This window comes from Dromiciops gliroides, chromosome 4, assembly GCF_019393635.1.
Source record: "Dromiciops gliroides isolate mDroGli1 chromosome 4, mDroGli1.pri, whole genome shotgun sequence".
Classification (NCBI taxonomy): Eukaryota; Metazoa; Chordata; class Mammalia; order Microbiotheria; family Microbiotheriidae; genus Dromiciops; species Dromiciops gliroides.
This window is the reverse complement of record NC_057864.1, coordinates 452,023,366-452,129,662: the sequence shown is the minus strand read 5'-3', so window position 1 is coordinate 452,129,662 and position 106,297 is coordinate 452,023,366. Positions and strand designations below refer to the sequence as shown.

Here is a 106,297-nt window from a genome sequence, read left to right as displayed (position 1 = left end):
AGATTACCTGCTGTCTAGGGGAGGGGGGGGAGGGAGGGGAGGGAGGGAGAAAAATCTGAAATTGTAAAGCTTGTGTAAACAAAGGTTGAGAACTATCTTTACATGTAACAGAAAAAAATACTTTATTAATTAAAAAAAAAGGCATTATCTTCTGCTTTTGAGCTGAGCCCTAAAGACCATGGGAACTTTCTTACTCACAGCGAAAAATCTTCTACATTTGCTGTGAGATAAAGTAACAACCTGTTATTGTAGTGGACTCTTCTCAGTTAGAGAAAAGCATGCCCATATAAGGAACAGCAAGACAAGATTATCTAGTGAATTATATCAACTCAAGAATTTGAGAAAAGTTAAGTTTTTCAGGGTTAGAGGGAGAACTGGTTAAAACCAGTGTGAGTTCATGTTCTAGTCAAAGTAGGTAAAAGTTCAACTCTAGTCACTACTGTGCTTGCTTAATAGACTTATGAATATTAACTTCTCCCATATCTAAAATCTCCACCCCATTTTCAATCATGGGTTGCATGAAGGTGTATGTAGATGGGAAAGAGTAACATATTAAGGAGAATTTAGTTAGAACTCTTCTGGGAAGATTGTGAACCTGTGCCTAGAAACCTATGGTGGCTCATGGGAGGGACTTTCCAAGTCAGGCTCAAGATAAATATAGGATGCTTGCTTTCAGCATTTGGCACTCACTGATTGGCTTTACTGTGGGTGCCCCATTCTCATGAGAATGCAATAAAGGCTTTTGTCATACCAAAGCTGCCTTTGAAAGAACTTATTTTGAGAAGGTGGTCTGCACCTGTTTCTCACAGCTAATTTATGATATGGCAAGAGAAACAGAAGAGAGCAACTCATGCAGTACCTGTTGAGGAATTATATCCATTGTTGTTTTGTACTTTTTGATGGATAATTCAGTGCTAGGAAGATATTCTATTTGATTATTACTATTACTAGGCTTGTGTTTTATTGCTTTTTCTTCCTTGTTAAAAGCATCCTAAGCAATTGGTATTTTGCATTATATGAGCATTGTATTTAATCTTTTGGTGGATTTAATATCACCCTACAATATGATTATCAGGGGCAGCTAGGTGGCACAGTGGATTAAGTCCCGGCCCTGGATTCAGGAGGACCTGAGTTCAAATTTGACCTCAGACACTTGACACTTACTAGCTATGTGACCTTGGGCAAGTCACTTAACCCTCATTGCCCCACAAAAAATTATTATCAGAGCACTGAAAATTTTTAGCAATGGGGAGAAAATCAACACTGGCTTCAATAGCTTCTATAGATCTATAGGTTCTGTTACTGTGTCTTTAAGAGAAGTTATAGAACCTTGAAATGACAGCTTAATTTCTATTCCCAGGGGAGGAATCAGTGAAGAGACTCTTCCTGTCCTAATAGAAAAGACTTTGCCAGGTACAGAGAGAGAGGATGAGAAGAATTCTTCTTTAGAGGCTTTGATGTCCAGGCTGTGCTACAAAAGTGAGAAGCTGGGGTAATGGTCAGGGCACCTTTGGCTGTCATCTTTCTCACAGTTTCAACACTGTCAAGAATGCTTTGTTCACTATGCCCAAAGGGCTATAAAGCCATGCATACCCTTTGACCCAGCAGTACCATTATTAGGTCTTTTTCCCAAAGAGATCATAAAAAAGGGAAAAGGACCCACATGTACAAAAATATTTATAGCTGCTCTTTTTGTAGTGGCAAGGAATTGGAAATTGAAGGGTTGCCCATCAATTGGAGAATGGCTGAACAAGTTGTGATATATGAATGGAATGGAATACTATTGTGCTGTAAGAAATGATGAGCAAGCAGATTTCAGAGAAACCTGGAAGGACTTGCATGAACTGCTGATGAGTGAGATGAGCAGAACCAGGAGAACATTGTATACAGTATCAACAACATTATGTATTGATCAACTGTGATGGACTTGATTCTTCTCAGCAGTGCAGTGATCCAGGATGGTTCCAGGGGACTCATGATGGAAAATGTTCTCCAAATCTAGGAAAAAAATAAATTGTGAAATCTGGATGCAGATTGAACCATACTATTTCTATTGTTTTTATTTGTTGTTGTTTTTCTTTTTTGAGGTTTTTCTTTTTTGCTTTGATTTTTCTCTCATAGCATGACTAATGCAGAAATATATTTAATGTGATTATATATACATAACCTATATCAGATTGCTTGCTGTCTTGGGGAGGGAGGGAGAAAATTTTGAAACTAGAAATCTTATAAAAACAAATGTTGAAAACTATCTCTAGATGTAACTGGAAAATAATAAAATATTCATATGGGAAAAAAAGAATGCTTTGTTCACTTTGTTTTTTCTAGGTTGCCCTGTTAATAAATTGCATAGCCAGTAATTTAATGTTCACTTAAACCTAAGAGATTAGGGATTCTGATGGGGAGAAATATGAGCACCTGCTTATGGGAAAATAGGTTCCTTCAATTTGTTAAATGAGTAATATTTAATAAAGTGAGGTGGGTGCTCTGAGCTCATTCAGCCACTCAATCAAAACCAAAAAGCATTTTTATTCAATAAGCGTTTATTATTAAACCTTCACTATCTGCTAAGCACTGTGCAGAGGATACAAAGAAAGGTTAAAAATTAACAGCTCATAATGCTAAATAGGGAAGCAGCATCTAACACACTAGGTACACATATACACACATACCTCAGATCTCAGAGGGGAAGTCATTAGCTGCTGGAAAGATCAGGAAAGGTTTCCTGTAGGAGGTGGAATTTGAATTGAGTCTTGAAGGAAGCTAAGAGTTAGAGATGAGGAAGGGACAGCAATCCAGGCATGAGGGACAACCAGTGAAGGGCATCTAGTGAGACAGATGGTACAGAGGATAGAGTATTGCTGTTGGAGTCAGGAAGACATGAGTTCGAATCCACCCTCAGACATTTACTAGCTGTGTGACCTTGGGCAAGTCACTTAACCTCTGCCTCAGATTCCTTCACTGTAAAACAGGGATAACAGCACCTATCTCCCAAGGTTTTTTTGAGGATCAAAAGAGATAATATTTGTAAAGCACTTAGCACAGTGCTTTATATTATTATTGCTACTTTATTATTTTGATGTATAGAAATAGGAAAGAAAGTGTCATGTTCAAGTAAACTTGTCTAGCTGGATTATAAAGTGTGTGTTAGAGGAGTAAATCATAAAAATACTGGAAAGGCAGAAAGAGGCCAGCTTTGGCTTTAAATGCCAAACATAGGACTTTATACTTGATACTGAGGATAATAGGAAGTCATTTTTTACTGAGTAAGAGGTAACATATACTTATGCTTTAAGAAAATCATTTGGATGGCTAAATGGAATACTCCTTGGAGAGAAGAGAGATGGGGAGAACTATTAGAAGAATATGACAATAGTTTGGTTGAGAGGTAAGGAAGGCCTGAATTATTATGGAGGTTGTGTGAATAGAGAGAAGGATAAACAAAAGAAGTAAAAAAGGTTGAAAGGTCAATATTTGGCAAAGGATTGTATGTGGGGGTGAGAATGAGCAGTTAAGGATAACATAGAGGTTGTTAAGTCTAGATGACTGGGAGAGGATAATGGCACTCTTGACAATGATAGGGAAGTTTGGAATAGGGAAGAATTGTAGTGGGGAAAGATAACAAGATGTGCAATTTTAGTCACTAATAAAGAAATATCCAAGCATTGCATGGCACAGTGGATAGAGAGACAGTCTCAAAGCCATAAAGACTTTGGTTCAAGCCCTGCCTCTGTGTTACCCCCAAGCAAGTTACTTAACCTCTTAGGAAAAATATCAAAGACTACAAATTGCAGAGATCTTCATTGTAGAGAGAGTTTCCTCACCTAGGAGTTCTCATACCAATGAAACTGCAGATCCAGCTCCTATTCCAATCCAAGTCTACCCATGAATTACCCTGGAACTCAGGATTATGAGAATGAATATGGTAACCAGTTAAGTAGGTGGCTGAACATGGGCTACAATTGAGTATAGTTGATTACACAGCCCTGTTATAGTAGGTCTATTGTAGTAACAACCTTTTTTGAGGTATGGATTGGACTTCTTGGTCATTGTGATTTTCTGATTCTGGTCAAAATTCATTAATATATTGTTTCTAAATATTTAGAAAGGGAATATTAATCTTGGCTTCATCAAGAATAGATCATTGGGGGGCAGCTAGGTGGTGCAGTGGATAAAGCACTGACCCAGGATTCAGGAAGACCTGAGTTCAAATCTGGCCTCAGACACTTGACACTTACTAGTAGTGTGACCCTGGGCAAGTCACTTAACCCTCATTGCCCTGACCAAAAAAAAAAAAAGAATAGATCATGCCACACTAACCTCATATCTTTTTTTTTTTAAACAGGCTTACTAGGCTGGTGGATCAGGGGAATAATAATGTAGTATACCTGGAATCCTTTCTCTCCACATCTCTACTTGTTGAAATTTTTCTTTTCCTGGACACCTAGTTGAGGTGCCTTCTTCTTCAAGAAGCCTTCTTGGTTCTGCCTCTCTAGAAGTGATCCCTCCCTAGCCAATCTCATGGGTCTCTTTTGACTTCTCCAGTACACTTATTTCATTCCAATTTGTTTTTTACTTATCTGTGTATATACACATATGTGACACAAGATACACATATAACTTAGACACATCATTCTGACCTAGATATCTCCTAAATTTGACATTTCATCTCCTACCTTCATACCTTTGTACAGGCCATTACTCATGGCTGAAATATACTACTTCACCTCTACCTCTTAAAGAATCTTTAGCATCCTTCAAGACTCAGTTTCAGGTGCCATCTCCTATGGGCAATTCATATCAATGAGATCACAGATTCACCAAAATATTGAAATGCATATGTCTTATCCTCCTACTAGTTCCTAAATTTTTTAAGTCCAGGGCCTGTTATTTTTTGTTTGTGTTGTCAGCACCCATCCCAGGAACTTATACATAATAAGCATTTAATAAATGCTTTTTGAATTAATTTTTATTTAGTGCCTAGTACATTTTAACATTTTCTTATCATTAAACCCACTCATTTGCAAATAATGTTCTTGCATCATTTAACAACTCGCTATAAATTCAGTATGGTCTTGCTATATATTATTATATATCATATATACATATATCTCTATATATGTACATGTATAGGGATATATGTATATTATATAAAAATACATACATATTAGGGGCAGCTAGGTGGTGCAGTGGATAGAGCACTGGCCCTGGAGTCAGGAAGACCTGAGTTCAAATCCAGTCTTAGACACTTGACACTAGCTATGTGACCCTGGGCAAGTCACAACCCCAATTGCCTCACCCCCCCCCAAAAAATATAATATTAATTAAAAGTTTCATCCCATAATTCTGTAATTTTTGGATCCCATGATGTTTTTAAGTTCTGTGAGTAATTCTAGCTATATCCAATGGAACAGCAAATTGAAACACATTTTTTTTTCTTGGGAACTATAGATATACTTCCCCTTTCAGTGTCATTTATTGAAATAGCAATGAAAAAACTTTTATTTATGATTACTTTTGTAATCATTTGTTTCAGGCTGACCTTCAAAGCTACAGTTAGATAGGCATATAAAGAAAAGAATCATCATGCAAAGTCATTGTAGGGGCAGATAGGTGGCGCAGTGGATAGAGCACTGGCCCTGGATTCAGGAGGACCTGAGTTCAAATCCAGCCTCAGACATTTGACACTTACTGGCTGTGTGACCCTGGGCAAGTCGCTTAGCCCCAGTTGCCTCACCAAAAAAAAAAAGAAAAAAAAAGTCAGTGTAGAAAAGAAAGCTGGAAAGGGTAGCAGGAAGGGGTGTCACTTATTAGCTTTAAGACTCTTAGAAAATCACTTAACCTCTCAGTCTTAGTTCTCTCCTCTATAAAAAGGACCTATCTCATAGGACTGTTGTAAAGAAAATATTTAGTAAACTTTATGAAATAATTACTAATGGAAAATAAAGCAGAATAACTTGCTTTTTCTTCTAATATTGCTGGCTTTATAATTTTATGTAACCAAAACTTTAAATTTTAAATAGCCTCTATCTTTTGTTTAGCTGAGAATTTAATTCCTAATTATAGATCTAAAAGGTACCACTTTTTCTTCTCCTTTAATATTTAAATAATGTGATCTTTTTCTATTTGGGTCAAACATCTATGTGGAATTTATTGTGGTATATGGCATATGCTACTGTAAACTTAAACCTATTTTCTGACAAAACAGCTTTCTATTTTTTCAAAATTTTTTGTACTAAATGGTTTGACCTCTCCAATTTCTAGGATACTGATTGCATTTGTTTTTCAGTCTTTAGGTTTTTATGTCCAACCTCATAAGTTTTGTATAATTATGCAATTCAGAGAAAATGAAACCAAACGCACTATCTTGACCCAGACACAGAATTTGTGTCTCTTCTCTATTTCTTCTGAACGTCCTATTGACAAGTGTATTTTATGCTGATCATTTTAATGGAGGAAATGCATTATTAAACACTCTAGTCCTTCCTTTTTCCACTGAAGGAAATACAAGACTAAGGACTCAAAGTCCTTCGTTTTAAAAAATGGTGGAAGCACACACCTACATAAGAGATAACTGTTTATCCTACTGAACTAAAATATTGTATAGTTGATTTTTTAAAAAACATTATATATTTACATAGGGGCGGAGGGAGAGGGAGGGGAGAGAACCAACTTGAGATTAGTACATTGATTTTCATCGTCCTCATGTTTAAAGCCTGATTATCAAATTCATCGATTATCTTGCCATATTGGCGACGACCACAGCGGGGGATAGGCTTTTAACGCCGCTGAAATCAGTTACTCGATGAAGAAGTATTCCTTAGGCATTTAAAAGCTAGACAGCCGCCGAGCACACTAACCGCCACAGGCAGCACATAAATGGTACATAATTAATTTTACAAGTTGCCCTAATGTGCGGAACAATAGTCCGAAGACCCAAGCGGCCATTGGCCCCTCTAGGCAAGTCCTTTGGCTCCATCATCTGGGACAGGGCGGCCCAGAAAGGGAATGCCGAGCTGCAGATTCTGGAGCAGCGACGGGAGCTCTCGCGCATGCGCCGCGAACACGTTCAGGCCCCTCTGTGCCCTCCCAGGGCCGCTCGAGGCGGACGGAGGTGAAGCGCTTTTGAAGAGGGCAGGCCAGGGAGTGAAGCACGAGGGCGGCTGCTCAGCATAATGGCAGTCACCCCACCCCAGCCCCGCGCGCTTTCCCAGCAGGCTGCGGGCTGTGCTCATTAGGCGGAAAAAGCGACCTCCCGATTGGCCTGCCCGGTCCTCGTGCCCTGGGCGTTAACCGCTGGGGGTGAAGCCTCGCGAAAGTTGGCACGTGCGCAGTGTGCAGAACCCAGCGGCGCCTGAGAAGTTGTCGTCGTTCGTCGCGAGTCGGCTACGCAGGGATCCTATAAAATATGTATTTACCCCCATTATTTCCCAACCGCCGGTTACTCGGGTTGAGTCCTTAGAGTCTTTAGTGTTTATTTTATTGTTTGAATGGGAAGAATGTCCAAATATTTTCAAAACCAACAAAAAGGGCCCATGACAACTTTTTGCAGGAGAATGTTGTGTCCAGGCCACAGACCACGAGAAGAGCAAATTGAGGCGGTCCAAACGTGCCCGGGCACTGGTTATCTGCCCATTCCTGGGCCGAAAATTAAAAGGAAAAAGCCACAAACCAAATAAAACTACAAAGGATTTGCTAAAAGTATAAGGAGGCTTAAAAATGCATATGCTTTTCTTCCCTTTGCTGGCTTTGGGAAGATTAGGATAGTCAGATTTGGTACAGTGTGTTATTTCCAGTAAAGGAGGAATAACGGTCTTATTTTAAACTGCAGACTAAAAAGGCAAATGATGGGAAATGAAATGGGTTTTTTGGGTAGGGAGGGCACTAGGGCATAATGGGATGACAACTTTTATTGGTAGTATTTATTGAGGGATTTGCCAGCTATTCCAAGTAGACCAAAAATGAATGCATTAAAAAGAAACAACAGGCAATATTATCTTTTTATAGTTTTTACAAATTAAATTTTACTTATGGGTCTAATTTCACAAACTTAAACTTGGCTTCTTACTTTCCCCTATATAATGATTCTTGCTACTCAAAGGTAAGAATAAAAAATGAGAAAATTATGGGAAGGAGGATTTTTTAAAAAGTTATTTAACTTTGGGCACGGAAATTTTCCATGTATTCATCTCTTCTTCATTAGAAATTCTTGTCTACTATGTATAGAGATAAGGTTTTAGAATGATGAAGATAAGGATAAAATCTGGAGTTAAAATTTTGTTGTTTTTTTTTCCCACAAAGGTTGGAATAAATTGGGTGCTTTTTTGAGGAAAAAATGGCCACTGCTCAGATGCAGAGGAATTGTATGGTATGACTCCATTTATATTAATATTATATTTTGCCAGCAGAAATAAACCTTTTATTATGTAAATAATTTCTATTCTGAGAAATAATGACCAATTAGCAAGTACTTGAGATGTTGAGACTACATTAAAAATTACTTTGGGAGCTTTTGCTAAAGTTGCTAGTTCAAATTCATTCTATACTGGGTCTTACTGAAAGTTGCTCAGTGACTTTAAGAAATATGTTTGTCAGCTTTAGTCAGTCTCTCTGGAAAAATAGGTCCTTCCCCAAAAGACACTTATATCAGTAGTTTTCTTCCGAGTGTTATTCTAAGTGTAGAAGAAACTGTTGTTTCTATGTAGTGTAAGGGGTTAAAATTCTAGCTAGCGGGCAATGGTTACAGTAGACTGACAAAAAAAGAATATGAAGTCACAAGTATTGATTGTATACTTGCATACAGTTATTCTACTACCAAATTAATGTTCAGCAGTGTAAAGTTCAATTACAAAAACGCTCTTTTATTTAGCAGGAGATCCCCCAAAACATGTTTCACTTTCAGGTACCTCCTCCTTTTCAGGACACTTAACCATTTAAAAGACTAATAGGGAAAAAGCAGCTAAACTTATTAAAAATTGTTATGGCATTATTTTTGTCAATTTCATTTTTTTACAATGACTATTGGAAAATATTTTAATTCTCCTTAAATTTTAGAGTGCTGTGATATTTCCCAATAAGATTTCAACTGAACAACAGTCCTTGGTGTTGGTAAAGAGGCTCCTAGCTGTTTCTGTATCCTGCATAACATACTTAAGAGGAATATTTCCAGAATGTGCCTATGGAACAAGATATTTAGATGGTAACATGATTTTTATGACGGTCTTTTTAAAGGATTGACTTTTTTGTTTTAAAATTCTAATTTAGCTTTGATTTATTGAGATTTTGATTTTTAAGGTTTTAAAAAATCTATTTGTCTCCTCTGCTTCACCCTTTGAAAGGCAGTGAAGACTGTTCTTCCCCTTTTTATCTGGTTTGAATTATTTCTACCTGTCACACTATACATTAGTAGTACAGTGGACAAAAGTAGTGTACTGTAGAACCTTCTATAGTAGTAATAGCTGTTCTTGTGCTAATTTAAATAAAGGAGAATAATGTGGACATGGTATACTATGCTCATTGACCTTTTTCAAACAGTTAATATCTTGGTCTTTTGAAACCACATTATATTCTTCAGATGGATTCTTAGCAAATACTTTGATGAAGATGATAGATTATGTTTTTTCTAATTTTTTTAGATTGCTACGTAATCTTCATAATAATGACATGGGGTTGGAACATATAGAGAAATTAAGGGACTATTAAAGTTTAAACTGACCAACTAGCTATCAGGCTGGACACATGTAAGAAGTAGGGGGAGATTGAATTCTATAGCAGAAAAGTCAGTTGGGTGAGGTTACTTACTACCGAATGGAGGAGACAGACATAACTCCAGAGGTTGGGACTATCATTCCAAAGAAACATCCCATCCTTCATTCAAGTTTTCCCCACCCCCAAAAGGAACTTACCATTGTCAGGTGGTCACCCCATCTATCTATAAAAGCTTTAGCCTTTTGGAAGTCTTTGACTTCCCTCTAGGTCACTTTCTCCAGCACCCATAAAAGACTATTTTATTCTAATTGGATTGTGTGAGAGTTGTAATTCTTTTTTTTTTTTTTTTTTTTTTTGGTGAGGCAGTTGGGGTTAAGTGACTTACCTAGGGTCACACAGCTAGTAAGTGTTAAGTGTCTGAGGCCGGATTTGAGCTCAGGTACTCCTGACTCCAGGGCCGGTGCTCTATCCACTGCGCCACCTAGCTGCCCAAGAGTTGTAATTCTTTAAAGAGGAATACCTAAGAACCCACACACCACCTATTTCCCCTGTGACAATGCCATATTATAATAGTGTTAATAATACATGTTCACATTTTTATTTTTTAAATATACATAATAATGTTCATTAAGTGATAATTCACTGCTAAAATTCAGCAATAATGTAAATTTAACCTTTGATATGGGGCAGCTAGGTGGTACAGATAGAATGCAGGGCCTGGGGTCAGCAAGATCTTCCTGAGTTCAAATCTGGCCTCAGACACTTACTAGCTGTGTGACCTTGGGCAAGTCACTTAACCCTGTTTGTCTCAATTTCCTCATCTATAAAATGAGCTGGAGAAGGAAATGGCAAACTCTTCCATTATCTTTGTCAAGAAAAAACCCAAACAGGGTTGATGAAGAATCAGACACAACTGACCAACAAAAAAACCATTGATATATAATAGCTAAAGAATTTACAATATCATATTGTATTCATAAATACAATTTCATTTATTATTTCTAGGTTTTTACTGTGTGTTTTTTCAAGAACCAAAATAGCATTTTCACCTTCACTATATTTTTATGTTTAGATCTTTGTGTCAAAATTCTGAGAGAAGACAAAAACTGTCCAGGATCCACTCAGTTAGTGAAATGGTAAGCATAAGAGTACCTAATAGGATAGCTTTTCCTTAAATCACAAGAATCTGTACTTGACTTTGTTTTAGCTATACATACTTTAAATTGTTTAACTGAATTTCAGTGACCCTCTTCAGCCCTCATAATGTTTCTTTTTTTCTCATAATGTTTCTTTAAGTCTCTTTTTAGTTTTATTGGTTTCTTTTTTTCTCAGGTCCTATACAAACACAATATACTCAGCTTCTTAATTACCTCTTATTACCCCCTCCCCCAATAGCTGCCAAACCCTGCATTTTTGCCTTTAGAATATTTCCTCTTGTCTCATTTCCTATTTCCTACTATAATTTTATAATTTTTCCATAATGTATAAAAGAAGACTCTGGTTAACCTAAAACAGTGAAACAATTTTAAAATCACTTTTGTAATGGGCTATCTTGAAGACTTATGCAAAGAACTTAATTTTCTGGAAATAAATTCAAATATGCAAAAGTTCAGGATAGAAGACAAATAACATTTGATTTTTTTAGGATGCTAGGATGCTATGATGCTTTGCAGAAAAAATATGTAAGTCTTCCATTGTCATTTCTTTACCTTTTATATCAGTAGATACAGCATTATCATGTTAAAGGATCGCTAATTAGAACTAAGAAAGGCATACTATAAATTAGATAAAAATCCAAATGACAGAATATTTGTAAAAAATAGCCTTGTTACTTTAAGTCATCTGTATCAATTGGAATTAATACTAAACAAGTGTTCCCAAGTCCTAACAGCCTTGTTTCAATTAATAGATTAAGACCTGCTTTGTAATTAACAATTTTTAAGTTAAAAACAGCATATTAAAGTCTGAAGAAAAATCCCCTTCTTTATGTGGTTTAATAAGCTTTCCACAATCTTTTTTTTACATAATTTACTTAAGTCATCCATATTTATAGTGCCAAGTGTACCAATACTGTATAGTATGAATTAACAGGGTTTGCATTAAAGAGAATTAACTACAGACTACTAATATAATATAATATAACTAAAATGTGATATAAACATAATCATGAGTATATATCTACATTTGTACAAAAATATATAGCCCTAGAAAAAATTGAAATAAGCTATTTTCAACTTTTCATCTTCCCTTTTTAGAGCTCCCCCAAACTCTTTTTTTTTTTTTGGTCCCTTTCCTTCCTATTTCCTTTAAGAATTCATGTTCTACCTTTCCTTTCTTAAAAGCAGCTCCCAGGAAAGGAAGTTGTATCATTCATGTAGAAGTGTGAATTATTGATGTCAACATTTTAAGTTTCTGAGAGTATTTAAGTTCTGATTTAAGCCAAAAAAAAAACCCCTTTACTTTTATTATTCATAACTCTACTAAGATTTTTGGCAGTAAATTGTCTTTTTGATACAGGATTATTGGGGGACAGGAGGGCTTTGCTAAGGCATTTATTTTTATAACTCGCCCTGTGCCATAGTAATTTGCTGTTGGGAATAGTGAAATAGGTTTAAAATGTTATGACCTGTCTTAAAATGTCTTACAAAATTAGGATTTTTTTTTTCTATTTCAGCTAAGGATGGTTGTTCTGGCTGTAAGTATTTTTGATTTTTTGATTCTTTTCAAGATTGTTTAATCTAACTTTATCTAAATGATGTTAAAATTAAAAGTAGCTTAACCAGTTGTTTCTTTTGCTGAATTTCTCTAATGAAATTTAATTAAAATAGCTTAGTTTTAAATAACTTTTCATTATTTTTAAATAGGTATACAGCAATCCAGAAGACCCTCAGGTAAGTTTGATTGCTCTAGTAAAATGATGCATCTAAAAAGACTTTATTTTTCAACTTGTGATATAACACAGGGGAGATATAAGAGACCTTTTCAGTTTTCAGAAGCTTTCACATACTTTCTTATTTGGTAAGGAAGCCAGGGCTCAGGGCTTGTTGAATGACTAATGCAGGGCCACTGAGATACATGGTAGTAATGGCATAATAGAGAACATCAAACACTGGTGAAGGACCTGCTGTGAGGGGTGCAAGGGGCTTGCAGAGACAGGTGGTTTATAATGCAGTTGGGAAATAAAATGTCAACAGTAAGAGCTGTGACACAGAGTATTACATAATAAGTGCATTGCTCTGGAAGGCTCCAGGGCACCATCTGACCAGAGGCATCAGAGAAGCTCAGTCAATGGCTTAGCATGCAGGTGGGCATTATAGGATGGTTAGAAATTCCACACACATAAGAGAAAAGGACTGAAGGCATTCCAGCAGAGAACTGTGCACAAGTGAGTGGAGGCAGGACATTGGCAGAGAGGGAGGAAAAGCTTGATTGGAATACGGAATTCATGGGGGAGAAGAGTAAATGAGGCTGAAAAGGCTGATGGCGCCACATCAGAGAAGGTCTTGATTGAGAGGCAGAGGATTTTAAGCTTTCCTTAGTCAACAAAAAAGGAGCCTCTAAATGTTTTTGAGCAAAGATGTGACTGTGCCAGATACATGTGCAAGAAGGATTATCCTGGAAACATTCGGGGGACATGGGAAAGCAAGAAAACTAAAAAGGCTAATGAGGCTGGGGTGGGTAGAAATGAAGGTGGAAGAGAGAGATATGACATTGTGATAGTAGAATCAGCAGCAATAGGGATAGGACCCATGACTACATTAATATATTGTATATATGTATTAGTATAAAGAATTCTGGAATAAGGGAACTCCCTTTTTGTAACTTAGAGTTGCCTCAGGAGGTTAAGTAGTTTGCTCTTATTCACACAGCCAGGAGGTATCAGAGGCCAGACTTCAGTCCTGGACTTTCTGGCTTCAAGGACATTTCTCTATCTCCCTGCCTTGTTACCTCTCATAACTAACTGAATAAGAGAGGTAAAATTAAGAGTCAAAGATAAAGCCTTTGGACATGGAAAATAGTTTAAATAATAATGCCACAGATAGAAATAGTGAAACAATGAGGTTCAGGTGGAAACAAAGAGCCTAGCTTTGGGCATGTGGAGTTTTGAGTCCCTGGTGATACACTGAAGTGAAATAAGTAGTTGGAGATGGGGTCCATATCTTATCTGTAAAATAAAGGGATTAGATTACAGGATCTTTAACTTTCCTTCTCATACTAAATCTCATAGAATTATGATCAAGATTTGGGAGTTGGCTGTACCCTGGAAATAAATTATTGGCAAGGCAAGAGGGTATAGAAATAGAAAAATGGGGGGCAGCTAGGTGGTGCAGTGGATAAAGCAATGACCCTGGATTCAGGTGGACCTGAGTTCAAATCTGACCTCAGACACTTTATACTAGCTGTGTAGCCCTGGGCAAGTCACTTAACCCTCATTTCCTACCAAAAAAGAGAAAAAGTGGAGCTTTAAAAAGAAAAAGAGGCTGGTAGAGATAAAGAAGAAGAACTAGGAAAAGTATGGAGTCTCTGAAAATAGAAGGAGAGACAGTCTGGTTAGAAAAAAAAGATTAATAGCATCACACCTGGAGGGCAGCTAGGTGGCACAGTGGATAAAGCACCAGCCTTGGATTCAGGAGGACCTGAGTTCAAATTCGGCCTCAGACACGACACTAGCTGTGTGACCCTGGGCAAGTCACTTAACCCTCATTGCCCTGCAAAAAAAAGAAAAGAAAAAAATAGTATCACACCTGCAGAAAGGCCAAAGAAGAGAAGAATGGAAAAAGAGACCATTCCCTTGGATAGTGACCAAACAGTTTTAGTAGGATGATGTCAAACTGTAGTGATGCCCCTCATACCAGGATTACTGTCCACTGTTTTTTACTATATCATGTTGGCTCTCTGCAAAATACTGCTCCTCCAGTAAACATGCACAGTACTTGAGGTCAGACAGAAGAAAGTCCAATGTTTTCTCTCACCTTCAAATGCTGAATAAACACCCTCAATCCTGATTGTACTCGTCATTTGGGATTTGAAACACATTCCAATCAGGGAGAGGAAAAGGAAAAAAGGAAAGGATGGGAACGAAGAGAAAGATGGAGGGAAGGAAAGAAAGGAAAACAAGAGTAAAACTCAGGGAAAGTTCTAAAGATACTTAGCTCTGAAGTCAGAGTAGAACAAGAATGAAGTTCCTCTCCATTTAAAGTCTTAGATTACACACAAAAAGATAAAACATCTAGATTTCTTGAAGGAAGAAAATGTATTTTTTTCCTCTGATTCTCTGGTATACAAATGAAAATACACTTGATTGTAAGGCCATATTAATCATAAAGGGCTACAGAAATGAGTTTTATGTTATAAAAGATGCTCAATGAATTTATGTTGATAATACTAGAATATATCACTTAGTCTCATTCTCCCCGGGGAATTGACAACACTGTTGATTTGATATGAGGCTGTGCAGAAATTGAACCTTATGACTGGGGGGAAAGACTGAATAAATATACAATCTTTCTTATAACTTGACCCATAAAGCCCTACTTCAGTGCCTATGGATTCTTGAAGACATACCAGCGAAACACAAATTTTGGCAGTGCTTCCAAGCTTTAAATAAGGACTCAGGGACAGCATATCTGTTAATCAAAGGCCTATGTAAATAGGGAGAAGACCATCATTACCAGAGGGTTGGGCACCAGGTTATATTTTTGGCTATTGTAGTGCAGACAGATTATCTACAAAGGCATATAGGGGTTGAAATCATGGATCCCTAATGTAGTGAAGTAAACTAAACAGTAAACAAACCAATTGTAAAGCAATATCCAATTATATTTTTAATTTAAAAAATTTTTTAATAGTTTATGTTTATATGTTGTGTTACAGTTTACAAAGTGATTTAAATATATTATTTAACTAATTGCACAACAGCCCATTGAGGTAGGCAGTGCAAGTATTTTTATATCCATTTTTCAAATGAAAAAACTGAGGCCTAAAGAGGCTAATTGCTATACACAGGTAGTTTAAAATTTCCCATTATCCATAGAGGGTTATGTCCTCTGCTCTTTTTTCTTTTAAATTTAAATTTTTTGTCCATTAGCTTTCTGTATACTTATAAAAATGGTTGTAGTCAATATAAAAACCATTTTTAATTCTATTTGTACTATTGAATTTATAATCTTTACATTTTAATAGCCAAATCAAAGCAGTAAATAAACATTTGAAAACTAACATTCTATATTAGATATATAACTATAATGTTTTATTTATATTTTAAGACAATTTCAGAATGTTATCAGTTTAAATTCAAATATACCAGCAATGGACCAGTTATGGATCTCACAAGGTATTGTCCTATTAGTTTCTTTCTTCCTTATTCACTTATTCATATTATATGATAGTGTTGTGGAAAACCTGGATAAAGAGTAGTAAAGGGTTGAAATTACTTAACAATTGTTTTGTTTGGGAATTGGAACCATTTAATAAAATTCCAACACTAGTCTCTTTGAATGTTTTTATAAAAAATTAATAAGATTATGAAGGCACGTTAATGTATTTAAAATTAGACTAAGAAGTAATTAACTAGTAAATGTTAGTAAAGCTCTTTGAAAATGAAGGTTTATTTTCATTTTCCAATGGTTTTTACCTGAATAATTTAATGTTGTGAAATACTTGAACACATTTTAAAATATTAAATTTGACATGTAAATTATTGATACCATTATTTCTCTAATATTTTGTTCTTTCCTAGTAAAAGCAAAGGCAGTAGTTCCAACCTGTCATCTTCTGACACAAAGAAAGCAAGTATTCTCTTAATTCGCAAGATTTATATTCTGATGCAGAATCTGGGGCCTTTACCTAATGATGTCTGTTTGACAATGAAACTTTTTTACTACGATGAAGGTACTATTTACATTGCATTTTGCTTTAACAGATACATGCAGATTTTATTATTAAAACAGCTGGGTTTAACTGTCATTTAGCTATATTGTCTTATAGCTATGATACTTATAAACTTCAGGAAACTTCCCATTTAATATCAGTCTTTGAGAAAGTGGCTTGGAATAATTTAACTATGTAAAATGTTATTACTACATATATTTATGGGACACTTGCCTCTTAGTACATATACTTTATTTGATTATGAGTTATTTATTTGTGATAATGCATTCGGAACTCGGGTAAGACTCTATGAATTACACTGTTAATTTTTCTTTGAGTTCATAAAAAATGCCGTTTTTATATATTATTTTTCTTGTAGTTACACCACCAGATTACCAGCCTCCTGGTTTCAAGGAAGGTGATTGTGAAGGAGTAATATTTGATGGGGAACCCATGTACCTAAATGTGGGGGAAGTTCCAACACCTTTTCATACCCTTAAAGTGAAAGTGACAACTGAGAAAGAACGAATGGAAAACATTGATAAAGCTATACTAACACAGAAACAGTTAAAAACACCACTACAGAAAATCTTGATGGATAAAGAAGATCTAGAAGCACAGGAACAGTTTATGGATGTAAGAATTTGTGAAGACCTGTAATGGGTGATAGCACCATGTTTTACATTGGTGGCTGGAGTTGGGGAGGGATCATTGACCTTGTTTTCTGTGAATTTCATTTAGTACCACCTAAGTAGCACATTGGACAAAGTGCTGGATCTGAAGTTAGGAAGACCAGAATTCAAATTTAGCCTCAGATACTTACTAGCTATGTGATCTTGGGCAAATAACTTAATCTCTGTCTGCCTCAGTTTCCTCATTTATAAAATGGAGATAATAAAAGCTACTTCCCAAGGTTGTGGCAAGGATAAAATGAGAGAGTATTTGTAAAATACTTTGTAAACCTTAAATATTAAATACGTTAAATACATTATACTAAATACAGATGCTAGCTATTATTATTACAAACCTATATAGAATTTGTAAGAAGTGATTTGCTAGGGGCAGCTAGGTGGTGCAGTGGATAGAGCACGGACCCTGGAGTCAGGAGTACCTGAATTCAAATCCAGCCTCAGACACTTTACACTTACTAGCTGTGTGACCCTGGGCAAGTCATTTAACCCCAATCGCCTCACCAAAAAAAAAAAAAAAAAAAAGAAGTGATTTGCTAAGTAGTGATATCTGGCTCAATGGCTCCCAGTGATGCTAATATTCATTTCAGCAAATATTTATTTTATTTATATTCTGATGTAGAGTCAGTGTCCTTTACCTCATGATATCTCTTTGTCTACAGCACTTTATTTACTACAATGTGCAATGCACTAATACTAGGTACTGGGGATACAAAAAAGAGAACCAACATAGATGATACCCTTACAGATCTTAGAATCTTGGGTGGGGAATACATAGACACAAATAACCTGTACAAGAAAGAATCGAATAAATGCTAAAGAGCTATCCAGGCAGAGTACTCTGAGTAATTTGAGGCAGGAGAGATAATATTCATCTGGGGAAGAGAAGTAAGACTTCATAGAGTAGGTTGAATCTGAGTTGGGCCTTGAAAGAAGAGAGACTTCAAAACATGGCTTTGGGAGGAACGTAAAGATAGTCCATTTAGGCATAGGTGATTGAACAAGCAAAGATGAGATGGGAAGAGTCAAGATAAGACCAGAGAATAGAAAATAATAGACTCTGGCTACAACTGTGAATAAATGGATGAATAAGTAGCAAGATGGTATAGTGGATGATTCCATAAATCAGGAAGACCAGAGTTCAAATCCAGTTTCATACACTTAACAGCTGTGTGACCCTGAGCAAGTCATTTAACTTCTGTCTGCCTGTTTCCTCATCTGTTGAATGGGAATAGTAATATCACCTTCCTCCCAGAGTTGTGAGGCTGACATGAGATGAGAGTGAGGAGAGAGATAAAATATCATGTGGAGTCAAGGCTCATCTTAGTTGCCTTCCTCTGGACAATCTCCAGCTTATTACTGAACTTAAATGGTGGTTTCCAGAACTGAACACAATACTGCAGCTGTGGTGCTTCAATGATACTGGACAGATTATACTGAGACTATTTTCTCTCTATTCCTGGAAACTGGGCTCCTCTTAATACAACTCAATACTACAGTAGCTTTTTGGCTGCTACAAATACTGCCAAATGAATGAAGCATATATTAAGTGCTTACTATGTGCAGAGCGCTATGATAAGCCCTAGAGATATAGACAGAAAAACAAGACAGTCCCTTCTCTCAAGGAGCTGAAATTCTAGGGGAAAGACAACCTATAGGGAAGGTTTCATCTGCAAGTCAGATGGAAAGGTCCCATGGTAATTAGGGTACAGTGGTGAAGAAGATGCTACTGTCTTTTATCATTTTCTGATGTAGAACTGATGTGGAAAATCATACGTAGGCTCTGACCTTTGTCTGTCCCAGACAGGCCCTGGCCTTGCTGTGTTCCAGCTGCTGCTGTAGGCCTGTCTCTCCTTTGTCCTTTGTAAGGTAATCACTGACCTCATCCTTGTTTGACGTACTTGTATGTATCTTGCTATCCTGTAATGATGACTCTACCACTATACCACGCCTACTCTTTTTGTATATAACCAGGTGGGCTACAAGACTTGGGGCCCATTGTTGGAGGTTTGAATCCCCCCGCTTGGGCCCACGCATAATAAACTCTCTCTCCACCTCAAGAACCTGGCTGGGTATTTTCTGTGTCAATTGTGCCATAAAATTTGGTGCGTTGGCTGGGAACCGTCAACCACGATTGGCCCCTCATGCCACTGGTTCAGGCCTCGTGGACTCTCCGAGAGCCCTGTCATGGACAGGGAGACACCATCTGAATTGTTTTCAGGGCCCTTTCCAGACAGGGCCCTCTGAAGTAGCCTACCACGGTGTAACCTGGTATCCAGGCTCATTTGAGGTGCATAAGATAGAGAACCATTTGATAATGTTAAGGACTTTGGTGGCAAGAACTTATCTTTCTAGTTCTTCAGTAGCTGTGACTATAGCCCCTTTAAGAGCAGTTGCCAGGCTGCATCTCCAGAGGGGTTGCTTCCCAGGATGATGGTACCTGAGGACACAGGACTGGAAGCACTGTTTTTCCCAAAGCTTTTCGGTTCAGAGTGGGGCAGGATATTTTTCTGGACTTTCTTTATTAAGGTCCAAGGGAAAATTTTTTGGTCAGGAGGAAGTAGTGTTTTGACTTGCTTGGCACATGCTACTTCCTCTTTGTCTCTCAGAGTACCTTGCTGCTTCACCAGGATGACTTGCCTGCCTTAGCATATGGCAGTTGGGTGACAGCTGGTGAGAATGGCTGGCATGTTTTTCATAGGAAGCATGTATGCAGCTGATGGCTATGAGGACTGGGCTGGAAGCATACTGAACCATAGTGAGCTGGCTGGCCACTAAGATGCTCAGATCTTTTTCATACCAGCCACTCTCTATCCCTATCTCCCCCATCTTATCCTTGTGAAGTTGAATTTTTTGGGACCTAAGTGTAAGATATTATGTTGATCCCTAATGAATGTTATCTTGTTAAATCCATCTTAAAGTTTTAGCCCACCAAGATCCCTTTGGATCCACACTCTGTCATCTATCGTTTAGGTATTCCTAGCTTTGTTTGTTGATTTGACTTGTCTTTCTGACTCCAAGCCCAACACTATCCACTCTATCACTCTACCAGCTGAATTCCTACCTACCCTTTAAATACCAATTCAAGTATCACTTATTCATATGACTACAGATTTAGATCTGGAAGGGACCTTGGAGACCTTGTAAATTTAGTGAACATGCCTTCTATATCTTTATTCAAGTGCTTGATAAAAGCATTAAATTGCACAGATCCCTGGGGAACTTCCCCAGAAACCTTCTACCATGTTGATGTTGACCCATCAATGACTATTCTTTGAGTCAAGTCATCCAACTTGTTCTGAGTCTGATTGTATTATCTAATCCATATATCTCAGTCTTCTTCACAAGAATAGTATGATGTTAAAAAAAAATGTTAATATGAATATTATACTCTGTGATTTAGGCTCAAGTCTGCCAGAAACAGTGTTTTCTGAATATGTAACCAAGCCATTTCTAAATTGGAAAAAGAGAGGTCCAAATGGCATAGTCATATGCCTTCTGACATGACTCTCTGCTCCAAGAAGATTCAGGTAACATTTATGAGAATCTCAAATAAAGAAAAGATCACAATATATTATAACATAGCTTTGGGTTAACATTCCAGAATAGAGTTCCTTCATGTGATCATTATTTTAATACTGAATTTCAAAAGAAAAGACACTGTCCCCAGGTGCATTATGTACAGCATCAGTCAGCTGGATAGGAAAGCAGTCATTGCATCTAGACAGGAATTAGGTTATCGTCCTTATTCCATTTCAGAGGAAGGCCCTAGCTTTTTTTTTTTTTTTTTTGGTGAGGCAATTGGGGTTAAGTGACTTGCCCAAGGTCACGCAGCTAGTTAAGTGTCAAGGGCCTGAGGCTGGATCTGAACTCGGGCTCTCCTGAATCCAGAGCCAGTGCTTTATCCACTGCACCACCTAGCTGCCCCAGAAGGCCCTAGCTTTTGTTCTTCCCTAGAAAAGTTTTTAGTATTTCTTAAAATTTCTAGAAAAATTAAAAAGGGGTTTATTTTTCAAATGCTTTCATAAGATACTTTGTTAAAAGCTTTGATAATACTTAGGTAAACTATATCCACAGCATTCTCATCTCTTAGTTTAGTAATTCTCTCAAAGAGGAAATGAGATCAGTCTTCCATGACCTGCTTGGTGAGGCCACTTTAGTTTTTTGTAATAACTCCTTCCCTTCCTAGATGCTAACCAGCTGTAACTTTAACAATCCAATCTAGAATTTCCTGGGAATCTCAGCCAACCTTACTGGCCTGTCTGTAGTTTGCAGAAGCTATTCTTTTTCCTTTTTTGAAAATCAGGACAGCATCTACCCTTTTCCCAACTTGTGGTGCCTCTCCAGTTTTCCATGATCTTCCATATATTGCTGACAGTGGCTCAGCCAACACATCAGCCAACTCTTTTAGGACTCAAGGATGTCATCCATCTGAGCCAAGTGACTTGGATTCACAGAAAGCACCTGGTGCTTTCTGGGCATCTCCTAATCTTGGGTATACACTACAGGTTAGTTATTTTTGTTGTGTCCTTTCCAGGATAAAAGTTATTCTCCACTGGGAAAACCAAATAAGAAATCAGCAGCTCACCTTTGTCTCTGTTGTCAGTCATCTTCATGATCCCCCTAAGAACCACTGGACAGTCTTATTTTGATCCTCCTCTTCCATTATAACTTTAAAAAAAAAATGTCCTGCACTGCACTTGCCAGACTAAGCTCATTTTGAGCTTGAGTGTTCCTGTTACTATTTTTACAGGACCATGCCTAGTTTTTATCTTCAGTCTCAATTGCCTGGCTTTACCTCAGTTTTCTCAAATTTATTTCTATAATCTGATTTGGTTACTGTGCATCTACAGTGGTGTTTTCAGACAAATCGCACCTTTCCACTTCATTGAAATTGTTTCCCTTTATGTCTTTAGAACTTCTTACTCACATTCTGAATATTATACCTGGGCTGACTTCCCCCAGAAACATTTTACTCCCTAGGATCATATCTATCTTTTCTTTTAATTCTGCATGCCCCAAATCTAGGTAGTATCTCAGATTATGTCCTCATTTCCTTTCCTTTAGTGCAAATTCTAAGAGAAGGTGGTTACCTTTTCCCAGGATTTGCATAGTTTTCACTATATTCATATAGTTTCTCCCTTTTAGTTAGAATAAGATGCAGAATAGAGTTTCTGCTTTTTGGTCCCTCCGCTTTTTTGAAGGATGAAATTATCACTAAGGCAAATCAAGAAGGCCACTCTGCTTTTGGTACAGAGAACTCAAACAGATGAAGTCTCTTAGCACTACTAAAAGAGGCCTTTGTGCCAGACTTGTGATATATTTCCTAAATTCCTTATCTGTTTCTTCATCTGTAAAGTTCAGGGGGTTGGACCAAAGGATCGTCAAGGTCCCTTCCAGCTCCAAATCTGTAGCCCTATGAATAAGTAAAACTTGAATTGGTGGTTTTTAAAATTAATTAATTTTTTGCAGGGTAGTGGGGGTTAAGTGACTTGCCCAGGGTCACACAGCTAGTAAATGTCAAGTGTCTGAAGCCAGATTTGAACTCAGGTCCTCCTGAATCCAGGGCCAGTGCTCTATCCACTGTGCCACCTAGCTGCCCCTGGGAGATTGTTTTAATAATGCCCCCTTGAATTGGTCTTTTAAAGGGTAGGTAGGAATTCAGGTGTAGAATGATGGAGTGGATAGTGTTGGGCTTGGAGTTAGGAAGACAGATATTTATGAAGTGCTTTCTATGTGCCAGGCCTTCTGCTGAATGCTGACCTATATTCAAATCTAGCCTCAGATCCTTACTAGCTGTCTGACCCTGGGCAAGTCATTTCTTTCAGCCTCAGTTTCTTCATCTTTAAAATAGAGATAATAGAGATAAACTAGCACCTAGCTCAGGGGTTGTGGTGAGAAGCAAATGAGTAAATGTATATAGAGCATTTGGCAAACTTTTTTAACAGCTGGAAGGGTAGACATTTCAGAAAGAGTACAGCCTTACTAAATAATCATAGGATCATAGACTTGGAACTAGAAGTAGAGAGGCCTTTGAGCCTAATTCCCTTATTTTACAGATGAGTAAACTGAGGCACAGAGAGCATGTGATTTATCAAGGGCCACATGGCTGGCATATTTCTGAGGCAGAATTTAAATTCAGGTTTTTCTAATTCCAGAACCAATATTTTACTGCCTAATTATCATCATCATCTTCTTTTTTTTTTTTAAGTGAGGCAATTGGGGTTAAGTGACTTGCCCAGGGTCACACAGCTAGTGTCAAGTGTCTGAGGCCGGATTTGAACTCAGGTCCTCCTGACTCCAGGGCCGGTGCTCTATCCACTGCACCATCTAGCTGCCCCAATCACACAATTATTGTTAAAGGTATGATTAGAACTCAGGTCTTTCTGACTTCCAAGTCCATTGAACTATTCACTATACTGCCCTGCTTCTTTCTGAATATGAAAGTAGTAGATGAAATTGACAGGGTTTGGATGTGGAAAATGAAGACAAGAGTAAGAGGTGACTACAAGGTTTGAGGGTAGTGGCATAAAAAGAAAATAAATTCAATTTTTTGACATGTTGAGTTTGAGGTGCTAATTATTTTTTCTAAATGGAGATGTGAATAACCAGCAGGCAGCTGAAGATACTGGATTGGATCTCTGATGTGGTTTTTTAGAAGCATCATATTTTCATTAGAAAGTCTCTTATCATTTGCAAGAATTATGTTTCTGTAAGCATCATGCAGAAGGTTTAACCTTTAATTGAAATAAATTTGTTTAAAATTATAGTATATGGATAGCATGAGAAAAGAGGGAAGGTATGATTTCAGAGAATTCGGGGAAGATTTGTGTAAACTAAAACACTGATGAGAGAAGAATCATGAAAACAATTAATGTAATAACAAGAAGATTGTATAGAAAAACAACTTCAAAAGACTTAAGGATACTGAACAATAAAATGACCAACCACAGCTTCAGAGAAGGGATGGTGAAGTGTGCTGTATACCTCCTGACAGAGTGGTAATGAACTCAAGCTGCAGAATGAGACATACTTTTTTTGGGGGGGGGGCAATGGGGGTTAAGTGACTTGCCCAGGGTCACACAGTTAGTAAGTGTCAAGTGTCTGAGGTCAGATTTGAACTCAGGTCCTCCTGAATCCAGGGCTGGTGCTTTATCCACTGTGCCACCTAGCTGCCCTGAGACATACATTTTTAACACAGCCACTGTGGGAATGTGTTTTGTTTTACTGCAAATATTTGTTAAAAAGATTTTATTTTTTACAAATTATTTGGGGGAAAGAGATAGGAAGAGAAGGTAGAAGTAGGTATAGAGTCCATTCTCTACCAAAAGAAAACAATAGAAGGAATCGCAGATAAGTGGGACCACTTTGAAGGTTACATGTTAAATTATATACTTTAAGTAAGCTCTATATAATGAGATTTTAGTTTTATGTACAATCTTTTCTGGTACTACAATTTGTATAGAAATGTTCATTTTATTTGGTGTTAGGTTCAGAATAAAAATAAAGTTTACATTTGAAAAATCAATTAATTTTTCATGGTAATAAATACTTTTATCCAGCTGTTTTTGTGTCTCTTAGAATTATGAACATTTCATTCCTGTTTTTTTTTATGTGATTTCTATATAGGAAGATTCTGATACTAGTAATAAAATAAGAGAGCAGAAAAGAAACCATGAGTCTTCAGAAGTTGGAGGTAGGTTTATGAAAATGTAGATTAATTCACCTTCTTAGTTTCTATTTTATGTCATTTTAATTTTATTGTTTTTACAGAATTAAGTTTAGCTTGTGAGGAAGATGAAATTATGAGATCAGAAGAAAGCCCAGATCTTTCCATGTCTCGTTCTCAGGTATAAAAACATTTAAATTTCACTTTAAGAGGATTGCCCTTTAATTGTCATAGAAGAAATCTAAGCTATCAATAGCCTTTTGAAAAATAATGCTCCAAATAATTAGGAAAATGCAAATTAAACCAACTCTGAGGTTCCATCTCATATCCCATAGATTGACAAAGTTGACAAAAAAAGGAAAATGATAAATGTCGGAGTTGTGGGAAAACGGGCACATTAATATGCTATTGGTAGAGCTGTGAATTGGTCCATTCTGTAAAGCAAATTGGAACCAAACCCCAAAAGTTAATACTGTGCATATCCTTCAGCATGGCAATACCACTGTTAGCCTTACATCCCAAAGAGGAAAAGGACCCATATGTTTAAGAATATTTATAATAGCTCTTTTTTGTAGTATAAAAGAACTATAAACTAAAGGAGTCCCATTAAATGGAAAATGGCTGAACAAATTATATTAACATAAGAAGTAATGAAAGCAATGGTTTCAGAGAAACCTGGGGAAATGTAAATGAATTGATGCAGAGTGAAATGAGCAGAACCAGAAGAATAATTTCTACAATAATGTGAAGATACAACTTTGGGAAACTAAAGAGTTCTCTCTGATCAACATAATGACTGACTGACCATAATTCCCAGATGGCCCTTGATGAAATGGACTACCTGTCTCCTGAAAGAGAGGAGATAGACTCAGGGTGCAGAGGGAGATATATTGTTTTGGACATGGCCATGTGGGAATGTGTTTCACTTGACTATGCTTGTTTGTTAAAAGGGCTTGGTTTTTCTTTCTTTTTCAATGGGGGTGGGGAGGAAAGTGGGAGGGCAAAAGAAGGCAGATGAAGGTTATTATTCATTAATTAAAAAAAACAAAAAGATTATATTTCCCAAGAATGAATATCATTTATTTGTTTTGGCTAGGTGGTTGGGTTGGGGGGTTTTTGTTTGTTTGTTTTGTTTTGTTTTTTGAGGCAGTCAGGGTTAAGTGACTTGCTCAGAGTCACACAGCTAGTAAGTGTCTGAGGTCACATTTGAACTCAGGTCCTTCTGACTCCAGGGCCAGTGCTCTAATCACTGAGCCACCTAGCTGCCCCTGGCTAGATATTTCTTCTATTTTATTGGTTTATTTTCAGTTCTTCTAAAAGAATATTCACTAACTTGAACTCCTGTTACTTTAATAAAATTTGATAAATATGTTGGCAGAAAGTCTTTAGTAGTTGGCAGGTTCATTTAACAATAATCTTAAATACTATTAATATATAATCATAGATTTTGTGGCTAGAAGGTATTTAATAGGTATATAATCATATTGCTTATTTTACATGCTATATGTAAAATATATTACAGAATGCTATAGCAAGAAGGGTCTTTAATGATCAGATGACCTGGAGGCAGGAAGACCAGAATTCAAATGCTGCCTCAGATACTTATTAACTTTGTGACCCTAGGCAAGTCACTTAAACTCCATCTGCCTCAATTTCCTCATCTGTAAAGGGATAATAAAAGAACCTATCTTCTAGGGTGTCGTAAGTACAAAATGGGATGTTCATAAATTGCTTAACAAGCCTTAAAATGCTATACAAATGCTAGTTATTGTCATTATTATTATTATAGACCAACCCCCTTGGTTTTTTTGTTTGTTTTTTGGTTTTTTTTAGTGAGGCAATTGGGGTTAAGTGACTTGCCCAGGGTCGCACAGCTAGTAAGTGTTAAGTGTCTGAGGCCGGATTTGAACCCAGGTACTCCTGACTCCAGGGCCAGTGCTCTATCCACTGCGCCACCTAGCTGCCCCAACCCCCTTGTTTTACAACTGAGGAAACAGACCTATGAAATTGATGTGACTTGTCCATGGTCGCAGTATCAAAACTAGCAGTAGCACCCAGATTTTCCAGGCCACAGGCCAGTACTCTTTCACTTATATCAATATTCCTTTAGTAACACTGATATTTTTATCTGATTTTCTCAAAGTTAGAACAAAATATTCCTTAAATGTGCTTTTCCCATCTATTGTTGTATGGTTTCGTACTGTGGTGATAAATATTCTCCATTTTAGGTTGAGCAATTGATCAGTAAGACATCAGAACTTGATGTGTCTGAAAGCCGAACAAGAAGTGGAAAGGTTTTTCAAAATAACATGGTGAGTGCTTCATTCAGAATGAACTCTGTGTAATACGACTGGTTTATTTATTTTATGATCTGAATCATAGTGATTTGTGCTACAGTTAAGATGGTATTCAAGTGAGAGAGTGTGGCCAATGGGATGACTGCTCAGACTGAGATTTATGGGGTGTTGTTACCTCAGGGAAGTCAGCACAAATCGATAAGGTATTTAGCTTTGTTGTTTTAGAAACCCAGCTTTACCAGTTTACCCAGGGGTGATCATGCTGCTTCATGCAAACAAAGCAAAATGTCAAACCTTTCCCTTTCCCAAGCTTCCCTATTATTGTCCAGGGCACTACTGTCCTCCCAGTTACCTAGACTTGCAACTTCAGTGTCATTATAGAGTCCACAGTGACTCATCCCACATACCCAGTGTTCCCAAATGTTCCACCTCGACATTTCTCCCATGTATCCCCTTCTCCACTCACATAGCCATAATCCTAGTTCAAGTTTTCATGACCTCTTGTTTGGATTATTACAATGTCATTCTGATTTTTATTTCTGCCTCCTGTCTCTTCTCCCTTCACTCTAATGTCCACTTAGCTTCCAAGATGACTTTCCTAAAGCATAGGTCTGACCATGTCTCCTCCCACTCAATGAATTCCAGTGGCTTTCCTGTATCTTCTAGGACCAAACATAAAGTCCTCTGTCATTTAAAAACCTTTATAACCTGACCCCTTTCTGCCTTTCATTCTTCTAACATGTTATTTCCCTCCATGAACTCTGATCCAGCTGTGCTGGCTTACTTGCTCTTCTTCCAGTATGATACCACAACTCCCACTGCCATGTCCTTATCCCCCATACCTGGAACGTGTTCCCTCATTTCTGTCTCAACAATTGGGACCCTGAAACATTTTAGAACTGATTCCTTTCTACTTTTCCCAGGTTCAGTGTACTTATTTGGAGTAATTAATTATATAAATAATGCCCACGCCTCCATCCAGTATAACACCGTATTAATAGACCATACAAAACTTACCCTACCTCATAGCAAAACAAGACACTTGACGAAAGAGCATAATAAGGAAAGCAGGACTAGATTATTCTTCCTCCAAAAATATATTAATTTGGGGGTATGAAAAATGGACACCCCCTCCAACCAGTACATTCACTAGCAATGGGAAGAGTAGACACATATAAGGATCACACGTGGGACACATGTAGAGAATGTATATAGAGCACACACACACAGAGCACATGTGGCCAGGTCACATATGTGGGTGGGGAATTCACACCTATGACACTTCAGGTGTTGTCACTGTGTCCTCTTAGAGAAGAGCCTTCCCTCTTTCTTTATCCCTCCCTCCATATCACATCTCTGCATTCTACTTCTCTCACCTGGGCTGTTTTCTAGAATCCTCAACTGAATTATTGCTTCTTCTCTCCAAGAGGATGAATATGGGTCCCTTTCACCTCTCTTTTAGCTTAAAGTCCAAAGACAAAACTACCACTTTTGGGGAAAGGCAGAACCCCTACCTAGTCACTGAACCAGGGGAAAGCTGTTTTCTTTCTATAACAGGGATTCTTTTTTTTTTTTGGTCTTTCATAGTATCCTTTTTAAAAAAATCTTTTTTAAATAAAAGGATTATTTTCCAGTTACATGTAGAGATAGTTTTCAACATTTGTTTTCAAACTTTTCACAGGTAATCTGATACAGGTTTTATATATGTGTGTGTGTGTGTGTATGTGTGTGTGTGTGTGTATATATATATATATAATAACATTAAACATATTTCTGCATTAGTCATGTTATAAGAGAAGAATCAGAGCAAAAAGGAAAAACCTCAAAAAAGAAAAACAAGAGCACCAAAAACAAAAGAAATAGTATGGTTCAATCAGCATCCATATTCCACAATTCTTTTTTTTTCTTCTGGATTTGGAGAGCCTTTTCCATCATGAGTCCTTTGGAACTTTCTTGTACTGTTGGATTGGTGAGAAGAATCTAGTCTATCACAGTTGATCAACACATAATGTTGATTATACCGTGTATAAGGTTCTTCTGGTTCTGCTCATCTCACTCATCAGCAGTTCATGCAAGTTCTTCCAGGTTTCTCTGAAATCCGCTTGCTCATCATTTCTTACAGCACAATAGAATTCCATTACATTTATATACCACAACTTGTTCAGCCATTCCCCAATTGATGGACAGCCCCATAATTTCCAATTCCTTGCCACCACAAAAAGAGCAGCTATAAATATTTTTGTACATGTGGGTCCTTTTCCCTTTTTTATGATTTCTTTGGGAAAAAGACCCAATAGTGGTATTGCTGGGTTAAAGGGTATGCACAGCTTTATAGCCCTTAGGGCATAATTCCAAATTGCACTCCAGAATGGTTGGATCAGTATAACAGGAATGCTTAACTTGGAATCTGTGGAACTTATTTTAAAAATATCTTTATAACCATTTTTATTGCATTTTACATTATTTCCAATTACATGTAAAGATAGTTTTCAACATTCGTTTTGGGGGGGGGCGGGGAAACAGGGGTTAACTTGCCCAAGGTCACATAGCTAGTAAGTGTCAAGTGCCTGAGGCTGGATTTGAACTCACATCGTCCTGAATCCAGGGCTGGTGCTTTATCCACTGCACCACCTAGCTGCCCCTCAACATTCATTTCTATAAGATTTTGAGTTCCAAATTTTTCTCCCTCCCTCTTTTCCCTCCCCCCATCTCAAAGCCAGCAAGCAATCTGAAAAAATAGAACTGGTTTTCTTTGTAATCTTATGTATTTTAAGCATTTAAAAACATGATTGTGGGAAGGAATTTATAGGCTTCACCAGACTAACTGCCAGAGGGGTCTATGACACAAAAAAGGCTAAGAACTTATATATTATAGGGGTAGCTAGGTGGTGTAGTGGATAGAGCACCGGCCCTGGATTCAGGAGGACCTGAGTTCAAATCTGGCCTCAGACCCTTGATACTTACTAGCTGTGTGACCCTGGGCAAGTCACTTAACCCCAATTGCCTCACCAAAAAAAAAAGTGCTTATGTATTATAAGGAGAAAGTGTTCTCTCTGAGGGGGTAAGCTTTTTTGGAACACAAGCCAAGCTGACAGCTAGTTAAAACCATAAGCATCCAGTCTTTCTTTTGAATTTCTTCCTGACATACTGGTTGTCTGTCCCAACTCTTTCTCTGATTTAGGGTTAAAATATTTTTGTTTGTCCATTTAACCCTTTATGAACCCCGTTTTAGAGGGTTCTTTGAAGGAAACTCCACATAAGTCATGTAGGTCTGAGGCACAGGGTTTTCCCAGGGTCTCCTGGGCAAATAGAAGTAGTAGAAGAATAACAGCAAAGGCGGGGGGGGGGGGGGGGGGGGGGGGGGGGAGGGAAGAAGTGTTATATATGAGGCTTCTGCCCTCTTTCCCTGCAATTCAGTTCCTTTGTTAAAAATTCCTTAAAAAAAAAATTCCTGCCTGTCGCATGCAAGTATAATTAGTATCAAATGTGCACACTTTAAGCCAAAGCTTCTTAAACTGTTGGTTGTGACCCCATATGTGGTTGCATAACTGAATGTGGGAGCTGCGAAAATTTAAGCAATAGTAAAAGTTTATGTATACCTATTTTATATACCTATATACCCTGGGTCACGTAAAAATTTCTCAGGTAAAAAGAGGTTGCGAGTGGAAAAAGTTTAAGAAGCCCAGCTATAAGCTACCCTATAAGTAAATTACATGTTATTTTTATTGATTAGATTTTGTTATTAATGGTTCCCTGATGTGATTTGGATGACACCTTGTCTCACATCATCACATTTACAAATATCTCTTAGGATGGATAATTTCTTCAAATGGATAATCTTATCCATCATATATTCATTTTTATTTGTTGTAATTTCAAACCATTTCCCCAAATTCTGGGAGTGCACCCAATTTAACCTGAATCCCGTTGTGCACTGAATATAAAATTTAATAATAAGTAATTATTATTCATATTAAATTAATTCACATTTATTCTCAAAGTTCACATTAGAGTTATAGTGTTGAGAAGGAAAATGTTATAAAATATAATCCCCCGGGGCAGCTAGGTGGTGCAGTGGATAGAGCACTGGCCCTGGAATCAGGAGTACCTGAGTTCAAATCCGGCCTCAGACACTTAACACTTACTAGCTGTGTGACCCTGGGCAAGTCACTTAACCCCAATTGCCTCACTAAAAAAAAATATAATCCCCAAAACTGTGACTCAATAGGTAGTATATAGCATGTACCTTGTTTTCCACTCTCAACCAAGGTGAGAGTTGACACAGACCAAGTTCCCAAATACAGCAAATGGAAGGAAAAAAGCATGGAAAAAAGAATCATTAATAGCAAAAACTTCCCCCAAACAGTTTCCACTTAGGTTGAATATTAGGATGTAGGAGGGGAAAAAAGCTGATGTTTATAAAATCACATGATAGAACCATTTGTATTTTCATTATTTTAGGGAAATCTTCTTTGAAAAGTACTCTTATTGGGGGTCTACATCCTTTTAATAAATGGTGAATGGAGATGTGAAATTAATGAAATGAATCAGTGACTTAGGGTTCTTATCTCTAGCTCTTTGAACATATAGCACATATATACCAAGTGGAGTTGAGTAACCTTCTTCCCCTTCCTTCAAGAAAGATTCCTAGAACACGTTAAGAAATAGGAGAAGGTGGGGCCGCTAGGTGGCGCAGTAGATAAAGCACTGGCCCTGGATTCAGGAGAACCTGATTTCAAATCCGGCCTCAGACACTTTACACACTTACTAGCTGTGTGACCCTGGGCAAGTCACTTAACTCCAATTGCCTCACCAAAAAAAAAAAAGAAAGAAAGAAAGAAAGAAAGAAAGAAAAGAAATAGGAGAGCTGATTCTGTACGAGGAACTACCATATAGCCATAAATAGAAGACACAGAGTGGACATAGCATGCAGACTTGAAGGTGGGGACAGGCTGAACAAGACAGAGATGCTAAGAAGCATGTGGAAAAGAGGCTTTCACTGAAGAATGCTGCATTCCCAGGGCCCCAGAGTAAAGGACAGGGCAGGAATTGGCACCACATAGACATGCTGAGCCACAGGAATACCTGGAAATAGGCCTATATTGAAGGCCAGTGCAGCCACAGAACTCTAGAGGACAGGAACAGGTGTCAGATAGAGATGCTGAATCAGAAGTGGAGCTGTGGGGGTGTTGCAATATGGAGAAATATCAACATGGTAGGAAACTGGAAGTGAGGACGAGTGAAGAGGCCAGAACTAGGCAGCATGATCTGAAAGAGCAAACCAGAACCTTGCCTTTTACTGGTACTGTAAAACCTTAAAATTTCATGAGGATCCAGGGGATCCAGGTCCAGGTGAATGTCAGCCCTTAGCAACCCATAAGCCACATGTGGTACAACTATAAAATGAAAAGAACATATAGATCCCTATGAGAAAAGGGAGAGTTTTTTTACTATTGGTTTGAGAATGAGTCCTTTCTTTTTTAGTACTATAAAACAAAAATGCATCCAACTTTTATATAGTTAACACCTTATTAGTCCAACAGTCAGGTGAGAAAAAAAACCGAGGAGAGTTTATAGTTCAGAAACCCAGAAAGAGAGAGTGCCCAGGAGGAGGTGGTCAAGTTGTTAAGTACATCAGAGAGGTCAAAAAAGATTAAGATTGAAAAAAGGCTGTCACATTTGGCGATTAAGAAATAACTTTGGTAACACTGGAGAAAGCAGTTGAGTGATGAGGTTGCAAAAGGCTGAGAAGAGGTTACTGTGAGTAATGGGAAGGGATCAAATACAAGAGATGTTATTAATGTATAATTAAAGAAATTGGGCAACTGACTAAATATGTGACATGATGGAAAATGAGGAATTGTGAATCTGGGTGACTGGAAGTATGGGCTATCATAGAAAGAAACAAGAGTGTGTTTTGAGGGAAAGATGTTAAATTCTGTCATCAAAAGTTGAGACTTCCAAAGGATATCCAGTGTGAAATGTTCAATAGTTAATCAGTGTTGTGGAACTAGAACTCATGAGAGAATCTAGGGCTGCATGTATGATGAGGGAGGTTTTTAATAATTGTTTATTGATAGACTGTAGGAAAAAAAGACATTCTCCCAAGTTAGGTAATTTAGTTCAGTGACTTTTTTATTATCTACAGACCTTTAGATCATTTTCCCTTTTTCTCAGTCATTCTCTCTAATATATCCATTATACTCTGGAATGTCAATATATACATTTGTCTCCTTGGTCACTTCAGCTCTCTGGCTGCCCGATTCATAACCCTTCTCAATTACTGGACTCCCATCTTCACTCTACTTTAGCTACCCACATAGATAGGCATCTCATCACCCATAATTGTGCTGACTTTATGATCTTCCTTGATCATCATGTCTTAGCTTACCACCTCTCCCTCTGCCTTATCCCTAAATCTGTGTCACAGCCTTGCTGTGACCTTTATTCCCTCCACCAATCCCTGCTTCTCCAGGCCATACCCCTGCTCCTATCCCTCTTCTTTTTCTCATCTTACAAAGTTGCACTAATATCTTGAACATTCTCTTCCCCTGTCTTCACCCACTGATAACTTCTCCTGACCTCATTCCCCATTGGTTAGCATACTCCCATCCATTTTTACTCCCCTAGTTCTTGCCATAGTGGATCCCTTACTTACAAAGAATAACCTTCCCCAAACACTTGCTACTTCCTCAGCTCCTTGTTTGCAGGCCTTTTCTGTTGTGCCCTCCAGAACTTAACACTTTGTAATTAATAAGTAGCACTTCTTCATAGATCTCTTCTTCTAAAGCTTTTTTCATCTTCTAGCTATCACTGAAACCTTGCTCCCTGGCAACCCCTTCCAAAACTGCTTCCATCTTCTCATATGCCCTCCAACTCATTGGCCTCCAGAGAGTAGAAATATTCTGTTTCCCATTGCCAATTCTGTGTTCTTTCTTTACTGCCACCACGTAGTAACCTCTCCTTCTTTGAGGTTCACTCTTTCCAAACTTATCACTCAGTTCAGTTCCTGATGACTGTTATTTACTTACCCTCAACTTCCCTGCCCCCCTTAGGACTTCCCTCCCCCTTTCTCAATGAGTTCAGTGCCTGGCCCACATTCTCTCTACTCTAAATCTCACCTTCATTATAGGGGACTTACATGCATACTGATTTCCCAAATACCCTAATCTCCCATTTTCCCAATTTAGTCAACTCCCATGACCTACTCCTCCCTCCATTTCAACCATACATTATTTGGTCTTGCTATCACCCACTAGTGTTCTACTTCCAATATCAAGAAGTCTGAAATTCCTTTATTTTATCATAATTTCCTAACATTGCTACTCCCTATGCCTTACTCTTCCTAAATCTATTCTTCATCCTTAACGCAACCTCCAATTCTTCTATCCCTTAGTACTTTTCTAAGCTATCACCTTTGCTGTAGCTATACTCTGCTCTCTTCTCAGACTTGAACCCTTAGTGAAACTAGTTCAAATTTACACTATTCTCTAACCTGGAATTTCTTGCTCCCCTGTCCAGTCACTCCTTATGCCTTTGCCAAAGCCCAACCTTGTATTGCTCCCACCATTTTTCTCATTTGCTACTAAACAAGACAGGAGGAAGTCACATAACTATACTGAATGTGTTCACTACAAATTTATCTAGTTACCTAGTCTCAACTAAGCCTTTACTGAAATAAGGCAGTCCTTTTACTCCTTCCTAATAAATTTCCAGTCTTCACAGTGGCCATTTTAACGTTTCCTTCTCTTCTCTAGCTTCTCACCCACACCCATTTAGCTGAGGACCTCTTCTCACACTATACTAAGAAAATAGAGGGTATTCTCCATGAGCTCCCTCATCTCAAAATCACTTTACATCATCCCCTTTATTGTCAAATGACTCGGTCAATTGATCAGTCAATACGTATAAAAATTTACTATGTGCCTGGAAGGGAGGGAAGGAAGAGAAAGGAAAAGGATTTCTATAGTGCCTACTGTATGCCAAGTTCTGAGGTGAGCATTTATACAGATACAAAACTCCTGGGGCAGCTAGGTGGCGCAGTGGATAGAGCACAGGCCCTGGAGTCAGGAAGACCTGAGTTCAAACCTGGCCTCAGACACTTGACACTTACTAGCTGTGTGACCCTGGGCAAGTCACTTAACCCCAATTGCCTCACAAAAAACCAAAAACAAACCTCTTCTAGTTGTAGCCTTTTGCACTGGCTGCCATGTAGGTGAGGACACTGATGCTAAGGTATTTACTAGCCTCTCTCAGTCCCTAACTATGAGTATATTCCCCAAGATTCTATCCCAGACCATCTTCTCCCATCTATATTCTCTCCCTTGGTAATCTCATCAGTTCCCAAAGGACAACCATAATAATAAAAAACCCATAAAACTAAATGAATTTCATAGTATTTTTGTGCTGAATTGAAATATGGCATCAGATTATCTATTATGCATTATTGTGACAGGAATCAGAGTTTTATGTTTTAAAAAGTTTTTTACTAAACAAAATTATACTTATTTAACTGATTTAAAAGGTAGCTATGGATGATGTCCTATTGTATTTTGCCTGCGTGGAACATCATTCTTTAGCATCCAAAAGTGGTCACCCAGGGTGCTTGGGCTACATTACCCTGGTACCATTTCTTCTTTGTCATGATTTCCTAATGGAAGCATCCCCTATGCTTTTCATTTATAGCATGCAGGTCTTCTGGTAAGAAGTCCAAGTATGAATTTAATAAATAGATGTTAAATGTTATATTCTCTAATTTTCTAAACTTTGAATAAACATTGAGAATTTTGGGTAATTTCCTGTCTTGTAGTTTCCCAAAAAGTATTTGCTCACTTCAAGAAATTATTTCCATGAAGCTTCTTCAACTTCACTGAACTGATCTTTAAAGTATTCATCTTTTTGTTTTGAATAATATTTTCTCAATTACATGTAAAAACAATTTTTAACATTCTTTTTAAAAATTTTGAGTTTCAATTCTCTTCCTCCCCTCACCCCTACCTGAGAGGGCAAGTAATTTGATATAGGTTATACATGTACAATCATACAAACAGAGACCAAAAAAACCACACGCACAAAAAAAAAAGTGAAAAATAGTATGCTTTGATCTCCATCAGTATTTGGATTCTATCCATTCTTTCTCTGGAGGTAAATAGCGTTTTTCATCATAAGTCCTTTGAAATTGTCTTGGATCATTTTATTGCTGGTAAAACAGGCAGACTTGACCCAGATCTCTTCTTTTCAGTAGCTGTTCTCTTTAATACTGGAATAGTTGTTGGGGGCTTCTTAACAACTTGCCTTAATTCATTCTGACCTCTTATTGTACCTCTAGACCATTTGAACTCACATGGTTACTTCCAATCTTGAACATATTCACCTCTGGGTATTCATTTGCCCAAGATAGGAAAGATCAAACACAAAGAAGGCAGAGACATCTAGGGACCCCTGTGCAAAGCTTATCCAGCTGTGGCCTCCTGCAATAGCTAGCTGCTATGCATTAACACCATGATTCTTTTCATCTTTCTTTACCTCTGGCTGGAGACACTTGATAAACCTGGCTAAAGTAGCAAGCCTTTCTACATGGCATTTAAATCTCCCTCAGTCTGACTCCAGCCTGCCTTTCTTTCTTTTATTTTTTTTGGCCGGGCAATGAGGGTTAAGTGATTTTCCCATGGTTACACAGCTTGTAAGTGTCAAGTGTCTGAGGCTGGATTTGAACTCAGATCCTCCTGAATCCAGGACCAGTGCAACCTGGCTCCCCCTAGCCTACCTTTCTTAACTGAGTTCATATTTACTCTTCTTCAAACACTTGATTCCATCCAAAATGGCCTTCTTGCCAATACCAGAACTTGGTATTCCATCATCTGCTCCATGCCTTTGAACTTGCTGTCTTCCATGACCAGAATTGAACCTCCTTCCTTACCTTCACTCCTTGAAATCATTCATTTTGCTCAAGGCCTCATTTAGGTGCCACCTTCTCCTTGAAGCCCTTCTGGATTCCCCCTAATTATTGGTGCATTCTGCTCAAATTATCTCACACTTCCTTGTCTGTGGATATGCTGGATATTGTATCTTCTAGTGGACTATAAATAATAAACTCCTAGAATGCAAAGACTGTTTTTATTTTTGTCCTTGTATCCCTGGTGCTTATCAAATTGCTTTTGACATACTAGGTATGTAATAAATGTTTGTTGAATTACTAAATGTTCACAATTATCTTCACAACTATAGCTTTCAGTATTATATATATATATATATATATATACACAGTGATATTTATATTACCATATTTATGGATTGTACTACAGTAATATTTTTATCATGGAAATAAAAATTGAAAAAAACATTGCAAGCATCTATAAAAAATCTTTTTTTCTTCAAAGAATAAGTTGACCACTTCTTTTTTATAATTCTGAAATTTCTATGGTCATTTGCCCAGGGTCATACAGCTAGTAAGTGTCAAGTGTCTGAGGCTGGATTTGAACCCAGGTCCTCCTGAATCTAGGGCCAGTGCTTTATCCACTGCACCACCTAGCTACCCACCATGGTCACTTTAAATACAAGACTAGATATAACAATGATAGGAAAATCTACATATGACCAAATGCTACCTTTCACTACTTTGAAAACTAGCCAATTATTTTGTCTCTCTTCAGACTTTTGGAAATGAGTCAATGAGGACTTGTAAAGAAACTAAGAAGAGGAGTCGACCTGAATCAGGGAGAAAGGTAAATTTATGTTGATTATAGAAAATTAATTGCTATGGTATAAGTTTTGTGAAATATGAACTATCAGAATATCTCCACAAACTACTATTAAATTGGGGAATAGGATAGATAATGGGCTATCTATAAGGCTTATAGTATATTATTGATAGTTCTTTTATGTATATAAGCCTAAAAAGTTTGTACACACTGAGCAACAATCATAGCCTTTGTGAATTTCTGTGGCCAAAAAATTCATCACTGTTTAGCCAACCTTTTGGGTTTCTCCAAATCCCTTTGGTGCCTGGTCCTAAGGAAACAGGTATACAGTCTGTAGCTGATCTGATGCTCAAAGCCTTTCTAGCCCAGTGGGACCTGCTACAGCTGTGTTTTGACATAGTCTTACAGAACTTCCAGGGTCACCTTCATAACACAGTGAGGCTTCTGAGTAGGACTTCAGGAATGGTTTAATACTACATTAAAGTTAAAAAACAAACATCTTAAAAGAATAAAACCCTCTTGTTTCAAGTATTTAAGAAAATAAATAGCTCACAACTACTTTCATTTTAAATTAACACTAATTATTTTTTTTTAATTTAAAAAATTTTTTTTGGTGAGGCAATTGGGGTGACTTGCCCAGGGTCACACAGCTAGTAAGTGTTAAGTGTCTGAGGCTGGACTTGAAATCAGGTCCTCCTGAATCCTGGGCCAGTGCTCTCTATCCACTGTGCCACCTAGCTGCCCCTACACTAATTATTTTAAATACATAATAATATTAACTTGGATCTATCTAATACATTTTCCAAAGAACTAATTAAAGTTCTAAGCACCTTTTCCTGTAGTAAAATTAAAATCTGGGCTTCCCATTTCCTCCTAATGAAATTCAGGGTCTTAACAATTTTCTATAAAGTGATTCCTGAATTGCAGTCTATACTTCATAGCTTTTTCCCCCAATATAAATCTTTGTGAAAATTAATATAAGCTCAGGAAATCATGTTAATGATGCCTTGATTTTAATCTTATGCAACTCTCTCTCTGCAGTTCAGTTGAGTTAAACATTTACTATGTTAATGGCATTGTGCTAGGCACTGGGGATACAAAGATTTTAAAAAATGATCCAGTCCTTAACCTCAAATAGCTTAATTCTTTCTTTCTTTCTTTCTTTCTTTTTTTTTAGTGGGGCAATTGGGGTTAAGTGACTTGCCCAGGGTCACACAGCTAATAAGTGTTAAGTGTCTGAGGCCAGATTTGAACTCAGGTACTCCTGACTCCAGGGCTGGTGCTCTATCCACTGCGCCACCTAGCTGCCCCAAATAGCTTAATTCTAATAGAAAGTATACAACATATACATGTATGTGTGCATATATTACAATGTGCAGTTATGTGTCTGTGTATGTATTACTACACATATATGGACTGTATATAGATACATACATAAAACAAAAGATTTGTGATGCTAGCAAAGGAGAGACATCCAAACAAAATGCTTTACAAAAACTTGAGATTGGTAGAACACTTAAGTGCTAGAGACTTCATAAAGGAGATAGTACTCTAAGCTAAGTCTTTATGGAAAAGGACTCTGAACAGTAGAAATATAGAGAAGGGAGTATTTTCTACAAGTAGGAGGTGTCATGCTAATAAGCACTGGGAAGAGATTTGTAGTACAGTGGGTACATAGATTTCATGATGGGCAGTAATATGAGATTAAAATTGCTTATTTGGGGAGCATGATGCTTTTTAATCTGACACTTCCCTAGTACATACTTTAAATGTGTATTGTTTTAACAGGCATTGAGAAATGGACACATATTAATATTTACATACTTTTAAAGAAAATGAGTTCTTATATCATTAAGAATCAAAGTAAAGCCCTGCTATCTTGACCCCAAATAGCAAATGAACAGAGACCTAAATTCACAATGAAGACTGTCACAGTGGAAAGCATCCTTCCTTAGTTGTATTTTCTCTTGACAGGTCCTCCAACCATTTGAATCTTCCTATAGTCAAGATTCAGCACCGAAAAGGAGAAAGTTTAGTGAACCAAAGAATTACATATAGAGATCTTTTCCCTTTCAGCTTGTTTGTAAAGATCTTTTTCAACATTGCTATCTAAACTGAATAGTAATATTACAGTGTAATAATATTACATTTTAAGGTGTGTCTCCTCCTCCCCTGCCCCTACCCCAACCCCCAGTGAACTAGAAACTTTTATGTATATAAGCCTAAAAAGTTTGTACACATTTCAGAATTGACTATAGCTCAAAATATTATGAAGTAAGAACCAAATTTCAATCTACTCAGAAATTTCTGAGGAAATTTGTGGGACAAAGGCAAACAAAATTGTCAGATGACTGGTTAAGTTATTTTCCGGTTTTCTATATTTGATAGACTATTCATTTACAAATACATCCGTAAAAAAGAAATACATCCATTAATTTTGAATTTAATACTATCACTCTTTGAAATAATAATATATATTGAGGTATTAACATTTGGGGGATCCACAATTATATGTATGTTTGAACTTTACCATTTAAATTGTGATTGTCATTGTGTTTTATTATTAAAACAATGTTCTTCAGTACTTTTTTATAGTGTATTAAAATGATGATATACTGGGGCAGCTAGATGTCGCAGTGGATAGAGCACCGGCCCTGGAGTCAGGAGTACCTGAGTTCAAATCCGGCCTCAGACAGTTAACACTTACTGGCTGTGTGACCTCAGGCAAGTCACTTAACCCCAATTGCCTCACAAAATTAAAAAAAAAAATGATGATATACTGCAAGTATTGGTACTTAAATATTTTTTACAAATTTAATACAGCAACAGATTTTACTGTATGACATTATTTTTAATAAATTTTTATTGATAAATCCTCTTTCTTACATAACCATATCCCTATTCCTATGTATTCCTCTCCTCCCTGTCCCAGAGGGCCATTCCTTATGACAAACAGTATTTTTTTTAGAGAAGAAAAGTCAGCACAACTGATTAATACATTGAGAAAGTCTGAAAACATGTGATGTAAGACCTGTAGACCTCCCACCTTCACAAAGGGGTAGGTTGGAGGTATTTTCTCATCACTCTTCATTTGAGCTTTGTTTGATCTTTGTAATTTTCTTACATTTATTTTTGATATTTTTTTGGTGTGTTGTTCTTTCCATTTATATTGTTGAAGTCACTGTATATATTGTTTCATTGCCTCTGCTTACTTCACTCTGCATGAGTTCAACTAGATCTTTCCATACTTCTCTGCACTCATCATATGCATCATTTCTCACAAGGCAATAACAATTTTTTTTTTTTGCACGGGGCAACGAGGGTTAAGTGACTTGCCCAGGGTCACACAGCTAGTATGTGTCAAATGTCTGAGGCTGGGATTTGAACTCAGGAACTCCTGAATCCAGGGCCAGTGCTTTAGTCACTGCACCATCTAGCTGCCCCTGGCCAATAACATTTCATTCCATTCATGTACCACAGTTTGTTTAGCCGTTCCCCAGTTGATGGGCATGTACTTTGTTTCCAGCTTTCAAAAAAGTGCTGCTATAAGTATTTTGGGGGATACGGAAATTTCCTTCTTATTGATGGCTTCCTTGGTGTATAAGCTGAGGCATGGAGTCTCTGGTTCAAAGGGTATGGACATTTTAGTCACTTTATTTGTGTCATTCCCCATTGCTTTCCAAAATGATTGTACCATTCATTCACAGCTCCACCAACAAATTACTAGTGTGCCTTATCTTTCTACACCCCCTCCAGTGTTGCCATTTTGGGTCATTTTTGCCTCTTTGCAGAGTGTGAGGTGAAAGCCTCGGGGTTGTTTTGACTTGGATCTCTCTTATTATTAATGATTTGGAGTACTGTATGGCATTTCAACAACATAAATAAAGCATTTACTGTTCTGCATCATCTGATTTTCACGGCTTCTAATTTTTATTTAAGTGGAAGAGAAATGACAAGCTCTCCGTGTATTTTGCTAAGAGGTATTTCTGCTTTTTGCTGGTGGCTGGGAAAGGTGATAAGTTATTCCCATTTGCCACTCCAAGGTTTGTAGACAATTTGCTCACCACAGCCCGGTGATGTGAGCAAAGCAAGGATTGCTGTCTCCCTTTTGCAGATGAGGGGCCTAGAACTCAGGCAGTGGTGAAACAAAGGGTCCCACAGAGCAAAGCTTCTATGGGGTCCACTGAATGTGGAGTCACGAAAAATTTGGCAGGAAACGTTTGATTTGTATATTTTTGTAAACCTATATATACCTGGGGTCGCGTAAAAATTTCTCGGGAGAAAAGGGGTCGAGAGTGGCAAAAATGTAAGAAGCCCCACCACAGAACCTAACTGCACGGGCTGGGATTCGAATGCGGGGTACCAGACTTTGGGGCCATCGTATGCTTTCCACTAAGAACGGGAGTGTCTAGCGGGGACCTTCGCAATCCGCCATTCTGGGATCTGAGCCCACCCGACTGGGGTGGGTTTCCATTTTTTTTGAAGAGTTTGGCCACGTTCCGAAAGCATCAGCCCGTTAAGTTCTGCACAGACCAGGCTCAGGATTGCCCAGGCCCAGGCCCGGCCGGTGACGTCACGCGTTCTGGTCCAACCCCCAAAGCATCTGGTTTGCCCCCCTCTTAACTCCGCAGCTCCCTCCCCCCACCCCCAATCTCTCTCCTTCCCCTCTCTCATCTCCCTCCGGCCCGGCCCATTGCCGGATGCTCCGCCCGCACACCTGCTCCAGGAGCTCTAGGCCACAACCCCACCCTCGGCAGCTCCGGGACGGCTCCGAGGGTGGGCTGCCTCCCGTGCCCTCCACGTTAAGGGCCCGTCATTGGGCTGACCCGCTGTCAGCCCGAGCTCCGACCGACCTCCTTTTTGTGGTGTTTGTCTGGACCGCAACACAATAGCGGAGCGGGGCCCTCCTCTCGATGCCGCCCATTGGCTGGAGCTCCGCCCTGGCGGTCTCTGATTGGCCGAAGGCAGAAACACCAAGCTAGGTTGCCTAGCGATCGCCGAGGAAGCTGATGTGTTAGTCGTTGTTTGCAGCGGAGGATCAGGAAGTATAAAGTTGGTGCTTCCTCGGTGCCGGAGAAGTTTCTCACCCCGAAGGACTGAAGGGTGAACAGGTGTCCTGAGCCAAGGGGAGCCATCCGCCGTCCGGGCCCCGCACCCCGAGTAGCCGCCGCGACGCCAGGTGAGTCCGCCCGAGGCCTCTGCCTGCGGCCGGCGGCCGGGCCGTCTATTTTCTGGGAGGGGAGCGGATGCGGGCTGCGGTGACCTGTTGGTTGTCCGTCGGCTTCACGATTGCTCCTCTACCGAGCACGCACACCCACGTACCTGGCCTCCGCACAGGTTCGTCAGGGAAGCTCTCCTCCTCGGTCACGGTCATGCGGGGCTTAAAGTTTCTTGGCTGTGGGGAGAGCAGGACGTGCGCCCCGGCTTCCTGCAGTGCCGGAGCCGAGCATTTACCTTCCTCCTCCTCCTCCCCCTCCTCCCCCCTTCCTTCTCTTCCTCTTCCAAGTATGCTTCCCTCCAGCCTACTGCAACGACCCCACGAGTGTGCCTACCTAGCACCTATTTTGCATAAAAAACCGTATTTTGAGGAACTCGACCTTACATGTTTTTCCCTTTTAAATGTTGATTTTAAATGTTCTTTGGGTGTATAGTCAGCATTTAGGTTCCTCAGCGTGGCTGTTTTACATCGTGTCCTCTAAGAAAGAACGTGGAACTGGTCGAGGGGCAGAACCTGGCATTCAGAGGCCCCCTCCTTCCTCCCAATCTAACTTCTGATACGTGGGCACATCACTTAGGTCACCCGCAATTTCCTCCTAGTCCCCACCTCACCGGATTGTTCTGAGGCTCAAACGAGGTAACTTCGAAAGAACAAAGCAATATGTAAATGCCACACCTGCTGTTATTATTTACTAAAGTCTCTCTACCCCTCGGAGTTTCCAGTTACCCTAATCTGTAAAGTGAGGGAATTGGACTAGTGACCCCCTAGAAGCCCCTTGTATTTTGCTCTAAGTCCTATTACCTAGTGGAGTTTCTTTTGACCTTCAACTTAGGAAATATTTCTAGTGCATGACTCACTTGCACTCTTATTCTCACTTGTTGGGTAGTCACAGTGACACAATCTTTTGTGAATGGCCTGGCTATCATTACCCTTCTCCTTATACTTTTATTTTTCCAAATTTCGTCTGATGGCTCACTTTTCCTTCAGATTTAAAGAAAATGCCAGAGATGATTTATCAGAAGATCATGTATTATGAGTTTTTACAGTAGCAGAAATGGATTTGTAGTGATGAAACAATAAATATTAACCAGGCTCCTACTATGCACAAGGCATTGGCAATACAAGCAAAAAAAGGAAACATTTCCTGTCTTTAGATCCTTACATTTTGTTGGAGAGCACAACTGTAACATAACTTGAGGCATGCTTGAGCCCTAGCAACAAGGGAAATCAGAGAAAGTTTTATAGAAGGAGGTGGCCTTGGGAGCGGATCTTTGAAGGTGTCCAGGAGGGAAGAGTACATTCCTGGAATATAGGGCATGGCTTATGCATATGAAATCAAGTTAGAGGATGAAAATAAGGGGAAACTAATGGATCAGTTTGGATTGAAGATGGAAGATCTATTAGCAGGTTAGTAAAGTAGAACAGGTTGAAAGTCTAGAGGTCCTCAGTTGGGTTGTTGGCTGTTAATAGAGAGAAGGGGATGGGTGTGATAGATATTATGGAGATGGAATCTATTTGATTGGATATCAGATGATGATGATGGCCTTGGCAGATGGAAATCTGTCCATGTTTCCATGCCACTTTCTCTTGTGATCAACCATATATGTTTCCCAAGTGGAGATAGCTGGCAAAGATTAGTTTAACCACTACTCAGCACAGTGTGTTTAATAAATTCTTGTTGCCTAACTGACCACCATTAAGTTTTCACTAGCCATGGAATGAAACAAAGTTGACTAGCCTCCATGATGATAGAGCTATAACCTTGGCCTCACCTCATCACCACTGTGCATGTGCTACAATTCTTAGGATCATCCTTGCTTGCAGCCTTGAATTCATCATTAACTCTTCTCTCCTTTATCTTCCATGTCTAATAATACACCAAGTCCTATGGATACTGCCGGCACAAATATTCTTAAATCATCTGCCTTGTGACCATTCCCGCTGCTATCACCCTAGGCCAGCCCTCTTCACATCTTGCCTCCTCTCTTTTCCTTCTCCAGTTCATTCTGTACTTCCAGATTAACTTTCCTAGTTCACTGCTCTGATCACTTTTATTTCACACCTCAGATACCTTCAGTAGGTTCCCACTATCTTTCTTTCTTTCTTTCTTTTTTTTTTTTTTTTTGGTAAGGCAATTGGGGTTAAGTGACTTGCCCAGGATCACACAGCTAAAGTGTTAAGTGTCTGAGGTCATATTTGAACGCAGGTCCTCCTGACTCCAGGGCCGGTGCTCTATCCACTGTGCCACCTAGCTGCCCCTGTCTTTTTTTTTTAAAAATAAATATTTTTATTTAAAGTTTTGAGTTCCAATTTCTCTCCTTCCTTCCTATCCCTTCTCCCTGAGGTAGTAAGCAATCACATAAAGGTTATACACTCTCACTGTCTTTCAAATGAAGTTCAAACTCTGTAGCTTAGTTTTCAAAGAAGGCGATATGCAGTCTACTTCCAGCCTACCTTTTCAACTGTTTCACACTACACCCCACCATGAATTCTAAACATGGGCCAAACTGTGCTGCTTGCCCCACTCTTGACTACACCCTATGCTTTCCCACTTTTGATCATGCTGTTTTCCTTCTGCTTACATGCCCACCTCTTCATCTCTGCCTGTTGAAATCCTGTCCATCTTTTAAGGCTCAATTAACTCCTTCATGAAGCCTTTTCCATTATGATGTCTACTCTAAGGTGAGATTTTCCTCCAAATAAATCTCATAGAACCTTTTTTTTAACCTCCTCTTTCACATGCTTTCATAATCTATTTTGTGGTGTTGTTTTTTTGAGTAACATGTCTTATCTCCCCTACTAAAACGTAAGCTTCTTGAAGACAAGTGTTTCTTACTTATTTATCTTTCACAGTATCTAGCACCCAGGTGCCTAAAAAGTGTATACTAAGGGGGCAGCTAGGTGGCGTGGTGGATGAAGCACTGGCCCAGGATTCAGGAGTTCCTGAGTTCAAATCCGGCCTCAGACTTGACACTTACTAGCTGTGTGACCCTGGGCAAGTCACTTAACCCCCATTGCCTGCAAAAAAAAAAAATGGGGGGAAAAAATAAAGTTCCCAAAACATAAAAAAATAAAAGTGTATACTAAATGAGTGAATGATCTGTGTTGGTAAATCAGGCCGCCTGGCCTTTTGAACTTATAGATGCATTATGGAGATTTTACCTTAGGTCATAGAAAGTTCACACCTGAGCACTAGACGGAAAGGATGATATATTAATCATAAGGATATTATCTAGTTGAGCAGCAGGTTTCATGGTTTGATCTGACTCATTATATGAAGAAACTGGGTCTTTTTTTTTTTACAAAGGCATATTTACTTTATTTTTTAATGAATTTTAATATTTTATTTTTCCTAATTACATGTAAAAACCATTTTAACCTTTGTTTTTTACAATTTCGCATTCCAAATTCTTCCTTCCCTCTCCCATCATTGAAAAGGCCAGCAATTCGATAAAGGTTATGCATGTGCAGTCACTTCTTTGCCCTTTTAAAAAGCAAATATAGGATTTTCCAATTTCATTCTTATAAGTTTCACTCTCAACCTATTGTCAACTTAAATTTCTAAATATTTCTCGTTTTGCAATATATAGAGAGAGTGAGCAAGATATTGAGAGATGCATACATACGTACACACACACAACCCCCATATATACATATACGCACACACATATATGTATATGTTCTTATCCAACCTCCCCTGGGACAGGTGAGAATGTCATCTTTGACTCACCGAGGCCGGCGGCGAGCTGAGGTTGGCAAGAATTCTGAAAAGAAGTTGGAAGGTGAGGAAGACTCCAACCAAGATAGAGGTCTGGATAATGATGACTCCGGGGACTCTAAGGATATTCGCCTCAACCTTATGGAAGAGGTGTTGCTCCTGGGCCTGAAGGATAAGGAGGTAATGGAGTTCGGGTATTGATCCCTGTGTGCATGATACAAATGAGTCATATTGATATTGAGAAGTTTAAGAGAAGTAAAACTCTTGGGTGTTTTGGTTTTGGTTTTGGTTGGTTGTTTTTTGGAAAGTAAGACTTCTGTGCGCCAGTTTTGGAGCTCCCAGTAACCTCCGAGGATGATGATTGAGGCCTGTATCTTGGGGGAAGGGAAAGGCTTATTGTACTTCCACTTTCCCTGGACTAAGTTGTCGACGAAACAATTTGCCATTAACTAGCCCCAGCTAACTACCTGTTTTGAAGAGAGGCCCATTGTATCGTTAGCTCCTTCTTTGTGGTCTGAAGGAAACTGTTGTTTCCTTGAAACCAGTTAGGGGTGTTTGTTTTACAAATGTAAAGAATAGGTGGAGCCCTATAACAGTTGGAATGTTATGGGTTCTTTGCTTCACTTAATTAAGTTTAAATACTCTCATTTAATGAGGATTTGGGGGTTTGTTTAAAAAAAAAAACAATTTAAACTTTCTTCGCCTGTTGTTTTTCCCCTCATGACAGAACATTTATTATATAGTCAAATAATTGCTTTGAGATGTGAAGCTTTGGGTAATAGATTCTTCCTCCCAGCCGAACATTTTACCTTTTATTAGTCTCTTAACTTCTTTTCTATGTCTCAGTTTTCTCAGGTACTTTTTTACCTTTCCCAGAGTGGGGATGGACTACAAGTGTACATATAGAAAGCGGTTGAGTATCTTCTATGTAAATAAAGAAATCCTTATTATTATTAATAGAGAGGTTGAAAATTTCTTAGAGTGAAATATTGCCTCAATATTGATTTGAATTGAAAATGTTGAATTTGCCTTGTTTTGTTTTTTTAAGAAAAACCCAACACCACCTTACTGCTATTTGACTTGAGCTGAAAGGCAACCCGGCCAACAGTGGAGTGTTTCAGGGTGCTCAGGGAAATGTCCCAAGTGTATCATATCTCCCTTGCCTTGGATTCTTTGGTATAATGGGGGAGAGTCCTTGTTACATCTTTGGCTTCTAATTAACGCTCTCTTCCCATTTCTCAGGTGAAGCTGTAGGCCTCCTACAAAGAAAGTTGTTGTTAACTTAATATCAGACAAGTGCCCGGAACATGTGTGGAGGACATACTTGTGGGGAACTCTGTGCGCTGTGGGAATTTATAGCCTTTTCCCTAGATAAAATTATAGGGTGGTTAATTGCATTCACAAAGGAGTTATTTATTTAAAGGTCCTGAGTACCTCTTTCTTTTCCCTCCTCCCCCTCCCAGTTAGCTGAGAAAGTTGAATTGGGGAATCTGTTTTAAACAAGAAATATTCAGTACGAATCAGTTGAGAAAACAAGACTCTATCATACTATTGGAGTTAGCAGAAACAGTTGGATTGGGCTCTTGTATTATATAAGAAAATTTTAAAGAACAAACTAATAATAAGCAAGCTGAGCTGTTGATTGGGAAGGATATTCAGAGCACAGTTTAGGACTGGGTAGAAATCTAGTTCCTGGGAACCCTTCATACAGTGGGCAGAACACTTCTGACAAAGTATGTAACAGTGAATAGGAAAGAGATGTATTCACTGTTCAGGTCTGGCTTCAGCCATAGCTAGAAGAAGGGTGATTAGTTTCCTGCTGACCTGCTGCTCTCAAAACCACCCCTGTCTGATCTTGTCTTTGTATGTCTCCTTATATTAGTGCTAATAAGAATTTTACAGCATGGGACAGAAGGACCTTACACAACTGCTGTTTTATAGGACAAGGCTCTAGGGGCGGGGGAGACAAGTTGGAAGGGGAAGTCATATAAAAAAGCGTCAATAAAACACTTTTAAAATTTTCAGCACCGTACGTGATGTTGTAAACACAAAAACCAACTTATGATCATAGATGTAAAGTTGGCAGGGTCTAAGAGGACAAGAAGTCCAATCCTTTCATTTAACCATTGGAGGAACAAAAGGCCCAGATGGATGAGAAGTCTGTTGAGAAGGACCGGCAGATTAAAAGGAATTCAGAGAGGGGACAGCTAGGTGGCGCAGTGGATAAAGCACCGGCCCTGGATTCAGGAGTACCTGAGTTCAAATCCGGCCTTGGACGCTTGACACTTACTAGCTGTGTGACCCTGGGCAAGTCACTTAACCCCCATTGCCCCACCCAAAAAAAAAAAGGAATTCAGAGAATCATAGAGGAGGATGAACTCTTAAAGTGGTCATTTGGAAAAGTGCTGAATTCAGGAGCAGTGGACCTGGATTCAAATCCTAATTCGGCCAAGTCACTTGACCTTTCTGGACCTCAGTTTCCTTATTTGTAGAATGAGAGGTTGGACTAGATGGACCCTTCTGACTTCGTCTGTGATCTTTAGTTAGCATTTGGTGTCCACAACCTTATGATCCTGTCATCTGTCTGCTTTCCTTTCCTTCCTGTGCAGAAATATCCCCTCTGCACTACAACCTATCCCTGGTGAATATCTAACCTCTAATAAACTGCTGTGTATATATGGTGCCCTGAATGGATCAGCCATTAAAGTGAATTAATAGCCTTTTGGATTGTTCTATTTGGCTTTCCAAGGGAAGTTGATAAATGAGGTTTTTTACCTCATTTAACTTTCAGCACAGGAGATATGAGAAAAATTTAGAGGCATTTTTGAATCAGAACATTTGGGAAGAAGTATTCTAAAGCACTTAAATTTTAGCAATTCTGAGCTGCCAGTCACTTGCCTGACCTATCTCAGTGAATGAATAAAGTACAGGGCACGGACAGCTAGGTGGCGCAGTGGATAAAGCACTGGCCCTGGATTCAGAAGGACCTGAGTTCAAATCCAGCCTCAGACACTTGACACTAGCTGTGTGACCCTGGGCAAGTCACTTAACCCTCATTGCCCTGCGCCCCCCCCCCCCAATAAATTAAAAATTAAACTACAGGGCACCTGCGCTTTTTCAACTGGTCTTCCAAATTATTGACTTAGTGGACGTTCATTCAACACGTATTTATGAACTTAAGACAACTATGTCTAGCTAGACCTTTGGACTTTCTCCTATAAGGAAGGGGGTAAAGGGCTGTGAGTGCAGGGACTATTGACATTTTTTCAGCATAAGAGCCATGATTAAATTGGAAGAAGCTCATTTGAGTGTTTTAGCCACATCTAACCATTTGCTTTTGTTGGGATTTGTTACTGGTTGTGTGGTATCAATCCTATTGGGGTAGACACCAGACCTATGATTTCATTGGTATAAGAAACTTCCTCTACCATTGTATGTCAACATTTTGTCCCAAATTAGAGCCTTACAGAGCTTCCCCGAGCATTGAGAGGTTAAGTGATCTGCCTAGGGTTTCACTCCCACTTAATTGTTAGAAGCAGGCCTAAGAATCCAGGCCTTTTTGGGTCACTAGGCTATTATGCCACGTTGCCTGTATACCAGTTAGGTGCTTAAACAAATATGAACCTGTTTCTTTCCATGAAAAACTGTAACTCAAAAGACTTACCTTTAAGATATTTTTGCTAATGATTTCTATATTACTCTGGTCAGAATCTCTACTTACAAACTATTATTTAATGTCACTAGAAATTAAATTTAGATCTTTATTTTGAAAGCCTAGGAGACACATTTTCAGATAATTTTTGACCCTCAAAGAAGACCTCACTTTTAAGAGGTTAATTCATTCAGATATCTTCCAGATGGATCATATTCCAAATATCACAGAAAGGTAGCTTTCTTCTCTAGCTGTCTTCTCTTTCCTTAGAAATCTGTACTTTAGAATTACACCACAACTTTCCTTGAAAATAGAAATTCTTTTTATGATATGTTGGGAAGTTCAACTATATGGAAAAACACACTGGAAAAATGTGGTATTATGTAATACAAATAGCAGTTGGCTTCAGCTGAGAACACTGAACCTGAGCACCAACCAGGTTAACATAGGAGATTCATTTCCTGTTGAAAACAGGATCCTGTTGAATTGTCAATATTGCCTTTGTTAAGAATTCTTGATGCTGGGCTTTCATTGGCTCACTGATGATTAGTCATGAAAGATTGGGATTTTTTTTAACTGATAATTTATTAGAATCTATATTTTCTAATTATCAAGTTACCTGTAATAGGAAAGTTAACTTTTTTGTTTTATTGCTTTTGGGTAAGAATTCTTTTAACTTCTTGAAATTACAGTATCTGAATTAGGTATTCATTTGTAATTTCATTAACAAAGCAAAAATTTATTGAGTATCTACTATATTCAAGTCACTATTTAATTTTATCTCTTGTTCATTGGAAGTATAGTATGTTACCATAACTGTATTCACTGAAATACAAGTGAAATGGCCACAGATTTTCAAAGACTTCTGTATTCTGGAAGTAATAGATGAACTTTTTAAAAAATTAATGAAAAATTTTAAACCAAAACCCAATTAGGACTAGATAGGAATATTTTAAAAATTAGTTTAATGCTTTATCATTTTGACTAATCTTGCCCATAAAAAAAGATAAAAGTTTTTGAAGAGATTAAGAACTATGAATATGAAATGTAGAGCAAGCTATCAGACATGGTTGATCAGTCTGTCAGTCATATTGAACTGGTTTGGGGTTTTTTTGGTTTTGTTTTTAAATTTTTGTAACTATGGAAGCCTCAATGAGTGGAGGGAGATGTATATTTGGAAATAAATGTGATATAAAAACAAAAGACATAAATAAGATTTGTTTTAAAAGTGGAAAAATTTAATGTTTACGCTGTTTGGAGAATATAAATCAGACAGGGTAAGTAAAAATTTATTTTAAATTGTGAATGAATATGGTGCCCTCCTACCATGACATTTTACTTGATCCACTATTGCTGGGGCAGCTAAGTGGCTCAGTGGATAGAGCACCAAGCCCTGGATTCAGGAGGACCTGAGTTCAAATCCGGCCTAGGACACTTGACACTTACTAGCTGTGTGACCCTGGGCAAGTCACTTAACCCCCATTGCCCCGCAAAAAAAAAAAAAAAAGATCCACTATTGCCATCTCTTGCTAAAAGCATTATTTATTACTTCCTTAGAAAGTTTGAGATGCCTAGGCTTTTTGTGAATCTGATCAGTTTAGAAAGGTCTGCTGTGCCCCAGAGAACTTCTGGGGTGCTCTGCACCCTCAACATATGTCAACTTGGAAAGAATGAATGAAATATAACCTCTCTTCAAAGGTTAGACTGTTCTCTATATTTGGATTTCCTGACATTATAAAACAGTTGAACTTTATATATTTTTTTATTTGTAATTAAGTATTTTATTTTTTTTCCCCGTTACATGTAAAGATAGTTCTCAACTTTTGTTTATACAGGCTTTCCAAGTTCAGATTTTTCTCCCTCCCTCCCCTCCCTCCTCCTCCCTCCACTAGACAGCAGTTAATCTGACATAGGTGTTTTATATATATATGTGTGTGTGTATGTATATATGTATATGTATGTATATATGTAAATGTATATATACACACATAATAACATTAAACATATTTCTGCATTAGTCATGCTATAAGAGAAAAATCAGAGCAATGACAAAAAACTTCAAAATAGAAAAACAACAGCACCAAAGACAAAAGAAATATTCATTCAGCATCTGTACTCCACAATTCTTTTTTTTTTTTTCCCCTTGGATTTGGAGATCCTCTTCTATCATGAGTTCTCTGGAACTCTTCTGTACCATTGCATTGGTGAGAAAAATCTAGTCCATCACAGTAGATCAGCACACAATGTCGATGATACTGTGTACAATATTCTTCTGGTTCTGCTCATCTCACTCATCGGCTCACACAAGACCCTCCAGGTTTCTCTGAACTCCTCCTGCTCATCTGAACTTTTTACTATTAAATTAAAATTATGATTTTGCATTCTAATGAGTAATACCTCTCACAGAGATTTAAATGGCGATTGCTTTCATTATTGGGACAAATGGATTATAGAAGATTCGTTTGTCAAATTGTTCTGCATGGTCTGTTCAGTTCTGCTATTTGGTTATTAAGCTTCATAGAATTATATTGAAAAATGTTATTCACCCCACTGGGATTGAATAACAAAAGGATCAAAGTACCAACTCTCTTTTAGATCTAACTTTACTTATCCTCTTTGGTTTGGGGCTGGGATTGAGAGTTTAGAGCACTGGGCCTGGAATCAGGAAGACCTGAATTCAAATCCCTCCTCAGACACTTACCATTCACCTGTTTACCTGTTTCCTTCACTATGAAATGAGGATAATAACAGCACCTACTCCGCAGTTTTGTCTTATTTACAAATAAGATGTGACAGTTAAAAAGCTGAGAGACATAGTTCATAGGTAATTAAATCATTTTATTAATAAGGGCAGCAGTTTATTTTTAAAAGGGTGTTTATTTGACCTTCTGTCTCAGACCAAAGACAATCTTATTGGCAGGGCTCCTGGTTTATTATACCTTTGAATGACCCCACTGACCCCCTCTTATCACCCCCAGCCTTGGGCTAGCAATTCAAAGAATGTATTCCTTCTTCAATCTCTTCCCTCCCCCCCCCCCTCCCCGGAGAAGCCTTCAGCTATACAGACAAAAGGATCTGCCTCCACCCAAGTTTGAGAACACAATGATCTTCCCCACCCTAGAATAAATTCCTTGCATGGTTGGGGTGGGGTCTGACCTAGATGAAGAGAGTTAATGCAATCTTATTATCTAGGAGAAAGTGGACTTTTTTTAAAAATCGGGATTTAGGGGGCGGCTAGGTGGTGCAGTGGATAGAGCACCGGCCCTGGAGTCAGGAGTACCTGAGTTCAAATCCGGCCTCAGACACTTAACACTTACTAGCTGTGTGACCTTGGGCAAGTCACTTAACCCCAATTGCCTCACTAAAAAAAAAAAAAAAGTCGGGATTTAGGAAGAGCTGTGAATCTCCCCAAAATACTAGTTATTAATAATTCCTCAAAATAACATTTGTAAACCAATGCCTGGTACACAGCAAACATTTAATAAATGCTTTTCTTCTCTTTCCCTTCCTTATGATAATGTGACTGTTGACCCCAGGAACTTGGTATAGGGTCATTTTATTCCTGCCACTTTACTGCTGAAGATGACATGCTTCTAAAGACGACATCATCTGGCACACATCTTTGTCCTTACTAAGCCAAGGGACCTGCTCGGGCTTGTTAAACTCTCTTGAGTAGAACTCCCAAGAATTTTATGCCCTGGGGTAACTTCCCATGTAATCTAATGGTTTATCCTAGGTTCTAGTAAGCAATAAGGATGTAAATCCTCCCCAGGAACCTTCAGCAGATAGCTGTTTCACAAGCCATTTGTCCTCCTCTGTTGTTGCTCTAATTCACAGCTTCCCAACTTGTGGGCCCTTCACTCCCTTTGCCATGGAATTGTGGTATGAGGATGGTCGATTTTAATCATAAAAACTCCTGCCCCACCCCCGTTTTGTTTCGTTTTTGATCTGGGTCTGTGATTTCACTGGTGTAGGTAGGGAGCTGCCTGTGGGGAAACCCTGTCTGTAAATGCAGCCCAGTCACTAGTCGAGAACCCTTGACTTTACCAGACTCACTCACTCACTCTGTGTCCTGAGAGGCATTTGGGTCAGATTACATTTTCATCACCTTGTGTTTCCTCAATCACTGGATACTTGTAGCAACTACTCATGTGGGATTTTGAGAAATTATTTTACCTTCTTGCTCAAAATGATGGGGGGGGGGGAGGTGTTAATTGATCAAATTGATCTTGAGTCGTCCCAAAGAATTACAAGACTCAGTGACTCAGTTTCCCAAGTTTTATTGAAAGACTGATGACCACAGGGAGAGCACCAGGGAGGTGTCTTGAATAGGGGGATGAAAATTATCTTGACAGAGGGGTGGGATGGGAAAGACTTGAATCAGAGGTGCTGGTATCTCTGTCCCCTGATGCAGCTAAGGTAGCAGTCATGCCCAATGGGCTTATGTCCCACTGGAGTGGGAGAGGCTTGAATGAGATGTGGTGGTCTGGAGCTATCTTTGTCCTGGGCTCCCCTGATCTCCCCCTGATCTTAGGTTTGTCCATCCTTCAGTTTAGTTTCTCAAGGAGAAAACCTCTGAGTTCGGCCAGACCCCTATCATGACAAAGTCACTATCTAAAGCAGTACCCAGATTAGCCTTTGCAGAGGCCTAGGGATGAGTGAAATGAGTTTGAGGAAGAGCAGGAAAGTGTGTTGGAGCAGATCATAGAGTGTGGGGGGAGATAATAATGCACAGTAAGCCTAGAAAGGTAGCTTGTAGCCAAATTGGGAAGGGCTTTAAAGGCCGGCCAGGGGCCTGTATTTGGTCCTAGTTATAGGGAACCAATGGCATTTATTGAAGAGGAAGTGACATGGTGAGAACTGGACATTCAGATGATTGCTGTTTCCAAATATTCGAAGTTCTGTGATCCGAGGAAAGAACTGTCTTAATTCTGTGTGAATCCAAAAGATAGAACTGAGACCTCTGCTTGGCGGTTAGAGGCATTTTCCAGAATTAATAAGTAGAGCCATCCAAAAATGAAAGGGGGTGCCTTAGAATGAGGGAGTGAGTCTCCTCCTGCCCCCTGCCTCGCCAATCACAAGAAATGTTCAGGCAGTGACTGGGCAGCCATTTGTCCAGGATGTGTTACACCAGGTGACCTCTAAGGGACCTTTCCATCCTCAGGTTCTGTAAGAGGCCTGGATGCTCTAGTCTGCTCAGAGGTAAAAAGAAGGTTCCATGAGGAAATGTCTCATTCTTCTGATCACAGCTCCAGAGATAAGAGTGGAAAGACATCCTCTTGGCAACAGTTCTACAAGTTCCTCCGAGGAGACACAGCTGAAAAAAAAGGGCATTTCGATTTTCTCTCCTTCACCCCATTTTACCCATAAAGCATCCATTTAAAAGGGGAGCAGAGGAAGGAATCTCAGTAAATATCATGTTTTTCCTTTTGTTAAATCTAATTCTTAAAGTAATGTTTTGGGTTTTTTCCAATTGTAGTAAAAACAATTTTTTAACATTCATTCTTTAAAATTTTGAGTTCCATATTCTCTCCAGCCCCTCTCCCCGCCCAGAGGGTAAGCAGCTTGATATAGGTTATACACGTGCAGTCATGCAAAACATTGTTAAACCTCTTTTCTTTTTTTTTTGTTTTTCTTTTTGTTTTGTTTTTTGCAGGGCAATGAGGGTTAAGTGACTTGCCCAGGGTCACACAGGTAGTAAGTGTCAAGTGTCTGAGGTCGGATTTGAACTCAGGTCCTTCTGAATCCAGGGCCAGTGCTTTATCCACTGTGCCACCTAGCTGCCCCCTAAACCTCTTTTCTAACAGCTGCATTTACAGGCAAACTAAGACATGGTGAATGCTAATGGATCATCCAGGGTACCATAACTTTTTAGTGACAGGCAAGAATGAAAGCAGGTACCCCTTACAGAATTATCCCAAGGATAGAAAATATAAGGATAGGCATTATGGTATAGTGAACAGAGAGCACTCACCTGGGACTCAGGAAGCCCCAGGTTCTAGTCCCATGTCTTGCACCTGTTGGTTTTGTGACCTGGGGCAACCCTTAACCTTTCAATGGGTTAGGCAGTTCTGCAAGTTACAGAGAAGGTCTAGATCTGCAGCGTTAATGGGATTTTCCTTTTCGGAGTGGTCCCTATATTAAATGAATTCATACAAGTCCACTTTCTATCGCCAGTGATATGAAAAGATCTTAGGGATTGTTGCTTGTAATATGCTTATGCCTACATGGAATGCAGTTTCTTCTCTTCGTTAACTAAGCTCCTTAAGGGAAGTTACTGTCTCCTTTCACTGTACCCTCAGCATCTCCCACAGTGCTTTGCACATGGAAGCTGTTGAATTGTTGAGTTGAACTTTCTAGGAAGTACAAGTTTAAATTGTTATTGTATTGTTGCTTCCTTAGAGGCCACTTCTTTGATCAGATCCTACCTATCTGTGCTTATGCATAGAGTAAAGAATGAATGTCACAAGTGTCATCAAAAACTGCATAGTTGGGGAAAATATTAACTAAGCTCTTTACCTTCTTGTTCCATAATACACACACTGCTCCCATTTCACCAGCCACAACTTCCATAACTGTTAGCACTAATCACCATCATTGGGGCAGCCAGTGCAGTAGATAGAATATCGGACCTGGAGTCAAGAAGACCTGAGTTCATATTTGGCTTCGTGACCCTGGGCAAGTCACTTAAGCTCCATTTATTTGCCTCAGTTTCCTCAACTGTAAAATGAGGGTAATGGGGGCACCTACATCCCAGGGTTACAATGAGGATCAGTGCTTAGCACAGTGCCTGGCATGCAGTCAGTGCTGTGTAAATGCTTACTCCTTTCCTCCCTCCCGATAATACAGCATTCCTTACTGTGGCTTTCAAGGACCTCCGTCAGATACCTGCAACTGTCTACCCTCATCTTGCAGTGCTCCCCAACACAAACCTTTTATTTCAGTTTTGTTATTCACAGAATTCATCAGTGGCTGCTTTTGTTCATGCCTCCTATGCGCCTGTCTGGATTTCCCTTCCTCCTTTTCTCGGTCAGGTTCTTTTGAACTGTTCTCTGATGGAGCAGCTAGGTGGCACAGTGAATAGAGTACTGGCCCTAGAGTCAGAAGGACCTGAGTTTAAATCCAGCCTCAGACACTTGCTAGCTGTGTGAGCCTGGCCAAGTCATTTAACCCTGCTTGCCTCAGCATCCTCATCTGTAAAATGAGCTGGAGAAGGAAATGGCAAACCACTCCAGTATCTTTGCCAAGAAAGCCCCAAATGGGGTCACCGAGAGTCAGGCAGGACCAAAATGACTCAACAACAACATTCTCTAGTAGTGTCTTTTGGGGGGGGCAGGGCAGTGGGGTTTAAGTGACTTGCCCAGGGTCACACAGCTAGTAAGTGTCAAGTGTCTGAGGTCAGATTTGAACTCAGGTCCTCCCGAATCCAAGGGCAGTGCTTTATCCACTGTGCCACCTAGCTGCCCCTCTAGTAGTATCTTAATTGTTCAATTGTAAATTCCTTGAGGGGGGGAAGCACCATGGCTCATACTTGGGTCTTTATCACAAGGGTTCTAGTGATGGCACACAGGCTCAAAATTTCAGAAGCAGCAGGATCCTCTGTGTGCTCCAATTGAAAATAATCCTTTGAGGGGCAGCTAGGTGGTGCAGTGGATAGAGCACCAGCCCTGCATTCAGGAGTACCTGAGTTCAAATCTGGCCTCAGACACTTGACACTTACTAGCTGTGTGACCCTGGGCAAGTCACTTTACCCCAATTGCCTCACCAAAAAACAAACAAACAAACAAACAAACAAACAAACAAAAACAGAAAAGAAAACAATCCTTTGGCTTACCCATTGAGCAACTGATCAATAATAGAATTGCCATGCTAGCAGATAAAGTTTACTAGAGAAGAAGCTGACCTAAAGTGATTGGTATTTCTATTTTCAGGCATGACTTCAAGCTTTTGAGCAGCCTCTACCATACGAAAGTGTTAGAGCCATGTTGTGGCTATTAATACAGCAAAAGAGACTTGAGCAGAAGTGGTTAAGACAAGTAGGAGGAAGACTAAGAGAACAGTGTCCTCAAAGGGAATCAAAGAATGAATAAATAAGGCATTTATTGGGTACTTATTATGTGTAAAAGCACCGTGCTGGGCCCTGGGTAGACAGAGAAGCAGAGCCTGCCCTCCCATTCTAATGGCCGGAAGGCATCACAGCTTCTTACTTAATACCATTTCTCCTAATGGAATCATATCTATTTCTGGTGTCGGTGGCAAGAATTCTCCTTTCTGGGTCTCTTCAGTTGTGGAGGCTGCAAGGGCAGTTTGCCTGCATGGTAGATGAGGGCACTAGGCTGTGCCTATCTTATCTGTGTCCTGTCTTATCTGTCAGTTGGTTAGCAGTTGTTGCTGCTGCTGAGGAAGGGGAGCCCCCTCTTCACAATGATTGTTCCCCTCAGTGATGGCTGGGGGTTGGGGAGTCTGAGTAGGAAGCAAGGATGCTGATTTGTGGGCTACTGCTGTTCCCGTGGTTCTTGGGTCCTTAATGGTCTCCATCAGGCTCTTAGTGGGGGAGATGGTGGTCAAGGCAAAAAAAATTGAGAGAGGCAATAATAGTTGGGAGGGGAGGGGAGGTTAGCCATGATTGTCACAGAGAGATCAAGAAGGACCAGAATTGAGAATTCAGATTTGGCGCTTAAAGGGATCACAGACTGATTGTTCCCAAAAGAGAGTGTGACAGAAGAGTTAATGAAGGCAATGAGTAGAGATGCTTTTTCAAGGAGTTTGGCAGGGAAAGGGAGGAATCATTGAGCTCAAGTAGCTTGAGGAATGGTAAGATCTAGAGAGGGTTTTTTAAGGATGGAAAAACTTGGGCAGGTTTCAGCAGTCGGTCAGCAATCTTTTTATTAAGCACTGTGCTAAGTACTGAGAGGTACAAAGAAAGGCAAAAATAGTCCCTTCTCTCAAGGGGCTTATGGTCTAATGGGGAATACAACTTGCAAACGTTAAGTACAGACAGATAAGCTATATCCAGGATAAATTGGTGGTAATCTCAAAGGGAAGGAACCAAGAAGGGCTTTTCACAGATGGTGGGAATACAGCTTGAAGGAAGTCAGGAAGTTTAGACAGAAATGAAGAACATTCCAGCACTGAGGATGACCAGTGAAAACATGTTGAAAATGTTTGGGGGTGGGCAGCTAGGTGGCGCAGTGGATAAAGTACTGGCCTTGGATTCAGGAGGACCTGAGTTCAAATTCAGCCTCAGACACTTGACACTTAACTTTAGCTGTGTGACCCTGGGCAAGTCACTTAACCCTCATTGCCCTACAAAAACAAAGGGAAAAAAAAAAAAGAAAATGTTTGGGGGCAGCTAGGTGGTGCAGTGGATAAAGCACCAGCCCTGGATTCAGGAGGACCTGAGTTCAAGTTCAGCCTCAGACACTTAACACTTACTAGCTGTGTGACCCTGGGCAAGTCGCTTAACCCCAATTGCCTCACTAAAAAAAAAAAGAAGAAGAAAAAGAAAATGTTTCAAGGTAGTAAGGAAGGAACCTGGGAAAGACTGAAAATTAGGAGAGGAGGAGAATTGATAGAGGGGGCAGGCTGCTGAGAAGGACATGAGAAAATGGTAGGTGCAGAAGGACCACTTCATCAGCAGCATGGGCGTGGGGAAGAATAACCCAGGGCTGGAGCTTGGCAAGGGGTCAGTGAGCAGTGGTTCCAAGAGTAGCACATGGTATAGAGGTGAACTGGACAAAAGGTTCTAGAATGAGAAGGGAGGAGAATGAAACTAGAGCAGGAATGATGGCCTGTGAGAGGGCCGAAGGGCAGAGATGAAGAATTGGCTTGAGTTCAGCTAAGACTGTGACCCAATGAACTGCCCTTGGGTAGCTAGGGAAGATGCAGGGAAGACACAGGGAAGATGTGATCACTGTCTGCAAGCACTTTAAAGGCTGCCCTGTAGAAAAGATTGTTTTGCTTGTCCCAAGAGAGCCGAACTAGTAGTGAAAAGTGGAAGTCAGACTGGACGTCATGACAAATGTCCTAATGTAGTAGAGCGGAGAGAGCTCTGGACTCAGACGTTTTCCTGCTGTACAATCCTGTGCAAGTCACTTTAATTCTGGGCCTCGGTTTCCTCCTTAGTAAGACAAGGGAGTTGGGCTTGAGGACATCTGAGGTCCTTTCCAATTCCAAATAAATCTATGATCACGTGAAATGAGAACTTCCTGAAAGTAGAAATAACTCCTTCAGGAGAAAGCAGTACTCTCTTTTGAGAAGACTTCAAGCAAAGGCAGGATGATTTGTCCTCTGTGTCATAGGGGACAAATTCCTTTTCAAATATGAATTGTGCTAAATGATCACAGGTCTTTTCCAACTCTGAAATTCAGAGTTAATTAAGGTTTTTTATTTGTGTGTGCGTATAAAATAAATATAATATATACAATATATAATGTGTGTGTATATGTACATAAAATGCTTTTTATATGTTAGCTATTATCTCTTATTGTTATTCTGTGAGGGTATGTTATAAGGATAGAAATACAAGATACTTTTATCTGGGGGGAGGGGAGAGATCTCCCTAGTATCCTCTAGATATTAGCTTGTAAGTGAAAGAATAGAATTTCCATTTTGTTCTCAACCTTTACATATGAAAACACAAAAGTTAACTCACCGGAGTTACTCACACAAAGCCTTCCACTTTACCAGTTATCGGTGTCCTTTTGGAAGTTATCTTTTAGGAATTATTACCACCAGGCTGGATGATGAAGCAGAAACTTGTTTTCCATTCCATAGGATAATAAGGGAATAAAAGAAAGAACTAATCATTCTCTTTTGAATTATCATGGATTTAATTGGACAAGTTTTTTCCATGTTCCAGTGCTTGATACAGTCAGGACAGTGTCATCTGTGGATAGAAACAGCTGAAGAACCTCACCATTGACAAAACTTTCTTTGTGTTAGCCTCTGTGCAAGGCATTCCTTCCCCCCCCCTTTTGCTCTGATAAACACCTGTCTAGGTAAAATAAGTCTCTTTTTTTTTCGTGCTTTGTTTGCCGTCAATGCTCAGCTGATCAATGAAAAACTTTCTAGTTGCATTTGTCATAGGGTCTTGTATAATTTTAATGTGTGGGAGACCCCTTGTTTGAAGAGTCCTCTATTTGCATTTTTCATTATGGTACCAACTGCTATTTTTAAATCAACCAAGAATGGACAGCGTGAGATCTTACATTCTGGTCAATTTTCAGTCAGTTTTGTGACTGTAGATATCTGCAATAGAAAATAATCATCAGAAGACTTCCCATTCCCTTCTAGTTTCATCATGGATACCCTTGAGGTATGCACGTAGACCATTTTCATGAAGATTTCATAGGGATGAGAAAGGAGTCTTAAGAATTGGTCATTGGGGCAGCTAGGTGGCACAGTGGATAGAGCAACCAGCCCTGGATTCAGGAGGACCTGAGTTCAAATCCGGCCTCAGACACTTAACACTTACTAGCTGTGTGACCCTGGGCAAGTCACTTAACCCCAATTGCCTCACCAAAAAAAGAAATGGGGAAAAAAAAGAATTGGTCATTGTTGATACTTTCTCAGACAACTCCCTGATAGGGCCACCAGTTTAACATGGGTCCTCGTCACCTCCTGCCTGCATTATTGCAGTAGCTGCTGGGGAAGCCTGCCTGCCTCAAGTCTCTCCCCACTCCAGTCCATTCCCCCATTCAGTCACTGAAGTGATTTCCCTAAAACGCAGGAGAGATCATGTGTGGCGTTTCTCTCCCCTCCTTCAACAAACTCCAGTGACTCCCTATTACCTCCAAGATCAAATACAGAATCCAGTTTGGCATTCAAAGCCCTTCATAACCTGGCCCCCTCCTGCTTTTCCACCTTAACTCTCCACCAGTGACACTGGCCTCCTGGCTGTTCTATGAACAAGACTCTTGGTTCTAAGGCCCCATACCTAGAACACACTCTCTCCTCCACTGTTGACTGCTGACCTCCCTGTCTTCCTTTAAGACCCAACTTAATTCCATCTTCTACCGGCAGCCTTCTCCAATCCCTCAGTTCTCATGCCTGCCTTCTGTGGATTATTTCCTATTTGTACTATGTAGAACTTGCTTTATAGAGATTTGTTGGCATGTTATCTCCCCGTTGAATTGTAAGCTCCTTGAGGACAAGGACTTTGCCTCTTTGTATGCCCAGCACTTCGACCTCTCCCCCCATGACTTACTCTCCTATGCTTGCTGGAACGCCTGCTCCATAAATAATAGGCCTTCTTTCTTCCTAAACCTTTTCCTTTCTCAGTCTTTCCATCTTCTTGTACTCACTGAGAGCTGTCTCCCTCCTGATGACACTCCCAGGGCCACCCTTTCCCCCAGTCGTGGCAGGGTTTAAGATGACGGCTTGCCTTTTACCTATGGAGCAGGCCTAGGAAGGTTCCGCCTTCCCAAGCAGGCACAGGCAAGGCCTGTGGTTCAGCAGCACCTTACCCATTCTCCAAGACCTCCTACTCCATTCTGCCTCAGCAGTGCACAGAGATGGTCATTGATCTTGTCATTACACACAGATGTTCCCCTTCTGTGTTGATGAACTAGGATGTTTTTGGTTTTTTTCTTTCTTGCTTTCTTTCTTTTTTTTTTTTTTGTGGGGCAATTGGGATTAAGTGACTTGCCCAGGGTCACACAGCTAGCAAGTGTCAAGTGTCTGAGGCTGGATTTGAACTCAGGTCCTCCTGAATCCAAGGCTGGTGCTCTACCACTGCACCACCTAGCTGCCCCCTTGAACAACTTCTAATACTGGTAATTACATCATCAGACCAATGTTTGTTATTCTCAGGTATCAGTGATGGGCCCTTGAAAAATAGCTTTGTGAGGTCTGTCTGTAGGTCAGGATAAGTTGGATAAGCATCAAACCAAGGGGTAGGCAAAAGGAGGAACAGGGGAAACTCCAAAGCACCCTTATTTGACTGGCCCTTCAATAAGACCAGATTAAGAAAAAATACCAAATTTTTGAGAAAGTGCTATAAGAGGGGAAAGGTAGGTGGTGCAGTGGATAAAGCACTGGCCTTTTATTCAGGAGGGCCTGAGTTCAAATGCAGCCTCAAACACTTGAAACTTACTAGCTATGTGACCCTGGGCGAGTCACTTAACCCTCATTTCCCCTGCCAAAAAAAAAGAAAGAAAAGGTGCTACAAGACATAATTTTATTAATTAAAATTAGTTACATTTTTCCCCAATATCTTTTTATATCTTTAGGGGGTTGATTGTTTCTTCTTTGGAAATTAAACCAGTTTTCAAGTCAGAACTTTAGAAGATATTTTTAGTGTATACTTTGAAGATTTTTTTTCCCATCTTTCATTCTGTTTGCCCTGAACAGGAAGCTTTTAAATCCTTGACCTTCATGGAATTATTGAAAGGTGTGTCTTCAAGGAAGCTTAGCATAGGGAAGGGTACTGTGTATATATTGCTGGGTGGAAATTCAGGCAAGATTATTCAGGTGGAAGGTTATTGAAATTTCCTGATCCAACATATGGCCCTCTCCATCCTTTTCACCTCGGTCACTCTACACTGGCGCTCATGCCCCCCACCCCCAATTATTCCTATTTAGGCTATTTGGCTTGAGAGGTAAGAGAATTCCTGAAATTTTTTGAGCAGGTGAGTTTGATGATCAAAACACTATTTTAGATTAATGTGCCTCTCTCTGTAAGAGCAGAGGAGTTTACAAGGAGGAGAGAGAGAGTAGAGCTTCTGGAGGCTGCTAGCCAGAATCTAATCTAATCATACCCCCAAAATCAGTGTGATCCCCAGCCTCAGTCGCTTCCTGTGACAGACAGCACAAACTACTCATCCTCACCGTTCACTGCAGGGATGTAACGCACCTGCCTCTGTTTTTCTTCTAGGCCCTCCATCTCAGATCTTTTCTAACCCTAACTCTTGGCCCAAGCCCCAGTGAACCCTGACAGGTCAGCAGAAGCCTTTATAAACTCCACCCAGCCTCCCCAGAGCTCCCTGGGGTCTGGTCTCCTCACTTACCCGCCACTGCAATTGCAGCATCCCATTCCTTTTTCTGTGTTCTATGCCTTACTCTTTTGTGATCTGTTTTGCTGGCGTGGGCATCAGGGAAGGGTTTGCTTCTCTTGTACCAAATTGCTTAGAGTCAGAAAACAAGTGGTCCTTTATCCTTTATTAAGTGGTCCTTCTGACTGCTTATATAATGGATTATGGGGATAAAACAGGCTGGATATGTTATATGTAGGAGGGAATCCCAAGAGGAGTCCTTTGGAGATCCAGTAATTACGTCTTTTTAGCTATTATTTACCCCGATTTGGTTCGGTATTCTCTCTTGGGCTGAGATATCACCAGGGAAGGCAGTACCACAACCTCAGTCCCACCTTGAACCCCTCTGTTGTCACTCGTCCATCTTTATTCTCCTCATGCTCCTGCATAGTCCTAAAAGAAGATTTTGGAGGGGGGGTTAGAGATTTTGTAAGGCTGAAGTGGGAAAGAACATTCTTCGAGGAAGTCCAATTGTTACATCCTGGTTTCTGTTGTTCTTTTATTTACACTGTTGGGCTCTTTGACATCACCAGGCTGAGTAGTGAGCTGAAAAGAAGAAAGCCTGGGAAGGATCTTTTCTAAATACTTACTTTCAGGTGGAAGTGTTTACACACCTAGTTAAAACGTATGGGGCCACCCAGGCCTCTGATATGCATGTACATTTGATTGCCTACTAGGCTGCTTTGTGGCTTCTGGGATAGGTTAAGCTTTAATCTGAACCAGCAGGTAAAGTGAATAAGCCCCAGTGTTTATGTGGAAAAAATAGATGTCGGTTCTTTCCACACACCCTGAACAGCAGATGTGGTTCAGTGGCAAAATGAGTAGAATCTAGACCTCCGGAAGCTCCGGGTTGGCTGGGTGGAGTTGGTAAAGGCTTTTGCTGACCTGTCAGTGATTACTGGGGCTTGGGCCGAGAGTTAGGGTTAGAAAAGATCTGAGACGGAGGGCTTGGAGGAAAAGGAGTGTCAGGTGTGTTACATCCCTGCAGTGGATGGGTGAGGATGAGTAGTTTGTGCTGTCTGTCACAGGAAGCGACTGAGGCTGGGGATCACACTGATTTGGGAGGGTATGATTACATCAGATTCTGGCTAGCAGCCTCCAGAAGCTCTAATCTCCCCTCCTTGCTGCTTTTACAGAGAGAGGCACATTAATCTAAAATGGTATTTTGGTCATGAAACTCACCTGCTCAAAAAACGTCAGAGGCTCCTTTATCTATAAAACCGAAATCCTGGGTCTGCTTTTCATGATCCTCTACAATCTGGCCCAGACCTCTCTACCACCTTTAATACCACCCTCACCCCCTCAAACATGCCTTGTTCTTTCCTGCTTCTCCCCTCTTGTTCACACATTCCCTTCAGCTTAGGATGGCCGCCCTAGTCTTCTCTTCTCCCTGGGCTCAATGGAGCTCAGTCTGCCTCTGCCTTAAGATTTCCTGGACTACTCTAGGCGCATTGTTGGTACCATTTGTGTACTATCAGTCATGCACTGCCTTTTGATAGCTCTTTTCTTCTCCCTTACATCTCATCTCAACTAGAATAAAAATCCCTCCAGCACAGATATCAGTGTCTCTCTTTCTGCCATCATTCTAGCATGGCCTATTGCCCTTGCTGCTGATCCGTTGGATTGTCAAAGAGCTAGAAGATCCAGATGGTTTGCGGTTTGCTCTTCCGGAGCAGTCTGGACTTTGGAATGTCACAGGAGCAGTTTGTAGAGAGCTCAGTGGGGCCTTTCTTCAGCTGTAACTGAATGTTTTTGGTTAGCGTTGAATCACAGACAACTAACTTTGGGTAGTACTTCAGAGACTGTCTGGTCCAGCTCATACTTTTTGGGGGGGGGGAGGTGAGGCAATTGGGGTTAAGTGACTTGCCCAGGGTCACATAGCTAGTAAGTGAACTCAGGTCTTCCTGAAACCAGGGCCGGTGCACTATCTGCTGCGCCACCTAGCTGCCCCCGTCCAGCTCATACTTGAACAAGAATTGGCATGTACACATCTGACAAGAGGCCATCTGGTCATCTAGAGTTTGCTTGAAGACTCGAGTAAAGGGAGGCTCAACACCTCCCAAACGAGACCATTTCTTCTTGTTTCATCGTTTTTCAGTCACGTCCAACTTGTGATCCCATGGACCATACTGTCTGTGGGGTTTTCTTTGTCAAGATACTGAAGTGGGTTGCTATTTCCTTCTCCAGTGAATTAAGGCAAACACAGATTAGGTGACCAGGGTCACCACACACCAGGGTGTGTCTGAGGTTGGATTTGAACTCAGGTCTTCCTGACTCCAAGCCCAGCACTCTGGCCACTGAACTATCCAGGTGCCCCATTTTTACTTTGGGATTATTTGAATTGTTAAGAAGTTTTTCCTTATATAAAAATTAATCTACCTCTCAGCAGTTACCAGACTTTAGAGATTGTGTAGGTTCTTTTCTAGAAAGAGAGACTGACAAGCTATTTATCAACTGCTAGTGGAACCATATTATGCAGGGGCCAAGAAGAAAATGGCCTTTTCTGGAAGAGCCACGAAGATTCAGGGAGCAGTGCCCTTTCTTGTGCCAAACTTTGTCTTGTGTCCCTATGATCTCAGGTTTACTCCTGGCAGGATCTTGGAGGCTGTTTAATCCACTCCCCTCCTCATTTTGCAGATGAGGAAACAGGCTCAGAGGAGTTCATTGACTTGCTCAGGGTACCCTAGGCCCATAGTAAATAACAGAAGCCAGATTTGAACCCAAGCCCTCTGTCTCCAGGTCATGTGCTGACTGCTGAGGAAGACAGACAGAAAGGAGACACCAGCCCCTCAATGCAGGCTCCTGCATAGTAAAGTTTACAGTCTTATTAAGAGAGAGAGGACACAGAGGGAGCTATGCACCAACTATAAAGCCATAGGTCATTTTTTTTTTTTTTAGTGAGGCAATTGGGGTTAAGTGACTTGCCCAGGGTCACATAGCTAGTGAGTGTTAAGTGTCTGAGGCCAGATTTGAACTCAGGTACTACTGACTCCAGGGCCAGTGTTCTATCCACTGAGCCATCTAGCTGCCCAAAGCCATAGGTCATTATCCGTGCTGGTGTGTACCAGGAAAATGAATCTGAAGAGCAAACAGAAGCATCCTCACAGCTGCCCACAACAAGTGTGGGCCCTCACACAACCCTCTTTCTCCCTGCCTCCTATTTTCCTTTACCTAGGGTTATACATCCTTCTGGAATGACTGCATTTCCTCCGGGCTCCGGGGAGGCATCCTGATTGAATTGGCTATGCGCGGCCGGATCCATCTGGAGCCCCCCACCATACGGAAGAAGAGACTCCTTGACAGAAAGGTAACGCGTTCCTCCCCTTCGCACCACTGACACCGCCTTCCTCAGGAGAGGAAAATTCGATGAAATAGGAGTGTGGGCTGTCTACCTGGAGAGCATCCCAGGCCCCCATCCCCAGCTCCCAGCAGGGAGTAGGGGAGAGAAAATAAACAGGCGAAAGAAGCGGGCACGTGGTGGCCTGCCCTTGCTGCCTTCTCAGCCACCATCCAGCTTCTTTCCTTCCTCTCCACTGAACTCAGTGCCCACATCCGTGTCCTCCTGCAGCCAGGTCTCATTGATCCCTAGTGATGACCACATGCAGTGGCCTTTTCTTCCTGCTTGTCTCCCCAGTCTAGCTCCCCTTTTTTATTTCTGTGGTTCAGTCTCAAAACCTTGGGATTGTCTTTAAATCCACTATCCCTCCTAGCCCTGTAGGGGCATAAATCCTTTAGATCCTTCCTTTAAAGTGCTCTTCTTCTATTGTCTTGTAACACTTCATGTTGTATCATTCAACTTTTTGTGGGTCTGTGTCATGTTGTCCTCATTCAATTGTCAACTTCTCTGCAAACATGTGTTTTATCTCTACCTCCTATAGCATCAACATAACATTATAAATGTGATAGTTTCTTTCTTTCTTTTCTTTTCTTTTTTTTCTTTTTTTTTTTTGGTGAGGCAGTTGGGGTTAAGTGACTTGCCCAGGGTCAAGCGTCTGAGGTCAAATTTGAACTCAGGTCTTCCTGAATCCAGGGCCGGTGCTTTATCCAGTGCACCACCTAGCTGCCCCATGTGATAGTTTCTTAATAGCTATTTTTGAATACTTCTGGATGAATCAATACTTGCCCTTGTTTCTTTTCTCTTCTTCCCTAAAAGGTGTTGCTAAAGTCAGATAGTCCGACTGGAGATGTATTACTGGATGAAACCCTCAAGCACATCAAGGCCACAGAACCTGCTGAAACGGTTCAGACATGGATAGAGCTACTCACTGGTAAAAGAATTCAAAATGTATCTTATCGGGGGCAGCTATGTGGTGCAGTGGATAGAGCACCAGCCCTGGATTCAGGAGGACCTGAGTTCAAATCCTGCCTCAGACACTTAACACTTACTAGCTGTGTGACCCTGGGCAAGTCACTTAACCCCAATTGCCTCACCAAAAAACCAAAACAAAACAAAACAAAATGTATCTTATCTCCACTCTTTAGTGGCCAAGACATAGTCCTGTCTCCTTCCCAGGAAAAGAGAAGCAGAAATTCAGATTATTTGTTTATAAGAGAATAAGAGCTAGGGTTTGAATGCATAGAATTAATATGATAGCTAACATTTTATATAGCACCTACTATGTGCCAGGCATAGTGCTGGGTGCTTTACAAATGCTGTCTCATTTGATCCTCATAGCAACCCTGGGAGATACATGGTGGTGTTATTCTCATTTACAAATGAGGAAACTGAAATAGACACAGGGGTTAAGTGATTTGCCCAAGTTCATACAAGGAGTGTCTGATACAAGAAAGTGTCTTGAGACCAAATTTGAACTCAAGTCTTCCTGACTCCAGGCCCAGTCCTCTGCTGTGCCACCTAGCTGCCTAATGCCAGATATACCAGCACCAGCTACCTGATTGTGACTCTCCTCCTCTCCCCTTCCCTACTTGTTTCTGGTGCTTTCTTGAGGCTTCTCAAGTCTTCAAAACAATTTGGATAGCTGGGTGATGGTTTCAGGGTGGGGAAGGGAATGGGGTATATTGTATGACAGAAGTCTCACTACCCTTCGGGGCAAATGAATAATCATAGGGGCAGCTAGGTGGCACAGTGGGTAGAGCACAGTGGGTAGAACACCGCCCCTGGATTCAGGAGGACCTGAGTTCAAATCTGGCCTCAGACACTTAACACTTACTAGTTGTGTGACCCTGAGCAAGTCACTTAACCCCAATTGCCTCACCAAAAAAAAAAAAAAAGGAGAAGAATCGTCACCCAAATAAAAGGGTTTATCCCAACCTGAGGAGAGTATACACAGCATGTGTTTATCTTGTGGGGAGGCATGCTGCCTTCCACCTAGGCAGGGAGGATGGAAAAGTCAGTTGAGAGAGACAAAGGGAAACCAGTCTGATAATTACTTGAGGGGCCCCTAAGGATGTCCCTAGGTGGGGCTATGAGGTCAGTGAAAAGACTGAAGAATGTGGCTACCACCCCGGGGCCTTAAGCAGCCTGAATCCAAAAAGACAAAAACCCTCCTTATAATTGCTAGTTGGTACTACCCAGGCTGCTTTATTGCTGTATGGGGGTCATGTTGTTATTCTTTTAAGTGAGCATACCAAAGGATACAACCTTGTCTAGAGATTCTGATGGATATTTGGCAAATAACCATGTTATCCTGTGTCATTTGAAAATATATGGGGGTGTGGGTGGCTAGGTGGCTCAGTGGATAGAGCACTGGCCCTGGATTCAGGAAGACCTCAGACACTTGACTCTTACTAGCTGTGTGACCCTGGGCAAGTCATTTAACCCCCATTGCCCCACCAAAATAAATATATATACATATATACATATATACATATATATGTATATATATGGGGGCGCCCATCTCTGTTCTAGGTTTTAGGGAACTTAGCTGGAGTTTCTAATATATTGCTACTTATAAATTAGAGGCTATAGCACCAGTCTTTGGCATTAAACATTTATTAAAGCATATTAAATGTTAGTAAAGAGAGAGCACATTGGGGCAGCTTGGTGGCACAGTGGATAGAGCACAGGCCCTGGATTCAGGAGGACCCGAGTTCAAATCTGGCCTCAGACACTTAATACTTACTAGCTGTGTGACCCTGGGCAAGTCACTTAACCCCAATTGCCTCACCAAAAAGAGAGAGAGAGAGAGCACATTGCTCAGAATTAGAATTCAGAAGCCCTACATACCTAGATGGGGGGGAGAGAGAGAGAGAGAGAATGTGAGGGAGTGAGCATGCCACATGGCTGCCTCCTCCAGGGTCCCAGGCCCAGAGAATGAGTGAGAGAGTGTAATCTCCCTGCGGTCTGGAGAAGAGGCAGCCCTTACACACTGCTCAAAACTAATTGACCAGCATCATTCCAATCTCTTGGTTTACTGGACTTAAGGGTGGTCCATATTAAAATGAGCAGGACATGCTGAAGTCAGAGTCCAGAGGACAGACCCTCAGAGGGGAAAGGCTTTCAGGTAGGTGTGGTTTTAATCTCTATTGTCTCTATTCAGAGTCTTAGGTCCAACTTTACTGACTCCTGGGCTGGCCTTAAAAGAGGCCCTTTGGGGGGCAGCTAGGTGGCACAATGGATAAAGCACTGGCCCAGAGGACCTGAGTTCAAATCCGACCTCAGACACTTGACACTTACTAGCTGTGTGACCCTGGGCAAGTCACTTAACCCTCATTGCCCTGCCCCCCCCCAAAAAAAAAAAGTTTGGAAAAGTCTCAGGAAGATGCCAGAAACAACTGCGAGGGAGGGGTAAGGGTGTCACAAGTTCATAGTTGTATTCTCTCTGTCACTGAAAAGCCTTTGGCCTTAACACTTATCTAGAAAGCAGCCCCTTGTACTCCAAGGAAAGAGATGAGTGATTCTGCTTGGTGAGGATTAACCTCTAGAATATCATCCAAATGGATGGCTACTATCTATTCTGGTGATTGTCATGATCAGAATTAAACTGCCAAGAGAAAAGTACAACCAAAGTTCACAAAGACAGAAAAACTTATTTTAGAATGATAAGAGTTATTCTCATCATTGATACCAGTTAAATAGGTAAATAAATGAATGAATAGATTTTTAAAATTAGAAACCACACCTTTCTGTTCATATTCATAGTCTTCTCTCTCTCATCCAAGGATAAAGGAAGTAGGAATGATTGATATTCCGGAAGAATCCAAAAGCTTCACCTTCCTTTCAGCCTCCTCCCATCTCCCTCCAATACCTTCCTCTCACTTTGCACAAGATCTTCCAGCCACTGTGATGCTTGGCCAGTGATGACCCAGGGAAAAAGGGTCACCCCTCACAATGGACAGTGAAGCCATGGACTAGAGGGGAAAGATAGCACCACAAAATTTGCTGAGATACCTAGAACTTAATACATGCTGTTGTAAGTTGGAAAATTAATCTTTTTTTTCCGCTTGTTTGTTTCTCTCTGTGTATTGTGTCCATTCACCCATCATCACAGGTGAAACGTGGAATCCCTTCAAGCTGCAGTACCAGCTGAGAAATGTGCGAGAACGGATTGCCAAAAATCTGGTGGAGAAGGGTATTCTGACCACCGAGAAGCAAAACTTCCTGCTCTTTGACATGACTACCCACCCAGTGACCAACACAACAGAAAAACAGCGGCTGGTCAGAAAGCTTCAGGAGAGTGTTCTGGAACGATGGGTAAATGACCCCCAGCGCATGGACCGCAGAACCCTGGCCCTTCTGGTGCTGGCCCACTCCTCAGATGTCCTAGAAAGTGTCTTCTCTACGCTGGCGGATGACAGATACGACATAGCCATGAATCGAGCCAAGGACCTGGTAGAGCTTGACCCAGAGGTGGAAGGAACAAAGCACAGTGCCACGGAGATGATCTGGGCCGTGTTGGCAGCCTTCAATAAATCCTAAAGCCAGCAGGTGGGTTACCCCTTCCCCTGCTGCTGATGACCACCGAAGGCCACATCGCTCCGTTCATGGGATGAGGTGTTTGATTGGGAGTTGGTTGGTTTTCATCTTTTTTTTCCTTCTCTTGGACCAAATTCTTGGTGAGTAAGGGAGCAACCTCAGGGCATCGCCATAGGCCTTGACTTGACAAATGAAGACTTGCCACTTTTCCCAACACTTCTTGCCCTGTGGATGAGAGCATGGGGCTCAGCACCCTGCTCTCCCTTTTTGGCTTGCCCCTGTGGCTTGGGCACATGTGACCAGTTGGGTGGGGTCCAGATGCTTCAGCCACAGAAGTAGTCAGGCAGAAGTAGTAGAGCAAGTTCTTCATTTTTCTAAAAACTGTGTCCCATCTTAAATATATAGCTCACTCAAGTCCTTTGTCTCTTGGACTCTCTCAGTGTACTGTAGTTTATTAAAGTAGCATCCTACTTGGGTGAAGGGCAGAAATCAAAACTAGTTTTTGAAGCACTTGAGATGTGGTATTTGTATATCCCTGTCCTGCTGATGTTTTCCCCATCTTTCCATTTCCAGCTTTACAGCATGTCTGAAACCTGCTAGCCTAGTCATTTAATTTAGAGATAGGAGAGATAAATTGTCAGACTCCCTCCTATTCCACTTTACCCTTTCCCAGGTCAGAAAACCAATTTAAAAATTTATCTCTTAACTACCTCCTCTTTGCATTGCAGCGTTGGAAGTTGTGATAGGGAAGGAACAAAATTCCTACCCTGTACCACAAGATCATTCTGGTTTCCTCCTCCCTGTGCCCTGCAGTCCTTTTCACATATTTATTTTGGCTTCGGTCAATGAAGCTAGAACTGAAATTGCTCTTAGAATGCAGCCTCCTGATTCAGAGTAAATGTCTAAGCTCTGGGTCTTCATGTATGCCATCAGGCTTCCTGACCAGAGGTGGTGAGCCCCTAAACTCCACTTTAGTGTTAGGGTTATAGGTTAGCCTCGCTATGGCCAACCCCTTCCAGATCACTCATCTTTGAACCTCCTTCTCAACTTTATTTGTAACAGAAGAGGCAGGGAGAACCTTTATTGAGGGCTCATCTTGGGGATTATGTATGAAAGGCAATTTGATATTAGAAATGCAGGTCCCGGGAATAAGTTTAGCCCCTTCCCTGCACCCCCCAATAAGCACTGCCTCTTGACTATGGCTAAAACATAGTCCGGCAGTGGCCAGGCCTCCTGGTGGTTCTGGAGTGGAGCTGTCTGTAGGGTTGTCCTGCATGTTCAGAAGTAATTGAATGTATCAGCATAATCACCTTCCTTCTCCTAACCTGGCCATGATGACCACAAATATTACCAAATTTACATGTCTTCGTTTTCCCTTCATCACCTTTTGATGGCGAGAAGCAAATTGTTGGTGATAATTGTGAAACTAGACAATTCCAAATTTGCTTTTCTTGAGACAGAAGCCAAGTAAGTCTCTCATAGCCCAACTTGGCTTTGCTTTTCTTGCAATTTGAACCACTCGTATGCATGAAAGCCAGGTTGTCCTCTGGAAGCTTCAGTTTAAATGGTGCTAGAGGTCATGCTGAGTTTGGTTCTTCTCAGTCCTTGGTATTGGTCATAATTTTTGCTACTTCTCTCTCAAAAAGACAGGGAGAGGCCAGGTATAAATCTGCATTGTGTACACTGCCGATCAGCTTCCTTTTATCTGCATATCGCCATCACCTTTGTTCAATAAAGTTTGTATTCTTGGCTTTCGTGGCTCTCCGAGTACAATTTTATAGTGTGTGGAGGTGGGGCCCTTTATGTACAAGTACAGAGATGACCACCCTTCCCAAGCACTCCAGGTCATCAGTTGATATTGTCTCCTTAGGCAGTTTAACATTCCAGGGATCCAAGATTTCATTCTGGCTACTCCCTTAACTAGCCCTTCCAACACTAGTTGTCATATCTGAAAAGAAATCACCTGGTAACCAACCCTTTGGGCAGATGAGTCAGTTCTAACAGAACTAGGCTGGTTCTCAGAAGACAAGTATTCAGAGCCTTTCCAGTCTTGCAAGATCTGTCAGAGCTATGTTCTGTTAGCATAGCCTTCAAGACCCCAGGATCACCACCAGGTATTTAAGTGACATGTGTGGAAAATTTGAGGTACACAAAATTTTAGAATTGTAATATGTATATATGCTTATTGCTTGTAGATGACATGTTATGACAAAACCAAACACCAGCTAATGTGGACCTTCACCAGAGGAATCTTTATAATACCAGCATTTAATGAATAGATCAGGAGAAGAGAACATAGTAATAATAGTGTCATGGAAACTAATCAGATTATTCTCATCCTAATTATTAATATGTCTGCTGGAATTAACCTTATGACTTTAATTTTGTTTGCTAGGAGGTTAAGTCTCAGACTTAAACACAACAGACATTCTAACAACACTTAGAAAGTCAATAATTGTCATGATTATCCTTGTAACTAGCTTGTTTTTCTTCCCCTGTTCTAATGCTTATAGCTGAAACTAACAATTAGAAATGTTCTTTTTTAGGGTCCTGTTTATATTTATGTAGTCATCTGTAATTTAGTCATTTGTTGGAACAAAGTTCCTTTCTCTTGGGATCATCTGTAGCCATCCCTAAGTGATAATGTGTTTATATTTCACTGATATTTGAATTTTAAATCTGTAGAAAAGGATCTCGATGCTTATCACCAACAGAGTCTTGAACTAAAGAAATTAGAAGATAATTAGCATATGATTTGTTCTTCCCCTTTGTAGACATTATCATCTGATCATTGCCACCCTTTCCTCTCCTTCTTTCCTCTACTACATATAACTTCTAAGTGAATATTTCACTCCATTAGAGGGGAAGAAAAATCACAGAAACACCTTTTAATGTCTACCCATGGTTTATTCAGCTTCCTTTTGGTGGAATCCTGTCTTTCTGATCTCGTCTCCTTTGTGGGCATCTCTGTCTTTGTATGTGAATATCCCACACTTTTAGTATGATCAAAGTTTTGAGTTTTATTCCCAATTTCTCCCCCCAAGGCCTTCCTCAGTAGGTGCCAGATTGCTGAAGCAGTCTGGAAGGAGACAGAACTGGCTTCTGCTGCATCTTGGTGACTGGTGAGTGGGGGTGGAAGGGGAACATCTTTCCCAGAAAGGAGCAAAGGTCTCCGTAGCATATATATAGGAGTCCAAGCCAGACCCAGATAGGGCCTCCTCCTTCCAGGAAGAAAACCTTCTTGTCCTGGTCCAGTCCAGCCATTAAATTCTATTTTTCTATTTTTCACACCATATTAAATTAATAGGAGGTAAGTTCAAACTGAGTAAATCAAGTGCTTTCAGAATTGTTTTCCATGCTCTACACATAAATGTTTTATTTCTTAATTCAGCTAAAATGAACTGTTAGCCATGTTTTCCTGGCAGAATACTCACTTTAGAGACTTAGCTGGAGGTCTAGAAGGCTCCTCTAGGGCTTCCTCACAAAGGTTGATTCTCTTACACGCCACGTCTCAGGACAGTTTAATTTTTCTTTCCCCCACCCATATCTGAAAGAAAGCAAAGACTTCAGAAGGTACTGTGCTAGGTGCTGGAGATATAAAAAAGAAATAGGGGGGCAGCTAGGTGGCGCAGTGGATGGAGCACCAGCCCCTGAGTCAGGAGGACCTGAGTTCAGATCTGGCCTCAGACACTTGACACTTACTAGCTGTGTGACCCTGGGCAAGTCACTTGACCCCAATTGCCTCACTTAAAAAAAAAAAAAAAGAAAGAAATAGGGCCTGCTCTCAAGAAGTTAGCACTCTGTTAATTAGGACTGAGGGAAGCAGGAGTGGAGTATAGAGCAGGCATCTCCACAGAGAAGTATAATGCAAGGGAAATTGAGGAGGAGGAAAACACTGACAACAGAGGAATCAGGTATGGCTTCATGGAGGGGGTGATACCTGAGCCTTGAAGGAAGATAAGGTTCCTGAAAGGCAGATGAAGGCGGCAGTACAGTTTAAAAATAGCCAGTAATTCGGTTTGGCTAGAACATCGTGTTTGTACAGGAGACCAGGATGAATTCAAATTGGAGATGTAGGTGGGTGCCAGATTGTGGAAGGCCTTAAATGCCAGGCCTAAGGAGTTTTTAAAGCTGATGTGCCTCAGAATATTTTAGGGTTTCCTCCCTACCCTCCGCCTATAGTTATGAAGATAAATTCCCAATCTGTCCCTGACTGTTTTGTCCTTTGCTTCAGACTGCCAAGTAGAGACCAGTCTTGAGCCTTCTTCATAACCCAAGTTAAACAGTATCCATGTCCACGCGAGGGTGTGATTGGAGAGCAAGGGAAGATGGGTTAAGGTTGATGAGAGAAAGAGAGTTTTTCCCCAGATCTAAAAATAAGCAAGCTCTCCTGGATTCAATATTTATTAAGTTCTTGTTTGTGCACTGTGCCTGCTAAGGCACTCTGCGTGAGTATCAGGCATACAGAAACAAAGGAAAATTCCTAACTGGATTCTTAATAAGCTTATTTGTATCAAAAAAACTGGGCACAAATGCCTTCTCCTGAAATGCTCTGGAATGTATTTAGTGTGGGTACAGGTATCATTGCCAGCTATTTTTAAAACCAAGAGCATTTTTGCCCCCTTCCATTCCAACATTTTCCATTTTCCTCCCTTTACTGTATTGCCTCTGCATTATAGCTCTTCATGATCATCTGATAGATTTTATGCATGTTTGTGCTGGGAACAGCTTACATAAGTAAAGGTGAACTACTAAATCCTATGATTTTACTGTGGTTCATTTAAATAGGGCTGCCCAGAATTTAAGCCATTCCAATTAATTAGATTCAGATAATAGTTCATTTCAGCAGACACATTAACAGGCTGATAACAGTCCTATTAGTTTCAGTAATATTACTATTCTTCTTAATTTATATCAGAAATTACTTTTCTAAAATATAGTGAGTATCTTCCAGAGCAAAGCCTCTTCAACATGAATAATTTTTCTTTTTCTTCTGCTTGTTCCTTTCTTAATTCTTAAATTGTTTTGTTGCATCATGCAAAACTTTTAAGTACTCACAATTAAATCCCACATAATGTATAATTCCTCCAGTTAAGTAAACTCTTGTAACTGTGATTTTGATCAGTGTTTTAAAGTTGTCATCATATGGTTGTCAGAAATGTGTATATTCTTTTGGATCTTTGTTCACTCTGCATCACTTCAGATAGATCTCCCTATGTTTCTTTGCAGTTTTCAGAAGAAATCATGCATCAGTGTCCCAATTTTTCCATATCCCTTCCAACATTCATCATTTGCCTTTTCTGTCATATTAGCCAATCTGATAGCAATGAGGCGGTACCTCAGAGTTGTGTTAATTTTTGTTTATCTAATCATTGGTGATTTAGAGCATTTTTTTTCACATGACTATAGATAGCTTTGATTTCTTCTGCAATTACAATTAGTGACTCTATGAATTTTCACCAAGATAGATAGGGTTTTCTTTGTTTTCAATAAACTCCTTGAGGTATAAACCCAATCAATTGCTGGCCAGTAGAATGTAAGCCCCTTCAGGACAAGGGACTATTTCAGCTTTTGGTTGTATCTACTACTGCCTTGCTTAAATTGTCACTTAATAAATAATTGAATTGCTTTGTTGAATTGATTGAACAGTTTTATAACTTCTCTTGCATAATTCCAAATTGTTTTCCAAAACAGCTAGACCAGTTCACGGCTCTATCAGCAGTTAGTTAATGTCTTTCATTCCTACTATTGAATTTTTTTCATCTTTTTACCATTTCTGCCAATTTTCAAATATGAAATGATAGCTCAGAATTGAAAAAATTTGCATGAACATAAAACTTTTGACAAGGTATTTAAACTGAGGTAGTAAAAATGTTAGCACTAGAAGGGACCTTCATTGTACAGTTGAGGAAACTGAGGCTCAGAGAGATTAAAGAGCTTGCTCCAGTTTGATTTAGCAAGGAACTGCTTTCCCACGAGTCATAAACCTCCGTTTTAGCCAGGAGTTTCCTTCTCCCTTCCCCAAATCAAACTTAGCAATCCCATGGCCTAGTGTGTCCTTTTTTCTCCAATAAGGAGCAAAATGGGCAAATTGGTAACAGTTAGATCTGGATCACCAAGGAAACACCTGGCCTGAAAGGAAACTCATTTAATTTCATAAGTACCTTCCCCATACTTTTTTTTCCTTTAGGGTGCTCATCCATCCTAAGGGACTCACTGTTCTCTCAATATTTGCTGGCTTTTCCCAACCCCTGTCATGGCACTCAATTTAGGCTTGCCTTCCAATAGAAGCCTCGTATTCCAGACCATTCTCTGATGTCACTCGCCTTTAGGTTTATCAGAGGTTTTCTTCTCTAAATAAAGACATGGGGGGGAAAGCTAGGTGGTGCAGTGGATAGAGCACTGGCCCTGGAGTCAGGAGGACCTGAGTTCAAATACGGCCTCAGACACTTAACACTTACTAGCTGTGTGACCCTGGGCAAGTCACTTAACCCCAATTGCCTCACTAAAAAAATAAATTAAATTAAGACATTGGCTAGCAGGGGTATTTGAGGAAGGGAAAGTAACGAGAATGATGAGGAGAGATAGTCACACATCCCCATGCTCTTAAGTGACTGGATTACTAGTCTGATTAATGCAAGGTGAAGCTTCAATAGTTGGTAATGTCTTCATGTAGTACTTCTCCCAGGTGACATGTTTGCATTTTAATGCATTCATCCAAAGGTTAGAGGAAGCAAGTTGGAAGATATCCTTCAAATCCCTTGGGCAACTCTTTAAGAGGAGCCAGGATGGAGAGTTTTAGTTCCTGGATGTGGAAATAAACCAGTTAGCAGAACTGGGTAGGCTTCTGTTTGGTATTCTCAGCCTAGCCATCAGAGGGCACTGGTGACTCTTGTGTTAGGTGTGGAGTACTGTCATCCCACCCCTTAACTTTATATGCTTAACCTATTATAGAAGGGTGACTGGAAACTAGTGAACTTTCACAATGTTGCTGTCCTAGCTTGGGAAGAATTGTGCTAGAGAAGGGTGTCAAGGATGTTGGAGAGGTATATGACTGAAAAAAATGAGGGCAAGTCATGGGATGAGAATTGACATCCTTCATTCCATTGATACATCTACATAATGTCAAGAAAATTATAAGGTTCTCAGCATGTTGGGTAGTCACCATAGAGGATTTATGGAAAGGCAGAGGAAAGTTACACAAAATGAGAGTATATGGAATGGGCTGCAATCTGCAGGGTTAAAATTCCAACCCTAATTATCTTATGGATCCTTTTAAGTCCGGAAGCATTATCCCAGACCATGGGGGGTGGGGGTGGGGTTAAGCATTAATATAGTGCTAACTATGTGTTAGGCATTTTTTACAAATATCATCTCATTACACTTTTGGATTGCTCTAATTGTTAGCAAGTTTTCCCCTGGCATTAAATTGCCTCTTTGCAACTTATACTCACTGCTACTGGCTCTACTTTCTGGGGTCAAACTGAACAAACCTAATCCCTACTCCACTTGACAGCCCTTAAGATATTGGAACACAATTATAATGACATGCTCAAGAACAAAAATCTGAAGATACAAAGGGAAACAACTACATTGAGAAGGAATAGGACAACTTGTCAGAAGAGTAATGTAAATGTACAGGAACTCAGTAATCAACTTAGATTTTAAAAATAAATGTACAAGGAGGCAGCTAGGTGACACAGTGGATAAAGCACTGGTCCTGGATTCAGCAGGACCTGAGTTCAAATCCAGCCTCAGACACTTAACACTTACTAGCTGTGTGACCGTGGACAAATCACTTAACACTCATTGCCCCACAAAAAAACAACATAAATAAATGTACATAAGATGGGGGCAAAGCCAAGTAATGGAGGATGATTGTAAGACCTTGGCATGATCCTGTGAAAATGCTGTAGTGATGTTTAGCCAGTTCCTTCAACTTATCCTCATTTGAGGTGGGCTCAGCACCCTTTATTATACAGCTTGCCCTTCTCTGGGTACTTGGCAGCTTATTAACATCCTTTCTAGACAGCAGTGCTCAGAACTGGACAATTCTCTAGAAGAAGTCTGGCCAGAGGAGAGAGTGGTGGGATTATCAGGACCCTGTTTCTGGAAACTCTACCTTCCTTAATACAACCCAAGATCACATGAGCTTTTTTGGCTGCCACCTCATACTGCTGACTCAGATGGAGTTTGTAGTCTTCTAAAATGCCGAGTCCTTTTCATAGTCACTGTTGTCTAAATATGCCTCCCCCACCTTGCACTTAGGAACTTGACTTTGGCACACAAGTCTTAAGACTCTCCACATTTGTCCATATTAAATTTCATATCAGATTAAACCCAATCAATGTTATAACCTGTCTTCAGGATTTTTTTTCCCTCCTGATTCTGGCATTCACTCTTGTAGCTCTCTCTCCCAATTTTGTGTCATTTACAAATCTGATGAGTGTGCCATCTGTGTCTTTATTCAAGTTACTGATAAATGTCAAACAGTACGGAGCCAAGCACTGAGGCTGTCCATTGAACCAGCTACTCTCTGAGCCTGTTTCTCCAGCCATGTCTGAATCCATCCAACTGTATTCCTTTCTAGGCTACATCTCTCCATCTTCTCTACAATACTAGTATAAGATGCTTACTCCTAGCTCTGCTAAAATCTAGGTATGAAAGCATATGTACAATGTTCACCTTGTCTACCAGTTTAATAACTATAAAAATAGAAAAGAAAATGAGTTTTGCCTGGCATGAATTGTTGATGCCTCTTTATAATTACCATTTTCCTTTGTGCATGTCAATCTACACCATTCCCTTGTCAACTATATCTTTAATGATTCATTCTAGAATTTTTCCAGAAATTAAAGTAAAAATGACTAGCCTATAACATAACCACCACCACCCCCTTTTGGGATGGGAAAATTGGAACATTTGTCCTTCTCCAGTCTTTTTACGTCTCCTGTTTTCCATGATCTTTCAAATGTTCAGCTGGCCTAGGTAACTTGAATTCATCAAAGGAAACTGTATGCTCTCAAAACTATCTCTTAACTTATCTTTAGTTATCAATTCCTTGTTAGCCATTTTTCTTTCATTTCCAGGGCAGAGGTAATTCTCTTTGGCAGAGAAGACAACAAAATAAGAATTGAACAGCTATTTTGCTTCTGTTGTCGTTCTATCCATCAAAAGCAAATGTCCTCTCCTTTAATCTTTTTCCAATCATTATCACATCATTTATGTATTTATGTAGCACTTTAAAGCTTACAAAATGTTTTGCAAATATCTCATTTTATCCTCACAACAACCCTGGAAGATGAGGAAACTGAGGTAGGCAGAGGTTAATTGGCTTGTCCAGGGTTACTCTGCTAGTAAGTGTCCAAGGCTAGATTTGAACTCAGATCTTCCTGACTCCAAGCCCAGTGCTCTATCCACTGCACCAACTAGATGCTTCCTAATATATTTTTCCCAAGATAGTTTTTTTTTAAACCCTCATCATTGGCCTTAACTTTGTCAGCTTAAACACATTCTGAATTGTTGCATTCCTACCATTTTCTTTTTTCTTTTTTTTAATTTTTTTTTTTAGTGAGACAATTGGGGTTAAGTGACTTGCCCAGGGTCACACAGCTAGTAAGTGTTAAGTGTCTGAGGCCGGATTTGAACTCAGGTACTCCTGAATCCAGGGCCGGTGCTCTATCCACTGAGCCACCTAGCTGCCCCCGCATGATCACAGGATCATGCCAAGAATTTATATCTATTGTCTGTTACCAGGCTTTGTCTTCATCATCTTTACATTTGTTTTTAAAATATAGGTTGATTACTGAGTTACTGTGCATTCACATTAGTCTCTTCTGACAAGTCCTCTTTTTCTTCTCATTGTAATGTTTCCCTTTGTGTCCAGATTTTCATTTTTGAGCTTCTGTCATCTATCTTGGGCTAATATACCATGTAGAATTTTAGTAAATAATTCTACATATTTTTCCTCTGAACCTTTTTAAATCAGCTCTCCCAAATTCTCAGGGTGTATGTCAATCCATACCTGGGTTTTTTTATTTCTTCTTTCTGTCCAGGTATTGTATAGTGTACTTCAATAACAAGATCACTTCTGTTTCTCATATTTTGACTTTTATTCAAATATTTTCTCTAATGCTTTTCCCCCTCTGGTTCAGTCACTTCATTGTGTACAGGTGAGAAAACTGAGTCTTATGGAGATTTTGACCTGCCAAAGGTCACAAACCAAATGGTAAAGTCAATAATTGCATCCAGGGTCCCCTGTGTCAAAAATCTAACAATTTTTCCATTGTACAATAGTACCTTCCCTGTTTTATGGTCTCAGGAAGTGGTTGCTAAAGTGAAATACAAATCTTATCCCCTCTGTGATCTCAACCTCACTTTTCTCCTCTGGAGAGTTGAGTCTGTTACCTTTCAACTTTGAATTCAACAAGCATTTTTTTAAAATGTCTTCTATGTACAGAGCTGTGTGGTAAGTGCTAAGAAAAATAGGCAATTCTGATAAGATCGCTCACTAAATTATAATGCAAAATAATGCACATCATGTGCATTAGGTACAAATAAAATACTACAGGAATATTTTGTGATCTATATTCCTTGCTTCCACTTCCTTATCTCTCTTGCCTACAGTCTGCAAATTCACCACTCAACTGAAACACCACTCTAAGGTAACCAATAATCTCTTACTATGATGGCAAGAAAGAAGCTCAGAACAAAACCCAGAAGAAAAGAATAATTCAACAATGTCTGCAAGCAAAACCCCAAAGAAAATGTAACTTGGACCCAAGACCAATGAGAATTCCTAGAAGATTTTAGAAAAGGAGCTAAAAATTATTTTAAATACCAAATGAGAACTATGGAAAAGAGATTTAACAACCTGGAACAAGAGGTTAAAAATTGTATCCAAGAAAATAACTCCCTGAATATTGGAATTAACCAAATGAAACATCAAGAAATATTAAAACAAAGTCAAAAGACTGGAAAAACAGAAGAAAATATGAGGTATCTCAAAGCAAAACAACAGACCTGGAAAACAGATCATTTAAAAATCATTGAATTACTTGAAAGCCATAATCAAACAGACATCATAAAAGAAAACCACCCCAAATCTCTTAGAAACAGAAGGAAAAGTAGAAATTGAAATAATCTACCAGCTACCTCCCTTAAAAAAAGGAAGAAGAAGAAATAGGGCAGTTAGGTGGCGCAGTGGATAAAGCATTGGCCCTGAATTCAGGAAGACCTGAGTTAAAATCCAGCCTCAGACACTTGACACCAGCTGTATGACCCTGGGCAAGTCACTTAACCCTCATTGCCCCGCAAAAAAAAAAAAGAAAATTAACACTCCTCAGAATATTATAGTCAAGTCCAAAGCTCCAAAGTCAAAGAAAAAATACTGCAAACATCCAAAAAGAAAGAATTCGAGTATATAGGATTCACAGTTAGGATTATACATAATTTAGCAGCCAGCAAGATAAGGGAGCAGAGAGCTTGGAATACAATATTTCAAAGGATATAAGCTTACAATCAAGAATACCCAGAAAAACTTAAGCATAATCCTACATGGAGGAAAATGGAGCTTTTATGAAAAAGGACTTCCAAACACTCCTACTGAAAAGACCAGAACTAAGTAGAAAATCTGACATACAAACAGAGGAGTCAAGAGAACCATAAAAAGATAAATATAAACATTCAGTCATAAGGAACTAAACAAGGTTAAACTGTTTTCATTCTTACTGGGGAGATGATGGATGTAACCCCTCAGTACTCTCATCATGAAGAGTCAAAGAGGTAGTCTAATTTTACAGAAGGCCTGGGAGCAATTCTCATGTTGATTGTCTTAAAAGAAGAATGGAAAGAATAGGAAAAAGTGGAATACCCTAAGATAGTGGGGAAGGGAGAAGAAAAATGGGGAATTTTTTCCTATATGAAGAAGTTGTGAAAGTAGAAATTTATAGAAGGAGGGAGTGGGGAGGCTTATTCATCTAAACTAGTCAAAGGAAAAATATACAAACGTGCACCTAAACACATATACACATAGATAAATACAGAAACATATTTCACCCCACAGAGAAATAGAGGCAAAAGGGGTTAAGGGAATAAGAGAGAGTTAAGATTAAAGGAGGAATTAATCAGAAGCAAAACAGTCTCTTGGTGGGGGAGGGGCCAAGAAAAATCACCTAGAGTCAGAACAGTCAATGTGAATGGGATAAACTCACCCGTAAAACAGAAAATAGTAGAATGGATTAGAAAGCAGATCTAACTGGTTTTGTGAGTTTTTTACATTTGATACAGAAAGATACATAAATCTTTTTTATTCTTGATATAGAAAGATGCATAAAGTTAAAATACAGAGATGGAGCAGAATCTGTCATACTTTAGCTGCAGTAAAAACAGGCAGGAGTATAAATTATAACCTCAGGGGCAGCTAGGTGGCGCAGTGGATAGAGCACTGGCCCTGGAGTCAGGAGTACCTGAGTTCAAATCCAGACTTGACACTTGACACTTACCAGCTGTATGACCCTGGGCAAGTCACTTAACCCTCATTACCTCACCCAAAAACAAAACAAAAAAAGAAAGAAATTGAATAAGTATAGGCAAGGAGGAAACAAATTTCTCTCTCCCTCTTTTTTTTTTTTTTTGCAAGTGATATGGTTTCTTTAGAGAACCCTAGAAAGTCAACTAAAAATGAATTGGAACAATTGACAGCTTCAGCAAAGTCATGGGATATAAAATACATACAAATCATCAGTATTTCTGTATATTACAAACAAAACACAACAGTAAAGAAAAATTCCATTTGAAATAACTACAGATAGTATAAAATATTTAAGAGTCCTATTGCCAAGTATTTGAAACTATATGAATACAATTACAAAAGATTCTTTACACAAATAAAAAACATCCAAATAATTGGAGGAATACTAATTGCTCATGGGAAGGTCAAACCAAATTACAAAAAGATTAGGGAGCTAGAAAAAAATGACAAAATTCATCTGTAAGAACAAAAGGTCATGAATATCAAGGGAATTAATTTTTTTTTTTTAAGTGGGAAAGGGGCAGCTAGATGGCGCAGTGGATAGAGCACCGGCCCTGGAGTCAGGAGTACCTGAGTTCAAATCCAGCCTCAGACACTTAACACTTACTAGCTGTGTGACCCTGGACAAGTCACTTAACCCCAATTGCCTCACTAAAAAAAAAAAAAAGTGGGAAGGAAGGGGGCCTGGTAATACCAGATTTCAAACTATACTAAAAAAAACTAATCATCAAAATGCTTTGGTACTGAGTAAGAAATAGGTTGATCAGGGGGCGGCTAGGTGGCACAGTGGATAAAGCACCGGCCCTGGATTCAGGAGTACCTGAGTTCAAATCCGACCTCAGACACTTGACACTTACCAGCTGTGTGACCCTGGGCAAGTCAATTAACCCCCATTGCCCTGCTAAAAAAAAAAAAGAGGTTGATCAGGGAATCAAATTAATTACACAATATGCAGAAGCAAAAGAGCATTGTAATATAGTTTTTTTTCTTTTTTTTTTTTTTTTGTGAGGCAAATCTGTGAATGAAAGGGATGAATTTCACCCATAAAATAGCAGCAATAGTAGAAAGGATTAAATACCAGGCTCCCAACAGTATGTTGAACAGAATTGAAATAAGGGACTGGAATAGACCTATTTTGTTTCACCTGGCCTTGGATGAAGGCCAGTGCTTCAGAAAAGACAGGGGCAGCAATCATCTCAGATGAGACAAAAGCAAAAATTGATCTAATTAAAAGGAATAAGCAGGGAAACTACATCTTGCTAAAAGGAACCATAGGGGGGCAGCTAGGTGGTGCAGTGGATAAAGCACCTGCCCTGGATTCAGGAGGACCTGAGTTCAAATCTGGCCTCAAACACTTGACACTTTTAGCTGTGTGACCCTGGGCAAGTCACAACCCTCATTGTCACCCCAAAAATAAAAGGAACCATAGACGATGAACTAATATCAGTACTAAACACATAATGCACCAAATGTCATAGCATGTAAGTTTTTTTGTTTTGTTTTGGTGGGGCAATGAGTGTTGAGTGACTTGCCCAGGGTCACACAGCTAGTAACTGTCAAGTGTCTGAGGCCAGATTTAAACTCAGGTCCTCCTGAATTCAGGGGCTGTGCTTTATTCACTGTGCCACCTAGCTGTCTCCCATCTAAGTTCTTAAAGTAAAAGATAAATGAATTATAGGAGGAAACAAATAGTGAAATTATACTAGGGGGGACCTCAACTTTCCCCTCAGAGATAGATAAATCTAACCATAAAATAAGTTAAGGAAATGAATAGTCTTAGAAAAGTTAGATATGAAAGGCCTCTAGAGAAAACTGAATTGGAATAGAAAGGAATTTACCTTTTTCTCACCTGGACATAGCACCTTCACAAAAATTAACCGTGTATTAGGGCATAAAAACCTCACCACCAGATGCAAAAAAGCAGAATTAAATGCACCCTTTTCATACAATAATGCAATAAAAATTACATGCAATAAAAGACCACAGAAGCATAGATTAAAAGCTAATTGGAAACTAACTAATCCTAAAGAATAGGAGTATCAAAGAACAAATCATAGAAACAATAATTTCAGTTAAGAGAATTACAACTTTAAAAAGTTTGTGCAAACAAACAAACAAACAAAAATGGGGCAGCTAGGTGGCACAGTGGATAGAGCCCCAGCCCTGGATTCAGAAGGACCTGAGTTCAAATCTGGGTCAGACACTTAACACTTACTAGCTGTGTGACCCTGGGCAAGTCCCTTAACCCCAATTGCCCTGAAAAAAAAAAAGTTTGTGGGATGCAACCAAAGCAGTACTTAGGAGAAAATGTATATCTCTAAATGTGCACATCAATAAATGAGAAAAAGAACAGATTAATGAATTGAGCATGCAATTAAAAAAAGTATAAAAAGAACAAATTAAATACCAAATTGTAAATTCTGAAAATCAGAAAGATTAATAAAATTGAAAGAAAATTATTGAACTGATAAATAAAATTAGACCTGTTTAGGGGGCAGCTAGGTGGCACAGTGGATAAAGCACTAGCCCTGGATTCAAGAAGACCTGAATTCAAATCCAGCCTCAGACACTTGACACTTAGTAGTGTGGTAAAAATTATTGGAGTTTTAGCTGACTCATTTGGGGATTGTGTAGACTTAGGTTAGAGCTAGGAGAATTTATCTGTATTTATTTTTCCCTACTTCCTTATCTTTGATTTTTATTAATTTCACCTTTGTTGTTTAATTAGTTCCCAAGTAATAAAATCTGATCCTTTTGTGGAAAAGAAGCTATAAGGCTCCTTTCTTATTGGCCTGGGAGAAATAACTAAAAGGACAGTTTGGAGGGGAGGGAGCTTTGAACCTAGAGGTCCCTCATTATTTCTAGGACCCCAATAGTTTGGTGAGTCACCCAATTAACTTTCCATATATTAGATTTGGTCCTCACACTAGCTATGTGACCCTGGACAAGTCATTTAACCCTCATTGCCCTGCAAAAAAACCCAAAAACAAAACAAAATGAAAGTCAGATGGACCCCAAAAGAGAGAAAGACCTATTTGGACAAAATTAGACATGTTTATGAAAAAAATCAATAAAATAGATAAACTATTGATAAATTTGATTTTGAAAAAAGAAGAAAACCAAATTGCTAGTATCAAAAATGAAAAGGGTGAATTCACCACCAGAGAAGATGAAATTAAAGCAATTATTTGGAGTTACTTTGCCTAATTATCTGCCAGTAAAATGGTTGAATATTTACAAAAATAAAAACTGCCCACGTTAACAGAAGAGGAAATAAAATACTTAAAGAACACTATCTTAGAAAAAGAAACTGAACAACCATCAATGAACTCCCTAAAAAATTCCCAAGATCAGATGGATTCACAGGTGAATTTAAGAAATTATTAATCCTGGGTGCAGCTAGGTGGCGCAGTGGATAAAACACTGGCCCCAGATTCAGGAGGACCTGAGTTCAAATCCAGCTTCAGACACTTGACATTTACTAGCTGTGTGACCCTGGGTGAGTCACTTAACCCTCATTGCCCTGCAAATAAAATAAAATAAAACAAAAAGGTTATTAATCCCAATACTATCAAAATTGTTTTTAAAAATAAGTTAAGGAGTCCTACCAAATTCCTCTTATGACACAAATATGTTTTTTTGAAATAATAGTTTTGAGTTCCAAATTTTATCCCTCCCTCTCCCTGAGGTGATAAGCAACCAGATATGGGTTATACATGTGCAATTATGTAAAACATTAACATATTAGTCATGTTGTACAAGAAAACTTGAATAAAGGAAAAAATGAAAGAACATGAAAAATAGCATGCTTCAGTCTATTCATTCAATATCACTTCTTTCTTTGGAGGTAGTATATTTCATCATTAGTCCTTTGGAATTGTCTTGGATCAATGTATTGCTGAAAATAGTTCACAGTTCTTCATCAAACAATATTGCTGTAAGATAGATAATTATTATATAAAATTGAAAAGCTTTTACACAAACAAAACCAATGCAACTGAAATTATAAGGAAAGCAGAACACTGGGAAAGATTTTTTGCAACAAGTATCACTGATAAAGGCCTCATTTCTCAAATATATAGAAAACTGAGTCAAATTTATAAAAATATAAGTCATTCCTCAAGTGATAAATGGCCAAAGGATATGAAAAGGCAGTTTTTAGACAAAGAAATCAAAGCTATCTATAGTCATATGAAAAAATGTTCTAAATCACTACCGACCAAAGAAATGCAAATTAAAACAACTCTGAGCGACATACAACCTCACACTGATCAGAGTGGCTAATATGATAGAAAAGGAAAATTTCAGATGATGGATGGGATGGGGAAAAACTGAGATGCTAATCCACTGTTGGTAGAGTTGTGAACTGATCCAACCAGAATATTTATAGCAGCTCTTTTTGTGGTGGCTAAGAATCTAAATCAATCAAAGGGATGCCAGTTGTAAACAAGCTATGGTAAATGATTGTAATGGAATATTATTGGGCTTTAAGAAATGACAAGCAGGATGATTTCAGAAAAACCTGGAAAGACTTACACGAACTGACATATGGTGAAGTGAACATTTTACAAGATAACAGCAATATTGTTACATGAAGAAATGTGAGTGATTTAGTTATTATTCTCAGCAATACAATGATCCAAGACAATACCAAAAAACTAATGATGAAGCACACTATCTGCCTCCAAAGAAAACTGATATTGATTGAACCCAGACTGTTTTTGCTGTTTTTCACTTTTTTTTTATCTGAGCCTTCTTATACAAAATGACAAATATGGAGATGTTTTACATAATTGTACATGTATAACCTATATCTGATTGCTCAACGCCTTATTTCCCCATTTCTCTTGAGGACACCATCATCCTCCCAGTCACAGAGACTTACAATCTTGGCATTATTCTTGACTCCTTATGGTTCCTCACCCACATATCCATTCAGCTGCCAAGTCCACTTGATTCCACCTCCACATCATCTCAGGCTTTTGCTTCTCTCCTTCCACTCACACAGTCATCATCCTAGGTCAGGCCTCATCAACTCTCACCTGGACTTTCCTAATAGCCTCCTCACTGGTCTGTTCCCCTCTCCATCCACCCTCTGCATAGCTGCCACTCTCCTGCTTCACTAATCCACTGGTTCCCTGTTGCCTTTAGCATCAACTCCAAACTCCAGTTTGACATTTGAAGCCCATCACAACCTAGCTCCAGCCTGTCTTTGCAAGTTGACTCTACATCACTGGAGGCTGCATGCTGACCTAGAAAATCACAAATTCACATTGTCTGTGTTTTATTACAGTTTTATCTTTTTCATTAGCCTTGTCCCCACTGCATTTTAATCTGGTTCAGGCCTCACTCAGGAGTTTGGAGGGCCTCAAGTTTGACACCTGTGCTCTACATTAGTCTCCCTTTGGGTTGGGCCCTACAGTTTGGCCAAACTGGTTTTCCAGCTGGCCCTCAAGCATGCCATTCCATCCTTCATCTTTACTCTGCCTTTACACAGACTGTCCCCCATCCTAGAATGAGCTGTCTCCTCAGCTCCACCTTTCAGATTCCTTAGCAGCCTTCAAAGCTCAGCTCAAGCACCACAGCTAGGTACCCTTCCTGATTTTCCCTGGTTGCTAGTGCTCCCCCTCCCCCAAAACACCTTGTACTATTTTCTGTATTTTTATATGGGTAGACATTCTTTCCCTGAGAGAATGGAAGCTCCTGAGAACTGTTTCATGTTTTGTCTCTATGTCCCCAATGCCTGGCATTGCCTGGCACATGATAAGCTTTTAATAAACATTTGGTGATTGATTCCTTAATTTTGGATGACTGAGAAAAGCATATGATCCACTCATTTCTGCCTTTTCTATAAAAATATAATTTTATTACATAATAACATTTTGCATCATGTCTAATTTTTACTTATACTGTGGTATATAAATTAGAGCAAAATTCAATCCAGTGTCATACCCAGATGAGAGTTATGTAATCTTGCCACCAGACTTCAGTTTTTACAGAGTCTGACTTTAAAAAACAAGTAGGGTGGGGCAGCTAGATGGTGCAGTGGATAGAGCACCGGCCCTGAAGTCAGGAGTACCTGAGTTCAAATGCGACCTCAGACACTTAACACTTAACTAGCTGTGTGACCCTAGGCAAGTCACTTAACCCCAATTGCCTCACTAAAAAAAAAAAAAAGTAGGGTGTTGATAGTTTATGTAACAATCCTTTTAACTTTAAATATGACCTGGTTCAGAGGAAGACTGGTTCTGATTTTTTTCTGCCAAGGCCATACTTTCTGTTTTGAGCTCTAACTGTTCTTGTGCTGCCATAGGCTCCAAAGTGGAGACTCATCATTCTGGAATGGTCTTTCTCCAATCCTTTGAAGTTTCTTGCCAGAACGGTTTAAAGGGGTAAAACTTCTCCCCTCAAGCCCCTATCATCTTAAAACTGACAAAGCCCAGGCAGCTAAGTGGCACAGCAGATAAAGCACCAGCCCTGGATTCAGGAGGACCTGAGTTCAAATCCAGCCTCAGACACTTGACATTTACTAGCTGTGTGACCCTGGGCAAGTCACTTAACCTCATTGCCCCGCCCCCCCCAAAAAAACCCTGACAAAGCCAAAAGAAGAAGTTATTAAGCTGGCATACAGAGTGTTTTTTGGGGTTTTTTTCTCCCAGAAGCCAGAACACTTTGATATGAATTCATTCATCTGGTTCTTTGTATAAGCCAACTGATAAGAAGAGCCTTTCAACCACAATCACCCAGGAACTAGATTTATGGAGGTAAATACTGAAGTCAAAGTTCCATCTTGAAAGAATTCCAATTTGAACTTTTGAGTTTCCTCAACAAAATTCTCCCAACTTCAGGCTTACTTCCTCTGTTGTTGCTTCCTGCTTTGTAGTTGTCGTCATAATCATCTATTGATTTTGTTGTGGACCTGTCAGTGTGAATAACTCCCAGGAGAAGGGTTTTCCCATACTCCCTCTATCAATGCAGAGTAGCGATTCATCTGTAACTTGGTTATTTTAAAGTGTAATATGAGTGAGAAAACAGGAAATGACCAGATTATGAAGAGCTCTAAATGCCAAACAGTTTAAGTCAATCTTGGAGTTAACAGGAAGCCACTGGAGCTCCTTAAGCATTGACAAGGTCAAACTAATGATTTAGAAAAATCATCTTGGCAGCTAGTTCTGTGAGTAGAAGCTGGAACTGTGGACAGTGAGAGTAATCAACTGAGGTTTGGCAATAGATGAGCAACAACAGGATATAGGGGCAAGGGATTCAAGAGGAAAAGACAGTGTCAAGGTGAAATTGGCTAACTGTAGGATCAAGAATGGAGAAGGGAAAAAAAGAATGGAGAAGGATGAAAGTGAAGTCAGAGCAGGAGAGTGGTTTAAGAAAGGAGTGGAGGGAGAGGGGGGCAGCTAGGTGGCAGAGTGGATAAAGCACTGGCCCTGGATTCAGGAGTACCTGAGTTCAAATCTGGCCTCAGACACTTGACACTTACTAGCTGTGTGACCCTGGGCAAGTCACTTAACCCTCATTGCCCCACAACAAAACAAAACAAAAAAAAAAAGGACTGAGGGGTAGAGGAATTAGAAACTTTGATAAGGAGAAAGAATAGGTTTAAGAGAGGTGAGATATAGGAAGGTGGTGGTTGTATGAGTGAAGAAAATATGGCTTAGAAAGATGGGAGAACCAACAGCATATGAAGTCATAGATAATAAATTTAGAACTTGGATGGCTATAGAGATCATTTAGGGACAGCTAGGTGACACAGTGGATAAAGTGCCAGGCCTGAAGTCAGGAAGACTCACCTTCTGAGTTTAAATCACTTACTAGCTGTATAAGCCTGGGCAAATCACTTACCCGTTTGCCTCAGTTTCTCCTCTGTAAAATGAGATGGAGAAGGAAATAGCAAACCACTCCAGTATCTCTGCCAAGAAAACCCCAAATGGGGTCATGAAGAGTCATACACAACTGAGCAACAACAGAGATCACTTAGTCAACTCCCTCATTTCACAAACTTGCAAGCTAAGGCCCAGAAAATTTAAATGATTCACCTAAGGTCAATTAGATAGCAAGTGACAGAGCTGAGCTTTGCATTCCAATTATCTGTCTCCAAATTCTGCATGTTTTTCACTATTCTGTGATTGTATCCAGACATTCTGGAAGTAAACATTAAAATATATATGAGAGCTGGGGGTGGGGGGGGGAGGAAAGTCAATGCATTAATTGATCAGTCATTCTCTTTTTTAAGATGAAGTTCTCCCTTATGTCCCCTTCCCTCTATATTCCAGCCTCCTAAGTTTTTACATTCTTCAAGATTTTCCCATCAGTCCCCCATGTAGATGGTGATAAATCATGCATATCTAACTTTCCCATATGACCCGAGCCAGTGTGAAATTGTGAGGCAGAATGATATATTAGAAAGAAGAATGGGTTTTGCTTTAGGACCTTGTGTCAAGTACCATGTCCTGGCTGTATGACCACAGCCAGGCCTTTTCAACCTTTCCCAGCATTCACTAGGTGGTATACCAGATAAAAGCTGGACCTGGCCTCAGGAGGACTTGAGTTTAATGCCTCTCGGGTTTGCTTCCTCTGACATCGATCATCATCATCAGGTGACCTTGGGCAAACCCCTTAACCACTGAACCTTTCTCCTCACCTGTCAAATGAGGATCCTAAATCGCCCCCCCCACCCCACCCCTTTACAGGTCTATAGTTCAAGGACCAAATGAGACAATACACTTTGCGAATATTGGAAGGCTCTGTGCCAACGCTGGCTAAATCGTTCATGATAATAATTCTCATCCGTAAAATGATCCTCATGCCACCTGCCTCACCGTATGGGTGTAAAGAATGCTTTGCAAAACAAGATGCAAATGGGAGGTGTTACTGATGACGGCCCTGCTTAGACACAAGCCTTTGGCCACCTGAGCCACAATTAAAACGGATTCGGCGAATCTGTGGAATTCGCTTATTCCTTCATTCGGCCAATAATCGTGTCTGAGCATCCTACTCCGTGGTCCTTGGATACCACGAGGGATGTCAAGGAAGGGCCCCACAACACAAAGCAGCCCCTCATCATCGTCACCCTCATCTTCGCCCGTCTCCGCGCCACGTTCCCGGGTTCCACATTGTGCCCGCCCTGACTGGCAATCCAATCTGACCTCCCGATCCTTTTCTGCTTTTCCCGAGAGCTCCCACTTCCTCGCCACCTGGAAATGAAAGTGCTCATTAGAGCCAGACGATGATCCTCACTTGAGATAACGCCCTGAGGATTTTTCCTGGCCTGCCCTCACTACCTAGCTGACCAAAGGAACGAAGAACCCAGCAACAGCAGCCCCGCCTCCGATACCGCCTCCATAGGCTTCCTATTGGTTAGCGTCCCAAATCCTCTTACTCTGTTCGATTTTCGAACTACCCATCATCAGTGGAGAGCCCACCTTCGCCCAGCGGCTATTGGTGGGTCGTGACGTCATCTCCGGCGCCCGAACCCCATTGGTTGCTACGAGCAGAGGCCGTCAAACGTCATGGGAGCGGGCCGCCATTTTGACTGAGCTACCCCAGTGACAGGAGCCGGGCAGGCAGACGCAGCTTCTCCCCGCTTCCCCTCCCCCTTCCCTATTCCTTTTGCCGCCCCGCGCGCCCCATATTCCCGTCGCCCCGGCCCTGCCATGTCCCAGAAACAGGAGGCTGAAAACCCTTCGGAGGAGACCGGAGAGGAGAAGCAGGTGAAATGGAGGGGGGGTGGGGGGCGAGACGGGGCGACCGTGTCGGGGCGAGAGACGGCCTTCCCCCGGTGTCTATTGGCGGGTAGGCTCCCGAGCTTCGCTCGGGTTGGCCACTTCCCTCGTCGTGTACGGTGAGCCCCACCGCCGCCGGTGCTTTGAGCTCGGGTTAGCTAGGCTGCCTGTCGGTCAGGACCGTACTGCGACCTGATTGGTAGCCCGCTCTGTCGCTCAAGTGGGACAACCCTTGCTGTGATTGGCCAGACTTGGGCGCCGGGCGGGTGCTGGGAGAGGCTGAGTGAATGAAGTGGGCTTAGAGGTCTGGTGTGTTATGGGGGCGGCGTGGTGCCGGGACGCGGGCCGGCGCGCGGGGTCTCGGAGTCCCACGTTCTTTGGCTCCTTCTAGTCCTCCGCCCACCATCCGGCAAACGCTCGGTAAACAGTCGGCGAGGCTGGTGGGGGCGGCGATCTTCGTCACGTCTATTTAAGGTGGAGGCTTTCACAAGTAGGAGACTCGTGTTAGTGGAGGACTGAGACAATCTGTTCTCCACCTCCACCGAGACGGCGCCGGATGGAAGGGGGGCTAAGGGCTCGAGGGGCGACGAGAGAGAGGCAGGAGACTCCTCCCCACCCCCACCCCCCAGCCAACGCGGCGGGGTGCGGGCTGGGCAGTCTCGGATGGAACTCTGCGGCCAAATAGGTCATCACAAACCTGGCAGGCAATCGTCCCCCAGATCAATTCATCCAGCAGCCTATTGATCAAGGCCCCTGACATGTGCTAGGCTCCGACACTAGGAAGACAGATAGGACATAGGTTGGGAGGCATGGAGACATGCTCTTAGGGATGCCCTCTGATAGGAGGGAGAGCGGGCAATGCCAAGGCAGTGCCGTGACAGGGAGAAGTCATCACCTGGTAGAGAAGGCATCGTGGAGGAAGTGGCACCGAGCTGGGCCTTGAAAGAAAGAAAGAAGAGACTTAAGAGGACCTTCCTTCCCCCACTTCCCAGCACTGACACCAACCAGGACCAGCTAGAGGCAGGGGGAAGAACATAGCACCCCAGTACCACACTGCTAGTCACATTCAGTCTTCCACATAGTTTCCAAATTGTCATCCTTTGTTAGGAGCGTCCCTGTTTAGCGAAACATTGTGAGTAAATTCCAAGGAGCCCTTTTTGTGCCCATTGTGCAGGCGAAGATCTTAAGGCAGACGAGGCCACTTGCCAGCTACCATTATCCAGTCAGTCAGCACCTACTGGGTGCCAGGCACTGGGTTATCAGTTGCCAGGCGTTGATAGTTTTATTTCAACAGCATTTTTCAAGTCTGACCTATTTCTCTTAGCTGACCAGGACCACCACCTAGTTCATGACTTCATCACCCCTCACCTGAACTAATACAGTAGTCTTCTAATTGATCTCCTTGCTTCCAGCTACACCTCTCTCTTTCATCTTCCATACAATTGCTTGTACAATCCTTTTAAAGCACAAATCTAACTGGTCCCTTGTTTTTTGGGGGTTTTTTTGGGTCCTTTGTTAAAAACCTACAGTGACTCCTATTTCTTTTAGGATAAAATACAAATTCTGCTTGGCATTTGAGGCACTCCACAGTCTGTTCCAGCTGACATATTATATTCTTTCCCCCACAACCCAGTTAAATGAAAGTACCAGCTGTTCCCCTCAACTCATTACTTCTCCCTATCATTTGTAAAAGCTGCCTTAATTCCTGCCTGGACCTCCTTAATCTTGCTGCTTCCAAGGCTGAGCTCAGGTGCCTCCAGCTGTTTCTGCCCTTCCCCCCCCCCTCCAAGTATAAACCCTTTGAGAATAGGATATTGCTCATTTTTATCTCTATATCCCCAACACCTAGCACAGTGACTGTAGGACTCTTTCTTGTGTTTAATTGAGTCAACATACAATTCAGTTAGCATTAATTAATGAAGTGGATACTCTGCACCCAACTCCATGGTAGGCCCTGGCATACAAAGGCAAATATGAAATAGTTCTGCTCCCAAGGAGCTCCCATTCTAATGGGGGAACAACAAGGACACAGAGAAGTAAATATCAAGCACATGCATAATAGAAACCAAGGCACTTCTGGGGCATTAGGGAAGGCCTCTTGTAGGAGGGGGCCCTTAATGGAGCCTTAAAGGAAGCTAGGGGTTCTAAGAGATAGAGGTGAGGAGAGAGAGCATCCCAGGCAGGGAAAGAGGAGATAGAATATCATGCAGGAGGCATAGCAAAGAGGTGGGTCAGTTTGGCTGAAAGATAGAGCTCATTGGGAGAATCAAATGTAATTGGCCTGAAAAGATAGGTTAGCACTAGGCTGACTCTAAATGCCAAACAGGAGCTTTTGCATTTTATCCTACAGACATTAGGGAGCCACTGAAGAGGGGAGTGACGTGTCCATATCTGTGCTTTGGAAGTATAAATTTGGCGGTTAGGTGGAGGGTTGATTGGAAAGGAGAGAAACAGATGCAAGGAGACCAATTAGGATGCTGCGGCCATAGTGCAGGTGAGAAATGGTGAGGGCATGAATTAGGATGGTGTCCATGAGTAGGTATAGAGCAAAAGCTTGGTAGCATTCCCATCGACTCTTTCCTGGAGGAACAGTGCACACAGCCTACTCTGCATGTCTAGGATAGTGGCTGTGTGAGTAGAGAAAGGGGGACAGATATGAGGAATGGTATGGAAATAAAATGGTCAAGACCTGTCAGCTGATGACAGTGAGACGGTGAGAAGGCAAGGATGACACCAAGATTTTGACTGGGTGACTGAAAGGATTGTAGTTTCAGAGCTGTAAGGGATCTTAAATGTCATATAACCTAATCTTTTCATTTTACAATTTAGGAAACAAGACACTCAGAGGTTGTGACTTGTTCATGGTTACATGGGTATTAAGGCACAGAGCTAATGTGGTGGTGCCCTGGACAGAAGCAGGAAGTCAGTCAACCAACAGTCATTTATTAAATGCTTACTGTGTGCCAGGCCTTGTACTAAAGACTGGGGATACAAAGAAAGACAACAAATAGTCCCCCACCCTCCAGGAGCTTACTGTCTAAATGGATGTAAATGAAAAGGAGGAGTGGCCAAAGCCTACGAATTCTGTTTTCTACATAGATTTGTAGATGAGGCAGAAGGGAGAGATTAGAAATGAATGGAGTTTTGTGGTGAGACTTTTATTGTCTCTGTACAGTTAAAACTTCTGACAATAAGAGAGAACTCTGTGTAGAACCTGCCATTCCATTTGTCTTTCTTAGCCTTTTCTTTGCTAGTTTAGGTAGCCCTGTTCATCTTGGGGCACCCAAAGTTTGTCCTTGGCTTTTGAGCTTCCATGCTGGGAATGAGCCATGTGGTCCCTGATTCTATTTAACATGACCATTGCTCCATGGCTAAAAGTGCTATATTTGGGTATTGACCCTTCCCTAGCTAGGTCTTGTAAACCAGGGGGATTGGTCAACAGTTATAGTGTGCAATACAGCTTTTCTTACCCTTGGTGAGGTGGGAATTGTCTTGGCCTTGTGGAAATATTTATTTAAACAGGAGTAGGGGGTGGGCACAAATGTTGGGCATTAACTGAAGCTGCTCCTTGGTCGTTAGTTTAACCAAATGGTTCCTGTTTATTTTCCCAGGACACCCAGGAGAAGGAAGGTATTCTCCCAGAGAGAGCAGAGGAGGCAAAGCTAAAGGCCAAATACCCAAGCCTGGGACAAAAGCCTGGGGGCTCTGACTTCCTCATGAAAAGACTCCAGAAGGGGGTATGAGGCACTGCCTATTCTTTGTTGTCGTTTGGGCCCTGCAGGCTGTGAGAGCAGCTTAGAGGGAGGAGAGTGAAGGAGAAATGAGGAGGAAGAAGTCTATAGATGTCTTGCTGTCCCTTTTTTGGGAACCAACAACACTATAAACTGTTTTTTGGATTAATCAGGATTGGCATCCCTAGGTGGCTCAGAAGTTTAAAAGAAGTCTAATAGGTTATTCTTAACTTTATTATGATAGCGGTTCACATTTACCCTCCCAGGAGGAAAAAAACTGATAAAGGAGAGGTTCAAGGAGGCTTCATTTAGATGAGTAGAGGACAGTGGGAGAGAATGAGCCCTGACTTCCCTAAAAATGGTTTCTAGGTTGTTGTTTTGGTATTTGTTTTATGGATATTTGCCCACTCGACAGCTGAAGAATAATGGGTATATGTATGAATCTTAGTGGTGTGTCTTGTTAAATCTTGCGGAGCCTTATTGAAGGGAAGGCCACACCATCCCTACTATAGAAATCCCCCTTCATGCCATGAATAATAAGACTCCTCCAGCCCCTTGGAGGTAGCTCCAGCCTTTGTTAATCTTATCCAGGATGATTTCCCCCTAAGGAAGGAGAGGTTCTATCTTTCTAGCCACTTTTTTGGGATTCTTTGGCTCCCAAGGTGCCTAAAGAGCTAGAAGATGCTTCCTTTTGTAAGTAAAATGGAAAGCTTAGTTCATGAGTATTAGTCACAGATGGTGATAGGAGGCTGACTTTTGACTCCCCTTGCTGAGTACAATGCAAGGAAGGCATTTTTCAGCAGTGGAAAAGTATAAAGGAAAGAGGAGAGATCAAATTTTCCTCAGACTAGCTCAGCTTCTCACTTCCTGGCCTAGGGGGTTCATTTCATCTCTGCAACTGTTCTGTAAGGCCTAAGTTTATCTCCAGCTGATGGATGAGACTACCAAAGACTGACCAATAGACCAGTCAAGCTCCTTCCCTTACTCCCTTGTTCATTCATCAATATTGATTGTGCTCTCTTTTGAGTGCTATGGCATAGAATAAAGAGGAAGAAGGAAGTATGGTTCCTGACCTCTAGGGATTCAGCTTGTAAAGTGGAAAAATGAGATGTGATTACAGGAAAACGATTTAGATAAAGAATCATAAACAACATGAACAAAATATATATGCAAGTAGTGATCAGAACTTGAGATACTAAATTCTTGGTAAATGTGAGTTTTGAACAGGGTTTAGAAGGAAGGTCAAAATGCATATTTCCGTTTTGAGTCAGCACAGAAGTCCTAGACCCCACTTTTGTCTAAATTTTCACCTCTTGTCTTCTAGCAAAAGTACTTTGACTCAGGAGACTACAACATGGCCAAAGCCAAGATGAAGAACAAACAGCTGCCAAGTGCAGGGCCAGACAAGAACTCGGTGACAGGCGACCACATCCCTACACCGCAGGACCTGCCCCAGAGAAAGTCCTCCCTCGTCACCAGCAAGCTTGCGGGGTAACCTGTGCCCCTTCCCTCCCCCTCCTCCACCATTGGACTTCTCTGTATTATAGGCTGGGCTGGGCTGAGCAATTAGTCATTCAGATCTTCACAGTAATCTAACCAAAAGGGAGCAAGCAAATCGAGAGATGACTTTGGACCTGGTGTTGGTAGCTGGAGGCTGCTGAGGAAGGGGGAAGGTGGGTTGAAGAGAGGCTCTCATCTCAGTTCATGACCTTTTGTTAACAAGGAAGATTTTCAGGGTATCACCTGCAGCCTTGGAAATCCTCCTTAATAAGAGGTATTGGCATTGGATGATGGTATAACTTACTAGCTCTTATAAGTTGGGTGGGGAAAGGAGTCATCCTGGATTTGTTCTGCCTGAACCCTGAGGAGGTGGGAAGGAATGAGTCAGAGATCCTTTTGTGATAGGGATGGCATCCCTGGTGGATGTGATCTATAGTCAAGGGATAAAGGTCAGGTGGATGGAAAGCATCCTTTGGGCTAGTAACAGTTCTTTTACTGAGGCAGGTTAGGAGAATCAGAGAAAGGGAGAGAGGGAGGAAACTCATTTACTTGTGCAAAACTTTAAAAGCCTGCCTGTCCACTCCTCCATCAGATATTTTCAGTGAAGGCTGACCTTTGCTCTGTCTTCACGTGGCAGTTTGCTGGTGTGGTTTGGAGGACCTGCTTCCACTCGTTGCTTGAGTTCTGTTACCTTTAGGCCACTAATTAGTAGTGTGACCTTGAATGAGTTGTTTAACCTCTTTAGATTCCTTTCCTTTTCCTTTTAACTGCAGGCGCTGGACTAGCTAGTTGCTTCTAGCTTTCTGAGTTTCTGCTTGAAAAGCTTTTTTGCTGTAAATCATGTGACTTTAAAGTGATAGACTCTGCAATTCAGCAGTTGCTTGATGTGGGTTTCAGCCAGGGCAGAGCTATAGGTTGATTCCATTAAGGATTGCACATAGAGATCTGAAAGTGAAGTTTGGGGGGTGTAACAGGGTTGGGGGGGGGAGGCCCCACAGTGTCAGGACCAGGGGGAAAATGATTGAGGAGCCAATTATGGATGCTTGTCTCTGACTCATCCTCTTTCCTAGCCTGCATTAGCTCCAGGCCTGAAAAGTAGCTGAGGGTATGGTCCTTGGGCATGTGGGAGCCTGCTCATCATAAATACATGAAGGCCCATGTTTTGCATATGTTGTTAGGGAGCTGGAATAGGAAAGGAATGGAAGGACCTACTCTTCAAAGGGCAAGGAGTATCAGCAGAGCCGAAGACACGGAGCAGCCGATCTTCCCTTAGAGGAGACCAAGGAAAGTGGGTAGTATAGGAGGTGCTCGAAAACGCTTTCCTAGTGGTTAAGACTCCCAACTAGGAAGAAAGAGGACAGGTCAAGGGAAGGGGGTGCAAGTGGTCAAGAGGAGCAAGTGTGCCTTGGCCTGAGTAGAATTGTGTGAGCAGGTTATGCCTCAATGCTGTTACTTATTAGAGAGGGTCAGGGTGAATGTTGTTCCCTACTTGCCTTTTTATTATATAAATCCTGATAATCCGTTCACTCAACTTATGTGAATGACTAACTGATCAACTTGATGATGTGTGTATATAGATACTATGTGTATATATACTTCCCTCCTGCTTAGCCAGTCCGATTTCTTGCTGCCACTTGAGTAGATAGGGTATGGGAGGATCAGGGCCACAGTCTTCCTGACCCACAATTTCACTGGCTCTCACTTGTAAATGTATATAATTATTTTTGTGTTTCTTGCTCCATTTCCTCATGCTCTCTTCCTATGTCTCAAGCCCCATGTGGAAGGGGAGAATTGCTAAGCACCCTGTATAGCTGCCTCCCCTGTCCCAACCACTTTGTACATAAATATGTCGCATATATTATTATATATATAAATATATATATAATTTTTGTACGTCCTTTTCATCTCCAATCTTCTTGAGTTCTCTGTTCATTTCTTTCCGTTCCAAGTTACTCTTTTCATTGCCCAGTGTGAGGCCTCAGGACTGATGATCATAATGAAGTTTGGCTGTTAGGGAACACATAGAAGAGATAGGAAAATCAGGCCTCCATTGCCCTCCTCCATGTCCATTTCCCAGAACTACAAAAGCAGGGAACCAAATAATTTTCTAGCTGCCTGCCCTTTTCTTCAGTGTGGAGTTTCATAACTTTGTTAACAAAGAAAGTTTTTTTCAAAATAAGTTCAAATATTCTTGATCAAAAGTTGGATTTTGGTTGTGTTCTCTCCAAAAGACATTTTTGTATAAGATCAAAACAACAGAACTGTCAGCTTCCATCATCTACTCAGGTGTCCCCACACCATCAGTCCTGCTTCCTCAATCAGCTTAACCATTTTGAATGGTTTGAGTCCTACCTCTGAAATAGAGCCTTCTCTGAACCAAGAAATTACCTCTCAGATTTGAAACCCCACATGGCTTTTGTTCTTTGTCTAAAGGATGATTTTTGTTTCTTGGAGCATCCCCAGGTGCTGCAGAGGGGCAAGGAGAATGCTACTGTGGGAAAAATAAGATGGGGAACTTCTCCCCACTTCCTTTTCCTTTTGCTGCTCTGGGAGAAATAAAAGAGTTTCCCTGTATGGATGGGAATGGGGAGAAAGCCAAGTGGCTTAACAGTTGTCAAGTATGGAGCAGAACCATTGGGTGGGGAGAGATATGGGGCTGGATACTTTTTCCCCTGTTACTTGACAGTGTTTTTATTTTTTCTTCTGTGTTCGTCCGCAGTGGCCAAGTTGAATGATGCTTCCCGGGGCTCCCGACAGATCCTGAGACGCTGCCCCCCTGGGTCCTGTGCTGGCTCCTGCCCCTCCTTGCCTTAGCGGCTAGGGGGTCAGGAGGTGGCCTGGGTGCGGGCCGGAGAGGCAGAAGCCCCTGCCCGACGGTGTCCCAGCGCATGGAGCCCCTCGGGTTGAGCACCAAGACCTTGAATCTTTTTTTGTGTTTTATTTTTCCAAACATCTCCTGGGAAAAATCTCTATGAAATCCTGGTGTGGGGTTGAGAGGGAGGGGTTGGGTGGGGGGGGTGGGGGAATATGGGGTAATATGAATTGGGGCTTGGAGCAAAAACAAATTGCTGACTCCCCTCTTTCTGTAGCCCTTGGTTGGTGATGGGTGGGTGTGGGGGTTGCTATAGGGAAAATGGACTGAAGATGGAAGGATGAGTCCAATTCCACAGAAAAATGCCTGGTGTGCTGGCATCAGTGCCGGGTGATTTAGTGTCAGGTAAAGGGGACTGTCCATCCAGATCAGAGTGCTGCAGATGCAGCTTCCTCATCTTTGTAAAGCAGGCTGGGAAACATAACTCTAATATATCTGACTGTCTTTGAGCATTGTTGGCCCTTTATAGTAGAGCTGCTGTGGGGACTGGGGCTGTGAGTTTGGGGGGGAGGCAAAAATGTGTGGGAGCCCCAAAGAGCCTAGGGAACTTTTTCAGTATTTGAAATAAAAAAAAAAAAACACCCACAAAAAACCCCCAGAGGTCCTCTGAAGCTGCTGGTGTGTTTTATTGAGGGGGGGAGAAAGTGAGAGTATAGAGACCATCAGAGGAGAAGTGGTCTAGGGTCTTGGATGGGCATGGAACAAGGACACCTAAATAAGGTCTGGGTGGGTTCCTGGCTTCTGTCACTGAGGGGGGGCCTTTCCTAGCCTGCCCGTGCTTCTCTCTCTGGCTTCTGTGGCAGATCTGGGAGGGCCAAATCCGTCATCCTGGTTAGTGGCTTACACAATCATGGATTCAGGGTTCTAAGTATTTTCATGGCCCTATTTCAAAGTTCTAATAGTCTGAATGTAGAGGAAAAGGAAAACCCACCCACCTCCTTTCCCCTCGAGTTTTTCTAGTTCCTACCGCAGCTCTCCTTGTCAGAGTTGAAGCCTTTCTACTTGTGACCCTCAAGGAGCTAGAGAGTATTCTCTCAAAGCCTGACTGGCAGGCTACCCCATGAGAGCCCAGAAGCTGTCAAATGATGTCAGTTAAACTCTTCAAGCTACACACCCCACCCCTGGCTGATTTAACCTGAACTGGCACGTTTTACTGGTAACTGGTAGGGGTATGTGATGGTCATGTTTTCTAAAGTATGATTAAAGCACTTAGCAAGAGTATGCTTGAAAGTGAATAGAAGGTCTAAGGGAGTGATGAATTCCTATAAAATCATGTCTCTCCTGCATGGGAGGAGATGAACTGCTAGGCTGAAAGAATGTGGTTCTTTGGAGTCAGCTAGGTCTTCACCCGGCCAAAGGGTTTCCAGACAAATGAATTCTATTCTAGGAGCCTGGCCTTTGCATCTGCTGAGAAAGTACATGCCTGGTCATTTCTCATCTGGTTCAATTCAGTGAATACCAACTGGCCAACTAATAAGTGCTATGGACTGCTGATAATAACAAGTTGAGTAATTTGCAGTCTCTGCCTTTGAGGCAATTGTGGAGTTGGGGTGAGGAATAGATGGGAGAAGAAATAAAAGCAGCCATAATATAAGGCAGAATGTGATTAAGATGGGATCTGAGTGCCACAAAATGCTCGGGTTAGAAGAGGGCTTCTTTTATTGTGGATAAAGGAGAGTTTTCATAAAGTGGCCTCTGAGAGGCCTTCAAGTCACTTTCTGTGTGCCTGGGGGCAGAGCTACCACTCAGGGCAGACGGGATCCCTGACTTCATGGAGCTTTAAACCTAATCAGGGGACATGACATATCCAAGTAATGAGGTGGCAAGTACATTGAAGCAGTGTGATCGGGGAGGCGGGGAGGTGTCTGAGGGAGATGACATTAGTGATGGGTTTGAAAGCATGCTAAAACGGACATAGTGGTGGAGAGGATGAAACGGCCTAGAGATAAAGTACAAGGCATGTTTAACATCAGAGGAGCCCAGTTTACAGGGGTAGATGGGATCGTGAGCTATAGTTGAAAAGGTAAGTGCCAAATTAATGCCAAGAAACGGAGTTTGAACTTGTAGGCAGTGGAGGCCATTAAAGATATTTTGAGTAGGGTGCTAACTAGATTTAGGCATAAATAACTAGATTTAGGCAGTGGTGTGATTGGAGGGGATAGGTGGCTACTACATTAGTTCAGATAGGTAATAATGGAATCCTGTTAACAGGGTGATCACAGTGGTGAATGTGAGAAATTGCATAGGTAAAATCTATAGAACATATCATGGATTAGATGAGGAAAAAGCAAAGATAACACTGATTCAAACAAAACCAGAGTCAGGAGAAGCAGGTTTGGGGGAAAAGACTTTTTATACATGTTGATTTATAGATGTTGGTGAGACATTTGAGATAGCCTGTAGCTATCATTTATATATGGTATTTTAAAGTTTTACATATGAGGAAACTGGGGCAAACTGGTTAAGTGACTTTTCCAGGGTCACACAACTAATGTCTGAGGTCACATTTGAACTCAGATCTCATTTCAGGTCCAGGTCTTCACTACACTGCCCTGCTACCTAAAGGCAGTTAGAGGTACATCTGTGAAGATTTAAATTTGTAATTTGCCTAGACATAATATTTGGCAAGAGAAAAATGAGAAAGGCTAATTGTAGAACCTTGGGGAGCCCTTACCTTAAAAGAGTTTTTAGAGTACGGAGAACCAAGAAAATGTGTTTGAAAGTCAAGGGAAGGTAGAGTGAGAAAGTGAAGAAGTGATTGGTTGGAAATAAGGGCCATAAAGGTCAATTCAGTTTAGCAATTAGGTAATTGGTAACCTTTAAAAGAAGCAATTTTAAAGTGGTGGGGCTCACAGCCAGAGCACAGGGAGTTGAGTGTTATAAAGGAACTGGAAGGCTAGAAGAATGTGTAGTATAGTGTTCAGAAACAGATGGGAGAAGGAAGATGACCATTCCAGGTGGTGCTGACACCATCCTTAAGAGACAAGCAAGGGGGCAGCTAGGTGGCGCAGTGGATAGAGCACCGGCCCTGGAGTCAGGAGGACCTGAGTTCAAATCCGGCCTTAGACACTTAACACTTACTAGCTGTGTGACCCTGGGCAAGTCACTTGACCCCAATTGCCTCACTAAAAAAAAAAAAAAAAGAGACAAGCAAGGTAGTACAGTGGATAGAGTGCTGGAGTCAAGAAGACCCGAGTTTCTTCACCTGTGGAATAGAGGTAGGAGGATAGCAGCTACCTCCAAGAGTTTCTGTAAGACTCAAATGAGATATTATTTAAACACTTTGAGACCTTAAAGTACTATTACAGATGCTAGCTATTATCCTCAAAACAGTCCCATAAGGTAGCAAGCATGAGTACTTCCTAACTGCAAGAGACTTGGTCAGCAAAGCTATGGAAGTGAGAAATGGCCAGATGGATTCCAAAAACATTGTCAGGTTGGCTCCGGTGTAGGGGTAGTAAAGGAGAGTAATTGCTGTTATAGGTGGAGAGACTTATACTG

The 106,297-nt window shown here is 40.6% G+C and overlaps 3 protein-coding genes and 1 long non-coding RNA gene across 6 annotated transcripts; 3 read left to right on the top strand and 1 right to left on the bottom strand.

Annotated features, from left to right (window-relative positions):
- Nucleotides 1-8,335: 8,335 nt before the first annotated feature.
- On the top strand, nucleotides 8,336-39,991 carry HORMAD1 (HORMA domain containing 1). The gene is made up of 14 exons (XM_043963258.1): nucleotides 8,336-8,368; nucleotides 9,055-9,199; nucleotides 10,781-10,844; nucleotides 11,354-11,390; nucleotides 12,383-12,403; nucleotides 12,573-12,599; nucleotides 15,975-16,042; nucleotides 16,448-16,599; nucleotides 16,958-17,214; nucleotides 24,897-24,963; nucleotides 25,041-25,117; nucleotides 27,165-27,248; nucleotides 37,886-37,957; nucleotides 39,908-39,991. Exons 1-14 carry the CDS (start codon nucleotides 8,336-8,338, stop codon nucleotides 39,989-39,991), a joined length of 1,188 nt encoding a protein of 395 aa, XP_043819193.1.
- Nucleotides 39,992-42,594: 2,603 nt separating this feature from the next.
- On the top strand, nucleotides 42,595-83,637 carry GOLPH3L (golgi phosphoprotein 3 like). 2 transcript variants are annotated; one of them, XM_044003001.1, is made up of 6 exons: nucleotides 42,595-43,112; nucleotides 46,858-47,049; nucleotides 67,730-67,861; nucleotides 68,708-68,822; nucleotides 72,006-72,442; nucleotides 83,057-83,637. In XM_044003001.1, the coding sequence occupies exons 2-5, from the start codon at nucleotides 46,864-46,866 to the stop codon at nucleotides 72,431-72,433; spliced, it is 861 nt and encodes a 286-aa protein (XP_043858936.1). In that variant the 5' UTR covers nucleotides 42,595-43,112; nucleotides 46,858-46,863; the 3' UTR covers nucleotides 72,434-72,442; nucleotides 83,057-83,637. The 2 variants fall into 2 exon arrangements, with proteins under 2 accessions (XP_043858936.1, XP_043858935.1); XM_044003000.1 differs by lacking the exon at nucleotides 83,057-83,637 and having other exon boundaries at nucleotides 42,596-43,112; nucleotides 72,006-74,184.
- Nucleotides 54,799-94,229, bottom strand: LOC122754495. Its single transcript, XR_006356373.1, has 4 exons — nucleotides 94,118-94,229; nucleotides 75,865-75,977; nucleotides 61,176-61,278; nucleotides 54,799-55,838 (listed from the first exon to the last, which is right to left on the bottom strand). It is a non-coding gene; the product is annotated as an uncharacterized LOC122754495 (long non-coding RNA).
- A 235-nt stretch (nucleotides 94,230-94,464) lies between these two features.
- On the top strand, nucleotides 94,465-102,922 carry ENSA (endosulfine alpha). Of its 2 annotated transcripts, XM_044001309.1 has the most exons (4): nucleotides 94,473-94,681; nucleotides 98,305-98,430; nucleotides 99,749-99,915; nucleotides 102,644-102,922. In XM_044001309.1, exons 1-4 carry the CDS (start codon nucleotides 94,625-94,627, stop codon nucleotides 102,657-102,659), a joined length of 366 nt encoding a protein of 121 aa, XP_043857244.1. In that variant the 5' UTR covers nucleotides 94,473-94,624; the 3' UTR covers nucleotides 102,660-102,922. The 2 variants fall into 2 exon arrangements, with proteins under 2 accessions (XP_043857245.1, XP_043857244.1); XM_044001310.1 differs by lacking the exon at nucleotides 98,305-98,430 and having other exon boundaries at nucleotides 94,465-94,681.
- Nucleotides 102,923-106,297: the final 3,375 nt, after the last annotated feature.

Excerpts from the sequence above, each read along its gene's own strand:
- GOLPH3L (XM_044003001.1), top strand. The coding sequence starts at position 46,864 with ATGTCATCTTTGACTCACCGAGGCCGGCGGCGAGCTGAGGTTGGCAAG. Across the intron at positions 47,050-67,729 it reads TGGGCCTGAAGGATAAGGAG|GGTTATACATCCTTCTGGAA; the intron begins GTAATGGAGTTC and ends TCCTTTACCTAG. Across the intron at positions 67,862-68,707 it reads AGAGACTCCTTGACAGAAAG|GTGTTGCTAAAGTCAGATAG; the intron begins GTAACGCGTTCC and ends CTTCCCTAAAAG.
- ENSA (XM_044001309.1), top strand. The coding sequence starts at position 94,625 with ATGTCCCAGAAACAGGAGGCTGAAAACCCTTCGGAGGAGACCGGAGAG. Across the intron at positions 94,682-98,304 it reads AGACCGGAGAGGAGAAGCAG|GACACCCAGGAGAAGGAAGG; the intron begins GTGAAATGGAGG and ends TTATTTTCCCAG. Across the intron at positions 98,431-99,748 it reads TGAAAAGACTCCAGAAGGGG|CAAAAGTACTTTGACTCAGG; the intron begins GTATGAGGCACT and ends CTTGTCTTCTAG.
- HORMAD1 (XM_043963258.1), top strand. The coding sequence starts at position 8,336 with ATGGCCACTGCTCAGATGCAGAGGAATTGTATG. Across the intron at positions 16,600-16,957 it reads ACTTTTTTACTACGATGAAG|TTACACCACCAGATTACCAG; the intron begins GTACTATTTACA and ends TTTTTCTTGTAG. Across the intron at positions 25,118-27,164 it reads TTTCCATGTCTCGTTCTCAG|GTTGAGCAATTGATCAGTAA; the intron begins GTATAAAAACAT and ends TCTCCATTTTAG.